General features: G+C 40.6%; 1 protein-coding gene across 4 annotated transcripts; it reads right to left on the bottom strand.

Moving 5' to 3' along the window:
* Positions 1-55264: 55264 nt before the first annotated feature.
* Positions 55265-143760, bottom strand: il6st (interleukin 6 cytokine family signal transduce). Of its 4 annotated transcripts, XM_072571332.1 has the most exons (17): positions 142645-142769; positions 110830-110939; positions 109772-109848; positions 108245-108553; positions 100958-101075; positions 99724-99896; positions 98366-98520; positions 97384-97543; positions 91033-91112; positions 84572-84782; positions 83397-83585; positions 82751-82852; positions 80551-80697; positions 74993-75139; positions 74019-74115; positions 69466-69553; positions 55265-58859 (listed from the first exon to the last, which is right to left on the bottom strand). In XM_072571332.1, exons 3-17 carry the CDS (start codon positions 109833-109835, stop codon positions 58137-58139), a joined length of 2763 nt encoding a protein of 920 aa, XP_072427433.1. In that variant the 5' UTR covers positions 109836-109848; positions 110830-110939; positions 142645-142769; the 3' UTR covers positions 55265-58136. The 4 variants fall into 4 exon arrangements, with proteins under 4 accessions (XP_072427433.1, XP_072427441.1, XP_072427424.1 ...); XM_072571340.1 differs by lacking the exons at positions 110830-110939; positions 142645-142769 and adding an exon at positions 143652-143760; XM_072571323.1 differs by lacking the exon at positions 110830-110939 and having other exon boundaries at positions 142645-142770.
* Positions 143761-144179: the final 419 nt, after the last annotated feature.

Below are 144179 nucleotides of genomic sequence, written 5' to 3'. Positions count from 1 at the left end.
GTTTAGTTGTATGATCTATCAGTCAAGGTTTAATTCTGGGATCTGAATTTTCCTGTAGTAACCTCAACTGGGATCGGTCCTGTCTCCCTGGTTAGATCAACATTTACTGCTTGGCCCAATTTCACCTTGAGAAAGTGATGGTGTTGAATATTTCTGAAGCTGTAACGTTATGTGATCATTCTTGCACTTCTCACTGCTCTTTTGGTCAGAGTCTTCGAGTTCTACAGCATGGAAACAGACCCTTCGGTCCAACTCATCCATGCCGACCAGATATCCTAAACTGATCTAGTTCCATTTGCCAACATTGGGTCCATATCCCTCTAAACTGTCACGAAGTCAATTTTGGATCTAATTTGCCAAGTTATCCCTGGATGCCATGTGCTTTTACCTTCTTGATCAACCTCCCATGTGGAAACGTGTCAAAGGCTTTGCTGAAATCCATATAAAGTACATCAGTTGTGCTATCCTCATCTACACATCTGGTCACCTCTTCAAAAAATCCAGTCAAATCTGTTAGACATGACTTTCTCTGACAAAGCTTGGCTGACTATCTTAGATCAAATCTTACTTCTCCAAACTGCTTCTCTCCTTCTGGTCTATAATTCTATGGTTTGTCTTTCCTACCTTTCTTGAAAATGGAACGACATTAGTTCTTCACCAGTCTTATGGCACCTGCCCTGTGGCCAGAGAGGAATTAAGAATTTCTATCTCAGCACCTACAATTTCTTCCCTCATCTCCCTGCGATACAGCTCATCTGAACCTGGGGATTTGTCCACTTTTAAGGCTGTCAAAATCTCCTCACAACCGGTGTCAAATTTCTATTTTCTTTCTTTTCATTGCTATACACCTGGGTAACAAACTGAATTGATACAAAAAATGCAGACTGTTATATCCAGTTTCAACCCCAGGATTTATAATATCATTCATTCAAATAGAGAGATCTGGGAAAAAAAAATCACATAGCATTGGGGACACAATGGGAAAAAGTGTGAGGAACATTGGATTAGAGAGTGTGAAATCTGACAGTTTCTTATACCTACCACTCTACTTCCCCAAAGTAAAACAGGCACAATCAAAGTTTAAAACACTGTGGAGATTTTTAAATCAACTTGTTCAGGGATGCGGTTACATCCCTCTGGAATAGGTGGGATTTGACCATGGGCCTCGTGGCTCAGAGGTAGGGAAATTATCAATGCACCACAAGAACACTTTTTGATTATTAAAAGTAAGAGTGCAATGCACTGGAGATTGAATAACACCTGGTTAATTCAATTAACTAATTTGTCAGCTCATTAGCAGCCTATTTTTAATGTTTGCTGTATGGCACATGATTCACACCAGGGTTGAACCATGATAGGGCAGGATAACACATATCAGAGAGCAAGTCAGAACAGTAGGTCAGGTACAAGATACACCATTAAAGCAGAAAGACTCAGTAACTGTCTCACCCACAGAATGCTGTAGGAGTATGCCAGCTCTACACTGAGCTGCTGCTCATGATGGTAGTTAAGCTACCATCCCCTGTAACAAAGTGCAGGCAGGCACAGCCAGTTTGGTCTCATGTGGTAGAAGAAAACCACTTCCTGGTCTTACTAGGAAAATGTCTTTTAGCTAAAAGGTATGGTTTATTACATTTTAACATCTAGTTAAAGGTTAGTTTGAGAGATAGACACTGCTAGAGAGGTTGAGAAGAACCAAATGTCTGGTCTAATTTATCTTAGATTAAATACAGTTCTATTGACAAGTCTATAATGACATTATCGTAATGGATGGTGCTTACGGCATTCCTCGGCATTAACTGTTTCAGAACTGTTGCGATCAATTACAATTTGATTTTCTTATTGTTAAATATTGTGCATTTGTGTAAATAATTACATTTCCAACACCTGTGTCCCTCCAAATTTCTGACTTTGTACATTCTAATGATTTGTAGTTTCACTATTCTATTGGAATTTGCTCTCTCCAGACTTGGAGACTAGTAGTTTACTGGGTGAAAATCCATTAACTTTAATTCTCTTCCTGACAGTCTGAGTCTGTAGGTCCCTGTAAATTTGCGATCTTTAATTTCTTGGATTTTCCTTTATAGGGAATATCCTTTATGCTGTAACAAACATTTCTTTTCTTTGCAGGGTCACAAATCTCTCAACCACATAATTTCTTCCTTGCAGAACTTTGATCAATAGGTATTTATCATCCTTTCTTAGTGGTGGCTTCTGCACAGTTCAATGCACCTTGAGAAGGGCAAATTGGGAGGGGTAATAAATGCTGACTAGCCAGTGATGCCCATGTCCCACAAGAGAATTTTTAAAAACAGAATTGGAATGATCTCTCACAGTTACTGAGGATTCTTCCAGGAAGATAAGAGGTCAAATATTCTTTTTAAAATTGCAATTTCTGAGTTGCTTCAGTAACTAGCATCAGAATTGAATCTGTCATAGACAAGTTATGTTGCTTTCTGAGATTTGTTCATTGGATTTTTCGTTGTTTGCTTTTCTTGCAAATTTGATGGCTCTGAAGTCTGAGTGCTGTTCAGTGTTGACAGCAGTGGAAAAGATTTGTTCCAATTCAGCATAATCACAGATTTACATCTCATTAATAGCACAAGACAAATTTGGCTTTGTCAATTTAACTAAATTCGGTAGACTCTGTCTGGTTTCCATTGCGCCATGAGTCTAAGGGGAAACCTATAAAATCTCCCACTGCCTTCCTTTGACTGACTGTTCACTTTTCTTTCACAAGCCATTCCTTAACCTTTAACTCTTTCTGCCATTTGAAGAGGTTTGAGGTCAAAAATGGTTTCCTACTCAAGAGAGGGAATTCTCAATTATGAAGTTCTTTTAGATTATTTTTGCTATTTAATGTCTCTTCTCTTAGAGATTTACTTGTAGCATATGTTTCATTCTAACTGTAATACCTCCTGGACAAGGTTTGTGCTCTTTCACTTTAAAGTTTCCTGAAGCATGGTTCACAATCTGATAATATATTGACACTTTCCCTGGTGTCAAACTTTAAATTTGTGGCATAATGATTAGCATAAATATTAGCTTGTCAAAATGCAAGGCATTTCTTCTAGGGACACTTTGGGTCTTCCTGTATTATACTTCTTTTTGCTGAAACTGTGACCCTCTCCTACACATTTTCTGGAAGCATGTATTGTGTAAAAGTGTTAATTTTCAATAGTTAGACAGTCTGTACCTATGAGGTTTCTTTGTTCTGTAACGCTGACAAGGACTTTGAGTGCGTAGTGCCTCCCTAATTGCTTTGCAAGTGATTCATATATGTTGCCTGTGGTTTTGTATCTTCAGAATTAAATGGATTCTAATGATCTCATGTGTGAAGGTTGAATATCTTTTAGGAGTAATTTGTGTTGTGTCCACACTTCTGTTGTCCTCATCACCAGAACGACTTTATCCAGTCAGGTCTTCTTTGCACTGTAATATATCTGACAAAGATTTATCATCAATGCCTGTAATGATTCCACCTCTTAAGAATTCTGATGTGAAGTCATCATAGTCACGTTTCTCCACTAATTTGCTGAGATTGTTGATTGAGACTGAGATGGGGAGAAAGTGGGAACATGGCACTGAGTTGTATGATCAGCCAAGAAAAACCGAATGGAATACTCCTGCTCCTATTTTCAGTGTTCTTATGTTTTGCAACTTCCAAGGTTGTTCTATTCCTCCCTTTGTCCTGCCTCCTTTCTGCATTTGCCACAGTTAGTTGGGTGAACTCCCACCTGTGGGCTAGTTACCCACTTTTTTGATTAGAATTGAAAGGGTTATGTATTTCTGGCGTGCTGCGTAGTCAGGACCTGAAATGGAAATCACAACCAATAATTTTAGATTTGTGCTTGTATTTTGGAAGTTGCATTTTATCAATTAAACTTTTAAGAATGAGCATGAGAAATTTGGGAGACTGAAGGGTTTTTAGTGATCTCAAATTTAAATGTTGTTCAAGATATAGGTCATTTGTTTGCACTCCAAGTTGAGTATTAAAATCAAAAAATAATCTAAAAATTCACGTAAAGACATTTAGCAGTCGTAACATGAATTTCAGAGGCTTTGGTTGCTTCATAAAAAGCAAAGCTGAAGTAACATTGCAAATTGCTAAAGAGTGTCATTTGTGATTCATATGCTGCAAGATTAACCTCAACAGATTACAAAATGGAAAGAAAACTTAAAAACTGTGAAGAAACTTGAACTCTGCAGAGTGGCTGTGGTACAGAACAACCTGAACCATGAAATCAAATAAACAAGAGTATGGAAACATTGAAGAGAAATTGAGAAAAAAGACATAACAGGAAAGACGAACACGCAAATGAGATTATTAATAAAATTAAGGATGTAAGCAATGAAAGATGCTAAGAAAACATTGTTTATGATCTTATATAATGAATTGAATAAATTATATAGGACCTGACTGAAACCATCCTTGATTAATTGGATTTGTTTGGTTAAATTAATTATTTTTTATTTCTTATTTTGATTGAAACATCACATCGCCACAATAACAGGCTTCAAAGAATTCACAATAATTTTAAAATGAATAGAATGCCTGTGGAGGTTTTCAAAACTTGTTTTGATATTTTACTTAAAATCTATTAGAAATTAAAATGAAATATAAATGATCACTGATGACAAATTACAAGAACGATAATTTTATATCACTGGAAAGACTAAACAACCTTATGACATTTTGCTATTCAGCAGATTTGACACAAGAAGGTGGGCTGAGGAGTGAATTGGAAGGATTATACAAGCGATGGACCACTGGCTCCACGTAGATTATGTAAAATTATGCAGCCATTTTATTGTCAATCAAAGCCTATGTTTGAACAAATCCATCTGAGTAGCAAGCAAAATCCATTAACAAAAGCATGTACATACTCCTCTCTCCTCTATCCATTTCAGAACAAAAGAGTTGAATGTTGTGAATGAATATTGGCATGCCTGCCAGTCTGAAATCAAAAACTGATTGAGATTAAACCTTCTATGGTCTCAAATCAGCAAACCTAAACTGATCTGTTTAGCTTTTGCCAACAGCTAAGTGCCCCTAGGACAGACTCCAATCATCCTCATTGATTGATTCAGTTCCTGTTACGACTCTCTTTAATTCCAGGGATATGGACATTACTGCCTGGGCCCGCCTTTGTTGCCCACCATTAACTTCTTTCAGAAGGTGGTGGTGAGCTGTTTTCTTCAATTATTGTAGTCCACTGCAAATAAATACACCAACAATGCAGTTAAGAATAGAGTTCCAGGATTTTGGAGGAATGAATGAATAGTGATATAGGCCCAAGTCAGGATGGTTTTGTGCCTTAAAATCACAATCATATAGCATCAAAGAGGCCATTTGGCCCATTAGGTCTGCACTGACAAAAACTACTCTAAGGACTCAGATTGCACAATGTTCAGCACCATTCATGACTCCAGACACTGAAGCAATCCATGTTCCAATGCAACAAGATCTGGACAACATTCAGGCTTGTGCTGACAAGTGTCAAACATTTGTGCCACACAAATACCAGGCAATGACCATCTCCAATAAGAGACAAACTAACCACAGCTGCTTGACATTCAATGGTGGTACTATCACTGAATCACCATTAACATCCCGGGAGGGGGTGGGGGGGGGGGGGGGGGGGGGGGGTGGGGGGTGGGGGTTGGGGGGCCGGTTACCATTGAGCAGAAACTCAACTGGACTCAACACGTAAATACAGTGGTTATAAGAGTAGATTACAGCTTAGGAATACTGCAGTGAGTAACTCACCTCCTGACTCTCCAAAGCCTGTCCACGATTTACAAGGTACAAGTCAGGAGTACTTCCCACTTACTTTGATAGGTACAGATCCAATGTTTTAAGGAGCTTGACACCATCAGGTTAAAGCAGCTTGTTTGATTGGCAACACATCCACTATTCCCTCCACCACTGATGCTCAGTGTGTACTACCTACAAGATGCACTGCAGAAATTCACCAAAGATCCTCAGAAAGCACCTTCCAAACCCACCACCACTTCCATCTAGAAGGACAAGGGCAGCATATACCCCCATTACCTCAAGTTTTCCATCAAGCCACTCACCATCCTGACTTGGAAAAATGTTGCCATTACTTCACCATCTCTGGGTCAAGATCCTGGAACTCCCTCCCTAGGGGTTTTGGGAGTCAACCTATAGCATATGGACTGCAGCAGTTCAAGAAGGCAGCTCACTTCTACCTTCTGAAAGGCAACCAGGGATGGGTAATTAAATGCTGACCAGTTCATGATGTCCACAAGTGACTAAAAAAAAAATCTACACACATCCCACTATCTCACTATACTTGTCCCATAACTTCAATGTTCTGGCACTTCTAGTACTTGTCCAAGCACTTTTTAAAAGGTTGTGAGGATCCCTACCTCAACTCTCCTGCGAGGCCATACACTCGAGACTCTGACCACTCTCTGTGTAAAACCTTTCTTCCTCAAATCCCCTCGAAACCTCATGCCTTTCACCTTAACATTGTGCCCCCTTGATATTGTCACTTCAGTTAAGGGGTACAGCTGCTTCCTATCAACTCAGTTGATGCCCCTCAATCTTATGCAATTCAATCAGTTTCCGTCCTCATAGCTAAACAGCTCCATCCCAGGCAATATCCTGATGAATCTCTTTTCCACTCCATCCTGTGCAATCAGATCCTTCATGTCATGTGATGACTAGAACTGTACATAGTGCTACAGTGTGGCCTAAACAAAGTCCTGTGCAGTTCCAACATAACCTCCCTGCTCTTATAATCTATTCTATAACTGACAAAGGCAAGTGTCCTATATGCCTTTTAACCTAGTCTGTTAACTACTCCTGTGCTTTCAGGAATCTGTGCTCGAACATCCCAAGATCCCGCTGTTCCTCTGAGCTTCCTAGTGCCCTCTTATTCATTGAATATTTCTTTGTTTTATTATTTCTTCCAAAGCACATCACCTCACATTTATCAGGGTTAAATTCCATTTGCCATTTATCTGCCCACTTGGCCAATCCATTTATATTCTCCTGTAACCTAAGACTGTCAACCAACAGACCAATCTTTGTCTCATCCATAAACGTACTTATTTTCTTCAATAGCATTCATATATATCACAAACAATAAGGGACCCAGCCCTGTTCCCCGTGGTTTGCTACTGGACTCTGGTCTCTGTCACACAATCAGCCTTCTACAACCATCCACTGTCTCCTATCATTCAACCAATTTTGGACTCAATACGCCAAATTACCTTGTAATGCTTGTACTTTTATCTACTTTATCAGTCTCCCATGGGGGACCTTGTCAAAGGCTGTGATGAAATCTATATAATTGACATATTCATAGAACTGCACTACCCTCATGTACACAGCTGGTCACTGCCTTGCAAAGAAAGTTGACTAGAATTGTTAGCCATGACATGCTGACCAACTCTGATTTAACCTTGTCTCTCCAAGATTTCTATGTGTCAACATCCCACACCTGCCATTGCTTGAATACCAGTGGAGGCAATGATGACTCCTTTCTGCTGGCAATAATTACTCACTTTAGAGTCTCGTCTGGCAGGAACAAGCCTTCCCACTTGGATGTAATCAGGGTGAGACAGAAGCCCAGTGGGATCCCCTCCCTGAAACTTCCATATTTAAATTCACCTCACGATGAATTGAATACACACATGATTGATCCTGGTTAATATGAGTCAATGTTCCCATTAATTCTTTCTAGGTCACAGGAGAAAGCTATGTAGTGTTAATGTCACTGCACCAGTATTCCAGGGGCACAGCCTAATGTTTTGTGACATGGCTTCAAATCCCAATGTATCTGTTCACTTAATTCCAATTCAGTTAATAAATAAATCTGGAATTGAAAGTTAGTTTCGGTATAATGGCACCATGAAGCTATTACCAAATGCTATTCAAACCCATCTGGTTTGGGAAGGAAAATCTGACCTACTTGAGACTCTAAACCTATAGCAAAGCAGTTGGTCCTTTACTACCTTCTGAAGGAGCCCAGTAAGCCACTTAGCTCATGGACAATTGGAGATGGGTGACAAATTCTGGTGACTCCTCGATCACACAAAATAATCATGCTTTCAATTTTGTAATTTTTGGTAGGAAGTATAGTGGGACTTGTTGTGATAGTTCACCCAATGTCTGAAACTGGTAAGATCCCCCATAAAATCCAGCTGTGTTATTAATGATGTAAAAACAACAAGTGAATTGTAATAATTTAATTTATATTCAGCATCCTTTGCTGAACACCCTCCAAAAGGAATATTACCTATCTTTAATATGGCTTGGTGCTAAAAAACCCACAGTATTGTCAGAGTAGTTCATGTTTTGAAACCTCAGCTTGTCCTGATATTTACTTTCAGACTGAAGTAATAGAAGCCTGCTGATTCATATTGTCTGCCACTGCCGTTGTTTATGAGTCAGTCTCTGTGCTATTGAGCCTTAGCTAACTCAACAAAATTTAATCCACCGAGTTTACTTGTATTCTCTGATATGTTTTGCTGGGATTCCTGTCTCCTAAATGTTTACATGAGTTATCGCACATTTCACTTTGGCTTCAATCTTGTCACCATGAACCTGTCCACGTTGCGACAGTTGTGTATTTATGTTTAACTTAACTCCAGTCCATTACAGGGACAAAGGGAGGTCTGCAGATGCTGGAGAGTCAGAGTTGAAAAGTGTGGCGCTGGAAAAGCACAGCAGGTCAGGAACCATTCGAGGAGCAGGAGAGTCGACGTTTCGGGCATAAGCCCTACATCAGTCTGTTACAATCTATCCCAATTCATTGCTGGTTATTACAATGATTGAAGCTTATTCTATTCTTCTGTTCAGTGATATTAAAACATTGCACCATCAAAGCTTTAGATTAGATTAGATTACTTGAGCCCTTCAGCCCAACAAGTCCACACCGACCCTCCAAAGAGCAACCCACCCAGACCCATTCCCCTACACCTAACACTACGGGCAATTTTAGCATGGCCAATTCACCTAACCTGCACATCTTTGGACTGTGAGAGGAAACCGGAGCACCCGGAGGAAACCCAAGCAGACACAAGGAGAATGTGCAAACTCCACACAGACAGTTGCCTGAGGTGGGAATTGAACCCAGGTTGCTGGTGCTGTGAGGCAGCAGTGCTAACCACTGTGCCACCGTGCCGCTTAACTTTCCTTTTCTAGCAACCAAAATGTAATTTATATAATTATGTAAGTACTTATGTAATTTATGAAACAAGGTAATGTCGATGAACAATGAATATTTTTGTTGTTACGACATAGAACTCTCATTATGTCTCATATCATATCAGATGATGATTAGGATGCAAACTCTATTTGCCAACCCCTCCCAACACTTGGATTGGGATAGTTCCCACCAATATCCTTAGTGCTAATAGTGACAGAGTTTGTGAACTTAATTACTAACTGAATTGGAATTACATGAGCATATATGGTGGCCTTTGAAGCCAGTAATTGCCTATCCCATTGCAAGTGCAATGTTACGAATTGTTGGAACTTTTTTAAAGAAAAAAAATCACCTGTCATATTTGACAATAAGCAATTTGTGTTGAACATTGAAAATAAACACAACACAGTTTTATCTGTGAATGGAACTTTGTTATTGTTTAAAGAAAATGAGCAGCATGTTTAAAATTAGCCATCCCCAAGCTCAAATGTTGTATTAAGCTCACCCAGGGATAGACATGTTCTCAAACAGAGGGCAGCAATCTCAGACACACTTGGGACCAGTGCGGGGGGCAGGTGCTGCACTGTCTGTCTCATTGGGCCATTTTCTAAATGAACAAACATATTTCAAAAACAGCTTGAAATCCCAGGTGTGATTACAATATTCTTGTGAATTTTTATCTTAAGATATTGGTGAGAGATTATTCCTTGCAAAGTTGGTTGCAAGTCCTCACTTTGATTCACAAAGCTGTGTCACGGGAGACTCCACCATTTGGCTCAGTGATGCTAACAAACTTGCAATGCATGCTCAGTTCAAAATGATAAGAGGCTTGGATCTGATGTACCAGCAGCTGATCAAGTGCACTGCTTTATGCTGGCTATCAGTGAGCTTCTTGAGTATTGTAACAGCTGTGTGCATTCAGGCATACCTCCTGTCTGTCACAATCTGCCTGCTCCCAGCTTTCACTTGCTAATGTTTCTAGTTTAACATCACTCATTTGGAAAATTTTAGAAGCTAATATTAAAGACATCATAACAGACCACTTAGATAAATTCAGGGTAGTTAGATAGAGTGTGATTATTTTATTAATGGTTTTATTAATAATGTAATAGAGCTTTTGTTTGAAAAGTAACAAGGGGAACCAATGGATTCGCTGTACCTAGATTCTGAGGAGGCATTTGATTAGGTGTCCTGTCAAAAAAAATGCAGAAAGTAAAAGATCAGAGATAGCATATTGGCATTGGTAGCACTTGGGCTAGCTATCGGGAAGCAGATTTGGCATATTTGGGTCATTTTCTGTTTGCCAAGATGTAATGACTAATGTGTCAAAAGGGACCAGAGCAATGGTTTCAACTTATTGCCATTTATAGCACATGATTTGGTTGAAGGGGCCAAAGAAACGGTTGCTGCATTTGCTGATAACACAAAGATATGTAGAAAAGCAAGGTGTGAAGATGACACAAGGAGGCTAAAAAGGACATAAATAGGACTCTCAAAGGAGTATAATTTGGAAAAATGTGAAAGTGTCCATTTTGGTTGTAAGATTAAGAAAGAAACATATTATCTAAATGGTGAAAGACTGCAGAGCTCTGATGTGTAGACGGATCTGGGTGACCTACTGCATGAATCATATGAGATTATTTTGTAGGAACAGAAAGTGGTTAAGAAAACTAATAGAATGTTATCATTTAGCATAAGGAGACGTGAATACAAAAATTAACAAGTTTATGTTTCACTTATATAGGATATGGATGAGATCATATCTTTGTGCTCAGTACTGTATATAGTTTTGGTCTTCTTATTTAAGGAAGGAATAGATTCATTAAAGGTAGTTCAGACAAATGCTAGATTGGACAACTGTTTTATGAGTTACGGCTGGATAGGCTTGGCTTGTATCTGCTTGTGTTTCGGAAAGTCATAGGCAACTTGACTGAAAAATACAAAAGGCTGAGGGGACTTGACAGGGTAAATCTACAAAGGATGTTTTCTCTGGTGGGAGAACCTAAAACCAGGGGTCACTGTTTAAAAATAAAGGGTCACTCATTTAAGACAGTGATAAGGAGAAACTTTTTCTCAGCGGGTTCTGAGTTTGGAACTCTCTTCCTGAAAGGTGGCCAAAGTAGAATCTTTGAATATTTTAACATAGAGGGAAATAAGTTCTTGATAAGCAAGGGGGTAAAGGGTTATTAAGGTAGACAAGAATATTGAGTTCAAGTTAAAACCCAAGTCAGCCATGATCCTGTTGAAAGGTGGAGCATGCTCAAAGTTACAAGCAGCTTTCTCCTGCTCTTAATTTAAGTATTTGTATGTCTAATCCTTGCCCCAAAGCTTACATGTTGCTGAAATCCTGATTCTTGCCTTTGGTGCTTCTAAGCTCAATTATTCCAAAGCAATATTTCACCCTCCATAAACTTCAATTCATCAAAACTTCTGCTCCTACTCCAACACCAAGTCCAGCTTTCCCATTTCTTCAGTCTCACTGACCTACATTAGAAGAACTTAGGGAATAGATGCCAGAGTAGACAACATTTTCTAAGTCAAATATTAGATCTTTATTGGTTAAATTCATCGTTACTCTTAATTTTCTAGACAGGTCTCCAGTCCTACAACTACCACTACTAGCAACATGCTAACCATTACCTGAGCTATTATGCTTTGGTCCATCTTTAGTATCTATCTCAGCCTCTTAGTTTCCACACACAAGAACCACACTCCACAAATCCTCTGCCTTTCTTTTCCTCTCCTTTTTAAAAAAATCCTTCAAATACACCAACATTAAAATTATTATGATCAGTTGTTAAAGCTCTATGTGTTACATCACCTTGCAATGGTGTCACAGAGCTGCACACATCTCAGCATAAATAGCAGAGTGTGAACACAATTACAACATACTACATTGTGCTACTCTGCACTTGACTAGAACTCTGCAAGACTCACATGAGCCCATGAACATAGACACATGAAGAGAGCTTCGTCCTGGCCTAATTTAACTGCAAAATCAGAGTCCACTGTATCTATGACTACTATATTTAGCAGCATTTAATAATAATGTATAATGCACAGAGTTAGTTTGAAGTCTAAACCTAAAGACAGTTCTTGACTTTTCCTTGTCCTTCATCAGATGATGTCTTGAACACAGGCTAGTAGTGTGACATCAAACCATATGATAAAAGGTGATGGTAGCTGCAGAATTCCCTGCCTAGAAAACTGGTGACAGTGAAGATCAAGAAACAGACCAGAAACCATATGGGAAGAGAGGAATTCAAAAATGTAATAACTTTTTAGAACTAAATTATTGATATAGCTTTAAGATCTGTCAGCAGCCAGAATAGCCACAGGGCTAAATAGCAGCTGTGAGGGACATATATATCTGAACAGAAAATCATTCAGTGACATAGGCAGGAGATTATTAGTCTCAATAAGCTTTATGTAATCAATAATAGGAGAAGCAAAAGTTACTGTAGTATCAGCAGACCATGAGGCTGCCCACATTAGAGAGCGATAACTGGTGGTAACTAAACCTGAGGGTCACCACAACTCAGCACTCAGAAAAGGGGAGAGGTAGAAAAGGAAAGTCCTTCATTGTAACCTCAGCTAGTATGGGAATTGAATCCATGCTGTAGGCATCACTAACTGTCCAGCCAACTGAATAACAGGGGCCCAGGCTTTTAAGGAAGCAGCAAAATCCTTCTAGCGGCAAATTTGAATTGAATACTCATGAAAAGAGGTCAATTATTGAATACGCAAAACAGATTTGATTCCTAATGTTATGGACCAAGCCAGACTCCCTCAAAATATTTGAAGAAGGTAGCGCAGATCCTAACTTTTACTGATTTTAAAGGCAGGTGTAAAGTGGATATTCCAGGAATGATGTAGCTGGTCAAACCACTCGGCTTGAGATGAAACAGAATTTATTTACACAATATAGTTGAAATATGAACAAAAGAAAACAGAATTCAGAATAACAACTGTTTGAATGCCTAACCGACTCAACAACAGAGCTGTTCCAATTCCTGTAACATCCCATAAACACACCCATTGGCAAAAGTTAAATCCAAACACAGGTTCTTACAGACAGGAAAGAACAATTTATAGAGTCATAGAGATGTACAGCATGGAAACAGATCCTTCGGTCCAACCCGCCCATGCCGACCAGATATCCAAACCCAATCAAGTCCCACCTGCCAGCACCCGGCCCATATCCCTCCAAACCCTTCCTATTCATATACCCATCCAAATGCCTCTTAAATGTTACAATTGTACCAGCCTCCACCACTTCCTCTGGCAGCTCATTCCATACACGTACCACCCTCTGTGTGAAAAAGTTGCCCCTTAGATCCTTTTTATATCTTTCCCCTCTCACCCTAAACCTCTACTCTCTAGTTCTGGACTCTCCGACCCCAGGGAAAAGACTTTGTCTATTTATCCTATCCATACCCCTCATAATTTTGTAAACCTCTGAAAGGTTACACCTTAGCTTCTGACACTCCAGGGAAAACAGCCCCAGCCTGTTCAGCCTCTCCCTGTAGCTCAAATCCTCCAACCCTGACAACATCCTTGTAAATCATTTTTGAACCCTTTCAAGTTTCACAACATCTTTCTGATAGGAAGGAGACCAGAATTGGATGCAATATTCCAACAGTGGCCTAACCAATGTCCTGTACAGCCGCAACATGACCTCCCAACTCTTGTACTCAATACTCTGACCAATAAAAGAAAGCATACCAAATACCTTCTTCACTATCCTATCTACCTGCAACTCCACTTTCAAGGAGCTATGAACCTGCACTCCAAGGTCTCTTTGTTCAGCCACACTCCCTAGGAACTTACCATTAAGTCTATACGTCCTGCTAAAATTTGCTTTCCCAAAATGTGGAAGTGCTGCATATCTTGAAACGGTTAAAGGTGGCTAAATCACCAGGATCTGATCAGGTGGACTCTAGAACTCTGTGGGAAGCTAGGGAAGTGATTACTGGGCCTCTTGCTGAGATATTTGGATCGTCGATAGTCACAGGTGAGGTGCCAGAAGACTGAAGGTTGGCTAACGTGGTGCCACTCTTTAAGAAGGGTAGTAAGGACAAGCCAGGGAATTATAGACCAGTGAGCCTGACAGTGGTGGTGGGCAAGTTGTTGGAGTGAATCCTGAGGGACAGGATGTACATATATTTGGAAAGGCAAGGACTGATTAGGGTTAGTCAACCTGGCTTTGTGCATGGGAAATCATGTCTCACAAACTTGATTGAGTTTTTTGAAGAAGTAACAAAGAGGATTGATGACGGCAGAGTGTAGATGTGATCTATATGGACTTCAGTAAGGCGTTCAACAAGTTTCCCCATGGGAGACTGGTTAGCAAGGTTAGGTCTCACGAAATAAAGGGAGAACTAGCCTTTTGGATACAGAACTGGCTCAAAGGTAGAAGACAGAGAGTGGTGGTGGAGGGTTGTTTTTCAGACTGGAGGCCTGTGACTAGTGCAATACCACAAGGATCGGTGCTGGGTCCTCTACCTTTTGTCATTTACATAAATGATTTGGATGCAAGCATAAGAGGTACAGTTAATAAGTTTGCAGATGACACCAAACTTGGAGGTGTAGTGGACAGCGAAGAAGGTTACCTCAGATTACAACAGGATCTTGATCAGATGGGCCAATGGGCCGAGAAGTGGCAGATGGAGTTAATGTGAGGTGAGATTTCAGAGAGAAAACAGTCAGGAACTATCTGCTGAAGTTTGGACCCTTTCTCGACTGCAGCAGCTCCTGACTGTTACAGCTAAACCAAACTAGAAAAAACCTGAACTGGGAGAGCTGGCCACTCTCCTACCATTGTTAAAGAAGGCTTGTACCCAGATGTTTTGGCACCTCTGCCTTTACAACCCCTCTTGAAAACAAACGAGGACAAAGTACACTTGTTAAAGGACTAGCATCGTCACACTAATGAGATGGGAAAAAAAAACATTATTTAGAAAAACTAGGCTGAGGAATACAGTTAACACTTCTAATTATGAGTCAACATACAGTATTTATGTTTTATTTATTCAATGACAGTTGAATTCACAACAGTAAGTTAAAATAATTTGTCAGGTATAGGCTTAAAGAAAATTGATCGAGGAATGCTAAATAATCAGGAATAAACATTGTTATTGCAGTCTGAAGAATTAATGCCCTAACAGCAAAGTTAATGAAATCTTTATTATTTTGATGGTTTAAAAAATAAGTTCAAGGTTTTATTCAGCAACTAAGAAGATTTTATTCATTTAAATTAAATTTAAAAATAAATAACTAAAGAAAGATAATGCAGATCTGAACACAATGCCTTGGATGTGGAAACATATGATGTCATGGAATCCATATGTGATATTGATGACTACTTCAAGTAGACCAGATGAGGTAGACCACTCCTATGAAGAACATATCATACGTGACAACTTGAAAATCCCAACTAATCTAATACCACAGATTCTTGTCATAGGTGTGGTTCCAAAACCTCATATCAGCAAAGATATAATTGTATCGTATTGAGTTTTGAGAAAATTTAAAGCCACAGATTGTTTGGAAATCTTTCAGCCATTTTGGAAAAATAATATCTTCCGTATTGGTAAGTGAATACCAATCTTTGCATCAAAAACAGCAGAAACTTCAACATTTTTCAGTTTTAGTAAATCAAAACAATCTTTTGAATAAAAATTCAACAGCAACTTCAATCAATTACTACTAGAAAGCAACAAAATGAGTGCTGTACAATGAGAAAAAAGTTCAAACAATATTCTTCCAAATCAAAAAATGTAATCAACAACATTGCGTCTCCATCAACTATCACACAATATAGCAAAATTTGCTGATACCAAACTTTAAAAAAAACAAAGCTTTCAGATTCATTTGATAGAGCGACATGCTAGCAGATGTGGAAAGGACAAATCCTAAGATTTCAAACAGTTTTTGCATTCGTCACCAAATCAAATGCAAAATAGGTTGGCAATCCTTTCTACTACATGGGAAGAACATCAGATGATCTGTTTTCATAACATATGAATGAAAAGCAAATTACATTTGACAAACATTTAACAACTTTCGATCAATATTTCACATCAATAACAAATAGGACATTGGTGAGATCAGTTTTAATAGCTGATAACAACTTCCAGGAGTGTCCATAGATAATTTAATTAATGATCTGTATATGCTGTCTGGACCATATAACTCTGAAAATTTACATCAAGAGCTCATTTGCTATGAAGTTGTTGTTGGTCTCTTCGATACATAATTACCTAATTTCTAAATCAAAAATATCTAACTCTGGCCTTAAGGAATGGATAAAAGTAAAGGTCACAGCATTTGCTACAGAATCTAGAAAACTGCTAAGAAACATCACACAGTCAGATTCCATTTAATGCAGGTCATTCTACAGAGGTGATGACTACTTCAAGTAGACCAGATGAGGTAGACCACTCATATGAAGAATATATCATACATGACAGCTTGAAAATCCCAACTAATCTAATACCACAGATTCTTGTCATGGGTGTGGTTCCTAAACCTCACATCAGCAAAGATATAACTGTCCAGCCTTCTGCCAAAAGTGTAACTCATTGCTGCAAAATGTGTCACCTCTCAAGGTTGTGTTGTCATGTGCAGAATATACCAAGCAGCGACTCAAATCATTCCCAATTTAACATGTACATTCATACCTTGGAGCAGAAGTTTGAAGAACAGTCAATATGGGAACAAGCTTCTTCACATGAAGAATTTACAGGTGGGATGCTTCCTTTCTTCCCAGGGGATTGAACAATAGCAACCAGTGTTAATAATGGAGCAGAAGAAGTTTAAACACTTTGCGATTCTCATCCTGTAATCCTATCATTTCAAGTTCCTGAAGCCAAATCAACTGAACCTCTCAACTAATGGAAGCCAATGGAGAAAGTACAAGATTGCCAACTTTATCTGAAGTTTTTCTAGATTTGGTCATAGACTTTCCTAACCTACCTACCAAGCAGATGAATCAAGTCAAAAACTTATGGGTGCGCAAGAACAGAATTTAAAAATATGCAGTAAATACAGCAAAAAAAGGAATCTAGGTATCATTTACAAATGCAAATAACTTGCGATATAAGATGTGTGATGTATCTGAATTTTAATATCTTTCATTTCAGAACCTGTGTTTGAACTGGGCCATGTAAGTTTTGGACTGTGTGCCTGAGGGGATTTCATGATTAACTTGTAAGTATTTCTGTAGCCATAGTGATTACTTAAAAACTAAATTCTGAGAGAGAGAGACTGCTCTTAGAAACTAATGGGAATTTGCTTATTCTGGAAGAGTTTTAACAAGTGGACAAATTAAATAGTTGTGCATTTGACTCTCAGCTAAGAAGGTCAGAGTGTTTTTTGAATTTCCTTATTTGGAAAAATGCTTTTGGGTTTCAGTTTGGGAGTTTTGCAGAAGGCTTAGCTGAAGCTGGATTGTAAAACATTTGCTCCAAAAGAAAAGGCGATAGTTCAGCACAGTCCGGAAATAAGTTACCTCAGTGTAAGTAGTTCAGTTTTAAAGTTTCAGAGAAGAAGCATTTGATTAAAACTCTGAAGGGGTAAGTTAAAGTGAGAAAGTCAACATTCAACTGTATGAAGGCTCAAGGAAGAGGTTATCAGATTCTCTAAACCAGGAATTAAATCCACAACTAAGCCAAACTAAGTGTGATAGAGAAGGGAATTTTCTTTGGTGTTTGAATATTGTAAAGGAGTCTGTTGGCATTCGTGAGATTATAGTTTACTGTGTATTTGAAATCTTTAAACTTTTGTTATATATAAATAGTTTGCATTATTTTATCTTCATTCCTTCAATATAATAAACTGCTTTATTGTTAAAAGCAAATCTTCAGCATTTTATGCTTGTTTTTCAAAGAAAGACCACCTCGTTAAAACAAGGAATAAAGATTTATCAAATCAGATTTCAGTCTGGGATCTGACTGGGATCTTTCCAGTGTTAACATCATGACAACACAATTATCAGGAGTCAGGTTAAGTTAAACCTTAAAGAACTGAGATTTGTAGGCTATAACATGGTTTTACTATGAGTTGTGACATCATCAAAATTATCTTGTTTATTTAAACAGCTTATTTTATGATTTCTGCTTTTGTGCAATAAGCAGTCTCTTCTCTGTAATGATTTCTTGCCCATATAGCTCAACATAGCTATTATGCACGATTAAATCTATATATTACTGCTCCCATGAAGCCGATTTACTTAATTATCATCAAGACATGAATGGGTAGAACTTCTTCTCACTTAAGTTTATTAAAATTGAAGGTATCACTTTCAGGCTTCCTGAAATCTGGATCTGACTGTCCAATTATAACATTAGCTGGGATCAGAACAAACTTGTAATCGATGTTTACGATGATGAAAAAATGGATTGGGAGGGGTGCTATTGTCAGGGCTTCAGGACCCTGCAGTATCGTTGCAATGAAATCACAGAGCTGCACATCACTGAATATAAATAAAAGGCAAAGTCAGCATAGTCTTACCAGACCATATGGCCCTGCTGTCTTGTTAGAGAGAGAGAGAGAGAGAGACAACCATTGGTGGTTTAACCTGAGAGTCACCATGCCTCAGATGAGAGGAGAGATTGAGAACGAAAGCCCTATATAGTAAACTCAGCCGATGCAGGAGTTGAACACATACTTTTGGCATCACTCTTCATTACAGCCAGCTGAGCTAACCAACTCCCTGAGGATAAACAGTACAGTGTGGACAGAGATAAAGCAAGCTATATTAGAATACACTACACCAGACAAGGACTTAATGAGCATATAGATGTGAATACCTTAAAAAGATAGATTTGTCCTTACCATATGTAACTACAAGATTGGAGTTTGGCAAATCTATGGTTACCAGGTTTAGAGAATTTAGTATTAATGTACGATAATGTGTATCACTTTGAGGTCTACTCCCAAAGACAGCTATTGAAATTGCCTTCTCTTTGGCCAGTCTGTTTGGAACCTAAATTCAGAGTGAAGTATCAAATCACATGATAAAGGAGTTTTACTATCTTCGGAGAACCTCACTCAGATTGCTCCTACCACAACCAAAGAAAATGGTATCAAAAACAGAAATTGCTGGAAAAGCTCAGCAGGTCTGGCAACATTTGTGGACAGAAATCAGAGTTAACTTTTCGGATCCAGTGACCCTTCCTCAGAAATGATAGTAGCAAGGAAAATGTTGGTTTATGCAGAGTCATTGAGTCATAGAGCTGCACAGCACAGAAACAGACTCTTTGGTCCAACTTGTTCAAGCCAATCAGAGGTCCTACATAAATCTAGTTCCATTTGACAGCATTTGGCCCATATCCTTCAGAACTCTTCCTATTCATAAAACTATCCAGATGCCTTTTAAATGTTGTAATTGTACCAGCCTTTATCACTTCCTCTGCATGAAAATGGTGACCCTTAGGTCCCTTTTAAAACTTTCCCCTTTCACCTTAAACCTATGCCGTCTAGTTTTGGACTCCATCACCCTGGGGATAATACCTTGTGTATTCAATCCAGTCTGATATGCTCAAACACGTTGATGTTAAGAAGGAAGATGCGCTGGAAATTTTGAAAAACGTGGATAAATAAGTCACCTGGGTACACCCAAGGTTACTACAGAAAGCGATGGAAGGGATTGTTGCGCCTTTGGCAATGATGTTTGCATTCTCACTGTCCACCGGAGTAGTTCCAGATGATTAGAGGCTGGCAAATGTTATTCCCATGTTCAAAAAGGATATAGGAATAACCCTGGGAATTACAGATCAGTCAGTCTTACGTCAGTGGTGGGCAAATTATTGGAGAGGATTCTAAGAGACAGGATTTATGATTATTTGTAAAAGCGTAGCTTGATTAGAGATAGTCAGCATGGCTTTGTGAGGGGCAGGTCATGCCTCAAAAGACTAATTGAAATCTTTGAGGATGTGACAAAACACATTGAGGAAGATAGAGCTGTGGGTGTGGTGTATATGGATTTTAGCAAGGCATTTGATAAGGTTCTCCCATGATACTTTCTGAGGCATGGGATACAGGGAAATGTGGCTGTCTGGATATAGAATTGGCTGGCCCATAGAAGACAGAGGGTGGTAGTAGATGGAATGTATTCAGCCTTGGAGCTCGGTGACCAGTGGTGTTCCGCAGGGATTGGTCTGGGACTCTGCTTTTTGTTATTTTTTAAAATGACTTGGATGAGGCAATGGAAGTATGGTTTAGTAAGTTTGCCGATGACATGAAGGTTAGTGGAGTTGTGGATAGTGTGGAGGACTGTTGTAGGTTGCAATGGGGCATTGATAGGATGCAGAGCTGGGCTGGTAAATGGCAAACGGAGTTCAATCTGGAAACGTGTGAAGTGATTCACTTTGGTAGGTCGAATTTGAATGCAGTGTAAAGGGTTAAAGGCAGGATTCTTGGCAGTGTGGAGGAACAGCGGGATCTTGGGGTCCATGTCCATAGATCCCTCAAAACTTGCCAAAATAAGCCCAAGTTGATAGGCTTGTTAAAAAGGCATATGGTGCATTGGCTTTAATTAGCAGAGGGATTGAGGTTAAGAGCCACAAGGTTATGCTGCAGCTCTATAAAGACCTGGTTAGATCACACTTGGAATATTGTGTTCAGTTCTAGTCGCCTCATTATAGGAAGGATCTGGAAGCTTTAGAGAGGGTGCAGAGGAGATTTACCAGAGGAGTTGCTGCTGGGACTGCAGGGGATGTCTTATGAGGAAAGGTTGAGGGAGGTGGGGCTTTTCTCATTGGAACGAAGAAGGATGGGAGGTAACATAATCAAGGTGTACAAGATGATGAGAGACTTAGATAGAGTGGATAGCCAGAGACTTTTTCCCAGGGAGGAAATGGCTATCACGAGGGGGCATCATTTTAAGGTTACTGGAGGAAGGTTTAGGGGAAATGTCAGAGGTAGGTTCTTTATACAGAGAGTGCTGGGTATGTGGAATGCACTGCCAGCAGTGGTAGTAGAGTCAGATACATGAGGGACATTTAAGCAACTCCTGGATAGGCACATGAATAATAGTAAAATGAAAGGTATGTAGGTTAGTTTGATCTTAGAGTAGGATATGAATTTGGCACAACATTGAGGGCTGAAGGGCCTGTACTGTATTGTACTGTACTGTTCTATGTACCCCTCAACCTCTGATGCTCCAGTCAAAATAGCCCCAGCTTATTCAGCCACCCCTTATCAGTCAAACCCTCCAGCTCTAGAAACATCCTTGTAAATCTTTTCTGAACAGTTTCAAATTTCACAACATCCCTTTTCTAGCAGGGAGACCAGAATTGCATGTAGTACTCTAAACGTTGGCTAACCAAAGCCTCACATGACTTCCCAACTTCTACATTCCATGCACTGACCAATAAAGGCAAGCAAACCCAATGTCTTCTTCACTATCCTGCTTACCTGGGACTCCACTTTCAAAGAACTATGAACCTGCACTCCAAGATCTACTTGTTCAGCAACATTCCCCAGGACATTACCATTAGCTATATAAGTTTTACCCTGATTTGCTTTTCCAAAATGCAGCAACTCACCTAAATTAAACTACATCTGCCAATGCTCAGCCCATTGGCCCATCTGATCAAGATCCCGTTGTACTCTGAGACAACCTTCTCCGCTGTCCACTACATCTCCAATTTTAGTTTCATCTGCAAACTTACTGACCATACCTCCTATGTTTACATCCAAATCACTTACATAAATGTCCTGAAAAACAGTGGACCCAGCATTGATCCACATAGCACACCGGTGGTCGCAGACCTCCAGTCTGGAAAGCAATCCTCCAACACCAGTCTCTGTCTACTACCTTCAAGCCAGTTCTGCATCCAAATGGCTAGTTCTCTCTGCATTCCATGTGAACTTGCTAACCATGCTAACCAGTCTACCATGAGGAAGTTTGTTGAATGTCCTTACTGAAGTCCATATAGATCACATCCACTGCTCTTCCCTCATGAATCCTCTTCATTACTTCTTCAAAATACTCAATCAAGTTAGTTAGACACAACTTCCCATACACAAAGCCATACTGACTATCCCTAATCAGTCCTTGCCTGTCCAAATACGTGTAAATCCTGTCTCTCAGGATTCCCTCCAAAAACTTACCAACCATTGATGTCAGGCTCACTGGTCTGTAGTTCCCTGGCTTTTCCTTGTCACCTTCCTTAAATAGTAGCCGACTTCCAGTCTTCCAGCAGCTTAGCTGTGGCTATCGACGATACAAATATCCAAGCAAGGAGCCCAGAAATCCCTTCCCTAGCTTCCTCCAAAGTTCTAGCCTATATCTGAACTGATCCTCAGATTTATCCACCTTTATGCATTTTAGGACAACTAGCACCTCCTTTGTTAAATGGACATTTTTTAAGATGTCACTGTTTATTTCCCCATGTTCTCTGTCTTCCATATCCTCCTTCACAGTAAACACTGATGCAAAATACTCATTTAATATCTCCCCCTACCTTCTGCGTTTCCAAAGATAGGTGGCCATGCTGATCTTTAAGGAGCCCTATTCTTTCCCTATTTACCCTTTTGTCCTTAATATATTGATAAAATAACTTTGGAATCTCTTAACCCTATTTGCCAAAGCTAGATCATTTCCCCTTTTTGCCCTCCTGATGTCCCTCTTAAGTGCACTTCTACTGCCTTTCTAAGGATTGACTTGATCCCTGCTGTCTATACCTGACATAAATGTCCTTCTTTCTCTTGACCATAATCTCAATTTCTCTAGTCGTCCAGCATTCCCTACACCTACCAGCCTTCACCCTAACAGGAGCATACTGTCTCTGGACTCTCGATATCACACTTTTGAAAGCTTCCCATTTTCCATCTGTCCCTTTACCTGTGAACATCTACCTGCAATCAACTTTTGAAAATTCTTGCCTAATATGCAGGAGTTAGGGTGGGGGCTAGGGGTAAGGAGTAAGCAATAGATTAGATTAGATTAGATTACTTACAGTGTGGAAACAGGCCCTTCGGCCCAACAAGTCCACACCGCCCCGCCGAAGCGCAACCCACCCATACCACTACATCTACCCCTTACCTAACGCTACGGACAATTTAACATGCCCAATTCACCTGCCCTGCACATCTTTGGACTGTGGGAGGAAACCGGAGCACCCGGAGGAAACCCACGCAGACATGGGGAGAATGTGCAAACTCCACACAGTCAGTCGCCTGAGGCGGGAACTGAACCCGGGTCTCTGGCGCTGTGAGGCAGCAGTGCTAACCACTGTGCCACCGTGCCGCCCACTAATAGGTCTGGACAGAACTCAAAGAGAGAGAAGAACAGTTAGACAAAGGAGTTCTGATGATGCCAACTTCGACAAGAATGCCTCCGAAATATCCGCTTTCTTCTTCAACTGAAGATACCCCAGCTTGCATTGTTGAAAGGGCCCTCTGTCAGGTCCGACCCATCTCCTGCATTTCAGCCCTCATCCCCCCTCTACCCTCCCACAACAGCGATAAGGTCCTCCTTGTCTTTACCTACCATCCCACCAGCATCCACATCCAGATCATCAGCCACCATTTCCACAGCAAGATGGCACCACCAGACACATATTCCCTCCCCTCCCTTGTCAGCCTTCTGCAAGGACCATACCCATCCGGGACACCCTGGTCCACTCTTCCTTCAATCTCAACACCCTCCCAGAGCCTCATGGCATCTTCCACAGTAACCGCAGAAGCTGTAACACCTGTCTGTTCACCTCCTCCCTCCTCAGTATCTGAGTACCCAACACACTTTCCAGGTGAAGTAGCACTTTACCTGCACGTCACAGAATTCAGTCAACTGCATTCGCTGCTCACAATGTGCTCCCTTCTTCATTTGGGAAACGAACCACTGACTGGGTGACTGCTTCACAGAATAACTAGGTTGTGTCCACAAAAAAGACTCCAAAAGGTAGCAGCTCACCAAAAACTCAATTTACTGTAATTTTACTTTTACTGTAAACTCCACTTCAAAGAGCATATTAATAATTCAGGTTTATGGTTTACAACTGTAATGTACTGTACAGGCAGAATATTTTTATGCTAACTGGAAACAATTCAAAGTACCCAGGAAGTAAGTGATTAACATTTCTGATAAATAGCTTTAGAACAAAATGAACAGAATTTTCAATTGAAAATTGTTGAATAAAGTTCACTTAGAAATTCCCATCCACTTATACATCACATCATTCAAGATTTTCATGAACTTCAGTTTACTTTGAATTACTTTTTTCTCTCGCCATTTGGATACAGATCTGGCTCAAAGGTAGAAGACAGAGGGTGATGGTGGAGGGTTGTTTTTCAGACTGGAGGCCTGTGACCAGTGGAATGCCACAAGGATCGGTGCTGGGTCCTCTACTTTTTGTCATTTACATAAATGATTTGGATGCGAGCATAAGAGGTACAATTAGTAGGTTTGCAGATGACATCAAAATTGGAGATGTAGTGGACAGCAAAGTGGGTTACCTCAGATGACAACAGGATCTGGACCAGATGGGCCAATGGGCTGAGAAGTGGCAGATGGAGTTTAATTCAGATAAATGCAAGGTGCTACATTTTGGGAAAGCAAATCTTAGCAGGACTTATACACTTAATGGCAAGGTCCTAGGGAGTGTTGCTGAACAAAGAGACTTTGGAGTGCAGGTTCATAGCTCCTTGAATGTGGACTCGCAGGTAGATAGGATAGTGAAGAAGGCTTTTGGTATGCTTTCCTTTATTGGTCAGAGTATTGAATACAGGAGTTGGGAGGTCATGTTGCAGCTGTACAGGACATTGGTTAGGCCACTGTTGGAATATTGCGTGCAATTATGGTCTCCTTCCTATCAGAAAGATGTGGTGAAACTTGAAAGAGTTCAGAAAAGTTTTACAAGAATGTTGCCAGGATTGGAGGATTTGAGCTACAGGGAGAGGCTGAACAGGCTGGGGCTGTTTTCCCTGGAGCGTCGGAGGCTGAGGGGTGACATTATAGAGGTTTACAAAATTATAAGGGGCATGGATAGGATAAATAGACAAAGTCTTTTCCCTGGGGTTGGGGAGTCCAGAACTAGAGGGTAGAGGTTTAGGGTGAGAGGGGAAAGAGATAAAAGAGACCGACAGGGCAACTTTTTCATGCAGAGGGTGGTACGTGTATAGAATGAGCTGCCAGAGGATGTGGTGGAGGCTGGTACAATTGCAACATTTAAGAGGATTTTGGATGGGTATATGAATAGGAGGGTTTGGAGGGATATTGGCCAGGTGCTGGCAGGTGGGACTTGATTGGGTTTGGATATCTGGTCGGCATGGATGGGTTGGACCGAAGGGCCTGTTTCTATGCTGTACATCTCTATGACTCTATGAATCTATTTGGTTGTGAGCTTGTCTGTTTCCTCTGCTGAAGCCTTGCAGTTTAGCAGCCTTCCATCTCCCAAGTGTTAGCTTGTGCTACACAGTGGTCAACTCTGTTGAGCATTGCCTGACGTGACACAGGAATCTTACTCTGGCATTGCTGCATTTACTACAGTTGGCTGAGAAGGTGCTGAGCATTGGGTTTTTGCTTGTCTGTTCCAATATTCCTCCAGTCCATCATGGCCATCAGTGGCTGGGTTGCAGTTATTAATGTCAATGCCAGCCTTCTTCTTGTCTTGCTTTCAGATGCTCTTGCAGTGAAGTATGGATACTCAGGAAGTCGTGGCCCAAGCACTCCATGGAATATCTTCAGCTTTATGACTGTTATTCATTGAATGATTGTGACCAAGGGCATAGATGCTGTTGGCTTAGCAATGAGTGCTTCCTGAGAGAATTAGCATGCTTCAGGGCCTCTGATTTGGTAACCTTATCCTTAGCCGTGCAGTGTAAATTAGAAGTTAATGAGCATTGCTATGGTGAATTGCCAATTGCTGCATTTCCAGTCAGTTTGAAGTCGGATCTGGAATTTCTTTTATGCTGCTGTTACCCACCTGAGAAAGTTGTTGCACTCACTGGTGTGAGTTATATGCAGCTTCCTGGGAAGCTCGTTTACATATGCATGGGGCAAATCTTGAGTTTAAAAAAGGGTAAAGTGACTATGATCCCACTCTGTCATCAGAGACAAGTGGTTGTGAGTTTAACGTTCAGGTCACTGCAACTCAGGTGAGGGCCGAGGTTGAGAAAGTGGGATCTTCCTGGTGACCTGAGCCTATAGCAGGAACTGGGTACACACCCTTGCCTTCACTCGGCACCAACAAAACCAACCATCCAGCCAACTGAACTAACCAACCTTGGTTTAATGTCCATGAAGACAATTAATGATGCACAAAGCATTGGTGTAGAATTTAAGAATATCGTTCTACATGATCTACAGCAGACAGGGTAAGTACAGCAATTGTATCTCTCATTTCTTACTAAAATTATTTCACTGCATGTTTACAAGATGCTTGGACAGCATTAAGAACAATTCTACTTATGTACAGAGGATTGAAGAATAATGCAGAGCTGCATCCAAAAGAAGGATCAGTGTTTCAACAAACCTCCAAATCCTATTTGGTAGTTCAATAGCCTGCTCAGGACTGGCAAAGTAATGCACTCCATATTTGGTGTAAGTTCACATTAAACATCAGTGCATTCTTCCTTTTCTTAGAAATTCCCTTCCATAATTAACACTTGATCTCTTGTTCAGGATCACTAACTCTACTCCCTTAGGTGTCTATCAGAACCAGGAACTTTTTTTTATCACATTAACACCGTCATCCTATGTCTCTTTGTCTATCTCATCCATGTCACTTGACACACATTCCTGAACAATAGCCTCACACTGATTTATTCATCTGCTTTCGGGAGTATTCTGATGAAGGGCTTTTGCCCGAAACGTCGATTTCGAAGCTCCTTGGATGCTGCCTGAACTGCTGTGCTCTTCCAGCATCACTAATCCAGAATCTCATATTGGCAGGCCCAATCTAAAGAGCACTCATCCTTTTCGATGATGAGACCACGTGGCCATTACTGTCATAGTCGATAAGGTGTGGTGCTGGAAAAAGTACAGCAGGTCAGGCAGCATCTTAGGAGCAAGGGAGTCACTATCGCCTAGTAGCTAATACTGTCAGAGAAGGCAATTTTGGTCTCAATTTGCTTATGCAAGCTTCAGAATTTAGAAATTAAGCTGCTACTGTAGAAGCCGAATTAGGCTGTACAAACATAATGTTCAGAACCTTTTTTTTACATTGGCTTAATCATAAAGGGGCAATGGTTTTCCTTTTCTATTCCTTTCTTTCCTAAATACTACCTACAGAAAGCGGAGACATAGCTGAGGATGATGGCTCTATCCTCTCCCACACAATCCCATCACACTTGACATTGGTTCCCAGTTTACTTTCACCTCAAATTTAAAATTCTCTCTTTGTATGTAAATCCCTAAATGGCCTCAACCCTCCCTGTCCATGGAATCTTGTCCCCTACTATAATTTCCCTCCTTAGATAAGTTTGTTCCTTCGTCCTCCTCTCTTATTTAATATACTTTTGTCACACCTCTCCTTTCCTCACTGTTTAAGCTAGCATCCATTGTTGCCTTACAACTCAATGAAGATACTTGGAATTATTTAAAAAGGCTGGCACAATATTGAGGGCTGAAGGGCCTGTAATGTGCTGTACTGTTCTATGTTCTATTTCCTATGTAAGATGTTAAAAAAAGTTTTTGATGGTTTTAAGTGCTTGTAAAACCCAAATATAAAACTGGGTTAAAAATTCATTTTACTAGATTAAGTGGAAACTGTATGAAATACAACACAGTTTGCAAGAAAATTAGAGCAGTGAACTGCAGAAACCATTTTTTATGCATTTTGCTAAATGTTTCTGGGAAGGAAATGATAATACCACAAGAAAGCATATTCAGAATCTTATGAATGAAATGAACAGCAGTATTTGCATGCAAGTAAATATGTAGTAGGCATTTTCACATCTGGTGGCATTAAATAATTAATGTAACGTTTGAAAAAATGTTGTGCTGGACATCATAAGGAACCTCCCAAACAACTCTCCTTTTCCTGTGGAGGTATACAGCAATCTGTTGGTGGAAAATGTATAGGCATAATTATGTATAGTTTAACTGAAATGTAGAGGGTTCCTAAATAATCCTTGTTAGTCAATGCAATGAGGTGATTAATTTTGTGAGGTGATTAATTTTGACAAGAAGAACATGAACTGATCAATACTAAAAAAGAGGATGCAGGTGCAAAAGGACCTGGGCTTATATATGTATAGATGATTTATGGTGGCAGGATAGGTAGAGAGAGCAATTAATAAAGGATTAGATTACTTACAATATAGAAACAGGCCCTTTGGCCCAACAAGCCCACACCGACCCATCGAAGCGCAACCCACCCATACCCCTTACCTAACACTAGGGGCAATTTAGCATGGCCAATTCACCTGACCTGCACATCTTTGGACTGTGGGAGGAAACCGGAGCACCCAGAGGAAACCCACGCAGACACGGGGAGAACGTGCACACTCCACACAGTCAGTCGCCTGAGGTGGGAATTGAACCCCGGTCTCTGGCGCTGTGAGGCAGCAGTGCTAACCACTGTGCCACCGCGCCGTCCACTATAAAGCATACATCACCCTGATCTTAGTTTTCTGTTTTTGTGTTTACTTGTGGGACATGGATGTTGCTGGCTTGGTCAGCATTTTATTGCCTGTGCAGAAGTGGGTACTGCAAATGCTGGAGATTAGAGTCAAGATTAGGGTGATGCCAGTAAAACACAGCAGGTCAGTCAGTATCCAAGGAGCAGGAAAATTGACGTTTCGGCAAAAGCCCTGATCAAGGGCTTTTGCCCGAAACATCCATTTTCCTGCTCCTCGGATGTTTCCTGACCTGTTGTGCTTTTCCAGCACCACTCTAATCTTGATTTTATTGCCTGTCTCTAGTTGTCCTTGAGAAGGTGGTGATGAGCTGTCTTCTTGAACCACTGTAGTCCATGTGCTGTAGGTAATGGGGACATGGAACACAATAGAAAGGCGGTGCACTTGAAATTATAGAAGACACTTGTTAGACTTCAGCTGGAGTATTACTTTGGGCACCAGACTACAGGAAGGATGTGAACATGTTGGAGAGAGTGCAGAAGACATTTACACAATGGCTCCCAGGATGAGAAAATACAATTCTGAGGATAGATTGAAAATGTTGGGGCTGTTCTCCGTGGAAAAAAGAAATACAAGAGGAGGTTTGTTAGAAGTTTTCAAACTCATCTGGGTCTGAGTAGTGTAGATAGGGAGAAACTGTTCCCACTTGTAAATAGATGGAGAATGAGTAGGACCAGATTTAAAGTGATCTGCAAAAGTAGCAAGTGCACTGTGAAAAATAACTTTGTCAAGTGAATCATTTGGTTCTGGAATGTACTGCCTGGAAATGTCATGAAGGTAGATTCAATTAAAGCATTTGAGAGAGCTTTGAACTAATATTGAAACAATATGTCAGGGTATAGAGAAAAGGCAAGAAAATGGCATTAACTTATGATGTTGATTTGGAGAGCTTTTTAGATTACTTACAGTGTGGAAACAGGCCCTCCGGCCCAACAAGTCCACACCGCCCAGCCGAAGCGTAACCCACCCATACCCCTACATCTACATCTACATCTACCCCTTACCTAACACTACAGGCAATTTAGCATGGCCAATTCACCTGACCTGCATATCTTTGGACTGTGGGAGGAAACCGGAGCACCTGGAGGAAAACCACGCAGACACGGGGAGAATGTGCAAACTCCACACAGTCAGTCGCCTGAGGCTTTTGTTGGTCATCATCAGCAGCAGAATAGTACTCCATCACAAACTGCAGCTTCAGGCCTGGCATATGCCCCATTCTACCACTAACTTCAAAAAGCTGCCTTCTGCTTGTAACACTGCTGTGATTTTGTGCTTTTGTAATGTGAAGTATCAACAGTTATTGTTAAGATGCTCCATCCTCTTGCCAACACATTGAAAATTCTTGTAGTGAAAGGGAATCAAAACACTCCTGGCACTTCTGTTCATTTGATTTGAAATCTTTAGTCCAGGAGATGCAACAGCTAAAGTGAATGTCAGTGTGCTCTACAGTCACTTAATTCGAAAAGTGCTGTGGGCATCTATCCCAATATTGCTGCCTCTTGACTGATAAACAATCTCTCTCCCTAGATAAAAACCAAAAGAACTGTTGGAAATCAGAAACAAAAACAGAGGTTTCTGGAAAAGCTCAGTAGGTCTGGCTGCATCTGCAGAGAGAATTCAGAGTTAACATTTTGGGTCAAGTGACCCTTCCTCAGAACCTCTGACTTCTGAGGAAGGGTCGCTTGACCAGAAACATTAACTCTGATTTTTCTCCAAAGATGCTACCAGACCTGCTGAGCTTTTCCAGAAACTTCTGTTTTTCCTCCCTCCCTAGATGTTACCTGATTTTCAGAATATTTCCAGCTTTGTCTTTCTTTTAGAAGAAGAAAGACTTGCATTTGTGTCATGCTTTTCAATGGAAAACTCAAATCACTTCACAACCTTTTTATGCACCTTTGAAATGTCATCATAATATAGGAAACACGGCAGCCACTGGACATACAATTTCCCGCAAATACTAATGTGAAAAGACCAGATAATATTTTTTCAAGATGGATTGAGAGACAGGAAATGGTCAAGACACTACCAAAAACTCCTCTGTTCTTCATTGAAATAATACCATTGGATCTTGAAGGAAACATTCTGAAGGTCAAGCAGCATCCGTGGAGAAACAATTGATTGTGGATACCAAAGAGACACCATATTGTCTGACTGAATCTCAGTTTCAAGCCTTATCTGCAAGACAGCACCTGTGAAATTGCAACGCTGGAATGTCAGTCTTGACTTTTGAGATCAAGTCCTGGAGTAGGCTAAGAATGTTGCTAACTGAACCATAATTGACACAAATTTCAGAATTTCTATGTATCCATCTTGCAAGTGTATAATCTATATTTGTTTAGTTCATTCATTCACCTTCATACTTATCGCATCAACAATGTCATTCTTAAAAGAGGTGAGAAGTCATTAATCTCATGGGTTAATTCTTCTACTCTCTCCAAAATCGCTTTCTGAACTGCTAAGTGCTTCTGCATTTTCTGTTTTCATTTCAGATTTCCAGTATCCTCAGCATTTTCATTCAATATGCAAATAAGACTGCCTGACTCACCTAGTGGTTTGGCTTTGATAAACCACATAGACTGATTGATAACCACATTTTTATTTTAGTGTGCACAATGCTTTTAATATCAAAAATATTGATTTCATATTCAGCATACATCAGAAGAGAATTGGAGCAGGTAGCCATGAAAATTAATTCTCAGAGTCTGGATGTAAGGACCTGGCATCAGCGCCAAAAAAAAGACTAAATACCTCACAGGGGTGGTCAAGGTCAATGAGTCTATCTTCACACAAAAGATCCTAGCTACTGCACTATCAATTGTTCATGCTGCTCATGTACCACATGGACCAGGATGTCAATAGTGGGGGACTCAGTATTGGGAATGCAAGTGAATATCAAAGGACAATGGTTAGATTCTCTCTTATGGAAGATGTCATTGCCTGACACTTGATGGTACAAATGTTACTTGCCACTTATCAGTCTAAACCTGAATATCATCCAGGACTTGGGACATTTGGTCATGGACTGCAGAGATTTTCTGGAGCTGAGATGCCTGTCCAAATACCACAACCATATGCTAAGTATAGCTCGAGCCAGCAGTATGCTTACACCCTTACTCCCATTGACTGTAGTTCTGCATTTGGTGAAATGCAGCCTTGACATCAAGGGCTGTGGCTCCCATCTCACTTCTGGAACTCAGCTCTTTTTTCCATGTTTGAACCAAGGTTGTAATGAGGTCAGGAGCTGAGTGACCCTGGATAATTTATAGATGTCCTCCTTCAGTGAATTGTTTAATTCTCTTCCACCATTCATAACTGGATATAGCAGGACTGCTGGGCTTAGATCTGATCCGTTGGTTGTGTACTTGTTTAGCTCTATCACTTGCTGCTTAAGTTATTTGGCATGCAAGTAATCATATGTTGACACCTAATTTTTAGGTATACCTGTTGCTATGCCTGACATTCCCCCATACAAATCATATTATTAGGATTGAGGGGTTCTTGTGATGTTGTGGTAATGACTGTTCTTTTGACCAGAAGACTCAGGTTCAATTCCTACCTGCTACAGAGGTGGTGCCTGGGACGTTGTGTGTAAGGTACGATCCGTGAATATGATTATATCAGGCTATTGCTTGATTAGCCTGTGAGACAGCTCTCCCGGTTTTGATACTAGGCCCCAGATGTTGGGAAGTAGGTTGATGACTATATTTGCTATTACTGCTACTGAGTAGTTTTTAAAAGGAGCTCCCTTGCTGCCTTGGATGCTTCCTCTTATGCACTCTCTTTGCTCCTTGAGACAAGTCAGACCATGGGGATGATGTGGGCGACAGCTGTAATTGGTCCCTTGCAATGTCTATTTTAATCCTGGCAGTGCCACCTTTGTGGTAGGCAACTTCTGTGCCATTCAGCCAGTGGGTAGTTTTGTCACACTGTAACACTGTCCTCCTGTGCATGCATCTCTTAGTGGTGGCATTCACAATAAACAAGGACTTTTTCTGTTCCTCAACACCCCCTCCCCTTACTTGCTGAAGACCCAGTTTTGATGAAAGGTCCTTAACACAGTGTTAATATGTGGTCTCCTTCTCATTTGTAGACTTGATCACTTTGCCTTCAGTCCCTGATTCAGTTTATTTAATGAAATTGGAAATAACTGGGGCGTTGTCCCTGAGGCAAAACAGTCAGGACTTCCTTGTGCTTTGACAGAATATTTCGAGTGATCACTTGTTTTTTACCTTGTTACAGTCACCCTCACCCATTAGAGTTTACCTCACAATTTGCATATTTCAATAATAGTTATTCTTATGTAATATTTTTAAATTCTTTTGGTATATCTATCTTGTTTGTTGGTTCACTTAGCTTTAGCAACTGGGGAAAGTCAAGCAAGCAGGCAGACTGCTGTTAACTAGATCAATTCTCAAATTTATTGCTTATAATTTATTCCATTATTTTACATAAAGTGGAGGGAGGATTTATTTGCCTGCGGTTGTTTTTGATCAGTTTAATCATCTCTTTGAAATTGTGTGCCACATTGGCCTAATTCCAATTTACCCAGTTTTTTCACTAATTCCCGTCACATCATTTTTAAATACCTTGTGATTTAGATATTGCACTTGCATTGAACAAGACCATATGATCTAAAAGACGTGAATCTAAAGCAGTCATTATCGAAAGGGTGGTTAATAAATCACAGAAGTCATTAATCTGGGTAAATAGAATTGGGAGAGAGCACAGAAACCCCCCAGGTTAATGGCAAAAACGTCCAAGAGAGAATCATCATACACAGCAAAGATACCATGATTTGAATGTTGATAGTCATAATTACCAAAGACCTAACAATGATTCAATATTTAAAAGCATGATACCATTCTTATCAATTTAAAGATGGAAATGACAATGAATCATCAGTGAAAGTTAGAGGTGCACAACAATTAATATAAGATCATAAGTGCTGGAATGATTAGGATATAAAACATACTAGGCACTCCCAAGAAATCAAATAATGCAATTTCAAAAATTTTTTTTGCAATTCAATAGAGTCATAGAGTCATAGAGATATACAGCATGGAAACAGACCCTTCGGTCCAACTCAAACATGCTGACCAGATATTTGGGCGGCACGGTGGCACAGTGGTTAGCACTGCTGCCTCACAGCGCCAGAGACCCGGGTTCAATTCCCGCCTCAGGCGACTCTCTGTGTGGAGTTTGCACATTCTCCCCGTGTCTGCGTGGGTTTCCTCCAGGTGCTCCGGTTTCCTCCCACACTCTAAAGACGTGCAGGTCAGGTGAATTGGCCATACTAAATTGCCCATAGTGTTAGGTAAGGGATAGATGTAGGGGTATGGGTGGGTTGCGCTTCGGCGGGGCGGTGTGGACTTGTTGGGCCGAAGGGCCTGTTTCCACACTGTAAGTAATCTAATCTAATCTAGTCCCACCTGCCAGCATCTGGCCCAGACTGAATTTTGCTAAAGGATGTAATTCACATTTTGACATATTCTCTGTCACAAATTATTCTGTTCTTGTTTGTGGTTTTTGGACTAACAGTATGCAACAAATACAGGAAAAAAATAGCATGAATAGAATTGCTCTAAATGTATTTTTCATGGCAGAACTTCTATCCATTAGCTTAAATGGACAAAAAAGGCATGTCAGACCCCATTATCAAATCACTGAGGGATTGATTCACCTTTTCATGGAATTGAAGCCTCGCAACTCAAAATAGTTAGCTCCGTTTACAGGTTGTAATATTTCTTGACTAAATTAGTTGTACTTGTAATCAAAATTTGTGGTTTAGATTTGCAGAAGCTATTCAACCCAAGGGTACATTGATAGTTTAAATTAAATCCAGAATTGTGATGGTTATGACAGCTGCAGGATGGTTTCGACCATCACCGATTACCAAGACAGCGGGCGAGAACAGCTAAATGCTACAAACGAGTAAACATGTTTATATTTCACTTTGATGCCAAACACAGGCTCTAAATATATAAAAGTCCTCGAGACATCATATCTGAGAACAAGTTAAGGAATGGTTATTTTATATAAATGCTAATTTTCTTTGGCTTAGCAGACAAAGATGTGTTATGGCTAGTTGAGAATGAGCTGATTGCCTTCTGCGGGAAGGCTAACAGGCTAATTCTTTGCAGTAAGGTACTGAGGGGACTTGACTAGGTGGTTGTCGAAAGATGCTTCCTCTTGAGGAAGAATCTAGAACTAGGAGTCATCGTTTAAAAATATGTGGTTGCTTGTAAGGAAAATGTTTTTCCCTGTCAGACAGTTGTGAGCCTTTGGAATTCCCTTCCTTAAAGAGTGGATGCAGAATCTTTAAATATTTTTTAGGCAGCGGTAAATAGATTCTCGATAGCCAAGGGGGTGAAAGATTATCATATCAGGACGGTGATGGCTTAATGGTCTTATAACTGGATTGTTAATCTAGAGACCTAAGTAACATCATGGGGACCCAGGTTCAAATTCTGCCACAGCAGATGGTGGAATTTGAATTCAATTAACATCTTGAATTAAGAGTGTAATGATCCATTGTTCATTGCTGGGGAAAACCCATCTGGTTCACTAATATTGTTTAGGGAAGGAAACTGCCATCCTTACCGGGTCTGGCTCCAGAATCACAGCAATGTGGTTGACTCCTAACTGCCCTCTGGGCAATTAGGGTTGGGCAATAAATGCTGGCCCGGCCAGCGATGGTGTCATCCCATGAATGAATAAAAAATGTTTCAGTCGGTACACGGAGCTGAGGTTAAAACCAGGTCAGCCTTGATGTTTACTAATGGTGAAGGGTAGAGTGAGCCAATCAAACTCCTTATTCATTTGTTTGTATGTTGAGAACTGATCGAACAGCTCCCCCGTTTCTGCCTCTCTGTTAGTGGCACTGATGTTTTTAAAATAATGCTGATAATTTAGTGAGGGTTTAAGTGTTTAAGTATTGTGAGTTTGTAAGTTTCAAAAGGGAAGGAAATCATGTTATTGTTTTTACGACCTGACAATGAAAAGGAAAGCTTCAACTCTCAACTCAAACAATCATTGAAGAGTGTCTCTTACACACACACATACACACATACATAGTAGAAGAAGATTAAAAGGACAGAGGATAGTGTCACTTTGCACTTTGAACTTTGCACTGATAATCATGCCCCATTGTTCCACAAACCGTCACAAAATGTAGTGAAGTCCCAATGAAACCGCCAAAATCAATTCTGCCTGACTGATTGCTACCTTTCCTGATTAAGGGCTTTTGCCTGAAACATCGACTCTCCTGCCTCTCGGATGCTGCCTGAGCTTCTGTGCTTTTCCAGCACCACACTATCGAATCCCTCCTGACTGCTACAAAGGACCAACCACAATCTGTTTCTTTAGTTGTAAAAATACCTCTATTTATTGTAACACACCTATCGTAAACAAAAACAGTGAAAAGAAATGATTTTTAATTTGTACAACTTAAACTATACCCCATCGTAATCCCCAAACACGTACACTCAATCATTTAATTAAGGCAGCCAAAAGACAACGGTTTAAAATATAGTGCATACGTAAAACAATGTAGACAGGGTAAGCAACATTCTAAATGGCCAAAAGTTTAGGTCACAAGGAAAGTCATTTTTCTCTCTTTTTGATTTTTGTAATGAAGAGATTTTGTTGTTTGTCTGGCAATGATCATCCTTTGACAATTGAGCGGGTGAATCGAGTTTCTTTTTGTGTATGACTTTTTTTCTTTTAAGCTTTCTAGGGTTTTCTGTCCTTTCTCCCATATGGAAAGAGAGGGAAAGAAAGAAAGAGAATATAATCTCGGGAGTCTCTGGATGTTTTTCACTCTGCTGCATTTGGCACTTGTACCTTTTTAACACTTTGCAGTTCAGCAAATTGGACAGCTGCTGCCAGGCAGAATTTCCCTTAACTCGAAAGGTACTCAACATTTTTTTCCTTCATTTTGCTTTCAAAAGGAAACAGTGTATTGCACACCTCAATGATATGCAACACTTGATTTTCAAATAGCAGACAACTTTCCTAATTTTCAAATTCAGTTTCAATTCATAGCTTTGAAAAGTGAAAAATGGTATCTCACATACCTCTACACTTAAAGAAATGAAACACCACCTTTAAATGCATTTGATTACTAGAAAAACATAACATATAAAAATGCAACACAACAAAATGTTGAAGCTAATAATAGTCTTAATTTTCCATTTTCTATGGTAGAGTACTTCTTTTGATTTTGGCTTTTTAAAAAGAAAAATACCACAGTTCCCTATTCCCAACTCATAATCTTGGAAAACACTGCACCTAAGCCAAGTCACAATCATCAATTACCATTTAAAAAGATTTTGTAAAGTCAGGGGTGGTCAAAACTGGTTCATTTTTTTGAACTGCTTTCAGCTTCTTAAATGCTGACAATATCACTTTTGTTTTCATAGCAATGTGTTAAATGTACAGCTATCGTGCTGAGGTGAGGTATAGATTTCCAATAAAACCCACAATTCCCAAAAACCTTCAATTCTCTAACCAAGGAATTGGCTATGAAACTGTTTTCATGACTGCATTTACCCTTCCATAACCTGAGCAGAATCTAGTCAACCCATCCAGTCTAGGAACCGAAACCAATGGAATCATTGTGGTTGGGGCAGCACGGTGGCTCAGTGGTTAGCACCGCTGCCTCACAGCTCCAGGGAGTTGGGTTTGATTCCAGACTTGGGCGACTGTCTGTGTGGAGTTTGTACATTCTGCATGGGTTTCCTCCAGGGTGCTTCGGTTTCCTCCCACAGTCCAAAAATGTACAGGTCAGGTGAATTGGCTATGCTAAATTGCCTGTAGTGTTAGGTTCATTAGTTAGAGGGAAATGGGTTACTTTTCAGAGGTGGACCTGTTGGGCCCAACTGTAGGGAGTCTAATACTTTTCTTAAAAAATACCAGTATCAGAAGAAAAACTCTACCATAGAAAATAAAACTTTCTGAATACTGCATTCAATTCTGGTCTCCCTGCTAAAGGAAAGACGTTGTGAAACTTGAAAGGGTTCAGAAAAGATTTCAAGGATGTGCCAGGGTTGGAGGGTTTGAGCTATAGAAAGAGGCTGAATAGACTGTGGCTTTTTTCCTTGGAGCATTGGAGGCTGAGGGGTTCCTTTCAGAGGTTTATAAAATCATGAGGGGCATGGATAGAGTGAACAGCCAAGGTTATTTTTTCTGATAAAGATGTGGCTATCTATTGATTCCCCTAAATGCACATCACAGCACCAGGATACCAGGTTTGATTCCAGCCTTGGGCGACTGTCTGTGTGGAATTTGCACATTCTCCCAGTGTCTGTGTGGGTTTCCTCCCACAGTCCAAAGATGTGCCCTTGGGCTCATGTCCGAAACGTCGATTCTCCTGCTCCTTGGATGCTGCCTCTCCTGCTGCGCTTTTCCAGCAACACATTTTCAGCTCTGATCCCCAGCATCTGCAGTCCTCACTTTCTCCTAGAATTAGTTTACTGCCTCATAGACTCTATCCATAAGCTCAATAGTTCATAACAAGTCGGAAACCCTCATTCAAAGTCCATTGTTTACGTGCTAATTGCAGACCGTATTTTAGAAGCAGTGACCAGATTAAATGGTTGGAGATTGCTTCTCTCAGCCCATTTTGCATATGCAATGAGTTGAACTGATCGGTCCTCACCCATCTGAAGTAAAAGCTTAATTCTGGATTTTCGTGACTCATTCAAGGGCTGTATCAATCACACTCATTTAAGTTAACAGTTCTGCATGTCCAACTCCCAGACAACATAATTCCTTTCTGATAACTGTGTGATTTGCAAGGTGAATTTCTTTTAAATGTTTGGCTATTTTAAGAACTGTAGCTTGAGTCAGTTAAAAATAAAGCGGCCAGTCGTACCCATCAACGAACACAAAATAACCTACTTGACATTTGTACCTCAATTCTGTTACTGATAGCACAGTGTGAACTTTTCAAGGAAACGTCTGACGATGGAAAGATATATTTATGACTAGCTGCAATGGGTGTCTTGCAATATTCAAATGCTGGTAAGACTGGCGTTTAATATGCTTTTTGAGTTTTGCCTCAAACTTTCTTGCAATTCTCACGTACAAACTGTAGAGTAACCTGTCAGGTGTTGAAAGTTGCGTTTTGAATTCAAAAAATCGCATTTTTCAATATCTTAAAGGAATAAACACATTGCAAAATCTCTTAAAAAAAGCTCACGCCAAAATATAGTATAGTTAAATAAACAAGATTTCCAGTTGTGTATATAGTAATGATTTCATTATTCTTACTCCTGTAGTTTGGGCAGCGAAGGTCAAGTGTCTGATTTACGAAAGATACTTTGTTGTACTTTAGAAACAAGGACTACGCAAATGATTTTAGCCATTTTGAAGAAAATCGGTAAGCAAGCAATTTTAGCTTCCGGAAAATTAAAATATCCAACAGGAACCAGTGCTAAGCATTTTTTTAAAAAGAGAAATTTTAGAACCGTATTATGAACATCTGAAGAAAAGCAAGTAAAGTAAATTTCACTTCCTCTCTCTTTAAAATATCTAACAGGAAATAACAGCAAAGTATTTAAGTTTCAGATTTTTGAGTCAGAATGTTGTGGGGGGTTTGAGTCCCACTGCAGAATTTTGAGCACATTTAGGCTACAGGACAATACCAAGAGTACTACACTATTGAATATGATAGACACCAGGAGGGGATGATAAACCAAGCGCCTACATGACTCCTAAGTTACATGGGAACACCCCACTTCCAACATGGTCAAGCTATTGAGCATCTTGACTTGGAACTAGATTGTCACTCCTTAACTGTCAAAATTCTGGAACTTTCTCCCTGTGGCATTGTTGGTGTATCTATAACAAATGGATTGCAGTGATTAACAAAGGAAGCTCACCATCACTTTCACAATAGTAATTATGGTCAGACAATAAATGTAGGCCCAGCAAACAGCCTATATTCCCTGAATGAATCTTTAAAAAATAAAGTGTGAGAAATAACTATAAATCATGAAAGGGAAGGGATAAGATAATTCAATAAAATTACAAGTAATAAGATCAGAAGACGTAAGAGCAGAAGTATTGAGTCTGCTTTACCATCAACATGATCATGGCTTATCTGATAATCCTCAACTCCACTTTCTGGCTTTTCCCCTTAACTTGTGACTCAGTTACCGATCAAAAATTTGTTCATCTCTAAGCTGTATATAACTAATAACCCAGCTCAGGTTTGTTAGCTGAATTGGTGGGCCAGCTGCCTTGCAATAAAAAGTGCCGTGAACAGTGTGGGTTCAATTCCTGCACCAGCTGATATTATCATGATGGACTCTCCTCCTCAACTACTCCCTCACCTGCCCACCATATAATGTGGAAACAGATCCTTGAGTCCAACTTTTCTGGGCAGACCAGATGTCCGAATCTGACCAAATCCCATTTGCCAGCATTTGGCCCATATCTCTCTAAACCTTTCCTATTCATGTACCCATCCAGAAGCGTTTTAAATGTCATAATTGTACCTGCCTCCACCAGAGCTTATACCAGACATGTACCACTCTCTGTGTGAAAAGATTATGCCTCAGTTAGGTCTTTCCCTCTCACCTTAAAACCTATGTCCTCTAGTTTAGGAAAAAGGCATTGAGTATTCACCCTATCAATGCCCATCATGATTTTATAAACCTCTAGAATGTCATCCCTCAGTCTCTGATACTCCAGGCAAAATAGCCCCAGCCTATTCAACCTCTCCCTATAACTCAAACCCTTCTGTGCAGACAACATCCTTGTAAATCCTTTCTGTAACCTAACAACATCCTTCATATAGAAGGGTGACCAGAATTGTACACAGTATTCCAGAAGTGACCTCAATATGATATCTCAATGCCTATACTCAATGTTATGACCAATGAAGTCAAGTGTGCCAAATGCCTTCTTCAGTAACCTGTCTACCTGTGACTCCACTTTCAAGGAACTATGGACCTGTACCCCTAGGTCTCTCCGTTTGACTACACTCCCCAGGGCCCTACCATTAACTGTATAAGTCCTGTTCTGATTTGCCTTACCAAAATGCAATATCTCACACTTTATTTAAATTAAATTCTGTCTGTTACTACTCGGCCTATTGGCCCATTTAATCAAGGTCCAGTTATCTCTCTACGATGAGAGAGCAGCACTATGGTTTGTTCAGATTCTGGTTACTTTACCTTTACTGATTTGATTTATTATTGTCACGTGTGCAACGATATAGTGAAAAGTATTATTTTGTGTGCTAATCAGACAAATCATACATTACGTAAGTACATTAGGTAATAGAACAGAATGCAGAATGTAGTGTTTCAGCTACAGAGAAGGTGTAGAGAAAGATCAATTCTAATGTATGTGAGGTTCGTTCATATGTTTTCAGTGAGGGACAGGATGTTCTTAAATCTGTTGGTATCTGTTTTCAAACTCTTGTATCTTCTGCCTGTTGGAAAAGTATATTATTGGATAGGAGGGGCCTTTGATTATGTTGGCTGCTTTTCTGAGGCAGTGGGAAGTATAGATGGAGTCAGTGGAAGGGAGGATGGTTTTTATGATGGACTGGGCTGTATTCACAACTCTCTATGATTTCTTGTTTAACCATTTAACTATGATGATGCCAAATCTTCCGCATAAGGCATCAGGTTGTTGTCCTTCACCACATGGTATGTGCAGTTTGAATAAGACCAGCAAGAGGGATTGGTGGGGATGTATCTACCAAAGATATTTCAGATAGCTCAATCAGAAAAGAACTTTTAAAAATATTGTCATAGCAGAGAATGCCTGAAGATTACATTTAGCTGTACTTTATAATAGTTATGATTAAAATTGTTGGACTGCTAATTCTACAATTGAAAAATGAGGTAGCATTCTTTGAACCTGTGGCGATGTTCACTGGAACGATTTAGAAAGCCAAGGACAGACTCATCAGAGTGGATTAGAAAACTAAGTTGAATTTATGATGAAATTATTAAAAAATATACAAATATTGCAGCTAGTTTCCCCTCACCACAGTTTAACTTCAGCTTCAATTTCCTTCTATTAATTATAACACATGCTTGCCTTCAGATTGTTCATCAATTTCTCACCATTCATTCAAGCTTCACCCTCACCCTCTGAGACATCTTAGGTGTGTTTGCATGAGTTGCATGATCCTTTGAACTTTTCCTTATAAATTCGGTGTCTAAGGTCTTCCTGTCTCACTGGCACCTGATGAAGGAGCAGCACGACAAAAGCTAATGCTTTCAAATCAACCCATTGGACTATAACATGCTGTTGTGTGATCTTTGGCCTTGTCCAACCCAGTCCAACACTGGCCCCTCCACATCATAGACCATACTGACAACCCTTCTCCCTTCCTATTCCAGTTCACACTGATGCTCCAATTCTATCCTCCTCCTGCCCTTCTCTATCTTCCCTCCAATCAGTTTTTAGATCTTTTTTTTCTGGGATTGGTGTTTGATACTGCCTTACAGAAGATCATTACTGTACTGAGGCCTGGTAGTTGAAGGTAACATTTATGCATGAATGCAGTCAAGGAATCTAAAATGTCGACACACTGTGTGAATAGTTTTATTTTAATATTATCACAAATGCAGATCTAAAAACCACTTAAATTTTACCAGGGACTCTGCCTCAACCATCCTTATGGGCACTGAGTTCCAGATTGCCACCTTCTTCTGGGTGAAGAAGATTTTCCTCACATCTCCTCTAAACCTTCTGCTCCTTACCATAAGTCTACGACCCTGTTCATTGATTTCTCCATCAACACTCCATCTATGCCCCTCACAACTTTATACATCTCAATCATGCCCTTGTTAGTTTCCTTTGTTGTAAGGGAAACAATCCCAGTCTGACCACTCTCTCATTAGCTGAAATTCTCAAGCTCAGACAACATCCTGGTAAATCTTCTCTGCACCCTCTCCGTGCTGTCACATTCCTCCTATCATGTGGATTCCAGAACTGAATACAATACTCTAGCTTTGGCCTAACTAATATTTTATACAATTCCAGTATCACCTTCCTGCTTTTAAACTCAATGCCTCAGCTAGTAAGGCAAGTATACCTTATGCCATCTTAACCATTTTATGCACCTGTTCTGATACTTTAAGGGACAAGTGCACCAAAGTTCCTCAATGTTACCTCAGGTCCTACCATTCACCATATATTCACTTGCTGTTATTGACTTGATCAAATGCATAACTTCACATAGGGATTGAATTCAGTTTTCAGATCAGCTTGTCTATATCTCCCTGGAATCTAAGGTTATCTTTTTCACTATTTACCACCCGAGCATATCATCTGTGAACTTACTGGTTAACCCTCCTGCATTCAATTTAAATGATTTATATAAACCATGAACAGCAAGATCCCCAATACTGACCACTATCTGACCTCTCTGGATACAGACTTTCTGTTCGAAACCACGCCTGAATCATCACCCTCTGCTTCCTGCCACTCAGCCAATTGTCAATCCAGTTTGTCAATAATCCTTGTTTTCCATGGGCTCTTAGCTTTGCTTTCAGTCTCCCATGTGGGACTTTATAAAAGACCTTGCTGAAGCCCAAGTAGAAATCATTGCACTCACCTATATACCTGGTCACCTCTTCAAAAAATTCAATATACTTGGTCAGATGTAACCATGCTGACTGTTCTTGATTAACATTACATATTCAACACAGAAATTCACTAAAGATCTTTAGACAGCATGTTCCGTTTAAAAGGACAAGAACAGCAGACACATGGGAAGCGACCAAAAAGTGTAAATGGGAAAGCACGACAGGTCAAGCAGCAACAGAGGAGCAGGAAAGTCGGCATTTTGTGCAGAAGTCCTTCATCAGGAATGTTGAGGATGGGGGAGTGCCCAAAGAGGCTGAGAGATAAATAGTAGAGGGGTGTGGTTGGGGGGTGGGAAGGGAACTTGGAATGCGATAGGTGGATGCAGGTGAGGGGTAGTGGTGATATGTCAGAGTGGAGGGTGGAGCGGATAGGCAGGAAGGAAGATGGAGAGTTAGGACAGTTCAAGAGGGTGGTGCCGAGTGGAGGGTTGGATCTGGGATAAGGTGGAGGGAGGGGAAGTGAGGAAACTGGTGAAGTTGACATTGGGCTCGTGTGGTTGGAGGGTCCCAAGGCAGAAGATGGGCCGCTCTTCCTCCAGGCATCGGGTAGCTAGAAGTTGGCAGTGGAGGAGGCTTAGGACTTGCATGTCCTTGGCAGAATAGAGGGGGAGTTGAAGTGGTCGGTCACAGGGTGGTGGGGTTGTTTGGTACGTGTATTCCTGAGATGTTCTCTGAAACATTCTGCAAGGTAGCATCCTGTCTCCCCAGTGTAGGGGAGGCCACAATGAGAGCAACAGACACAGTAGATGAGGTAAAGTGCAGCACTGGAAAAGCACAGCGGGTCAGGCAGCATCCGAGGAGCAGGAGAGTCAACATTTCCAGCCTAAGCCATTCATCAGGATTCCCCACCAAGCCACTCACCGACCTGATTTAGAAATATATCTCTGTTCCTTCCCTGTCACTGAATCAGGATCCTGGCAGTGCCTCTGTAATGACATTGTGGGCCATGCACAGAATGTCGACTGCGGCGGTTCGGGGGGGGGGGGGGGGGGGGGGGAGGAGGTGGGAGGGGGTGTGGGTGTGGATCACCATCACCTTCTTAAGGACAGACAATAATAACGCTGGCCAGTCAGTGACACACACATACGTGAATGAATTTAAAACAAAAATGGTCCTCAATGAAGCATTGTATCCATGCATGCAGCAAAAGCTACTTGCATTTATTTAGCATCTTTGTCATAACAAAACCTCTGAAGTCACTTTACAGATGTGTTACATTATAGAGTAAGACACCAGGTCACATTAGGAGATATTGAATCAGATAACCAAAGCTTGGTTAAGATGGCAGGTTTTAAGGAGTGTCTTAAAAGAGGAAAGTGACATAGAGAAGCAGAAGGAAAGTATTCTAGGGCTTGGGGCCAAGACAACTAGAGGTAGAATATGGGATAAACATATGGATGATAATGGAATAGTGTAGGTTAGATGGGTTTCAAATTGGTTTCACAGGTTGGCGCAACATCAAGGGCTGAAGGGCCTGTACTGCGCTGTAAAGTTCTATGTTCTGTTATCTCTAAGGAAGTATGATGGAAGTAACTAAGTCAACATTTGTTGACAATCCAAATTACCATTGAGAAGGTGCCTTTTTGAATCACTGTTACTCATGTTGTTGCCCACATGTCTCTTAGGGAGGGAAATCCAGGATTTCGACCCACCAAATGAATGGACAGTGGTACAGTTCAAAGGTGGGATGGTTTGTGACATTGAAGGGAACTTGCAGGTGGTGTTCCTAGGCACCTGCTGTTGCATCCTTTCTAGGTGTAGAGGAATGGATTTAAAAGGTGCTGCCAAAGGAGCCTTGATGAGTGAATGAATTGTACACATATATCTCATTTGCCATAGAATTCCTAGTCTCTGACCTATTATTGTAGCTACAGTTTTTATATTTCTGGTCCAGTTCAGTTTCTAGGGTATTGATAGTGGGGAATTCTGTGATGTCATTAAACACTATGGTGAGATTGTTAGATTCTCTCTTATTGGAGATGGTCATTTCCACGGAATTATATGGAACAGATGTTACATGCTGCTTGTCAACCCGAAAGACTGAATGATGCTAAGGTATCGCTGCGCACAGAAATGGACTGCTTCCATATGTGAAAAGACATAGTAACATTAAACACTGTGCAGTTATTAGCAAAATCCTCATTTCTAACCTAAAGATGGATGTAAGGTAATTGGTGAAGCAGTTAAAGATGGCTATATTAAGGGCACAATCCAGAGGAACTTCTGAGCAAACTCTTGAGACTAAGATGAAAGCCTGCAAAATCCACAACCAGATTCAACAGCAGAGAGTTTTCCACTCTCAATTCAGTTTTGCTAGGGCTCTTTGATGCCACATTCAGTCAAATTCTGCCTCGATATTAAGGACAGATATTCTCACGTTGCCGTTGCAGTTCAGCTCATTCATACATGTTTGAACCTGGGCTGCAAAGAGGGTAGGAGGCCATGGTAGAACTTAAGGGGAGTGTCAGTGAGTGCGTTATTACTTTAGCAGTATTGCTTGATAGCATTAAGGTCGAAGAGTGTGGTGCTGGAAAAGCGCAATCAGTCAGGCAGCATCCGAGCAGCAGGAAGTGTTTCCTGATGAAGGGCGTATGCTCGAAATGTCGACCCTCCTTCTCTTCAGATGCTGGCTGTGATTTTCCAGCACCACAACTCTGTCATTAAACACTATGGTGAGATTGTTAGATTCTCTCTTATTGGAGATGGTCATTTCCACGAAATTATATGGAACAGATGTTACATGCTGCTTGTTAACCCGAAAGACTGAATGATGCTAAGGTATCGCTGCGCACAGAAATGGACTGCTTCCATATGTGAAAAGACATAGTAACATTAAACACTGTGCAGTTATTAGCAAAATCCTCATTTGGCTGGGTTGGATTTAGCCTGTTTTATATTGTAGGACATACTTTAACAAATTCCTACATTGCCACAAAGATGCCAGTGTTGTAGCTGTACTGGATCAATATGGCTATGGACAAAGTGAATTTAGGATCACAAGTCATTAATACTATTAGGAGAAAGTGAGGACTGCAGATGCTGGAGATCAGAACTGAAAATGTGTTGCTGGAAAAGCGCAGCAGGTCAGGCAGTATCCAAAGAGCAGGAGAATCGACGTTTTGGGCATGAGCCGAGGAAGGGCTCATTCTTTCAGGAAGGGCTCATGCCTGAAACATTGATTCTCCTGCTCTTTGGATGCTGCCTGACCTGCTGCGCTTTTCCAGCAACACATTTTCAGCTCGTTAATACTATTGTCAGACTGTTGTCTGGGCTCAATATCATGGAGTTTACATTGCCTTCAGGAGTTTTTTGATATCACATGAAGTCAATCGAAATGGTTGAAGACTGGCATCCACGACCCTGGGTCCTCAGCAGGAGCCATGAATGACTGTAAGTCCTTCTGCATGTCTTTTGGTTTGATCTTTTAAAAAATGTATTCATTTGTGGAATGTGGGCATCACTGGGAATTCCAGGACTTTGATCCAGCAACAGTCAGGAACAACAATATGTTTCCAAATCAGGATGGTGAGTGGAACTTGAAGGTGGTGGTGTTCCCATATATCTGCTATTGTTGTCCTTCTAGATGGAAGTGGTCATGGGTTTGGAAGGTACTGGCTGAGGATCTTTGGTGAATTTCTGCAGTGCATCTTGTAGATAGAACACACTGCTGCTACTGAGTATTGGTAATGGAGGGAGTGGATGCTTGTTGATAAAGCAGCTGAAGACGGTTGGGCCAAAGGCACTACCCTGAGCTGGATGACTGCCATCCAACAACCATGACCATCTTCCTATGTGTCAGGTATGACTCTCCAAACCCCACCAGAGATTTTGCCTCCTGATCCCCTTTGATTTCAATTTTGCTTGGGCTCTTTGATGTCACTCTCAGTTGAATGCAGCCTTGACGTCCAGGGTTCTTACTCTCAGCTAACCTCTGGAACTTAGCTCTTTTGTCCATGTTTGAACCAAGGCTGTAATGAGGTAAGGAGCTGAGTGGCCCTGCTGAAATAAAAACTGGGCATCACTGAGCAGGTGCTGCTTGATAGCACTGTTGATGACACCTTCCATCACTTTAGTGATGATCGAGAGTGGACTTTCAGTAATTGGTCAGGTTGGATTTGTCCTGCTGTGTATGTGCAGAACATAGTTAGGCAATTTCCCACATTGATAGATGCCAGTTTTGTAACCTTACAGGAACAGCTTGGCTAGGGGAGTGGTAAGCTCTGGAGCATAAGTCCTCAGTACAATTGCTGGAATATTACCAGGACCCTTAGAATTTGCAGTGTCCAGTGTCTCCAACCACTTCTTGATATCATGCACTCTCCATTGAACCATGGTTGATACCCTGGCTTGATGGTGATGGTTGAGTTGGGGGGGTTATGCTGGATCATAAGTTAAAGATTGTTCTGGAATACAATTCTGCTGCTGTTGATGGCCCACAGCACCTCATGGATTACCAGCCTTGAATTGCTAGATCTGTTCGAACTTTTCAATTTATCACTGTCCTATTTAGCACAGTGATAGTGCCACACAGCACGATGGAGACTGTTTTCAATGTGAAGTCAGGACTTCATCTCCACAAGGACTGTGCAGTGGTCCTCCTTACTGATACTGATACTGGACAGATGCATCTGCAGCTGGCAGATTTGTAAGGGTGAGGTCAAGTATATTTTTCTCTCTTGTTGGTTCCCACGGAACCCAGGCCAGCAGCTATGTCTTTTAGGGTCCGACCAGCTTGTTCAGTGGTACCGCTGCTGAACCACTCTTGGCGGTGGACTTGGCATCCCCCACCCAGAGTTCAATTTATGCCCTTGCTATCCACAGTGCTTGCTGTAAGTATTTTTAAATGCGGAGGAGTACTGATTCATCAGCTGAGGGAGGATGGTACTTGGAAATCAGCACGATTGCTCAGCTCTGTTCATTGCACCCTGCTTCAACTGTTGCATACTCTGGTTCTTGCAACAGCTTCAAGTCGACACCTCAATCTTAGGTATGCTAGCTGTTGCTTTTGGCATGCCCATCAGCACTCTTCATTAAACTAGGCTTAAAGGTAATGACATATATTTTAGTTGAATACAAGTCTGTGCTGCTGATTGCTCAGAGCACCTTATCATTGCCTGGTTCTGCATTGCAAGATTGTTTGCAATTATTCCCATTTCGCATTGTGGCAGTGTCACAAAACATGGTGAAAGCTAACCCCAGTGTGAAAATGGGGCTTCATTCCCACAGGTAATGTGCAGCAGTCAGTCCTATCAGTACAATAATGGATGGATGTATCTACAGCAGATACATTGATGAAGATGAGGTCAAGTAGGGCTTATCCTGTTCTTGCTTCCCTCTTCACAAGCTGCAGGTCAAGTCTAACAGCTCCATCAGCAGCACTCGCAATCTATCTTGATGAGATAGACATTAAAGCTTTACTCTCAAGTACATTCTGCGCCTGTATCACCCTCCTAAATCAAGGAGTATTGATTTATTAAGTGTATGATTTAACAGGAGGGTGTAGGGGGGTGTAGAAGAGAAGATTGAGGTGATGGTCATTATTAGCAGTAAGTTTTGTTGTCCATGTTGTTATGAGATGGGGGTGCAGAGTCCATATTGAAGACAGACAAGACCACATGCTACAGTCTCCCAGCACCTTTGGTCAATCAGTCCTGCCAATAGGACATAGGCAGGAATGGTGACATCTGGGATTGTCACTGTAATGCATGATTACACAAGTATGACTATATCAGGCTGTTGCAGGACTAGATTCTGGGATATTTCTTCTAGTTTTGGCATAAGCACCCAGTTGTCTGCACTGAGGAACATGCAGGCCAGAAAGAGTTGACAATTATCAGAGGCTATTTAATTAAGTCAAGCACCTTTTATTTAAAAATAAACATTCATGGAACAAGGGGTCGATGGCTAGGCCAGCATTTACTGGCTAATTGCCATCCCTAATTGTCCAGAGGGCAATTGAGAGTCAACCACCCTGATCTGCTTTTGGAGTCACATGTGGGCCAGACCAGGTAAGGATCACAATTTCTTCCCTAAAGGGCATTAGTGAACTAGATGGTTTTTTCTGACAATCGATTTGTGGTCATCATTAGATACTTAATTCCAGATTTTTCTTGAATTCAAATTCCGCCATTTATCATGGCAGGTTCTAACCTGGCCCCTGAGAACATACCTAGGTCTCTGGATTAACAGTCCGGCAATAACACCACCAGGCAAACATCTCCCCTTCGTACACGTGGATTGACATATACACCAGGTACAAATGTGGATTTTCTTTCTCTGAAGGTCAGTGAACCAAATAACTTTCTATGATTTATGGTGTCATAGAAATTATTACTAGAAACTAATTCCAATTTAATTGCCATGATAGAATTTGAATACATCCTCAAAACATTCGCCCGGACCTAATAATACTCTCAGTATTCGCTCCACGATTGTAGATATTCTGTACTGATACTGGCAGTAAATTAAGTCAGCTCTGATGAAGTCATCTAGATTTGAAACATTAGCTTGCTCTCTTTCTCCAAGGATGCTGCTTGACCTATTGTGATCTTCAACATGCTTTCAATGAAGAACAGAATTTGCTGTATTCTTACTGAAATGATTATACATTGATTTAAGTGATACAAGGTATGAAAATTAAAATTTGTTCATTTCCCTACTTCAAAACTAGATATTAGTTAAAATCAAGCTTGTGTTCATAAAGAATCAAATATCTAAGGAGGAAGTCATGGCTCTCAGCAAAACTATATCCCAGTGAGGAGGGAAGATTTTATAAATTGAAACAAAAAAAAATACAAGGAAGCAAAAGTCATGTTAGCTCCAAAGATTGGGATAAATTCAGAATCCAGCAAAGGAGTACTGAAAAAAGATATAAAAACTGACAAGAGGAGCTTCTTTGAATTTATAAAAGAGGAAGAGAGCAGTCAAAGTGAACATAGGCTCATTAGAAAATGAATCTGAGGAGAGGTAGCTAGAGGTAATGGATACATTGGTTGTAATTTTCCAAAAGTGTTTGAATGTTTGACAAGTAGCGGAGAATTGGAAAATTGCCAATAGGACTCCTCTATTCAAAACTGGCTGGAGGCAAAAAGGTAACAATTGGTTGAGTGGCCTAACATTGATTGTTGGAAAAGTATTAGAATCAATCATTAAAGGAAGTAATAGCAGAACATATGGAATGCCATAACTTAATCAAACAGTCATCAAGGCTTCATAAAAGCAAAATCATGTCTGACAAATTTATTAGAGTTCTTTTTGAAGAAGTCTCAACCATAATGGATAGAAGGGAAAAAGTAGAGGTGTTGTATTTGGACTTTGTGCTGTTCAACAAGGTATCTCACAAAAGGTTACATCATAAGAACCCATGGTGTTGTAGGTAGTATACTCTTAGATAGACAATTGGCTCATGGACAGGAAACAGAGAGTAGGGTTAAGGGGTTCTTTGTGAGGTTGGCAACCTGTGAACAGTGGGATTCAGCAATGATCTGAGAGTGTGTGCGTGTATACGCATGTATCTACAAAATATGATTTAGAGGAAGGAAGCAAACGTTCTGCAACCAGATTTGCAAATGACAAATATACATGGAACGGCAGCTTGCGCGAGGGACATAAACACTTTACAGGAAAATGTCATTAAGAGGGCAAAGAGATGGCAAATGGAGTATAATACGGGAAAATTTTAAGTGGTTAATTTTGGAAAGAACAAAAAGGACTACATTATTTAAATGGAGAAAACTGCAGAAATTTGCAACACAAAAGAATTTGGGAATTTGTACTTGTGACAAGAATAATAGAATGTTGGCCCTTATTTCAAGGGTGTTGTAGAATAAGAGTAGGAAATCTTATTGTGAATGTACAAATTGCTAGTGAGAAAATATGTGGTCTACTGTGATCAGTTTTGGTCTCCTTATTTAAAAAAAAATCCATTGCAGGCAGGTCAGAGAAGATTCACTAGGATTATCCCTGATATGGACAATAGACAATAGGTGCAGGAGTAGGCCATTCTGCCTTTCGAGCCTGCATGGAGGGATTGTCTTATGAGCAAAGGCTAACCAGGTTGGAATTCCAATCATTGCAATTATCTCTCATTCATCTAAAAATATCAATGAAACATGCAATATTCTTTCGGGCTTGACAAGGTAAATGCAGAGAGGATATTTCCACTCAAGGAAAAGTCTAGGACCAGACAGCATAATAGTCTCAGAATAAAGGGCCACCAATTTAAGACTGAGATGAAGAGGAATATCTTCTCGGAGGGTTGACATTCTTTGGAACTTCTTGTCACAGAGAGCTGTGGGGCAGAGCCCTTGTGTATTTTCAAGGCAGAAATAAATACTTGATCAGTAGACGAGTCCAAGGTAATAGGGAAAGGGCAGGAAAATGGACCGGAGGAGTGTCAGCTATTGAATGGGGGAAACAGGCTCGAGGAGATGAATGGCCTATTCCTGTTCATATTTCTCATGGTCTTTATTACTCATGTTCAACTTGGTGATCTAGCTTTGCATGGCCTTATAAAAGTGAAATATTTTCTATTACCAGCATAAGTGAAAGGTTTGTGCTGGATGGATGAAAATGAGATGAGAGGGAAGGTCAAAATCAAGGACAACAGGTTTCTTACATTAGTGAGAAAGGACATTGGTTAACCAGTTGACTGTTCACAACAATAATGCTCACTTTGAATAGTTCCAGAAGTAAGTAGAAATCTTCAAATTGCTATGAGTTACACTACCACACTCTGAACGGTTGAATTTAGACCTTTGCATTACAAGTTTATTGACATGGCCATTGCACTCCATATATACTAACAGTTTTGATACTTGATTAATAAATTGGGCTATTTTATTATTACTCAATAACAATGTTACACATGATTGATTGATTACAAGAGTTTGCAAACAAACTCAATTTTCTCAATTTCAATTATGAGTATGTTTTAACCTTTCTCCACTGTAAACTGTATTAAGTTGCTTTGAAATACAGTTGAATTTAACACCTTTTAGACAGTTATTAAAAATACCAATAACTTAAAGCCAACTGTGATTTCAGTGCTTAAATGGTAATGTTTAGAATCTTAAGAATTTAAAACTTTTAGAATCCCGACAAAATTCCTACAGTGTGGAAACAGGACCTTCAGCCCAACAAGTCCACACCGACCCTCTGAACATTCTCCCACCCAAACCCATTACTCAATATTTATCCCTGACTAAAGCACTTAACCTACACATCCCTGAACACTATGGACAATTTAGTATGGCCAATTCACCTGACGTGCACATCTTTGGATTGTGGGAGGAAACCCACACAGACAAGGGGAGAACGTGCAAACTCCACACAGTCGCCAGAGGCTGGAATTGAACCTGGGTCCCTGGCACTGAAAGGCAGCAGTGCTAACCACCGAGCTACCATGCTGCCCATAATGTTTTTATGGTTGTAATTTTTATTTAAAACAATATAGAAATAAATATCTAGGTTATATTGTGGTTCAATAATTATGTTTAACTTAAAATAAAATTTAAAATTTATGCTTGTGATGTGACTTAATTGAATACTCCAATGTTTTATATCATTTATAGTAATTTCTTCATTAAAATATACTTTAAGTTGAAACAATAGCTTAGATTAAAAGTATCACCCTTTTTAATTATTGTTCAAAATTTGAAGTCATTTATTAATCTTAAGCAAAAATATATCCACGGAATTCTCTAGAGCTAAGAGCATAGTTTAACATAACTACAAAGACTCCTGTAATCAAATATGATATTGAAAATGCATGTACATAAGCTTGTTATACAGTACATACTGCCTGGTACACAAAAATAACAAAATACAAATATTTGATCTGACACCAGCAAAAAATACAGACGAGCAAATAATGCAGAGTATGGGAAGAACGTGCGCTCCTCAAAATCCAGATTAATGCAGACATTTAAAGGAAAAACAGCTAAATTTTTTTGATTTTTCAAAGCTTTGACGTTTGACTTTGACTGTGGCTAGCATTTTATGCAGAAGATGCAAATCCAGGATGGTGTGTGGTCTCCTTGATGTCGGGTTCAAGGATGTCATTGAACAGCTGTAGAGAAGGACTGAGTTGGGTGAACAGCCAGCTGTGTCAATGACATAGGCAAAGTGACAAAGTCCTCTTGGATGGTTAATGACAATAATATAGTTGGTGAGATGTACATGAAATTCTGAAAGGCAATTGATAAAATGCCAACAGAGATTTTCTGAAAAATTAAAACCCATGAGGGGGACAAAAAAAAGAACATCGTGGCAACACTGATTCAAACTTGTTTAAATAACAGAAACAGAACAATTGTAAATGGCTGTTTTTCAGACATAAATGAGATTTTTAGATAGCAACAGACTATAAAGATGATTCAGGCTGCCTAACAGAACACACACAAGTGGCAGATGAAATTCAATGCAGTCAAGCAAGTGTGTGGTGATACATTTTGGTCGGTAGGCAAGGAGAAATGATATGAAATTATGGACATCATTTTTAAAAGAATGCACAAATACAAGTGACCTGTGTATATGCATGTATAAGATCACGGAATGTGACATAAAAGGTTGAGAAAGCAGCAAAAGCAGTTTTTGGGATCCTTGACTTTATAAATAGAGGCAGTGTGTAAAAGCAAGGAAGTGATTCTACACCTCTACAAATCAATGGTCAGAACACATTTGGAGCACTGTGTTCAGTTCTGGGCATTTTATTTAAGGAAGGATGTTAAAGCCTGGAGACAGTTCAGAGGAGATTTACGAGAATGATACTAGGAATGAGGAGTGTTGTTTACAAGGAAAGATTAGAGAGATTAGATTTAATTGTCCTTTCAGTAGAGAAGATTAAGAAGTGACTTTATTGAGCTGTTCAAAATTATGAACAATTTTGACAGAGTAAAGAAGGATATTCTGTTTCCATTAGTTGGTATGTTAGTAACTAGGCATCACAATTTCAAGAGAAATCAGAGTTAACGTTTCTAGTCCGGTGACCCTTGCTCAGAACCAAAATGTTAACTGATTTCTCACAGATGCTACCAGACCTGCTCAGTTTTTCCAGCAATTTGTTTTTGTTTCTGACACATAGCATCTGCACTTCTATATGTTTGTAAATCACAATTTGAAGATTGTCTAGAGTGAGAAGAAATTCCTTTCCTCAGAATTGTTAAAACTTGGAATGTACTGCATGGGAGAGCGGTGAAGGCAGACTTCATCAGACATTTCCAAAAGAGAGCTGGATATATATTTGGAAGTGATGAAGTTAGAAAGTTACGGAAATAGAGCTGGAGATGGGACTAGCTGGGTAGCTCTTTTGGGAGCTGGTACAGATAAGATGGGTCAAATGGCCTTTTACTGTACTGTACTGTAAAATTCGACAATACTGTTTCAGCTTCAAATGGAGTAGTGTATCCTATTTTGGTCCCACTTTAGGAAGGATGTGAAGGCTTTATAGAGAATGAAAAATGGATTTATTGGATTGTTTCTAGGGTTGGAGGACTTCAGCCAAATGTGTGGTGTTAAAAATAAGACAGTGGAGTGGGATTAGCAGAGATGGTCCTGCAGAGAGCTACCACAACTTCAATGGACCAAATGCCTTAGTTAGTGTTGCAGCTGTTTTAACAGTTCTACAGAAAAGAAAGAGTTTCCACAAACATCCAAACCCAAGCTTACGATATTTAACTGGCCAAACATACTTTTCCATCTTTGGTTATTAAGTAGAACATTTTATCCAAGCCCAAACACTATCTGGAGAGGCATTCACTGAAAAAAAACCTTGAACTTACAGAGAATGTTTTATTTAAAAATAATGAATAGAAGTTGATTATAAAGATGATTAAATTTCATTACTCAAAGCTGAAAAATCAATTTGATAGCTGCAAAAGTTTGAATGATTTATTGCCTCATGTATTTAAAACAAATGCAACATTTAGCTACCTGCATTTTTATACACGATATAGTCCTACTTACTGCTACAAAATTCTTGAAAAGCAAATCAACAAAATAGTACATTTACATTATCCCCAAAGTAGCACATTATCATATTAAGCATGCATTATGTTAAAGTACAAGCCTTTTAGGAACTGATTGCATATTATATTCAGCCTCAAAAGAATGAAAGAGAACCACTCTGCCCATTTAATAAAAAAGTTGGGCTTCAAAGAAATGAAAGAAATTTATTTATATTATTCCAGTGCGTGTTGAGCTTAAACATAAATGTTTAATGAAATGTTTGACCATTTCTAGGCAGCAAATTGTATGGAATAGGTAATCCCTTACGACGTAGTATGTAACAATTTCATCCAAAAATCTCAATTCTCAGGCTACAGGTCTTTCAAGTTAATGGACTAATAATCAGAACAATGTAACACTTTCAGCTTTAGACTTTTGAAGGCAAGAAATATACAGGGAACAAAACAAAAATTATTGAGCAGAGGAATCGCAAGAAAACTTGAGAAAAGAGCTTCATTTTGGATTCAAACTTACAAGGAAAGTTTAAATCTTCCATTGCTAACCACAGCTTTGGCTGTCCAGCAATAATTTCAAAAATATTTTACTGTACAATATACAAGTGCAATGGCAACCCAAAGAACTTGCATCAATTGCTGCACAGAATTAGCCCCATAATTTGTGGTCTTAATTACCAGAAAGATTAAAATCTGACTAAATGCCACTATTATGATAAAGGCAATTCCAAAAAATAAACTCCACACCATACATATCACAACTGCAACTAGACTTGATGAAATTGGATTACAATGCTGCCTTGGATACAAAATGTCATTAGCATATTAACTTTCAGATCAGAGACCATCAGCTCAAAGTTGATCTTATGCTATTAGAAAACAGACAAGGAAAAAAGAAATCCTTTAGAAGTAGAAAGAACTTTAATCATGAGGACAGTAAAGCAGATGTTTTATAGTGTTAGTGCAGCAGGTAATGTGATTAAATATAGTTTACACTGAGAAAAGAGAAATAGCTCAATTGATTAGAACATCGTAATGTGCTGTAACACTAATTACACTCTATATTTAAGTGGCATACATCCTTTAAAATTGTGCATGATAAATCTACATTCAAACTTCCGTATTAAATCTTCAACATCCCATATTGTTATCTTTATAACAATATCCTAATATATATAGGTGTATGTATATGTATATATTATATATGTACAGGTAATGGTTTTGCCATTACAAATTCTGCAAATATAGTAGCAAGAGATTTAAAAATGCTGCCACATCCTGATTTAGAAGAACTTAGAATACTGCATTCCACTGAACAAAAAAGCTCACTGCTCCAGTGTTATGCTTCACATTTTACATGTGTGGTTTATGCAGGACCTACACTATTTTTGCAACCATCCCAAATAAGTGAGATGGATACATTTAACACTATACAAATTAGAAAAATAGGTTTTAAGGTATATAGCTGTAGTAGTGTAAATTTTATATTTTCCCCTTACTCATTACCTGGTCAAAAAAAGTTGTAGTGTTTTTTCCCCCTCTAAAATTCACAGGTGCTAACATCTAGATTGATAGTTATTTTTACTGAGTTTTATTTTTCAAATAAAAATAATCATATTAAGATTGTAACAATGCTGCCAAGTATGGTTAAGGAAATTGGATATCAAGATGGGTACATCATATTCATCATTATTAAAGCCTATTATGACAACTGCAATCAAATTCATTTTGTGCCTTCTTAGTCAAGTTGTTCCTTCTTTAAAAAAAGTTTCAAAACTATTTAGAAGAATTATTTGGAATCAGATATAACAGAATTAGGAATTATGAACTCATTAAACACTGCAGCACTCTCATTTAAAGCAACTCCATATAATGACTTCATAATAGTTATAATTATAAAATTAAAAATGTCAAAGTCAAATACATTGCATTACAATACTGAGAGAATGTGCTGGCAAATTATTAACAGTCAGGGGAATTCAGGGAGGCATGGTGGCACAGTGATTAGCACTGCTGCCTCACAGCGCCAGAGACCTGGGTTCAATTCCCGACTCAGGCGACTGACTGTGTGGAGTTTGCACATTCTCCCAGTGTCTGCGTGGGCTTCCTCCGGGTTCCCCCCACAGTCCAAAGATGTGCAGGTTAGGTGAATTGGTCATGCTAAATTGCCCATAGTGTTAGGTAAAGGGGTAAATGTTGGGGAATGGGTGGGTTGCGCTTTGGCGGGTCGGTGTGGACTTGTTGGGCCGAAGGGCCTGTTTCCACACTGTAAGTAATCTAATCTAATTTAATTTTTAAAAAAATCCAAAACTCATCTAACCTAATCCTGAAATAATGTAATCAAAATCCAACATGGTATGCAGTATTTTTTTTTAAAACGTCTACATTAGATTAATTTTATGCACCTCCCTCCCCGGCCTATAAAGGCATAACCCCAGTCAGCTGTCTGTTACCCTTTGCTATATGGGTGTCTTATAAGTACAAGAATGACTGCTTTATTTCTGTGCACAAGTTTAACATCTGAGTGGATATAGAAGTAGATAATAATGCAAATTATTCTCAAAAACTGCTATCAACAACTTTGCAAACAAAATATTTACAACAGTATTTTGATACAATTTTCTGAGGAAGCCATGATATTACCACGGATGTCACAGTACACGTGCTTCTTTAGGTCTACTTAGGATGGTTGCAAACACTAAACAGCAGTTCATAATTTTGACAAGTAGCTTGTGAAATAAAAGCTGTTTTATCATAAACACCAGGAAAAAAAGAGTAGATTTCTATTTTGACTGAGGCATATAACTGTTATGTTTCACAGCCTGAGGCATATAACTTTGCTGATCAGTCTCCAGACCTGCTCTAAATCCTAAAAACTCCAGTTTGACCACAGTTTGATTATTACTGCTTTGGAACGAGTCCACTGCTGGACAGAATCCCTCCAAGTCTGAAGTCTGATCTGAAACTTCCATTTGATTTAGTCTGAGTGAATTATCTTCATTTGTATCACCCAAGATTTCTGCTCCATTTGGATGTGGCTCATTCAAATTTGTCTCCTCAATCCTGGCATGCTGTTTAAAATACAGTCTTTTTACTTCTGAACTGCAGCTTCCAAAATTTCCATATGTATGTTCATCAGCCTTTTCTTCATTTTCTAATAAAGGCTGTGTTGATTCTGATCTTGTAAAAGCCTGTGCTGATGGTTGCTGACACCTGTAACCAGGGCTGCTCACTAATACAGTTGAATACTGGACTGTGCTTGTAGTATTCTGTGCAGACTCACTATCACTATCCGAAACACTTTGTCGAGGGGATGACATGCATGAAGAGCCTCCAATGCCACTGCTGTGCTCTTCTGATGTACTCTTCTCCTTCTTTAATGACGTCAATTGCTTGATTTCATCTTCATTAGATAGATATTTCTCCTCATCAACATCAGCTTCAACAATTGTAACATCAGATATAAAGCCATCTGAATTCATAGATTCCTTTGGTCCTAGGTTGTTCTGTTGAGAAAATATATTTTGTGTGATGGGCATGTATAATCTAAATGCAATAAAGTTAAGCAACAAAAATTAAGGTTCTTAGAATCATTGAATAATAACTCTTACAATATATGATTTGGGGAGATGCCGGTGTTGGACTGGGGTGTACAAAGTTAAAAATCACATAATACCAGGTTATAGTCCAACAGGTTTAATTGGAAGCACACTAGCTTTCGGAGCGACGCTCCTTCATCAGGTGATAGAGACCTATCACCTGATGAAGGAGCGTCGCTCCGAAAGCTAGTGTCCTTACAATATAGACGGAAGGCATTTGACTTATTATGTCTGTCCCAGCACCCAAAAGAGCAACCCAGCTACTCCCACTCTCCAGCCCTCTCTCTGTAGCCCTCTAATTTTTTTCACTTTCAATATATAGCCAGCTTTTTTCAAACCTTCTATGGAACCCACATCTACCACTCCCTCAGGCAGCACATTCCAAATCCTAACAACTGAGCCAAGAAGTTTTTCCTCAGCTCATTCTTACTGACAACCTTGAAATTGTGATGCCTATTTATTGACATACCAATGAGTGGAAACCAAATATCTTCCTTAAGCCTATCAAAACTGCTCATAATTGTGAGCACCAAATTAAGGTCATCTTTTAATCTTCTCTGCTCCAAGGAGAATAACCCTAATGTCTCTAATCTTTCCAAGTATCTGAAATTCTTCATTCCTGATATAATTCTAATAAATCTCTTTCGAACTGTCTCCACAGCATCCTTGCTTGAATAAGGGGTCCAGAATTGAACACAGTACTCCAAATGTGGTCTGACCAATGATTTGTAGAGGTGTAGCATCACTCCATCGCTTGTATACTCTATGCCTCTACACATAAATGCAAGGATCCTCCTATAAGCCTACTTAATTCTTGGCAGTGTGGAGGAACAGAGGGATCTGGGTGTGCAAGCTCATAGATCCCTCAAAGTTGCCACCCAAGTGAACAGAGTTGCTCAGAAAGCATATGGTGTTTTGGCTTTCATTAACAGGGGGATTAAGTTTAAGAGCCGCGAGGTTTTGCTGCAGCTCTACAAGTCCCTGGTGAGACCACACTTGGAATATTGTGTCCAGTTCTGGTCACCCTACTATAGGAAAGATACAGAGGCTTTGGAGTGGGTGCAAAGAAGGTTTACCAGGACGCTGCCTGGATTGGAGGGCTTGCTTTATGAAGAAAGGTTGAATAAGCTCGGACTTTTCTCTCTGGAGAGAAGGAAGGAGGGAGGAGACTTTTCCCCCAGGGCAGGATTGACTTGTACGAGAAGTCATAGTTTGAAGATATTAGGAGGAAGGTATAAAGGAGACGTCAGAGGTAGGTTCTTTACGCAGAGAGTTGTGAATGCATGGAATGTGTTGCCAGCTGTGGTGGTGGAAGCAGAGTCATTAGGGACATTTAAGCGACTGCTGGATATGCACATGGATAGCAGTGAGTAGAGGGGTGCGGAGGTTAAGTTACTATATTTTACATTAGGATTAAATCTCGGCACAACATTATGGGCCAAAGGGCCTGTTCTGTGCTGTACTTTTCTATGTTAATAAGTGTATCAACTTGCCAATGCACTTTCAAAGAAACATGCGCATGAACCCAGAGGTCCCTCTCCTCCTGTACTCCCCTCAATGTTGTGTCATTGAGCCTGTCTTGTCTCTCCGTGTTTCTTCTACCAAAATGCATTACCTCACTTTTCTCTGATTGAAATTCATCTGCTAGCTGTCTGCCCACTTGACCAACTTTTCAATGTCTCTCTGAATTCTTATCAAATGACCAGCGAGACTGCATTTCATTAACACTCCAAAACCAAAGACATAAACTACATCTTTAAGGTGATTCAGAGCTTTTCACAGCCAAATAATTATAGTCATAGAGATCTATTGCACAGGAAAAGGTCCTTCGGCTCATCACATCTATGCTGGTCAAAAGGAGCCACCATACTTTTATAATTACATTTTCCAGCACTTGGTCCTCAGCCTTTTATGCCTTGGCATCACAGATGCACAACTAAATACATTTTATAAGAGTTTCTACCTCTACCATTCTTACAGGCAGCGTTCCAGATTCTCACCACCCTCAGAATCAAAAGATTTTCCTCACATCCCCTACACCCCTGACTGGTCCCTCCACCTTCCTGTCTATCCTGTGCATGCCCCTCAATCATGACCCACTTCAGCCTCCTTTGTTCAAGGAAAACAACCTGAGTCTACTGAATCTGTTTTCATAATTAAAACTCCCCAATCTAGGCACTACTCTGGTAAATCTCACGCTCTTTCCACTGATCATTTGACTAGCCTATCTATAACCTTCTATAGTTTAAGGCTATCCCCATGACAATCACCACCCCACATGTCACCCACAAACCTGATCAACCCTTCTACATTCACAATGAGCAAAGAACAAAGTCTGAATCATTTATATACACCACAAATAGCAAGGGGCCTCAACACTGATCCCTGTGGGATCCCACTTGACACAATCACAAAAACACTTCTCGACCATCACACACTGCCTCCTGGATTCAATTAACAAATTTCCTTGGATCCCATGGGTCTTGCCTTCACTATCAGTGTCCCATGTGGGACCTTATCCAATGCCTTGCTGAGTTTAACTCAGTCAAATATATTGCGCTCACCTCCACATCTTGTCACCTGTTCGAAAAACTCAGTCAGTCATGACCTCCCCTTAACAAAACCATGCTGACTATTCTTGATTAATCCCTGCCTCTTCAAGCACAGATTAATGCCATCCTCAAAACGGTTTTCAAAACTTTGCCCACCATGGAGGTTAGACTGGCTGGGCTGTATTTTCCAGACTTATTTCTTCCTCCCTTCTTGAATAGCCACACCACATTGATCACCCTCCAGTCCTCTGGCACTTCTATGGCCAGAGAGAATCATAGAATCCCTAGAGTGTGGTCAAATGGCCTGCTTCCAATCAGTTCCATATCGACCCTCTAAAGAGTACCGCATCCAGACCCACCCCTACTCATGTAACCCTGCCGATTCACCCTAACCTGCACATCTTTGGTCTGTGGGAGGAAACTGGAGCACCCAGTGGAAATCCAAGCAAACATGGGGAGAACGTATAAGCTCCAGAGAGACAACCATCTCAGGGTGGAATTGAACCCAGATCCCGAGCGCTGTGAGGCAGCAGTGCTAACCACTGAGCCACTGTGTCACTCCAAAGAAAGGAACTGAAAATTATTGCCAGTGCTTCTGCTATTTCCTTCCTGGTCTCACTCAACAGCCTGGGATACATCTCAGAGGCCTGGAGATTTATCTACTTTTAAGACCATTCAGAACCTTCTCTCTGACTATGTTAATTTCTTTAAATTATCTCACAGTCCTTCCCCCTGATTTCTATATCCACCATCATCCCTCTTCCACTCGTGAACACTTAGAACAATACTGCACAGAACAGGCCCTTCGGCCCATGATGTTGTGCCGAACATTTATCCCAGCTTAAGCACCCATCCATGTACCTATCCAATTGCCGCTTAAAGGTCACCAATGATTCTGACTCTGCCACTCCCACAGGCAGCGCATTCCATGCCCCCACCACTCTCTGGGTAAAGAACCTACCCCTGACATTCCCCCTATACCTTCCACCCTTCACCTTAAATTTATGTCCCCTTGTAACACTCTGTTGTACCCGGGGGAAAAAGTTTCTGACTGTCTACTCTATCTATTCCTCTGATCATCTTATAAACCTCTATCAAGTCACCCCTCATCCTTCGCCGCTCCAATGAGAAAAGGCCTAGCACTCTCAACCTATCCTCGTATGACCTACTCTCCATTCCAGGCAACATCCTGGTAAATCTTCTCTGCACCCTCTCCAAAGCTTCCAAATCTTTCCTAAAGTGAGGCGACCAGAACTGCACACAGCACTCCAAATGTGGCCTAACCAAGGTCCTGTACAGCTGCAACATCACTTCACGACTCTTGAATTCAATCCCTCTGCTAATGAACGCTAATACACCATAGGCCTCCTTACAAGCTCTATCCACCTGAGTGGCAACTTTCAAAGATCTATGAACATAGACCCCAAGATCCCTCTGTTCCTCCACCTGACCAAGAACCCTACCATTAACCCTGTATTCCGCATTCTATTTGTCCTTCCAAAATGGACAACCACACACTTGACAGGGTTGAACTCCATCTGCCACTCCTCAGCCCAGCTCTGCATCATATCTAAGTCCCTTTGCAGCCGACAACAGCCCTCCTCACTATCCACAACTCCACCAATCTTCGTATCATCTGCAAATTTACTGACCCACCCTTCGACTCCCTCTTCCAAGTCATTAATAAAAATTACAAACAGCAGAGGACCCAGAACTGATCCCTGCGGAACTCCACTTGTAACTGGGCTCCAGGCTGAATATTTACTATCTACCACCACTCTCTGACTTCGACCGGTTAGCCAGTTTTCTATCCAACTGGCCAAATTTCCCTCTATCCCATGCCTCCTGACTTTCTGCATGAGCCTACTTTGGGGAACCTTATCAAATGCCTTATTAAAATCCATGTACACTTCATCCACGTGCTTGGTCACCTCCTCAAAGAATTCAATAAGACTTGTAAGGCAAGACCTACCCCTCACAAATCTGTGCTGGCTGTCCCTAATCAAGCAGTGTCTTTCCAGATACTCACAAATCCTATCCCTCAGTACCCTTTCCATTACTTTGCCTACAACCGAAGTAAGACTTATTCAAAGTATTCACTTAGAACCCTATTTATATCCACTGGCTCCACATACAAATTACCACTGTGGTGTTGTGGTTCTGTTTCCCAGAGCTGGGAATTTGTGTTGCAAACGTTTCGTCCCCTGTCTAGGTGACATCCTCAGTGCCTGGGAGCCTCCTGTGAAGCGCTTCTGTGATGTTTCCTCTGGCATTTATAGTGGCCTGTCGCTGCCACTTCCGGTTGTCAGTTCGAGCTGTCCGCTGCAGTGGCTGGTATATTGGGTCCTGGTCGATGTGTTTGTTGATAGAATTTGTGGATGAGTGCCATGCCTCTAGGAATTCCCTGGCTGTTCTCTGTTTGGCCTGCCCTTGCAAGGACTGCACAACACACGACATAGGACAAACAGGAAGACAGCTAACGACCCGCATCCATGAACACCAACTAGCCACATAACGACACGACCAGCTATCCTTAGTAGCCACACACGCAGACGACAAGCAACATGAATTTGACTGGGACAACACTACTATTATAGGGCAAGCCTAACAGAGAACAGCCAGGGAATTCCTAGAGGCATAGCACTCATTCACAGATTCTATCAACAAACACATTGACCTGGACCCAATATACCGGCCACTGCAGCGGACAGCTGGAACTGACAACCGGAAGCGGCAGAAACAAGCCACTACAAATGCTGGAGGAAAGATCACAGAAGCGCTTCACAGGAGGCTCCCAAGCACTGAGGATGTCACCTAGACAGGGGACGAAACGTTTGCAACACAAATTCCCAGCTCGGCGAACAGAACCACAACAATGAGCACCCGAGCTACGAATCTTCTCCTAAACTTTGTACCACTGTGGTCCTTAATGGGCCCTACTCTTTTTCCCTACTTATCCTTTACCTCAATATCCTTGTAATTTCCTTTATTTTATCTTCCATTATTCTTTCACATCCCCTTCTTGCTTTTCTAATTTCCATTTTAAATTCACCTTTGCACATTCTGCACTCCTCTAGGGCTTTTGGACCTTCTGTATTTGCCATAAGCCTTCCCTTTTCTCTTAGTTTAATCTTGTATATTCCTTGATATCCAGGGTTTGCTGCATTTATTGGTTATACCCCTTATCTTTATTGGAACATGTTGGCTCTGCACACTCCCTAATTCCTTCTTGAATGCATTCCACTTCTTAGACAAAATGTACCAAAAGTATCTGTTCCCAATCCATTCTGGCCAAATCATATCTGATCTTATTAAAACTGACCTTTACCCCATTTAGAACTTTGACTTCAGCCTCATCCTTGTCCTTTTCCATCACAAATCTTAAATCTAATGGAGTTATGATTGCTGTCTGCAAACTGCTCCCCCCCACTGATATTTCTGCCATGTGCCCAGCTTAATTACCTAAAATTAAGTCCTTCTCTTATGGGGCCTTCTACATACTAGTTTAAAAAAGCTCAGAAGCGCTTTTCAAACCTTTCACAATATGAGTACCCCAGCTAATATTGGGTAAATTAAAATCCCTTAATGTCACTAATATTTAATACATTTCCCTCCCCATCCATCTCAAAATCAAACTAGCCCAGAACCTCTGGGCTTTAAACTCTCACTCTTGCACCCTCTCTCTAATCACACAATCTGGATTAATATTCTACTTCTATACTTGCTAGCATTTGCCATCAGAAGTAATCTAGAGGTTATATCGTTTGGGTTTGTTTTTTAATCTACTTCCTAGCAACCTAAATTCTGCTTTCAGGACTTTGTCCATTTTTCCACCTGCTGTTGGTATTAGTATGTACCACTATTGCTGTCTAGTTGCCCATCTCCTGTCAGAATGACTTGCAGCCAGTGATATCCTTGATTATGGCAGGATGACCAGGGAGGCAACATGCTATCCTGGGGTCACTTCTGCACCAGCAGAAATGCCTCTATTTACCTTATAATCAAAGCTCTTACCACTGCTATTGTTCTTCCTCTTGAGTTGTAGACCTACCCACAGTGACATGAGTTGATTCCCATTGCTTTCCTCTGTACAGCCCTCCCCATAGTATCCAAATGGTATATCTGTTAGAAACGGGGATGGTCACAAGGAATCCTGCACTTCCTGCCTTCCTCTACTCTTGTGGTCACCCATGCCCTTTCTGCCATGTTCAAGTGTGTATCTGACATGGGACTCTCTCACTGAACAAGTTATCACTGTATTTCATAGAAGTAATATGTTAACTAGGTAAGTGTGGAATTCTGCACAGAGAAAGTGGTTCAGCAAATAGAGAAGATAAGTGATGAGTTAATCTGTACCCACATAATCAAGTCACATCATTTTGACAATGACCGATATGGAGTATCGCAGTTAGTCTGAATTTAGCAACAACTTGATTTGGCTGCTCCACTGTGGTGACAAAATTTTGTTATTTAAGCCTTTAAGTGGTCTTAAAAACAAGTATTGGACTAGTTTTCAAAGAAAACAGGAACTTACTTTCTATATTCAAAGTACAACTGAACTCAGAGCACTTGCAAGGGGAGAGGAAACAGGCAAAAATCTTATTGAATTGGTGGAGTAGTGATAATGTCATTGAACTAGTAATCGAGATGTCTAGCTAATGCACTGAGAACACTGGTTCAAGTCTCACAATTAAAATTGATGGATTTTAAACTCATTTTAATCAAATCTGGATTATGTAGCCATTATCAGTAATGATGGCCATAAATCTATCATTAATTGCTATAAAAACCCATTTAGTTCACAAATATCCTACATGTAACTTCAGATCCATACTGGTGTGGTTGACTCCTAGGTTGTTTTCATCTTGTGGGAGAGTCTAGGACCAGGAGGGAATAAGACAGAAACTAGGAGGAATTCTTCTCCAAGGGCTGTGAATTTGTTATTTTATTTATTACAAAGGGATGTGGAGGCTGCGTTGTTAAGTTCATTCATGGTTGACACTGTATGGGACTGGGATATCATAGCTATGGCAAAAACATGGCTGAGGGAGGGACAGGACTGGCAGATCAATGAGATTAATGTTCTGTGGTACACATACCAGAGGAAGGATAGAACCGGCGGGGGGGGGGGAGTGGTGTTTTCCATTAGGGAAAACACACTGCATGTAGAGAGGATATTCGCGGAGGATCGTCCACATGGATGGAACTGAGAAATAACAAGGGGGTGATTGCTTTGATGCAAGTGTAGTCTAGCTACCCCCTCCCAACAGTCAGCAGGAAGTAGAGGAGCATAAAAGTAGAAATTGCAGATATATGCAAGAACAATACATTTGCAAAAGTAGGGAATTTTAGCTTTCCAAAATTAGACTGGAGCTGCCATAGTGTAAAAGGCTTGGATGGGAAGGAATTTATTAAGTCTTCATGAAAATATTCTTATTCAATGGCTCTACTGGAGAAGGGGCAAAACTCAATCTCCTCTTGGGAAATAAGGCAGGGCAAGTACTGAGTTGTTAGTGGGGAAGCATTTTGGTAGCTATGACTATAATTCTATTAGTTTTAAGATTGTTATGGAAAAGGATAGGTCTGGTCCACAAGTTAAAATTCTAAATTGTGGGGAGACCACTTTTGATAGTATTAGACAGGAACTTTCAAAAGTTGAGTTGGAGAAGCTATTTGCAGGTAAAGGAAAATCTGGCAAATGGAAGGCTTTCCAAAGTGAGACAATGCAAGTTCAGGGACACCATGTTCCTGTTTAGAATGGAGTCAAGAGCAAGGCTGTCAGGAATAGGGAACACTGGATGGCTAGAGATATTGAGGCTCTGGTCAAGAAAAAGAAGGCATGTGTCAGGAATAGACGGCTAGGATCAAATGAATCCCTTAAGTTTAGAAAGTGTAGGAATACACTGAAGATGGAAATCAGGAGGCTTAAAAGGGGACACGAGATAGCTTTGGTAGATAAGGTTCAGGAGAATCCAGAAGAAATTCTGCAAGTATATCAAGGGCAAAAGAGTACCTAGAGAGAGAAAAGTAGGGCACCAGTAAGGATCAACGAGGCCATCTTTGTGTGGAACTATAGGAGATGGGAGAGATTCTAAACACCCATCTAACTGCATAAAATTACTTATTGTGGAGAAAGACATGGAAGCTAGGGCTAAGAGAAATCAATAGTGATGTCTTGAAGAGTACACATTATAGAAGATATGGTGCTGGACATCTTAAAAGGCATAAAAAAGTAGATAAATCCTCAGGACCTGTTCTAGTACATCCTCGGACATTGTTGGATACTAGGCAAGAGATTGTGGGGCCCCTAGCAGAGATATTTGTAACATCATAGCCACGGGTGAGACGCCAAAAGATTGGAAGCTAACACTGTGCCATTATTTAAGAGAGGCTTCCAGTAAAAGCCAAGGAACTACAGACCACTGAGCCTGACATCAGGGGTGGGTAAGGTGTCAGAAGAGATTCTGAGAGACTCACATGCATTTGGAAAGGTGAGGACTAATTAGGGATAGTCAGCATGATTTTGTGCAGACAAAATTGTGTCTCACAAATGTGAGTGTTTTTTGAAGAGGTGACCAAGAACACAGATAAAGGCAGAACGGTAGACGTTGTTTACATGGACTTTAGCAAGGCCTTCAACATAGTTCCACATGGTAGATTGGTTAATAAGGTTAGATCACATGGGATCCAGGAAGCGCTTTAGCTAGCCAACAGAATACAAAATTGGCTTGACGGTAGAGTTAGAGGATTGTGGTAGATGTTGTAATTGTACTCACCTCTACCACTTGTCTGGAAGCTCATTCCGCATACAGACCACCTTCTGCATGAAAAGGTTGCCCCTCAGGTCCCTTTTAAATCTCTGACCTCTCACTTTAAATCTACGTCCTCTAGTTTTGGACTCCCTGACCATGGCTATTTATCTTTTACATGCATGCATGCTTGTGATTTTATAAACTACTATAACATTGTTGTTGTTCAGACCGGAGGCTTGTGACTAGTGCTGTGCCACAAGATTCGGTACTGGGTCCACTGGTTCATCATATTGATTAGATTAGATTCGATTCGATTCCCTACAGTGTGGAAACAGGCCCCTTGGTCCAACCAGTCCACATCGACCCTTCAAAGGGTGCAAAAATATTTACAAGGGTGTTACAGAGACTGGAAAATTTGAATTATAAGGAGAGGTTGGATAGGCTGGGACTATTTTCCCTGGAGCGTAGGAGCATGAAGGGTGATCTTATTGTGGTTTACAAAATCACGAGTATGCATGTATAAGGTAAATAGCCAAGATCAGGGAGTCCAAAACTAGAGGACATAGATTTAAGGTGAGAGGAGAAAGATTTAAAAGGGATCTGAGGGGCAACCTTTTCATGCAGAAGGTGGCGTGTATGTGGAATGAGCTTCCAGAGAAGTGGTAGAGGTGAGTACAATTACAACACTTGAAAAGACAGGTACGTAAATGGGAAAGGTTTAAAGGGATATGGGCCAAATGTAGGAAAATGGGACAAGGTCAGTTTAAAAAACCTGATTGATATGGATGAAAGGGTCTGTTTCTGTGCTGCATGACTCTAATATTTAAGAGAATCAAGGGTTATGGGGAAAGGCAGGAAGGGAGTCGATGATTATCATATTAATCATGATCTCGTTGAATGAGAGAGCATACTTGATAGGCTGAATGACCTACATTTATAGGTTACCTGTTCTCTGCAATGACCTTGTAAACCACTTAGTTCAACAGCTATTAGGAATAGGCAAGAAATACTGGCCTTGCCAATAATGTCTGGATCCACAGAAAGAAATTAACAACAAATTAATTTTGGAAATAAATCTAAAGTATTATTTTTCTATAACGTCTATGATTGCCTGTTGCCTACAGTAAACAGACACAATATTGCTTTGTATTCTCGCTTAAATTGCGTCCTAAAGCCATTAGTTCTGCATCCATAGATGAAAAATCATACCTGAATGAGATTTCCAGTGCTAGGTGACCATTCGACAACCCTACTATTTGCAGGATCTGGAACATTAGGCCAAATATATTTTTTAATCCTGTAAAAGAAAAACATTTTTGATATTAGATCAGTTTTTTCCTATAGTATTGTTCACCAGGTTTGAGATTGTCAACTCTTTTCCTTCACAAGTTTTTTAAAATCAACATCTTTTAATGTGTTATTTGTTATTTAATAATAGGAGCACCATGCGTATTTGGCGTCGGGCAAGGGAGAAAATTCTCTATTTTCTAACAGGTCTTCTTGTCTTTAGCCACTCATCAATCCACTCTCTTTTTCACTACTTTTCTTTTAGAGTATATAGCGTTTTTAATGACATGGGACTATTTCACTTTTTCTTTAACGCTCATCGACTCCAATTGGAGTTTACAAATGCTCTTTCATTAAGAAATCAATTACAGGTTCTGGATTTCACACCAGAATTGGCTACAGAAGATGATGATGACAGCAACTGAAGGGTACGCCAGGTTCCAAACAATCGATTGTGATAGGGACTCTCTAGTCAGAGGTACAGATAGACGTTTCTGTGGCTGACAGTGTGAAATCAGAATGGTGTATTTTCTCCCTGGTGCCAGCATCAAGGATGTCATGGACAGAGTGCAGAATATTCTCGAAACAGGAGTGGGACCAGCAGGAGATTGTTGTACAAATTGGAACTAATGACATAGGATGGGAAAAGGATGGTATTCTTAAGGGAGAATATAGAAAATTAGGCAGGGATTTAAAAAAGGAGGTCCTCAAAGGTTATACTATCCGGATTACGCCGGGTGCCACGAGCTAGTCAGGGTACGAGTAGGAGGATGGCGTGCTGAGAAGCTGGTGCAGGGGAGAAGGGTTCACATTTTTGGACCATTGGAGTGTCTTCAGGGGTAGAAATGCCTATACAAGGAGGACAGATGGTATCTGAATTGGAGGAGGACTAAGAGACCGGCAGGGGGATTTGGTACAGCTTCTGGGGAAGGTTGCAACTAGTGAGGTGTGTGTGCACATGTGACAGAGAGACGCAGACACAGACCTAGGGAGATAGTGAGGAAAGAGATGAGTCTGAGACTGGTTGAGTTGGGAAAAGAAGCAAATCAAATAGTCAGAGCAAGAAAAACAGAGAACGAAGTAGGACTGATAAACTACATTTATTTCAATGCAAGAGGCCTAATAGAGAAGGAAGATGGACTCAGGGCAGGGTTAGTAACGTGGAACTGGGATATCATAGCAATTACAGAGACGTGGCTCAGGGATGGACAGGACTGGCAGCTTAATGTTCCTGGATACAAATGCTACAGGAAGGATGGTGGAGGGGGTGCGGTGGCAAGAGAGGGGGGTTAGAGTTTTTAATAGGAGATAACATTATGGCTGTACTTAAGAAGGATACTCCTGGGAGTACATCTAGGAAAGTTATTTGGGTGGAACACAGAAATAAGAAAGGGATGACCACCTTATTGGATTGTACTATAGACCCCCAATAGGCAGCAGGAAATGGAGAAACAAATTTATAAGGAAATCTGTTATCTATAAGAATCACAGGGCAAGGGATTTTAACTTTCCAAACATAGACTGGGACTGCCATAGTATTAAGGGTTTAGATGGAGGAGAATTTAAGTCTGTACAAGAACATTTTCTGATTCAGTATGTGGGATGTACCTACTATAGAAGAAAACTTGACCTCCTCTTGGGAAATAAGGCACGGCAAGAGTCAGTGGGAAGCCAGTGACCATAATACTATTGGTTTTAAAATAGTGACGGAAAAGGATAGACCAGATCTAAAAATTAATGCTCTCAATTGGAGGAAGGCCAATTTTGACAGTATTAGGCAAGAACTTCCAAAAGATGTTTGCAGGTAAAGGGACAGCTGGAAAATGGGAAATGAGATAATGAGAGTCCAGAGACAGTATATTGCTGTTAGGATGAAAGGCAAGGCTGGCAGGTGTAGGGAATACTGGATTACTGGAGAAATTGAGGTTTTAGTTAAGAAAAAGAAGGAAGCATATATCAGGCAGAGATCAAGTGAATCCTTGGAAGAGTATAAAGGTAGGAGGAATATACTGAAGAGGGAAATCAGGAGAGTAAAAAGGGGACATGAAATAGCTTTGGCAAATAGGGTGACGCAAAATCCAAAAAGGACCAAAGGACAACTAGGGAGAGAATAGGAGCCCTCAAAGATCAGCAAGACAGTCTATGTGTGGAACCGCAGGATGGTGAGGGAAGATGCATCAGTGTTTACTCAGGAGAAGGACATGGAACATACAGAATGTGGGAACCAGATGGTGACATCTTGAAAAACATTCATAATTACAGAGGTGGTGGTGCTGGATGTCTTAAGACACCTAAAAAAGGTGGATAAATGCCCAGGACCTGATCAGGTGTTGCCTAGAACGCGGTGGGAAGCTAGGGAAGGGATTGCTGGGCCCGTTGCTGAGATATCTGTGTCATTGATAGACACAGGTGAGGTGCTGAAAGACTGGAAGTTGGCTACTATTTAAGAAAGGTACTAAGGAAAAGTGGGGAACTATAGACCGGTGAACCTGACATCGGTGGTGGGCAAGTTGTTGGACGGAATCTTGAGGAACAGGATTTATATGCATTTTGATAGGCAAGGACTGATTAGGGATAGTCAACATGGCTTTGTGCATTGGAAATCATTTTTCATTAACTTGAATGAGTTTTTAAAAGAAGTAATGAAGAGCATTGATGAGGGCAGAGCAGTGAATGTGATATATCTGGACTTCAGTGACATATTCAACAAGGTTCTTCATGGTAGACTGGTCAGAAAGGTTAGACCTCATGGAATACAGGGAGAACTAGCCATTTGGATGCAAAATTGGCTCAAACTGTAGAAGACAGAGGGTGGTGGTGGAGGGTTGCTTTTCAAACTGGAGGTCTGTGACCAGTGGTGTGCGACAAGAATCAGTGCTGGGTCCTCTGCTTTTCGTCATTTATATAAATGATTTGGATGTGAACATAGGAGGTATAGTTTGTAAGTTTGCAGCTGACACCAAAATTGGAGGTTTGGTGGACAGCAAAGAAGGTTACCTCAGAGTATAGCAGGATCTTGATCAGATGGGCCAATGGGCCAAGGAGTGGCAGATAAGAGTTCAATTTAGAAAAATTAAGGTGCTGCATTTTGGAAAGGCAAATCAGAGCAGGACTTGTACACTTAATGGTAAGGTCCTGGGGGAGTGCTGCTGAACAAAGAGACCTTGGCATGTAACTTCATCTTTCCTTGAAAGTAGGGTTGCAGGTAGATAGGATAGTGAAGATGGGATTTGGTATGTGTTTCTTTATTGGTCAGAGTATTGAGTATAGGAGTTGGGAAGTCACATTGCGGCTGCACAGGACATTGGTTAAGCCCTTTTGGAATATTGTGCACAATTCTGGTCTCCCTCTTATTAGAAAGATGCTGTGAAACTTTAAAGGATTTAGAGAAGATTCACAAGCATTGGAGGGTTTGAGTTATAGGGTGAGACTATTTTTCCTGGAGTGTCTGGGGCTGATGGGTGATCTTACAGAGGTTTATAAAATCATGGGGGGCATGAACAGGGTAAATATACAAGGTCTTTTCCCTTATGTGGGGGAATCCAGAACTAGAGGGCACAGTTTTATGGTGAGACGGGAAAGGTTTAAAAGGGACATAAGGAGCAACCTTTTCATCGAAGGGGAGTGAGTGTATGGAATGAGTTGCCAGAAGAAGTGGTGGAGGCTGGTACAGTTTAAAAGGTATCTGCACGGGTATATGAACAGGAAGGGTTTAGAGGGATTTGGGCCATGTGCTGGCAACTGGAGCTAGATTGATTTAGGATATCTGTCGGCACGGATGAGTTGGACTAAATTGTCTGTTTCCACGTTGGACATCTTTAAGACTCTAAGTGTATTGGGGTAGAAAGGTGGATAAAGCAGACAGGAGAAATGCATGGGAGAAAAAATTGCTGTCTACTTCTGGTTCCTGATATGTAGCTGAGAAAGATAATGGGTCATTGGGGTCAAATGGCCGGCCTCTGTCCCAATTGAATCTCAAGACAAAGCTGTAGTCTTGAGATTGATGTAATGGGAGAGAATGAGTTAGAATTAGGAGGGGATGGGAAATCTGCTGCTCGGATCTGGGAAGGGCTAGAGCAGGCAGTGCTTATGAAAACTCTATTCAGACAAAAAGCTACAGAACAAAACAATATTAATAATGGGGCCTTTTAAAATGGTCTCATTCTAGTATTAAATTCTTCCACAGTCTTGCCCCTCCCTCTCATGCTTTCACTGTCTGGGTCCTAAGCTCCGAAATCTGCTGCTTTCCCCTTTTCACCTGTGCATCTCACTTATTTTTTTCCTTTAAGACGCAACTTAAATCCCAAGATTTCTTTTGTTGGTCAGTATTATAAACTTGTTTTATATTGTTTCTTTGAAGAGGTTTAGGATATTTAGTTGTGTCAAAGATCCCTTACAGATACAAGCTTTTGTTACCATAGAGCTTTATTCTATTGAAAAGTTAAAGTGCTAACCCTAAAACAAATTATACTTACAGATGTCTCTTGTTGAAGCAGAAAAGTATAGTCACCACAGTGATCAAAAGAAAACTCAGGCAAATAGGCACTACAATTGCTTCAATTTCTCCTTTTGCTGCAAAAACCAAAACAAAACAAAAGGAATGTTTCACAATAAATCAAAAATAATTTGCAATACAAACATACAAACATCAATCATATAAAATTAGTTCAGAAGCAGAGCATTTGGCTCCTGGATTATGCTCCACTATTCAATAAGATCATAGCTGATCGGTTTTTATATCCACATTCCGACTTATGCACCATAAGCCTTCATTCTCCTGCCTAATAAGAATTGATCCACCTCAATGACCTTATTCAATGACCCTGGTTCCATTGCCTTCTGAGGCAGAGTTTTTCAAAGTTGCACCAACCTAAGAAAAAATCCTCACCTCTGTCCTGGAAGGTTGAGTGCCGATTTCAAAAAGTGTACCCCAGTTCTGGACTGACCCACAAGAAAAATCTGATGTCCTTGATTCAGGATCTTACATATTCAATCAAGTCATTGCTCAATCTTCTAAACTCCAATGGAATCAAATCCAACCTATCCAGCTGATCCTCATATGACAACCCATTCATTCCAGCTATCAACCTAGCAAAACTTCTTTAAACTGCCTCCAATGTATTTACATGCTTCTTTAAATTAGGAGACCAGAATTGTATAGTATAAGCGATGTGAGGTTACCAATGCCCTATATATCTGAAGTTTTGGTGTCAACACTAGGGGCCTCACAATTCATGAGTGAACGGGTAACAGAAGTTCAGAGGCTCTAGATTCTCAGCATGTCGTCAGTTGTATATCCTGGGTTTACATTATAAAGCTCCAAAAACATCATTTACATTGTTCTGGGAGAGAAGGGGAGCTGCAAGTAGAACAGCCATCCTGGGAACAAATAAAAAAATCTAAATTGAGGATAATGATTTTTTTTTAAAAAACCTAGTTTTAAACTCACCATAACTTAAAGTGGTGAAATTAACTTCAGAACTATTTGTGCCTCCTTTCACTGTTGACGCCATGACACGTACACCATACAAAGTATTGCCTTTTAATGAAGTCAGCTCATGCTCTCGACACATTGCATCAACAACAATACTTGGACCTAGAAATTAGAAACAACTTGTGAAACTTCTATCAAACCAAAAAATCAAAACAATTGAAGATTTGCACACAGATAATAAAGACAGTGGTCAGAAATGGTTATCAATTATCTTTAAAAAAATCCACAAATTTTACAAAAAACGTGATGTGAAGACAGAGTTGGGACAAGTGCATAAGAGTGAGTATTCTTTTTATTTCTTATTTTCTTGCAATGCCATCAACCTTCCTGGCTCAGGAAGGGAACTGTGGAATTTGCACCTGAAAGTAGTAAACTGTTGTCAGCGATGTAAAATGTTTCTATCTTTTTTTTTCTTATTTGGAATCTAAGTTTATCTTTCTGTCTGTACCTTGCCTTTTAAACCAGTTCAGCCTGTTTCCTTTTCCATCATCTGTTGCTTCTCAAACTGCTTTAGTTATAAGAGAAAGACTGTTGGTCCTATTATTCCCCATCCCTGATATACCTTACTAACAACTTGCATTTTTCGCAATTTGCACTGCACTCCTTTTGGAGCAAAATGATAAGGGAAATATCGGACTAACAGAGTCTGTAACAGAGATTCTTTCTCTGCATCTCTTTGTAGCTGTGACACTATATTCTGCAGTCTGTTCTCTTAACCTGAGGTACTTACGTAAGGTATGGTTTACCTGGAAAGCACACAAAAACAATACTTTTCACAGTATTTTGGCACATGTGACAATAATAAAGTCAAATCATTATGGTACCATATGAGACCATTCAACCCTCATGTCCCTTCTGGTTGAATATCTAACAAGTTTCATCTGTGCAATTACTGCAGGATAAGACAGTGCTTTACAGCATGCAATGACTGTCAAAACGCTTCACGTTCAATGGTTCCCATGAACTGACTATATAATTGGTAAAATTATAAACAAATAATTCTTCTATCATATTTTCAGACACCCACTCTTTCCTTTTTCATTTAAGCATTTCTTATGCAGGCAGACAGGTTTTCCAACCAATGATAATCAGTTTAAAGTATTTGCTAAACTGATTTTCAAAAAAGTGATCGATTTAAAAACTGCCTCAAACACTATAGTCAATCTATCATTTTTACTTAATTTTTAAAAAAACTTAACATGTCTTCAATCCCAACTTTCTACAGTTTTCTAGAGTGAACATATGCTAACTGATTAGTAAGGGTTAGATCTCATGGAATACAGGGAGAACTAGCCATTTGGGTACAGAACTGGCTCAAAGGTAGAAGACAGAGGGTGGTGGTGGTGGTGGTGGAGGGTTGTTTTTCAGACTGGAGGCCTGTGACCAGTGGAGTGCCACAAGGATCGGTCCTGGGCCCTCTACTTTTTGTAATTTACATAAATGATTTCGATGCGAGCAGAAGAGGTACAGTTTGTAAGTTTGCAGATGACACCAAAATTGAAGGTGTAGTGGACAGCGAAGAGGGTTACCTCAGATTACAACAGGATCTGGACCAGATGGGCCAATGGGCTGAGAAGTGGCAGATGGAGTTTAATTCAGATAAATGCGAGGTGCTGCATTTTGGCAAAGCAAATCTTAGCAGGACTTGTACACTCAATGGTAAGGTCCTAGGGTGTGTTGCTGAACAAAGAGACCTTGGAGTGCAGGTTCATAGCTTCTTCCATAGCAAAAGTGGAGTCGCAGGTAGATAGGATAGTGAAGAAGGCGTTTGGTATGCTTTCCTTTTATTGGTCAGAGTATTGAGTACAGGGTTGGGAGGTCATGTTGTGGCTGTACAGGACATTGGTTAGGCCACTGTTGGAATATTGGGTGCAATTCTGGTCTCCTTCCTATCAGAAAGATGTTGTGAAACTTGAAAGGGTTCAGAAAAGATTTACAAGGATGTTGCCAGGGTTGGAGGATCTGAGCTACAGGGAGAGGCTGAACAGGCTGGGGCTGTTTTCCCTGGAGCGTCGGAGGCTGAGGTTTACAAAGTTATGAGGGGCATTCGGGGAGTCCAGAACGAGAGGGCATAGGTTTAGGGTAAAAGGGGAAAGATATAAAAGAGACCTAAGGGGCAACTTTTTCACGCAGAGGGTGGTACGTGCATGGAATGAGCTGCCAGAGGATGTGGTGGAGGCTGGTACAATTGCAACATTTAAGAGGCATTTGGATGGGTATATGAATTGGAAGGGTTTGGAGGGATATGGGCCGGGTGCTGGCAGGTGGGACTAGATTGGGTTGGGATATCTGGTCGGAATGGACGGGTTGGACCGAAGGGTCTGTTTCCATGCTGTACATCTCTATGACTCTATCTCAGTGCACATGTCAAAACAGAATTATTTAAATGAGTCAGCAAAAGTAATACCACAACAGGAACTTACTGGAAAGGAAAACTGACATCTCCACACAGATAAGTATTTTATTGTTAGAAACAAATCTCAAATAGTTTCACACAGCTGGGAGAGTTGCAGTTCTGTAAAATTCCAGTTTTAAATGGCAAAGTAGAACTTTCAAAAGTTGATGGGGGGCAGGTATTTCCAGGTAAAAACAGCTGGAAAATCAAAAGCCTCCAAAAAAAAAGATAGTGAGAGTTCAGAGAGAGTACATTCCTATTAGGGTGAAAGGGAATGCTGGATGACTGGAGAAATTGAGGTTTTGGTTAAGAAAAAGGAAGCATATGTCAGGTGTAGACAGTAGAGATAGAGTGAATCCTTAGCAGAGTATAAAGGCAGTAAGAGTATACATGAAATAGCTTTGGATTTTCCCTTTTCCTATTTGCCAAAGGGATTTTATAAATGTATTAAAAGGACAAAAAGTAACTAGGGAGAGAATAGGGCCCCTCAAAAGGTTAGCAACGCATTCTGTGAAACCTCAGGAGATGGGGGTAGATACTAGTTGAGCATTTTATATCAGTGTTTACTGTGGAGAAGGACCTGGAAGATATAGAATGTGGGGAAATAGATGGTGACATCTTGAAAAATGTCCACATTACAGAGAAGGTACTGGATGTCTTAAAACGCATAAAAATGGACAATTGCCAGAACCTGATTAGGTGTACCATAGACCTCTGTGGGAAGCTAGGGAAGTGCTTGCTGGGTCCCTTGCTGAGGTATTTGTATTATCGGTAGGCACAGATGAGGTGCTGAAAGACTGGAGGTTGGGTAACATGGTGCCACTATTTAAGAGGGGTGGTAAGGACAAGCCCAGGAACTATAGACAGTGAGTCTGACATCAGTGGTGGACAAGTTGTTGCAGGGAATCCTGAGGGACAGGATTTATATGCATTTGGAAAGGCAGGACTGATTAGAGATAGTCACCATGGCTTTGTGTGTGCAAAATCATGTCTCAGGAACTCAATTGAATTATTTGAAAAAATAACGAAGAGGATTGATGAGGGCAGAGTGGTGAACATGATCTATATGGACTTCAGTAAGGTCCTCAACAAGGTTCCTCATGGTAGACTGGTTAGCAAAGTTAGATCTATGGAGTACAGAGAGAGCTAGCATTAACTTGAAGGTAGAAGACAGAGCATAGTGGAGGGTTGCTTTTCAGACTGGAGGCTTGTGTGAACAAGGATTGGTGCTGGGTCCACTGTTTTTCATCATTTATATAAATGATTTGGATGTGAACATGGGAGGCATAGTTAGTAAGTTTGAAGATTACACCAAAATTGGAGGTGTAGTGGGCAGCAAAGAAGGTTACCTCAAATTACAACAGGATCTTGATCAGATGGGCCAATGGGCTGAGAAGTGACCGATGGAGTTAAATTTAGATAATTGTGAGGTGCTGCATTTTGGAAAGACAAATCAGAGCAGGACTTATACACTTAATAGTAAGGTCCTAGGGAGTGTTGCTGAACAAAGAGACCTTGGAGTGCAGGTTCATAGGTCCTTGAAAGTGCAGTCACAGGTAAATAGGATAGTGAAGGTGGTGTTCGGTATGATTTCCTTTATTGGACAGAGCATTGAGTATAGAAGTTGGGAGGTCATGTTGCTGCTGTACAGGACTGTATACGCCACTTTTGGAATATTGTGTGCAAATCTGGTCTCCCTCCTATTGGAAGAATGTTGTGAAACTTTAAAGGGTTCAGAAAAAACTTAGAAGGATGTTGCTGGGGTTGGAGAGTTTGAACTATAGGGAGAGGCTGAATAGGCTGGGGCTGTTTTCCCTGGAGCATTGAAGGCTGAGGGGTGACCGTATTGAGGTTTATAAAATCATGAGATGGGTTATGGAAAGGGTAATTACTCAAGGTCTTTTCTCTGGGATTGGGGAGTTCAGAACTAGAGGACATAGGTTTACAGTGAGAGGGGCAAGATATAAAAGGTACCTACGGGGCAACGTTTTCACAGTGGGTGGTGCGTGTATGGGATGAGCGGTCAGAGGAGGTGATGGAGGCTAATACAATTACAACACTTAAAAGCCATCTGGATGGGTATAAGAATAGGAAGGATTTAGAAAGATATGGACCAAGTGCTGGCAAATGGGACTAAATTAGGTTAGGATATCTGGTCAGCATGGACGGGACCAAAGGGTCTGTTTCCATGCTATACATCTCTATGACTCCAAAACCTTCTCATATATGCCAATAGTTTTACTAGATTAATTTTTAAAGCAACATCTCACTTTTTAACATTATCAATATACATCATGATTAACTACAAGCTCACAGGAATGGGCTAGGAATTGATTTTTACAATAGACCGATCGCTGATTAATGAGCAAGTTCTAGTTCCAGGTCATTATATTGTAGTCCAATCCATTCCACCTCATTTGATTACTGTTTTGCAGCTGAAAATGTTAAAGAAATTCCATCAAGCAGTTTGTGAAAGAGCTTAAACATTCTCATATTTGCGGTGATATTATTTCACTTTGCATGATTCTCTTATGTCAGTCTTGGCTCTGGAGGTTGAATTATTATCTCATTCAAAGGCTTAAAGACCAACACCTGAATTTTAGCACAAGACTGACAAACCTGTGCTGAAATGAGGTAGGGCTGTACAGGTCAAAGAAAGATGCTAATTTGAGTTCTGGTTTTCCAGATGGATATAAAAATGTCCATTGGCACTATTTAAATAGGGCACAAGGGTGATTCCCTTTATTCTAACTAAAATTTAATGATATATATCAAAGCAACTGAAACGCCCACTTACCTCCATGCTTTTTGTGGGATCTTCCCATATGCACAGCCTAAATAAACTACAATGTGCATTTATAATTGAAGATTAAGCATATGAATTTAAACTTAATTTTATCAATATGTAATAAAAATTGCACAGGAGTGGCTTTTAACATTTACAACTGAATTCTGCAGAAAATACCAAAATACTTAATACGAGTAAAAAAGATAATGCTGTTAATTTCAGTATTTTTGACATAACAATCTAGACCATTTGAGTTGAAGAATCTTCCAGCACCATTGTATTGTACACATTTCACTTAAAGAAATATGTAAATGTTATCTTTTTACTTACTTGTTTCATTTGCAATGCAATTCCTGTAAAATATGGTGTAATGTGTGATAAAACCACGCTGTTCATTTACAGGAATTTCACTCCACATCAATGTGACATCTTTTTTCCCCACATTTTTCAGACGAACTAAAGGACCACTTGCTGGACCTGAGAAACAGAAGGATATAGCTTTTACCTCAGCTTGCACAGTTTAAAATATTCAGGTTGTAAAAGAGATTCCACATTTTCAGGCATTTTCTTATCTAACCTTTCCTACTCCAATTATTCCGCTAAATATGTTATCAATAATCAGGTGTGTTTCATTTTGCGTTCATAAGGGAAAGATCAATCCTAGTATTCGTGTACTTTGCCACTTTAAGGGGATCTAAAGACACGGTGGTAGTATATCCTACCTCTGGGCCAGGAAGTCTGGGTTCAAGTCCCACCTTTGTCAGGGGTGTGTCGTTACACATCTGAATAGGGTGATTAAATTAACTACTTTGCCACTTTAGGCATCGGATTTTCAAAGCTGAGTACAGCATGAAAAAACAAATGAAGAATTTTTATATACACTATCCTCTAATCAATACCTTGACTTCAAATCTCAGAAAAGTACCAAACTTACGTATACATTTTTCACCTCTCATTTTGATTAATTGTGACTGGCAAGTTGACAATTTTGCAGACTAGGAATTGCGTTTAGATTTACTTGAAATCAGAATATTCTTGATTTGTTATATTTTTGAAAATCAAACTGTCTAGATGTGTTTTGACAGATGCCTGGAGGAGGTGGAACATGAACCAAGGTCTCTGACTCAGTGGTAGGGACTTTACCACTGGGTCAAAAAAAAACTCCACATTAGGATGCTTTTTATTTCCCAATCAGAACTTTCTTGAGAGAGAAATTAACCAGTCTAACAATGAGAAGTTCATAATGAAAGAGTTGAACTGTTAGCTCCCAATGATGCTAGTCAGAATCATATAGCATGGGAATAGCCCTTCTGTCAAAGCCGTCCAGGCCAATCATGTTCCCCAAACTAAAGTAGTCCTATTTCTTGTATTTGGCCTATATTCTTCCAAATCTTTCTTATTCATGTAATTTTCAAAATGTCATTTAAATATTGTAGCTGTACTCACATCTACCACTTCCTCTGGAAATTCATTCCACACACAAACCACCCTGTGTAAAAAGATTTGCTCCTCATGTCTTTAAGTCTCTTGTCTCTCAACTTAAAAATGTGCCCCCTAGTCTTGAAATCCCCTATTCTAGGGAAAAGACAACTACCATCAACTATCTATACACCTCATTATTTTATAAACTTGCATAAGGTCACCTCCCAACCTCCTATGCTCCAGTGGAAAAAGTACCAACCTATCCAGCCTTTCTTTGTAATTCAAACCTTGCATAACCAGCAACATCATGGTAAATTTTTTCTGAGCCTCTCCAGCTTAATAGTATCCTTCCTATAACTGGGCGACAAGAACTGGACAGTTTCTCAGAAGAAGCCTCACCAATGTTCTGAACAACCTCAATATGACTTCCCAACTCCTATATTCAAATGAGCCACTCTGTGTAAAACAAAAGTTGCCCCGCATGTTCTTTTCAAATCTTTCTCCTCTTACCTTAAACATATGCCGCCTAGCTTTGAACATGCCCACAGCAGGGAAAAGATCCTTGCTATTCACCTTATCTATGCCCCTTAGGATTTATAAACCTCTAAGGTCACCCCTCAACCTCCTATGCTGCAGCAAAAAGTCTCAGCCCACACAGCCTATTTTTAGGACTCAAACCCTCCATTCTCAACAACGTCTTGGTAAACCTTTTCTGAACCCTCTCCAATTTAATAAATCCTTTGTGTAGCAGGGTGACTAGATCTGCACATGGTACTCCAAATGTCCTGTACAACCTCAACAGGACATCTCGACTACTATACTCAAAAAGGTTTGAGCATTTAGCATGTTTGCCTTATTGTCGTCTTAACAACCTTGTCTACCTGTGATATAAACTTCAAAGAATTATGTACCTGAACCCCTAGGAATATCTGTTCTAGAACATTACCTGGTGAGCTCCCTTCTATTATGTCTTCCATTGTATATTAAGAAATTTTGATAGCTTGTACTGAACGTGTAGATGAATTATGTATAGACATTATATAATATGTATTTATTCCATACAAATATATTCTGCATTTTATCATTAACATAATTAGTGTGTACATACGATCCTGCTGCAGATATGCCAGTTTTGAAAGCGGAGCTCCTGGTCGACCACGATACATCGGGTATATAGTTATCCTGTAGCGTTTGAATGGCATTATATTATCTGTAGAAGCAATAAATGAATTACCTTATAGTTATTTTTCATTTAGCAATTTGAGTTTGATTCAAAAAGAGCAACTTGTTAAGCCTTTCCTGTGAAAAAGCAAGTAACCTTACATTTCTGACCTGTAGTTTTTACTTTACAAATGGCTGCTTTGGTCACCAACTATGACTGAAAGTACATTCTATGTTTATGTCTAGTACTGTTACTTGCACCACATATTTATTATTGGATTTCATAGATTCCAAAAATAAGTGCCTCTTCAACTGTTTTTTTTAAGAAAAGGGATAAACTTAGTAGTAAATTCATGGCGTACAATTTTCTAACCATTTAAAAACTCTAGCTTGACAATTTTAAAACATTTGTACTTAAATTTTCAATAAGCTCCTGTCAACCAGCAAGATTCCAAACCAGAAACACAAATGTTGAAAATCATTCCCACATTCTAGCACAAAATTATAGAACAAAATAAATCAAAATAACTGACAGGCAATCAAATTGCACCCTTTGCTCTTCAAATATTGATAGACATGACAGAAATATGCACCTTTTATAAAAACCTTCCTTGCAGTTTTTTGCGCAGTTTGCCAGAATAGAGGTCCAGGGCATAAATTCTTGATGGACTCTTCACACCATTCTATCACATAGCCACTCACTGCAGAACTAGAAGGCTTCCACTCCACCATCAACTGACCATCTTGAGGGTAGGCACTAACATTTTGTACAGGCAGGAATGCTGAAAGAGAATAAACACATCTTGCATTAAGAGGAACAATTGTTACTTTGAATTGAAAACCAATTTTAAAGCTCTGTTGTGGATTCTCCTGATATAAAACATACATATTTCTGTTAACCTTGACTCACCCACAACATCTCGAAGCCAGAACCCAAGTTTTGGGTTCAAACTCCACTTCAGAGAATTGAATAAATATTCAAGGCTGACACCTGGGTTCATGGGTTAACTGGGACTTGTGCCTTAGTAACATATCAATTTTGCTTGGTTGCATTCAGTCGCTAGGGTGCATGTCTAGGAGCAATTTTCCAATTTTCCTGAATTGATCCAATATTTCTTCCTTTCTCCATTATTTGAAATTTGTAATTACTGCATTCTTGAAACTACAGCCAGATCAAATAATGGAAGAGTTTTCAAAATTCTTTTATGTGTATCACTGCAGGATCTAGCATTTCTTGCTTTAATAACACTGTCATTTGGTTTCTCTTTGAAAAGGTAACGTCACCATCGTGCTACCACACTGTGGGCTATTCTCTCATGGTTTTTGGCAGGGATTTGGGCTCGGGGGGTGAAAGAGGCACAACTGGTTTAACCCAATAATTACCAGGAAGGAGGTTGAGAAAAAGAGGATCCTTCATGGTAACCCACGCTATTGGCATCACTCTGAATCGCAAACTAGCTATTTAACCAACTGAGCTAACTGACTCCCTATTCTTCTTGCACATTTCACAAAAGCAAAAACGTCATTTGAATAGATTTAGTTGCAAGAAGGAAAAGGTAACTTGGAATTTGACTTGAGTGCCCTCAGTATTAGGGAACAAGATAGATGACTTGAATGTCTTGGAAGATTTTGTCAGTTCTGGTTAGTATTCCTCAGGAGGCCTAGCGGGTGATCAATTTCTCAGCAGTTCAAATACGTAGACGGAATGGGTTGGAAAGACTGAATTGTCTATTTTCACGTGCTACTTTACATTATGAAGAAAACTCACCTGATTCTGTTGCTGCAGGCAGTATTAAAATTTCAGTAGGAGAGTCACCAGCTGAATTGCTGGCACTAAGTGTGACTTCATATTCCCCATCTGAAACTGTAATATTCCATCCCAGTTTTGTTGTTTCAATGGTTTTGATGTTCATAGAACTCTTCTTAATTGTCATCTTGTACTTCAGGATAACCCCATTAGCATCTGACTTTTCTAATTCCTGCAATTTGAAAAATAGTTTAAAAAGAATTTTAAACGTCAAGTAGAAACTGATGTCAGGCCGAACTGAATTTTATTACATACAAAAGGATAGACTAAGATATAAACATCAACTTTGGCACAATTTAACCGATATCAAATCATTTAAGAATAAATGCAGTCTTTCTATCCTTCTGTTTACATTTTAAGACTTCAAATGTCTACCTTTTCAGAATCGTGTATTTTAAAGAAAGACTCATTGTCAGCTGATTTAATTGATAGGAAGATAGTGGGAAAATATAATCCACTCAAAACATTCTAAAGTGGAACATTACTTTCTGAGCAAGAATTCCTTCATGTCTTTCCTCAGCATGCTGAAAGCAATCATTTCAAATATCTCCTACCCATGCAAGTACATTCCATGTTCCACAAGAAAAACAGAATCTGTTGAGTCTGCTAGATCAGGTAAAATAACATGGTCCAATCAAATGACATACACCTTAGGCTGAAGAGAGTCAGAGTTATTAAATCAAAATAGATTATCTCCTGATTTTAGATGCTAATCCTGGTACACCATTGAAACTTAACACTGCCCTGTAATTTGATTTCATCCCACCAAAGAATTTTAGTATTCCTGTAGAAAACAGTACAGAAGCCTTCCTCATTTTGAGCCTTTGCTGGCTCTCTGTAAAACAGACCAATCCTGTTCCTCTGTTCTATTTACGCAGTCCTGCAAGTTTACTTCCATCAAGTGAAATAATTCATTGTCTCAGTTTCTATCATTCTTGTTGAAATTCAAATTCCAGGCCATTATCACTCACTGTATATCCTTCCATACACACTTTCCTGAATCACTTGCCCAAACGATTTAATCTACAGACCTTAAGCCATCATGTACTATCAGCTATTTGCAACAGGTTTTCTAACCTGACCTTATAGCTAAAACTCCTGATTTCTGGAATTTTACGTGCTCTCAACAATCCAGATCCTTTCTAAACTGTGACAATTACAATTGGATGCAATACCCCAGTCGTGGTCCAACCAGATTCACCATAACTTCCACTTTCATATTTTGTATCTCAATTTATGAAGCACAATAGATTAGCTAACTGCTCTCAATATTTCCTGCCTCCAGGTTTCTTTGTCTCTGACCACTCTTGAACAGGTTACTAAGCTTTTATTGCCCCTCTCTATCCCTCTCCAAAATATATTACCTCGTACAGTCCTTACTAAACTCCATTTTCCACATGTCCAATTATTCTGCTAGCACATCCATTGGACTACATTCCACTGCAGTTAATTGCCATCATCCTTAATGTCAGCTACACCATCAGATTTGGTATCATTACCAAAATGTAGCAAATATTACTTTCTATTCTAATATTCAAATCATCTCTATATTTCAAAAAGCAATGATCCAAGAACTGCATCGTGGGGACCATCACTCTCTTCCAGTCTGAAATACTTGAGGAAATGCACTTTATTAAACAATTGACTGAGTAAGGGGAGGTAGATATTTGTAACCCAATAGAAAATTCTCAAATTCCAGCTGTCAAATTCCATTCTGTTTTACAAAGTTATACAGAAATTTATCCTTTCAAATCCCAAAACTTTAGCAACATTTACTTTTATGGTCTGAATCTTGGACAGCAGATGGACCCTGCGTAAGACAGATAAATTGTAAAAAGAATGTACGACAGCTAATTCAATATTAACTTAATTTTTGCATCATTGACATACACAATTATGAATAAATTACCAGAATACAACATATAAAAAGTAACATTTGATGTATTGTATAACCATTGGCTAGTATCTTTCAAAAAAATGACGCTGGAAAAACACAGCAGGCTAGGCAGCATCCGAGGAGCAGGAGAATCGACGTTTCGGGCATAAGCCCTTCTTCAGGAATGAGGCTGGTGTGCCAGGCAGGCTGAGATAAAAAGGTAGGGGGCGGGGGGGGGGGAGAGGGGCGCTGGGAATACGATAGGTGGAAGGAGGTGGGGGTGAGGGTGATAGGCCGGAGAGGGGATGGGGGCGGAGAGGTCGGGAAGAAGATTGCAGGTCAAGAGGACGGTGCTGAATCCGGGGGTTGGGATGAGAAAAGGTGGGGGTGGGGAGGGGAAATGAGGAAGCTGGAGAAATCTACATTCATCCTGTGTGGCTGGAGGGTTCCTAGGCGGAAGATGAGGCGCTCTTCCTGCAGGTGTCGTGTGATCAGGGTCTGGCGATGGAGGAGGCCAAGGACCTGCAAGGCCCACTCTTTCCGGTCCGACTTTAACTCCCCCTCCTACTCCGCCAAGGACATGCAGGGTGCTGGGGACCCTGAGTGCAGGGTCTGGGGACAAGGGTACCAGAGAGTCAGAAGCAAGGGCAGGGTTAGCCCTCAGTGGCCATGTCCCTGCATTAGTTCCATTCTCTTAACTGTGCACACAATAGCATGGAATTTCAGACCATTCCATGCCCTGCTCAACCAGAGGCCCGCATTATTAAACCAGTTGGACAGGCCCACTCTTTCCAGTCCCACTTGCAGCTGAAATAATTGTAGCCCTGGAAGGTTATGGTCATTAAAATAATTATTGATTATTAGTTAAGGGTCTTTATTGGTTGCATGACAGGAAGGCAGAGTTTGGGCTTGCCCAGACCTTAATTTGGACAACCATGGAAAGGTGTCAAGTTGCTTGTCTGTTACCATTCCACAAAATTAATAGAACATAGAACATAGAACATAGAACATAGAACAATACAGCACAGAACAGGCCCTTCGGCCCACGATGTTGTGCCGAACTTCTATCCTAGATTAAGCACCCATCCATGTACCTATCCAAATGCCGCTTAAAGGTCGCCAATGAATCTGACTCTACCACTCCCTCGGGCAGCGCATTCCATGCCCCCACCACTCTCTGGGTAAAGAACCCACCCCTGACATCTCCCCTATACCTTCCACCCTTCACCTTAAATTTATGTCCCCTTGTAACACTCTGTTGTACCCGGGGAAAAAGTTTCTGACTGTCTACTCTATCTATTCCGCTGATCATCTTATAAACCTCTATCAAGTCACCCCTCATCCTTCGCCGTTCCAACGAGAAAAGGCCGAGAACTCTCAACCTATCCTCGTACGACCTACTCTCCATTCCAGGCAACATCCTGGTAAATCTTCTCTGCACCCTCTCCAAAGCTTCCACATCTTTCCTAAAGTGAGGCGACCAGAACTGCACACAGTACTCCAAATGTGGCCTAACCAAAGTCCTGTACAGCTGCAACATCACCTCACGACTCTTGAATTCAATCCCTCTGCTAATGAACGATAATACTCCATAGGCCTTCTTACAAACTCTATCCACCTGAGTGGCAACCTTCAAAGATCTATGTACATAGACCCCAAGATCCCTCTGTTCCTCCACCTGACCAAGAACCCTACCATTAACCCTGTATTCCGCATTCTTATTTGTTCTTCCAAAATGGACAACCTCACACTTGGCAGGGTTGAACTCCATCTGCCACTCCTCAGCCCAGCTCTGCATCCTATCTAAGTCCCTCTGCAGCCGACAACAGCCCTCCTCACTGTCCACAACTCCACCTATCTTTGTATCATCTGCAAATTTACTGACCCACCCTTCGACTCCCTCCTCTAAGTCATTAATAAAAATTACAAACAGCAGAGGACCCAGAACTGATCCCTGCGGAACTCCACTTGTAACTGGACTCCATGCTGAATATTTACCATCTACCACCACTCTCTGACTTCGACCGGTTAGCCAGTTTTCTATCCAATTGGCCAAATTTCCCTCTATCCCATGCCTCCTGACTTTCCGCATAAGCCTACCATGGGGAACCTTATCAAATGCCTTACTAAAATCCATGTACACTACATCCACTGCTCTACCCTCATCCACATGCTTGGTCACCTCCTCGAAGAATTCAATAAGACTTGTAAGGCAAGACCTACCCTTCACAAATCCGTGCTGGCTGTCCCTAATCAAGCAGTGTCTTTCCAGATACTCGTAAATCCTATCCCTCAGTACCCTTTCCATTACTTTGCCTGCCACAGAAGTAAGACTAACTGGCCTGTAATTCCCGGGGTTATCCCTATTCCCTTTTTTGAACAGGGGCACAACATTCGCTACTCTCCAGTCCCCTGGTACCACCCCAGTTGCCAGTGAAGACGAGAAGATCATTGCCAACGGTACTGCAATTTCCTCTCTTGCTTCCCACATAATCCTAGGATATATCCCGTCAGGCCCGGGGGACTTGTCTATCCTCAAGTTGTTCAAAATGTCCAACACATCTTCCTTCCTAACAGGTATCTCTTCTAGCTTATTAGTCCGTTTCACACTCTCCTCTTCAACAATACGGTCCCTCTCGTTCGTAAATACTGAAGAGAAGTACTTGTTCAAGACCTCTCCTATCTCTTCCGACTCAATACACAGTCTCCCACCACTGTCCTTGATCGGACCTACCCTCGTTCTCGTCATTCTCAGGTTTCTCACATATGCATAGAATGCCTTGGGGTTATCCTTGATCCTATCCGCCAGGGATTTTTCATGCCCTCTCTTAGCTCTCCTAATCCCTTTCTTCAGGTCCCTTCTGGCTATCCTGTATCCCTCCACTGCTCTGTCTGAACCTTGTTTCCTCAACCTTATGTAAGCCTCCTTCTTCCTCTTTACTAGACATTCAACCTCCCTCGTCAACCAAGGCTCCCTCACACGACCATTTCTTTCCTGCCTGATCGGTACATACATATCAAGGACACGTCGTATCTGCTCCTTGAAAAAGTCCCACATTTCCACCACATCCTTCCCTAACAGCCTATGCTCCCAACGTATGCTCCTCAAATCCTGTCTTACAGCATCGTAATTTCCCTTCCCCCAATTGTAAAATCTACCTTGTTGTGCGCACCTATCTCTCTCCATAACCAAGGTGAAAGTCACAGAATTGTGGTCGCCATCACCAAAATGTTCACCCACCAACAAGCCCACCACTTGTCCCGGTTCGTTACCGAGTACCAAATCCAATATGGCCTCCCCTCTGGTTGGACAATCTACATACTGCGTTAGAAAAGCTTCCTGGACACACTGCACAAACACCGCCCCATCCAATCTACTTGATCGAAAGAGCTTCCAATCAATATTTGGGAAGTTGAAGTCGCCCATGACTACGACCCTGTGGCTTCTGCACCTTTCCAAAATCTGTTTCCCAATCTGTTTCTCCACATCTCTGCTGCTATTGGGGGGCCTATAATAAACACCCAACAAGGTGACTGCACCTTTCCTATTTCTGACTTCAGCCCATACTACCTCCAGAGGCAGATCCCCCTCAAACTTCCTTTCTGCAGCCGTTATACCATTTCTAATTAGCAATGCCACCCCCCCTCCTTTTTTACCACCCTCCCTAATCTTACTGAAACATCTGTAACCAGGAACCTTAAGTTTCCTTCTGCCTCTGGCCCTCAAATATTCACTTTTAGTATAGCTGCATTTCTGCCTGAATTCATACTTAACTGATCATAACTTGAATTCCAAGACTGGTTGTCACCAAATTCCAATTTTTTTCCAAACATAAAAGCCAAATATCATGGATGCTATGAATCCAAAATCAGAATTAACTCTGAGATAGATAGATTCCTAATAAGTAGGGGAATCAAGGGTTATGGGAAAAGGGCAGATGTGAGGGGTGTCATGATCCTACTGAATGTTGGAACAAGTTTAAGAGACTCAATGGCCTATTCCTGTCCCTATTTTGTATGGTGTTACAAAAAGGAAAGAAGCTGGTAAAATGCTGCAGATCAGGCACCATTTTCAGAGAAACATACATAATCTTTAAAAAGGTGATCTTTCACAATAACTGAAGAGGAAATAGAGATTCAAGAGTTTCTTTAAAACAGTGGAAAGGGGAGGGGCAGGAATACCAAAGAAGCAGCTTTGTAATAGGGTGACAGTGAAGGGGGATCAAATAGCTGAACGTTTATGATACAACAGCTAACATTTGCGTCCAAATTGAGACATGTATTGCAATATAACTTTGTTCTTATTCTGCCTGTACTGTGTTGAAGTATTAAATAAATCAGAATAGTCCAATTTGCGGCACGACTTAATCCTAATTGGAGGTTGAATAGAACACTGAACAAGTTAGAAATGAGGGACAGTCACATTCACAAATAAAACTTATCACAATTTGGTTTAAAAGGACTATTTCCTCTATGTCTGTTACTAGGTACTTGTAAACCTAAGGCATATGTCTACATATAGAAAACAAACAGAAGACAAAGTTACCTTCCACATGATATGGATCTTTCTCTTTGAAAAATCCAGATTTTCAACTGTTCTCCAAATTGGTGGACCTCGTAATGGTTCTAGCAATAAAAATGTTAATAGATAAAGCTTTGATGCAATTAAAATAAACAGTGATTAATTCGACCCAGTATTTAAAATTACAATTGTACAAATGTAATTTTTGAGCATCATGGCTTCGTGTAAACAGTTTAACTAATTATTGGCGTTCTTTGTCAAAGGAACCAGCGTATGTAGTGTACATAGGTTTCCAGAAGGCATTTGATAAAGTGCCACATCAGAGGTTACTGCAGAAAATAAAAACTCTTGGTTTAGGGGGTAGCATACTAAAGAGGCAGAAGTTTGACTTGTGAACAGTAAGCAGAGAGTAGACATAAATGGGTGTTTTTTTGCTTTAGCAAGATGCAAAAAGTGTTGTCACAGAGATTGGCACTGGAATCTATTCACCATTTTCCTTAAATAATTTGGATGAAGGGATGGAGGAAATGGTCACCAAAATTTCTTGATGATACAAAGCTAGACAGTAAAGCAAATTGTGGACTGGACAAAAAGGAGAATAAAAAGAGATATAGATAGTTAAAGTGAGTGGGGAACAATCAAGCAAGTGAAACTATAACGTTTGCAGCTGTGAAATTGTATGGACGTACAGTATGTGAAACGGTTGTCCATACTAGTAACAAGAACTTGGGCAGGAAGGAAGAGTTGGTCTGGCAGATGAATACATGGCTGGAAAGAAATATGGTGCAGGAGGGATGGCTTTAGATTCCCAAGGCACTGGCTCCAGAAATTGGCAAGCTAAATGTATTGCACATGATCAGAGCTGGGACCAAGTACCTTGGAAAACATTTTGCTAGTGCTTATAAAAAGACTTCAAAATAATTTGGCAGGACACTGGGAACAAAGGGAGGATATGAGAATGGAATACCAGGATACAAAATACTTGGAGACAGATAACACCAGCATAGAGAATAGGAAGTTAAAAGGCAAAGTTTCAGTAAAAAGCAGAAAGTAACAGAAGTTTAAATCAGGGTTATTGTGCAAGTATGTGAATGCATAATAAATAAGTTTGGGATGTTGCCCATGCAAATTTACACATGAAAATATGATGTCGTGAATGACAACAAAGACCTGTTCAAGTCCTCAAGAGGGTTGGTTGTTCAATATTCCTGGGTACAAGATGTTCAGAAAGGCAGGATGTGTAGTTAGGAGAGATGTTAGATCAAAAATACAAAATTGAGAGCTAGGAAGAATACAGAAGATTCAGAGAGGCGACACGAAAACACATTAGAGAAGCAAAGAGGGACGATGAGAAAATAACTGGTTTCCAACATAAACGGGAATCCCAAAGTTTCCTATAGGTAGGTCAATAGTGAAAAAGTGGCAAAAGGATTAGAGTCAAATAAGGATCACAATGTGGATTTACATATGGAAGCAAAAGGCATGGCTGAGGTGTTAAATTAATACTTTGCATCTGTTTTTAAATCAAGAGGTTAGATACTACTGAGGCCATGGTGACAGGAAAGTTCTGCCATTAGAAAGGTTCAACATTGATAAGGAGAAAGTAATATATGGGCTATCAATACCTAAAATTGACAAGGCACTAGGATCAGATAAAACATATCCAAGGATATTAAAGGAATAGAATGTGTGAAAAATTAGAGTGAGAAATCCAGGGCACCAGCCATAATTTAAGCGTCTTCCCTTGCGAGTTTTGAAAGGTTTTGTAGCTCAGGTTGAGGTTTGCTTGCTGAGCTGGAAGGTTTGTTTTCAGATATTTCATCACCATATCAGGAATCTTCTTTGAACCTCCGGTGAAGCACTGGTCATATAGCTCGCTTTTTATTTATGTGTTTAGGTTCCTTTGGGTTGGTGACATCATTTCCGGTGTTGATGTTATTTCCTGTTCTTTTTCTCAGGGAGTGGTAAATGGGATCCAAGTTAATGTGTTTGTTGGTAGAGTTCAGGTTGGAATGACATGCTTCTAGGAATTCTCGTGTGTGACTCTGTTTGGCTTGTCCTAGGACGGATGTGTTGTCCCAGTCGAAGTGGTGTCCTTCCTCATCTGTATGTGAAGATACTAATGAGTGGGGGGGTCATATCTTTTTTGTGGCTAGTTGATGTTAATGTATCCTGCCTGTTTGTCCAATGTAGTGTTTGTTACAGTTCTTGCAAGGTATTTTGTAAATGACATTAGTTTTGCTTGTCGTCTGTATAGTGTCTTTCAAGTTCATTAGCTGTTGTTTTAATGTGTTGGTGGATTTGTGGGCTACCATGATGCCAAGAGGTCTGAGTAGTCTGGCAGTAATGCAGAGACTTGCACAAATAGCTCTGCCAACCATCCAACCCAAATGTTGGGTCCGCTACATGGTTGACACCTTTGTCATCACTAAACAAAACAAATTAGAGGAAACCTTCAAGACCATCAATAATACCCTTACTGGCATAAAATTCACTAAAGAGGAGGAAAACAATAACAAACTGTTATTCTTTGATGTCGTAGTAGAACGAATAGCCAATGGGGATCTTCAAACCAATGTTTACAGGAAAAAAACACATACAGACCAAAGACTGAACTACAGAAGCAATCATCCCAACATCCACAAACGAAGCTGTATTAGAACATTATTTCAACGAGCCACCACACACTGCAGCACAGAGGAACTATGAAGAACAAATGAAAATCACCTATGCTGTGTATTCAAAAAGAACAGGTACCCAATGAACATAGTCCACTGAATTCACAGCAACAAACCCAAACAAGCAGACAAAACACGTCCAGAAACCCTAGCCACTCTCCCCTACATCAAAGACATCTAGAAAATGACTGCTAGAGTACTCAGACTTCTTGGCATCATGGTAGACCACAAACCCACCAACATACTAAAACAGCAGCTAATGAACTTGAAAAACCCTATACAGGCAACAAAGCAAAACTAATGTGATTTACAAAATATCTTGCAAGAATTGTAACAAACATGACATTGGACAAACAGGCAGAAAACTAGCCACCAGAATACATGAACATCAACTAGCCACAAAAAGGCATGACCCACTCTCACTAGTATCTTTACATACAGATGAGGAAGGACACCACTTCGACTGGGACAACACATCCATACTAGGACAAGCCAAACAGAGTCACACACGAGAATTCCTAGAAGCATGTCATTCCAACCAGAACTCTATCAACAAACATACTGACTTGGATCCCATTTACCACACGCTGAGAAAAAGAAGAGGAAATGTTCTATGTAATCCAAGGAAATCTAAACACAAATAAAAAAACAGACCATACCACCAGTGCTTCACTGTTGGCTCACTGATGATGTTACCTGGTATAGTGATGAAATGTCTGAAAACAAACCTTCCAGCTCAGCGAGCAAACTTACATTCAGTCTTCCCGAGACTTGAGGAGGTGCCAGCAAACTGGAGGATTGCAAACATTCCCCTGTTCAAACAAGTTGTAAGGATAAACCCAGTAATTACAGACCAAGTCAGTTTAACTTCAGTAGTGGGGAAGTCTATAGAAAGAATTCAGATAAGAATTAGTGGCCCCATGGGAAAAAAAAACTGGAATTGCCAATGTGCATTTTTAAAGGGGACATTGCTCTTGACTGTTTTCTTTCTGAAGAGATATGAACATATGAGCAGGGAGCAAGAACGGGCTACTTAGCCTTTCAAAGCCAATTTAAGATCATGGCTGACATGACTTTAATCTTAACTCTACATTCCTGCATAGCCAGCCCCTGATAATCTTTCCATAAGGCATAGGATCAGATATTAGGCCATTCAGCCCATTGAGTCTGCTCTGCCATTCAATCATGGCTGTTAGTTTCTCAACACTATTCTCCTGCTTTCACCTCATAATCCTTGATCCCCTTTATAATCAGGAACCCCTATCTATCTCAGTCTTAAATATATATAATAGAGTCCCTACAGTGTGGAAACAGGCCTATTGGCACAACAGGTCCACACCAAGCCTGCAAAGAGTATCCCACCCAGACCTATTCCCCTATCCTATGACTTTACATTTACCCCTTAACACACCCCTGAATACTATGAGCAATTTAGTATGGCCAATTCACCTAACCCTCACATCTTTGGATTGTGGGAGGAAACCCATGTAGACATGGGGTAGAATGTGCAAACTCCGCACAGACAGTCACCCGAGGCAAGAATTGAACTCGGGTCCCTGGTGCTTTGAGGCAGCAATGCTAACCACTGAGCCACCGCGCTGTCTGCTCAACAATCTGGCTTCCACAGCCTTCTGTGGCAATGGATTCTATAGATTCACCACTCTCTGGCTGAAGAAGTTTCTCCTTAACTCTGTTCTAAAAAATCTTCCCTTTACTCTAAGGCTGTGCCCTCAGTTCCTTGTCTCTCCTAACAATGGAAACATCTTCCCAACATCTACTCTGTCTAGGCCATTCAGTATTCTGAATGTTTCAATTAGATCCCCCTCATCCTTCTAAATTCCATCAAGTATAGACCCAGAGTCCTCAAACATTCGTGTATTAAGCTTTTCATTCTTGGGACCATTCTCGTGAACCTCCTCTGAACACAGTCAAAGCCACTATATCCTTACTGAGATATGGGGCCCAAACTGCACACAATACTCCCAATGTGGTCTGACCAGAGCTTTTTAGAGTCTCAGAAGTACATCCCCATTTTTTTATATTCAAGTCCTTTCAAAATAAATGCCATCATTGCATTTGACCTCCCACTTTCCCCTGACATTCTCCATCTACCACAATGCCTGCTCTCCTAACCCGTCCAAATCCTTCTGCAGGTTCTCCGCCTCCTCAATGCTACTTGTCCCTCTGATCTATCTTTGTATCATCTGCAAACTTAGCCAAAATGACCTTGGTTCCTTCATCTAGATCGTTAATGTATAAAGGAAAAAGTTGTGGTCCCAATTTGAGTCTTGCACAACGCTTCAATGCTGAGAAGCGCCGTTTTATCCCCACTCTCTTCTTTCTGCCAGGCAGCCAAGCTTCTATGCATGTTAGCACCTTGCCTCGAACACCATGGGCCCTTATTTTCCTCAGTAACCTCTTGTGCAACACTTTGTTAAAGGCCTTCTTGAAGCTCAGGTCGATAACATCTATTAGCGCTCCTTGGTATAACCTACTGGTTACTTCCTAAAAGAAAATAGTCCATCTTTCATCCCCTTGATAATCAAGAATTTAAATATTTCTAAGGCAGAAGTAGATAAAGTTTCTGCATCCACTGCCTTTTAAAAGGCAATGAATTCCACAGATTACACAAACCATGGGTGTAGTTCCTAAAGTTTACAAGATTAAGAAATAATTTGATTGAAGTTTAGTACGATATTAAAGGGAACTGACACCAGATAGAAACCATCTCCAGGGGTTGGGACATAACCAATTGTTTTCAGCCAGATCTTTCAGATGTGAAATTAGCCAAAATTTGGCTATAAGGAGGGTGGGAGACTTTTGAAACTCTGTTCCACAAACTCCAACGTGATGGCAGATCAACCTGCAAACCGAGTGAGATCAGTTGCACGTTGTTCTCAAGATGCAGTACCAAACGATTTTCTTTCAAAATAAAAATAGTTCAAGGGATATGGACATTTCTGACAAGACCATAAAGTATTGCTTGTCCTAACTGCTTAATAAGGTTGTGGAGAGCTTCCATTTTGAACCACATCAGTTTTTGCAACTTGGTACAGCAGGACACCATGAGGGAGGGCGTTCAAGGAGTTTGATCTAGTGACAGTTAAGAAGCGGCAACATATTTCCAACTCAGGATGTGTTTGGCTTTTTCTTTGGGTGAATTCGGGGCAGAGAGAGAAGGGAGAACTGGCAAGTGGTTTTCCCACGAATCTACTACCCTTGTCCTTCTACAATGGTAGAGTTTAGGGATTAAAAAGACATCGTTGAAGGAGGGTTGCTGTTGTATATTTTCCATTAGGAACACTGGTCGCGGTTAGCACTGCTACCTTCACAGTGCTCAATTCTACCTTTAGATGACTGACTGTGTGGAGCTTGCACATTCTCCATGTCTTTGTGGGTTTCCTCCCGCAGTCCAAAAACATGCAGGTTAGGTGGATTAGCCATGGGAAATGCAGGGTTGTTGGTCTGGGTGGAAATCTACTTGTTGGGTCAGTCGAGACTCAAATGGACCAAATAGCCTGCTTCCACACTGTAGGGATCATATGTTTCTAATGATTCTACACCACTGTGTGCTGGTAATTGAGGAAATGAATGGTTATAGCGTCATCACTCAAATATCTTCAGTGAATTCCTTTGGCAGATTTCAATTTTAACATGGACATATAAAATGGCATTCCCTTTACTTTATTCTACATACTGGCTTCAGGTGTTTTTCCAATTTTCTCTAAACTCCAGTCACTCCAGTATCCTGTCTCATCATTTCTCTTGCAGCGAATTGTGAAGATGTAGTCAGTGAAAGGTTTCAGTTCCTGAATCAAGAAAGATTCCTTTTGGGTGTCTGTATCCTCAGGGGGAACCTGTCAAGAAAATAACTGCAGAAGTTAATGACAATAGCAAACAATGAATTTATGATTCAGCAATAAATTAATCATGAGCATAATCTCAGTCATTTACCAGTGCATTTCAGAAATAGCCAATGACTTCTCAGTGTCAGAGATATGACTGAAGAAAGCAGAGTCCAAATGATAGTGCTTACACATCATTGGACAAAACATCAAAAATGCAATCACATTGATCTCAATAACCTACTTAAAAAATGTAATAGTTAATGGGCAAAGAATAGGTATCAGTTGTGATTAAACTGATTCATGCAAATGGATGCTTTATTAAAGCATATGATTGGAACTGAAGTGAATGAGCATACTTAATTAAGTATATCACTATTACTGCATTATTTAAAATTTTGAAAATTAAAACAATTTCTTGTGCTTGCTAGTTGTTCTCAGAGCAGCAAAATGGAGATCAGAGTTTAAATAACAGCGAATTCTGTTCTTGAATAGTTTCACTTGTTCTTAACTGTGAATTTTATGATCTGTTTTTACAAGGGACCTAAGGGGCAACTTTTTCACGCAGATGGTGGTAAGTGTATGGAATGAGCTGCCAGAGGAAGTGATGGAGGCTGGTACAATTACAACATTTGAAAGGCATCTGGATGGGTATATGAATAGGAAAGGTTTGGAGGAATATGGGCCGGGTGCTGGCAGGTGGGACTAGATTAGGTTAGGATATCTGGTCGGCGTGGACATGTTGGACCAAAGGGTCTGGTTCTGTGCTGTACATCTCTATGACTCTATGTGTAATAAACATGTTCAGGTTACAATATCATGGTAATAATATACCTGCATCCATTCCTGAGAACCAACAATTTTATATCGCAGGATATACTTGAGGTTATACGTAGCTGGTACAGATGGCTTTTCCCACTTCACAGACAAGACTGTGCTCATGTTTTTAATTTGTTGTATTGAAGTTATCACTGGAGGATCAGGTTTTACTGAAACACAAGATAAATTAATTTAATATGGTCAGATAACTGTAAAGTCAGATTTGGCAACACAAACAAAATAGTGGACAGAGAGAAAAATAGTTAGTGTTATACAATCCTTATTCCAGCTTCTCTTGATTGTACAATCCTGTGGAACGTGAGTTAGTTACTCATACTATTGGCTGGAGATAGGTTAGCCCTTAAAAATAGAGAGCTCAAATCCTTCTTTATGACTTAGTTTTATAAGACTTGGCTTAGCAGTCAAGATGTAAACCAAAATCAATCTTAGTTATATCAGCCAATGATATGCAATCTGCACTTCGTAGTGAACTGCAATTTTTCTATTAATTGATGTTCAACTAATGTTAGTTCTGGATGTTAGCGTATAGGTGGTTATCTAAATTTTCAATGTCACTGTTTGGCTTTCGTTATATACAAACCTGTGGAATCTGTGGCTCCACTTTTTTAGTTAGAAGTCTGGATTCCACATTTTTTAAAATAAAGACAAGTTACTGGAGTATGCTGAGATCATAACATTGGCTAAGAACTTTATGGGTTTTTGAGAACTAAACATTGGCAAGCCCAGCTCAATTATCAAAAGGGAGTTGAGAGATTTCTATCAATTTTAGGAAAGAAAAATGAACTACAGATTTACTAAACAGATATTCATTGATTTGCCAGCTACACATCAAATAATTGTTGGTGTTCTAATTAAACACTACAAAAGGAATCACAAATGGTCAAAGTGTTGCCTCCGTCACTCCAAGTTCATAAACATCATTCTACAGATATTATACTAGATGTTGCCAAGATATACATTTTAAAATACCTAAAATAAACTAAATATACTTGTGAAACAGTGTCAAAAACATTTCCATCTTATTACACATTTCTACTCTACGGTCTTAAAACTACAGATGAATGTTAATGTAGGAACAAAACCTGTTGAAAATGTGAAATAAAACTAAAATAATGCAGAATATTTTCAGCATACTAGGCAATATTTGTGGGGGAACAAATGAATTAATGTTTGGAATAAGGATCTCTCAAAACCATTATTGAAAAATGGATAAGAAAATGCATTTTGATAAAGTCAGTTCTTGAACATCATTTAATTTCAACACTGGAAACACTGTATGGATTGAGTTTTGTGCAAGGATTCATTTATTTTGCTCGTTAAGTTTTTTTAAGAGTATAGAGATGCATACTCACTAACATCAACCGGATCCAGTTGTAGTGAATCAGATGTTGCATCACCCAAGTCATTCTTCACCTCGACCCAGATTGTATTGAAAACAAAATAATGGATGCTTGGAAACAAAACTGCATAAGAGTTGTTCACACCTTCTGGCAGTGGATATGACTTTAAATTGTTAGGTGCAATTCTGAAAAATACAAACATTAGGATGTTTCAACACTTAATTGTATGGAAAAATATTAAACTCAATAAGGCTTACTGCAAATAGCCATGACTTGTAGGAATGTCTCTCACTGTATACTTAAGGTACCAGAGGTGTAATTCATATTTCAATCTGGTGTAAATGCTTCCCTTTATGAAGCAACACTTTGAATATAAGCAGTATTTTTTATATAGTAGAATTTTCCAAAGCACAACTTAGAAAACAAAATTCAACATCAAGATTAGGACAGATGACAAAAAGCTATGTTTTACAGAGGGTCTTAGAAATGAAGAGGATGCAGGTTAGAGGAGGCATGCTAGAGTCAGACCATGAGCACCTACAAGTGTACCTGTTACCCTTGCATCAAGCTAGAATTAGAGGAGCGTAGAAATCTTGAGAGTCTGTAAGACTGGATAAGGTTACAGAAGTAGGGAGGGGTATGGTCCTGGAATGATTTGGTAAAAAAGGATGAATGTTTTAAAACTGAGCCATTGCTGGTCCAGGAGTCACTAAATCATGAAACACAAGGCTGACTGATGATCAATACCTGGTGAGAGACCAGATGTGGGAAAAATATGTCCATGGTATTGGAGAAGCTCAACTTTCTGTCGACTCCAAGATGGGAGGGAAACTAAGAATGGTCAAGAGACAACAAAAATACAGACGAAGGCTCCAGCAACAGATGAGCCAAGACCTCGGCAGAGTGTGGTAATGTCACGGAGATGGACAAATCAAATATACGATTGAAAGTTCAACTCGGGTCAAATAGCAAATTAAAACTAGATATCCATGCAGTTAAAACATTAAAGTTAATGGATTCCGACTGGATGTCAAGTGTAATATTTCAGTGGATATGAAACAAAAACTAAGTTTTAAAAGAATGAAAATTGAGATATAACATCCAAAAATTTAAAAAGAAAATGTAACTGTGAACTTGCTTCATGCTTAAAAACTGAAGATAAATTAATAATTTTAAAAAATCTGCTTTAACTTGCATAAAGGTACTAAATATCATATCATAATTGACCAAGCAACTGTATACTTACAATACTTTAAACTGGTAGCTGGTGGGTAAATATGTATTGTTTCCTGGATTCCAGGAGCAGGTCATATTTTTCCTATCATATGTAATACATGACAAGTTTTTTGGCTTTTCTGGTGGCACTAAAAGAAAAAAAATCATAAAAATGCATTCCATCATGATTAGTAACAGATCAGTTTAGTATTTTATGATTTAACATTTATTCTGTACCAAGAGCATCTGGGTCTGCTTGATACACATCTGAGTAGATAGGAACAAGAGTAGGCCATTCAGTCCATTGCACCTGCCTGCTATTCTCAATTATAGTGCAGCAAAACAGCATTGAAAAGATGATCAACTATCTCCATTTTCCTTAATGTCATTAGTTTCCTGACTAAGCTCCCACATCCCTCTGGGGTTGAGAACTCAAAAGATTGACCTTTCTCTGAACAAATTCCTCTTCATCTAAATGTTAAATAGCTTCTCCTTAATGTTATATTATGTCCTTTGGCTCTAGAGTCACTATCCAAGGGCAATATCCCATTTATATTCATCCAGACTGTACAAATTTTATAAAAGTTTCAATGAGATTACCCTCTAAACTCGAAAGAATACATGGCATAGTGGAAGCTGGATCTGTATTCAATTAAGATTCACTAGAATCATGAGGGACATGGACATGGCGAATAGACAAGGCATTTTCCTGAGGTTGGGGGAGTCCAGAATTAGAGGAAATAGGTTTAGGGAAAGATTTAAAAGGGCCCTAAGTGACAACTTTTTCACACAAAGGCTGGTGAGTGTATGGGATGAGCTGCCAGAGGAAGTGTACAGGTTGGTACAATACAAATTTAACAAGCATCTGGATGAGTGTATGAATAGGAAGGGTTTAGAGGGGTATAGGCCAAGTGCTGGCAAATGGGATTAGATTAATTTAGGATATCTGGTCGACGTGGACGAGTAAGACGGTCTGTTTCTGTGCTGTACATCTCTATGATTTTATTACCTCCATCTTTTGCAAGTACATTCTTCCTTAGTTAAGGAGACTGAAACTATACAAACTGCAGGTGAGGTATCATCAAGGCTCCGTATAATGCAGCAAGTCATCTTTAAATCTGTACTTAAAACCCCTTGAAATGAATGCCAACATACCATTTGGCTTCCTAACTGTTTGCTTTATGCACAGTAGATGCTACCTTTTAGTGTAAATCGGACAAGGATATGTAGATCCGTCTGCACTTCCCAAACTTTTACCATCTAAGAAATATTCTGCCTTTTCTGATTTTCCTAACAAAATCAATAACTTGACATTCATTCAGAGCTTGATGAGGACTCAGATGAATTTCCAAATGCATTCATTTCACATTGTTAATAGAAGTGAAATTTGTACGTTTGATTTAATTATTGAGATAACCATATCAACACAATTTTGTATGTGTGCAAAATGGATATCATGTTTGGCCATATAATTAATAGTACTTCAATGCAATTCATTGCATGGAAAATATTTGGGATCCTGTAAAAGACGCAACAAATATCTACAAAAACATAGTTCTTTTCATCTTAAACCTCAAGTTCTCAAAATTCAACGATACACAAGTGGAAAATTGAAACAAAATGACAGTTCGTCTGGTAGAAATGCTGACCTTCAGAGGGTAAATCAAAATACGCTTTGCATTCATGATATGGCGAAAAGATTTTAATACATCTATAATTGGGAGAATCACATTTAAAACGGAAAGAGTTTACAGCCGACTTACTAGAATGGTACAAGAATTGAAGGATTTTAGCCATAAAGGAAAGATTGAGAGGGACTGAGCTAAATCTTTTCTTCTCTAAGGAGAATAAAAGTTGACCTTACTGAGGTGTTCAAAATTGGGAACATTTTTGACAGGGTAAAAAAGGATATTCTGTTTCCACTGATTGATATGTCAGTAATTAAGCAAAACAATTTCAAGATTTTTAGGAGTGAGATGAGGAGAAATTTCTTTAGAGAATTGAGAGGATTTGGAATTCATTGACTGGGACAATGACGGAGGTGGATTCTATAGGAGGTTTCAAAAGAGAGCTGGATATATATTTGAATGTGATGAAGTTAGGACCTCGAAGATAGGGCTGGAGAGCGGGACTAGTTGGATAGCTTTTACTGGAGCTGGGACAGACATGATGGATTGAATGGCCTTCTTCTATACTGCAAAATTCCATGACTCTATAATGCCTTTATCAGCTTTTTAAAATTGTTTTAATAAGTCTCTACTTAATCTATGAGTTTTAGGAAGGGAAGGAAAGAAAAAGAATTTTATTCTAAATATTGTCAATCTCTTGCTTCAATCCACCAAACACAGTCATGCTTTGAAAACAGTAATGCATTTTATGCCAAGCCATCGACTAGTTAAAACAGCCAACTAATGATGATATGTATTCATTCAGGACAGAAACATTTATTTTTGGAATTAGTCTACTTAACTGGCAGTGTTGTACTGATTTAAAGAAATCAATTTGCTGAATCATTTTTCTAACAAGGGAACAGATTTCCTAAAAAGCTGTTGGAGATGGCAACCATGGATAGTTTGTGAATATGAAGCAAAGGCAGAAATGGATAAAATGAAGTGTAGTCATTGAATTGCTTTTGGATGCAAGAAACATTTTGCGCATTTGAAGACTTAGGAAGAGCTAAGAAATTCAAAAGAGAGAGTGGAAATAAAATAGTTTTCTTTCGTTGATGAGATAATACAGTTGGTCCAGATGGTCACAATCAATGAATGGGATATTAGTGATTAATTCAGCAAACTTCCTTGAAATGCAAGACATCAACTCCAGCTTCCCAGATTGCCTTAATCCACTACAATTTGCCTACCATTGCAATAGATCCATGGCAGATGCCATCTCCCTGGCCCTACACTAATCCCTAGAACATCTAGATAACAAAGACATTCATGTCTTTTAAAAGATGGCAGCAGCAGCTCCCACTCACTTGGCCAGCCACAGTCTTTGTTTTTTTTTTGTTGTGTTTCTTCATTTCTCTTTTAGATCAATGTTTGCCATTTTTCTGCAGCTGGGGAGGAGGCAGTTCAAAACATCTGCTGCAGCAGTGTGATGGATCCGGATTCCTGTTCTCTTGGCCACAGTGGCAGCATCTGCATTGAAGGTTTCATTGTGAGTGGGTCTGGTCTGTTCCTCCTGATGGCAGTTTCTACTGTGGCTACAACAGAGGTATTAAGGTTCCAGTTCATTCCACATGGCTGTGGTGGCATTGTGGCAACTTTCGGCAGTGATTGAAGTAGCGACAGCTTCTGTGTTAGTGACTTGGTCAGTGACCAGTCGATCACTTCTTGCTTGCAGCAATGCAGTGGCTTCAGTGTCAGCTTCGGAAATGGCATTGTGGTAGGTCCAGTCCAGAAATCCTTGCTTTGGCAGCTTCAGGAGCAGTGGTGTCCCATAGCCACTCCACAAATCCAGATCGCTGTGCTGGGAACAAAAGACTAACTTTGTCCTTACTTTGTTTTATAATTTCTGTAATTAAAATACCACTGAATTGTGGCAACTTATGCAAATCTCACTTGTATTTTCATAAATACAAACGACAATAAATTTCTTTTTTTTCCACATTAGACTCCTATTTATTGACTTTAGCTCTTGTCTTCAACACCATAATTCCAACCAAACTCATCTCCAAACTGAGAACTAGGACTCTGGTCCACCACTTTGCAACTGGATCCTTGACTTCCTGACCCCCACACCACAATCAGTAAGGATAGATGACAACACCTCCTTCACAATTCTTAACATCAATGTCCTTCAAGGCTGTGTCCTCAGCACTTCCTATATTCCTTATACTCCAGTATGGCCAAATTCAGTTCTAACTCCATTTACAAATTTGCTGCTTCATTGTAGTGTGTCAGATCTTAAATAAAGACAAAACGGGGTACAGGAAAGAGGTTGTAAAGATGACAATCTCTCCTTCGATGTCATAGATTTCAGGAAGTGGACAGAGGCACATGCCTCTGTGTATCAATGGCGTTGAGGTGGAGATGATCGAGAGCTCTAGGTTCCTAAGGGTAAATATTACCAATCTGTCCTGGTCCATTCACATTGATGCTACAGTCAAGGAAAGCATACCAATGCCACTACTTCCACAGAAGGCTGAAGAAATTCAGCATGTCCATATGACTTCTACCAATTTTTAATGGCTGCACCACAGAGAACATCTTATCCGGATGCATCACAGCTTGGTACGGCAACTACTCTACCCAAGATTGCAAGAAATTACAAAGAGTTGTGAACACAGGCCAGTCCATCATGAAAACAAGTTTGCTTTCCATTGACTCAGTCTATACTTCCCACTACTGTTGGAAAGCAGCCAACATCACTGGAGATCTCTCTCATCCCAGTTACACTCTTCCATTGGGTAGAAGATACAAATGTTTGAAAAATACATGCCTACAGATTCAAGAACAGCTTCTTCCCTGCTGTTGTCAGACTTATGAATAGACGTCATATATTAGAGTAGATCCTTCTTTGCAACTGCTCTGTAGCTATAACACTATGTTCAGCATTGTTTTATTATCCTGATGTACTTATGTACAATTTGTCTGGTTAGCACACAAAACAATACTTTTCACTGTATCTCAGTACATGGCCCCAAAATGTCAGAACAATTGAAAAATTCCACTCACAGTGGCAACCAAAGGGATAAGCAGAATCAGTGAGATGGTGCATCTTCAAACATAGCCTGCTGTCCATGTATTTGTTTCTTATTGAACCACTAAGTCAATCAGCAGCAAAAGCAGGAAAAAATAAAGGCAAATGACAGTAGTAAGCAATCTGCTGGGCAGCAAGGCTGTGTGCCTGGGTGGGAGATGATAAGGCTGCAAAAGTTGGCAGGGGGAGGGGGCGATTGGGGGAAAAGTGGTGGGGAGGTCTACGAAAAAGCAGCTGCAAAGAGAATGGAGAGAAGAGCAGGAAGACTGCAGATGCAAGGGATGAGGGAGAGCATTAATAGTAAGTTGGGGAAGGAGAAGAGTGCAGGCTTCAAGGGCAGCGTTAAAATAGATCAGATGAAGCAAGCTGTGCACTACTCTGTGCATGGGTGTGCATTCCTTGCATGGTAGAAGTGGTAGAATGTGGGCTGCAAAGTCTGTCTGCGGAGGCAATGATTAGCTGCAAAAGTGAGAGTGCAGAATAACATTCTTGTTCATTTTTCTTCTGCTCAGACCTCTGAGGGTCACGTGCAACAGTCAATGAAGCGGAAGTCAATGCTGCAAAGAGCATCAGCAACTGCTGTATGCCGACTCAGATCAACCGCGAAGCCCTACAGGGGACACTGGTGGAGGACATGATCCTGCAAAAACCGGGAGTCCTGGAAAAGGAGGTCAGAAGAAATGCAAAAAAAACACAGCTAAGAGGAAGAATTATACATACTTCTGGATTCTTATTTCTCTTAAGTTCAAACCTTAAGAAACAAATAGGATTCTTAAAGAGTTTGAAAGGGTAAGAGCTGGGATAGTCAAGGATCAGCCGTCATAGTCTCAAAACTGAAGGGCATCAAATTAAGACAGAGATAAGATGGAGTTTCTTTTCTTCAGAGCTCCAGTTCATGTAGCTGACAAAGAGAGAGGCATAGCTGGGGCCCATGCAGCACCGGCACCACTCCCAGTCTTTTCATCCGCAACATTGATGACTGCATCGGCGCCACCTCATGCTCTCATGAGGTGGTTGAACAGTTCATCAACTTCACCAATGCATTCCATCCCGACCTTAAATTCATCTGGACCATCTCGGACACCTCCCCCCATTCCTGGACCTCTCCATCTCCATCAACAGTGACCAACTCAACACTGATATTTTCTATCAACCCACCGACTCCTACAGCTACCTGGATTACACCTCCACCTACCCTGCCTCCAGCAAGAATGCTATCCCTTATTCTTAATTCCTCTGCCTCCGGCGTATCTGCTCCCAAGAGGACCAGTTCCACCACAGAACACACCAGATGGCCTCCTTCTTTAAAGGCCACAATTTCCCCTCCCATGTGAATGACGATTCCCTCCAGCACATCTCATCCACATCCAGTTTCCGTGTCCTCAAATCTCACCCCTCCATAAGCAACAAGGAGAGAACCCCCTGGTTCTCACCTTCCACCCCACCAATCTCTGGATAAGTCACATCATTCTCTTCCACCCAACCAATCTCTGTATACGCCGCATCATCCCAAGCCATTTCCACAACCTACAAACGGTCCCCTCCACCAGAGTGTATTTCCATCCTCATACCGACTCTTCCCTGTGACTACCTTGTCAGGTCCATGCCTTGGCACCTTTCCCTTTCACTGCTGGAATTGCAAAACCTGCTCCCACACCTACCCCCATCACCTCTGTCCAAGGCCCCAAAGGAGCCTTCCACAAAGAGGTTTCACCTGCACTTCCACACGTCATTTACAGAATCCATTACTCCCGATGCGGTCTCCTCTACATTGGGGAGACAGGATGCCCACTTGCAGAGCACTTCAGACAACATCTCTAGGACACCTGCACCAATCAACCCCACCACCCCATAGCCGAACACTTCAACTCCCCCTCACACTCTGCTGAGGACACGCAGGCCCTGGGCCTCCTCCAATGCCAATCCCATACCATCCGACGTCTGGAGGAAGAACGCCTCATCTTCTGCCTTGGGACCCCATGACATCAATGTGGATTTCACCAGTTTCCTCATTTCCCCTCCCCCCACCTTACCCCAGTTCCAACCTTCCAGCTCAACACTGTCGTCATGACCTGTCCATCTTCCTTCCCACCTATCCACTCCACCCTCTCCTCCGACCTATCACCTTTACCCCCACCTCCATCCACTCATTGCGCTCTCAGCTACCTTCCCCCCAGTCCCACTTCCCCTCCCATTTATCTCGCCACCCCCGAGGCTCCCAGCCTCATTCCTGATGAAGGGCTTTTGCCCAAATTAGCAATTTTCCTGTTCCTCGGATGCTGCTTGACCTGCTGTGCTTTTCTAGCACCATACTCTTGATTCTTTTCTTGTCCTTGTAACTTATTGCCCTACAAAACTGTGGCAGAGACCTAGTGCTTATTTAAGGCCGAGGTAGATTCTTATCATTAGGGGGATCAAGAGTTACGGGGAATGAGCAGGAAAGTGGATGTGAGGAGTGTCAAATCAACTATGATCCCACTGAATTGCGGAGCAGGCTCAAGGGGCTGAACAACCTACTCATGTCCCTATTTCTTATGATATTATAGAAGGTCATTTGGATTTATTAAATTGCAAATTTCCTTTTTACACCCCTTGACCCCAGAAAAATACTTACATCCTGTTGTAATCTGTATACCAAAGACAGTTAATACTTGATCCTCATTGAGTTGCACGTTGCAAGTGAGAAGTGAATTTCCAACACTGTAAAGTCTCAGCGTTACGTTTGATACAGTACTATTGACTGTGTGATAGTTGTCCTCTGATATTCTCATTCCCTTCAAATTCCAGAATATCTGATTTGCATCAACTTTATTTTCTTTTATGAAGGAATCATTAAGAATGCAGGATGCTGTTAGTTGTGAACCGAGCGCTATTACTGGTGACTCAGGGATAATGTAGGCAGCTTTCCCAATCAGACAATCCACTAGAGAAAAGAAATAAAAATCATTTCAGCAATTAAACGTAGGTGTTTCAAAATAAATCTGTTAACAGCATTATCAGTGAATTATCTACACTTGGCACAAACAGATTTTATTTTAAAAACAAAGTAAAACGAAATGTGAGGGAGAATAATTTGCAAAATGACACATCAGAGTAAGACTAATTTACTGATTTTCAGTCTTTTATTTCATTCTTCTGATAATTTATTGGGTTGTACCTCAAAATAAAAGTAAATGCTACATAAAAGGCAGAATGAGCACACTTTATTGTTTATGGTAGAAAATCAAAGTCACATCTTCTGAATAGCAAATAATCAGAACTAACCATTTCCAACGTGGCATCTTTCACCGGCCTTGTGCTTCCACAGAGTGCTATTTGATATTTGAATAGCCTTCCCTCTTTTCTAAGAGAATTAAAAAATAACTACTACCAAACTCAGGGAAGGTGGCACTACATGGAAAGTGTGGATATGCATGGAGAAAAATTACTAAAACTGCCCAAAAAAATTGTAATTATGACAGGCTCCAATCCTCCAAAGGCAGCAGCAGTAAGGAGATGATTAAGGCACATCAGAGTAAACAGATTGGCTATACTCTTTCCAGTAACTAAACTAGCAGACTCAGGTTTGGTGTCACATCCAGACAATTGCAACCCATTGTACAGACAAACACATTGTAAACCTGAAGTCAGTGCAGTTTCTTTAGCCATTCTGAGGAAGGCTCACTCAACCCAAAACATTAACTCCGATTTCTATCCACAGATGCTGCTAGACCTGCTGAGCTTTTCCAGCAATTTTTGTTTTTGTTACAACTTTTTAGCATTATGGTGAGCTTTAAAAAGGCCTTTCATTTGGCTAGAATTCATTGTTGCACAAATGAATCTCATTGCAACATTAAATAGTAATGCAGCTGTGATATTGACGTAGACAGGGCTATTCTGTGATCAATGATGAGTCTCAGTTTTAACCATGGTTTTGACATTACAATGCTTCAGATGACTTGCAAATGAAACTCATGCAATTCCTCAATACTTCTGAAATTATCTTTATGTTCAAGTTTCCAATGTGATTCAATATCAAGGCTATTGAAAGTTAATGTTTTTAATTTTCCCAGATTAGTGCAAACAAGTAACAATTTATTGCCCAAGTTGAATATCAAAGGTGAAGATGATAAGCTATGAGATATAATAGGTCTTTACTTACCAGTCCTTAAACATACACTGATTTGTACGTAGAGATACACTGTTATCGCCAAGTAGCCCTGCATGGTTTTGATAGCACTGAAAAATAAGTAAAATAAAAGCAGGTTGTTTACTTTCAAAATTGTCAATTTGCCTCAATATTAATTTTTGATTCTGTACAAAATGTAATTGTCTTCATACATAACAAAAATTAAATAGCAGCACAGGATTGCATTAGGTGGTGTGCCATCATGCTGCTCACAACCGCAATCCCCTTTCCAACTATAGCAGTACCTTTTATTGCTTCACTCCAGGACAGCTTCAAAAACTTTGGCAATGCCATACTAAATTTGCAAGCTGAAGCCCCAGCCAAAGGTGAAGCACCTACAATTGGGGCAGCTCAAGATGGGCCACATATTTCAGGAAGGGTCATAGGGCCCGAGAACAGATAAAACATTCAAAGTGGCAAGGGCATAGAAGGATTTAAAAACAAAAATGAGAATTTTAAAATAGACACACTGCAGTTCAGTCTGCAAGAATATGCACTGCCTGGTCATTTTATTTCTCTACCTTGCTCCAACTTTGATTTTTCTGTTCTTGAACTGCTACAAATGATTCTCAAGACAAGGGTGAGATATTTAAATAAAAGCAAAATATTGTAGAAGCTGAAAATAAAACCAGAAAATTCTGGAGAACCTCAGCCAGCATTTCTTCCAAATGCTGCCAGATCGGCTGTGTTTCATCGGTATTTTTGGTTTCTATTTTGTACACGTTTGAGGTACTTTACAGTCTTCTGTATATAACATTCTACAATTTTAAGATTTCTATGCTGGCTTGGTTTTCTTCTCTTGTTTCTGTCTTATTTCCTAATTCTTATTTCTTTGTTTTGCATTTGGACAGCAGTTAATCTAGTGGGGCAGTATTAATTGATTTGAATCCTGTCACGGCAGGCAATGGAATTTGCATTTAAAAAAACTCTGGAATGAAGAGTCTAATGATGACTGTGAATCCATTTTTGAATGTCATGAAAACCCATCTGCTTCCCTAATGTCCTATTGGGAGGGAAGTAGTAATCCTTACCTGGTCTGGCCTACATGTGACTCTATATTCTCAGTAATGTAGTTGACTCTTAAATGCCCTCTGGATAATTTGGAATGGGCAATAAATGCTGGCCTAGTGATGCCTTCATTCTGTGAATGAATTAACATAGAAAAATAATCTACCATTTCCATCTTTACACACACCTTTTGTTTCTTTACTTATCTTGTTACGACTATTTTGGCCTTGGTTACAATTAGGAGAAATAGTTTGGGGAGGCAGTAGCCCAATGTCACTGGACTATTAATCCAGGAGCCCAGGCTAATGCACTCAGGGAAATCATCAGTAAGATACTGGAGCAGAATTAGGTCAGTCAATCGAGTCTGCTATGCCACTCGATCATGACTAATATGTTTCTCAAGACCATTCTCCTACTTTCTCCCTCAACCATTGATCTTCTTACCAATCAAGAACCAGGTTTGTCTTTGTTTTCAATACTGTACACTCAATCACTTGGTCTCCACAACACACTGCGGTAATGAGTTCCACAGATTAACTACCCTCTGGCTGGAGAAAAACCTCTTCATCTCAGACATTGAGTCTGTGGCCTCGGGTTCTAGTCTCTCCTACTAATGTAAACATTTTCCCCACATATACTCTATCTAGGTCTCTCCTTATTTTAAATTTCAATCAGATTGCCCCCTCATTCTTTTAAACTCCACTGAGTACAGACCAGAGTCCTCACCTGCTCTTCATCCCCAGGATCATTCTTGTACACCTTCCTTGGGACTCTTTCAATCTTCTCTTAGCTATAATCGGTTCTGAAGAAGGGTCACTGGGCCCGAAATGTTAACTCTGATTTCTATCCACAGATGCTGCCAGATCTGCTGAGATTTTTCATCAATTTCTGTTTTTGTTTGATATCCGATACCTGCAGTCCTTTTTTTTAGAAAATTAAATTTCCTATCTTCTACGTTCCTTCTTTGTAAACAGTGGTGTTTCATTAGCCATTTATTGCCCATTTCCTAGTCATCTGGGATCCTCCCTGATTCCAGCGAGTACTGAAAGATCATCATCAATGCCTCCACAATCTTCTGAGCTATCTCCTTCAGAATTCTGGGGTGGAGCCCATCTGGTCTGGGTGACTGATCCACTTTCATATCTTTCAGCTTCCCCAGCATCTTCTCTTTGGTGAAGGCCTCTATGCTCACTCCTACCCCTTGACTCTAAGTTCTGGTATGCTGCTTCCACTTTGAGAACTGATGCAATGTATTAATTCAATTCCTCCACCATTTCTTTGCTCTCCACTACCAGTTCTCCAACCTCATTTCCAATGTCCACTTTATATATCTGAAGAAAACCTCTTGCAACCTTTTCTCGTATTACTAACTAGCTTATTCTCCTATTTCATCTCCTCTCCCTCACTGCTCTTTATTTAGTTATCTTCTGCTGGGTTTTAAAGGCTTCCCATTAATCTTCACCATATTGTATGCTTTTTGTTTTCTGCTGTCCTTGACTTGCCTCGTCAACCATGGTTGCCTTCTCCTCCTCTCGTTATGTTTCTTCTTCCTTGGTATAAGTTTCTGCTGGGCCTCCTGAATTACCGCCAGAAACTCCTGCCATTGCTCCTCCACAGTCTTTTCTGATGGCTCCCCTTCCAATCAACTCTGGCCAGCTCCTCCCTCCTGCCTTTGTAATTACCTTTACTCAATTAAAATACTGTGACATCTGAAATGACTGTTACACAGGTACAATGCCCACCACGGCAGCTCATATCAATTTTATTTAAAATAATAGATCTAGAACACTTGGGAACCCAGTTTGGGTTCCACCAGGGCCACTCAGCTCCTCACCTCATTATAGCCTTGGTTAAAACATGGACAAAAAAAAACTTGAATTCCGGAGGTGAGGTGAGAGTAACAGCTCTTAACATCAAGGCTGTAGTTGAAAGAGTGGGAGTCCTGGCAAAACTGGAATCTATGGGTATCAGGTGGAGAGCTCTCCAGTGGTTAGTGCCATACGTGACACATAGGAAGATGGTTGTGGTTGCTGGAAGTCAGTCATTTCAGCTCCAAGGCATTTGTGCAGGAGTTCCTCAGGGTAGTCTCCTAGATCCAACTATCTTCAGCTGCTTCGTCAAGGACCTTCCTTCCACCGAAGTCAGAAATGGGGATGTTCACTGATGATCGCTCAACATTCAGCTGACAAGTGGCAAGCAACATTCGGGCCATACTAATGCCAGGCTATAACCATCACCAATGAGACAACCTTAACCATCACCCTTGACATTCAATGGTCTTACCATTACTGAATCCCCACTATCAACATCTTGGGAGTAATCACTGATCAGAAACTCAACCAGACTCACCACATATACACAATGGCTACAAGAGCAGGTCAGAAGCTAGGAATACTGCAGTAAGTAACTCACCTCCCGATTCCCCAAAGCCTGTCCAGTATCTACAAGGCACAAGTCAGAATTGCAATGGAATACTCCCCATGTACAAAGCATCCACAAGCACCCACTTCACCAACCAATGACACTCAGGAGCAGCAGTGTGTACTATCTACAGGATGCACTGCAGAAATTCATGAAAGGTCCTCAGGACAGCACCTTCCAGAACCCAGGACCACTTCCATCTAGAAGGACAAGGGCAGCAGATATACGGGAACACCACTGCCTTCAAATTCCCTTCCAAGCCGCTCACTATCCTGACATGGAAATATATCACCATTCCTTCACTTTCACTGGGTCAAAATCCTGGAATTCCCTCCCTAATATATCATGGGTCAACCCACAGCAGGTTGACTAGAGCGGTTCAAGGAGGCAGTTCACCTCCACCTTCTCAAGGACAACAAGGGATGGGCAATAAATGCTGGCTGGCTAGTGAGACCCACATTCCACAAAATGAATAAATAAAAAGAAAACAAATTAGTCTGCACACAGGTCATAGAAATGTAGTTGAATCTTAAATCTCTGCAAAAGCTGACCATTTCACTTAATTCAATGGCAATGAGGAATAAAGAAGAAACAAATTTGGACTTTTATACGATCATAATATTTTGGAATGATAGCTTTAAATAAAGATAAATTACTGATGTCCCATTCTTCATCCTGCTTGACAGCCGCCCTGGTTGATTTGATTGTTAGAAGTCAAAGGAAGGCTTAGATTGTCTTATTGAGAACAACTGTTTTATACTTGGAGACAATGATAGTGCTATGAATTCAAAAGGAGTCTCTCGTAGGTCCTTGAAAGGTGTAAAAGGCCTACTTACTTCTAAAGATGACAGAAAATTAAGATCACATACAGGTTATTAGCATTGCTAATGAGACAAGGATCAATATTCCTTTGATTCCTTAGTCCTAAATGCAATTTTCAATTCCTTCTTAAAATCACACTACGTTTTAGCACCAATTGTTTTCTGTGGTAATGAATTTCAGAGGTTCATCTCTCTCTCAGTGAAGAAATTTTTCCTTATGTCCATTCTAAATCAATCCTGAGACTGTAACCCCTGCTTCAGAATTCCCTTGTCATCTGGAACATCCTTCCTGCATCAATCCTGTTTCGTCCTGTTATAATCTTCTCAGTTTCTGAGATTCCCTCCACCTCATTTTCTGAACTCCAGTGAATTTAGTCCTAGCCGATCTAGTCTCTCTTCATACATTAGTCTTGCTAACCCAAGAACCAGTCTGGTAAATCTTCAATGTACTGTCTCTATAGCAAGAACATCCTTCTTCAGATAAAGGAAACCCAAACTGCATACAATATTCTAGTATGGTCTCACCAATGCCCTAGTCTCACCAAGATATCCCTGCACCTGTGCTTGACTCCTCTTGCTATGAAGGCCAACATATGATTTACCATCTTTACAGCTTACTGCACCTGCATGCCTATCTTCAGAAAATAGAGTACAAGGACACCTAGCTGTTATTGCACATTACTCTCTCAATCTATCATTTTTTTGCTACCAAAGTAGATAACCTTACATTTATCTTCATTAATCTGCATCTGCCACTCACTTAGTCGAAAATACACTAAAACATCTCTACATCCTCCGCAACTCAAATTCTCACTCAGCTTTTGATCTCTCATGTCAATGACTCTGACTCTCCTTTTACCTCTGAAGATACTATAGGATTTAGCGTATTTCCAGCAGTTTCTGTTTTTATTACTGATTAAGAATGGGCCTTGGATTATATAAAGGTTCCTCACAGTAGACTAGCTAGCAAGGTTAGATCACATGGAGAACTAGCCATTTGGATACAGAACTAACTCAAAGATAGAAGATAAAGGGTGGTGGTGGAGGGTTGCCTTTCAGATTGGAGGCCTGTGACCAGTGGCATGCCACAAGGATTGGTGCGGAGTCCAATGCTTTTGGTCATTTACATAAATGGTTCGGTTGTGAACATAGGAGGTAGAGTTAGTAAGTTTGCAAATGACACCAAAATTGGAGGTGTAGTGGACAGCGGAGGTCACCTCAGAGTACAACAGGATCTTGATCAGATAGGCCAAGGAATGGGAGATGGATTTTAATTTAAATAAATGTGAAGTGCTGCATTTTGGAAAGGCAAATCAGAGCAAGACTGGTACACTTAATGTTAAGGTCCTGGGGGAGTGTTGCTGAACAAATAGACCTTGGACTGCAGGTTCATAGTTCCTTAAAAGTGGAGTTGCAGGTAGATAGGAAGTGAAGAAGGCATTTAGAATGCTTTCGTTTATTGGTCAGAGCATTGAGTGTAGGAGTTGAGAAGTCATGCTGTGGCTGTACAGGACATTAGTTACGCCACTTTAGGAATATTGTGAGCAATTCTGGTCTCCCTCCTATCGGAAGAATGTTATGAAACATGAAAGGGTTCAGAAAAGATTTACAAGGATGCTGCTAGGGTTAGAGGGCATGAACTAAAGGGAAAAGCTGAATAGGCTGGGGCTGTTTTCCCAGGAGCGTCAGAGGCTAAGGGGTGACCTTGTAGAGGTTTATAAAATCACGAGGGGCATAGATAGGGTAAATAGACAAGTCACTGGGGTGGGGGGAGCCCAGAACAAGAGGCATAGGTTTACGGTGAGAGGGGAATATTTAAAAGGGACCCAAGGGGCAATGTTTTCACGCTGAAGGAAATGGAATGGACTGTCAGAGGAAGTGGTGAAAGCTGGTACAATTACAACATTTAAAAGGGATCTGGATCAGTGTATGAATAAGAAGGGTTTAGAGGGATATAGGCAAAGTGCTGGCAAGTGGGACTAGATTAATTTAGGATATCTGGTCAGCATGGATAAGTTGGACCGAAGGGTCTGTTTCCATGCTGTACATTGCTATGACTCTAATACATTTAAACTGATCAAACACCCCATAAGAACAAGATGGTTCTTTTTAAAGTAGCCAAACCGAAGTGTTACAAGGCACATTTTGATACTAGGTAAAAACAATGACTGCAGATGCTGGAAACCAGATTCTGGATTAGCGGTGCTGGAAGAGCGCAGCAGTTCAGGCAGCATCCAAAGAGCAGCGAAATCGACGTTTCGGGCAAAGGTCTGGAACATTTTGATACTAGACTAGTATTCCATGTCTGGCCCAATGATTCAGGAACTGGAGTTCAAAACTGTCCAGAACAGCTCGTAAATTTAAAATTAGTTAAATAAATCTGGAATACAAAGTTATGGTGATTATGTTGTGGCTCGGTGGCTGTAAAAACGCATCTGGTTCACTGATTTTTGTCAGAGACAAAAACCTGGTGTGCTTCCTGAGCCTGATTTGCAAACAACACTGACCCACAGTAATGTGACTCTTATTAGCTTTTTGAATGTTTGAAAAGCATTCTGCAGTTATGGATAGGCAAGAATTTCTGACATCAAGGAGTCACAAAAAAACTGGCATCAATGGGAATCAGGGATTAAACTCTTTGTTCGTTGGAGGCATACTGGTCTTATAGGCCGTGATTGTTGGAGGTCAGTCATCTCAATTCCAGCACATTTCTACATGAGTTCTTCAGGGTAATGACCTAGGCCCAACCACCTTCAGCAGCTTCATCCATGATGTTCCCTCGATCATAAAGGTAAAAAGTAGGGATGTTCATTACTATTCAAGATTCCTCAGACACTGAAGCAGTTAATGTTCAAATTCAACAAGACCTGGACAATATCCAGGCTTGGGCTGAGAAATAGCACACAAATGCCAGGCAATAATCATCTTCAATAAGAGATGATCTAACTCTTGACATCTCTTGACATTCAATTGTGTAACCGTCACTGAATCCTCCACTACAACATCTTGGGATTCACCAATGGCCAGAATGTCAACTGGACATTCCATATCAATATAATGGCTACAATGAACAGGTCGGAGACTATGAATACTGCAATAAGTAACTCACCCCCGGACTTCCAAATCCTGCACACCACCTACCAGGCACAATTTGGGAATGTGATGGAATACTCCCCACTTGTCACGATGGATGCTTTCATTTAACTGTTCCTATGTTTTTGAATGGTACTGTTGATGAACTTCACAGTAAATGCAGGAGAATATTCCCCTGTTGAATACAATAACTCACTGCCGCACAAAAGCACTTCCTTATAAATAGAGGAAGAGATCACATTTTGCTGGAGATTGATTTCTCAACTACATTTTAAAAAATTTTATTTTTGACCAGCAGAATGCTTTCTAGTTTAGAAATCCATCACTATTTATAGAGTCTCTAGCACAAAGTAATGAGAAATCAATGCCTATCTCTGGTGACTTATTTTTGCTCAAATGCATACACATTATGTATGATTATATCCCAAATGACCTACTCCACAGAGCTTCACTGCTCAGCAGAGACTCAAATCCACATGTTGAATTACTCAGATTAAATTAAACTAATTAAAGCTATGCAGTGTTATAATGGTTCCAGCCCACTTTCGATTGAGCAATTTTTTTTCAAAGATTATCTGTCGTTATCGGTGAACAATCATAGCTCCCATTATTGTTTTTAAAAAAAAACTCAAAAATAAAATGTCATTGAGCAAGGTAAGACACAGCCAACGGTGGAATAATGCACAAAACTGGAGAAATGGATAGGCCTATTGGAAGTTAGAAACAGAAATTGAAATGGTCTTGAAGAGACTTAAAACAAGCTTGAGAATTTTAAAGGAGACACTGGGATACCACACACCATTCTAGGTCAGTAGAAATTGAAGTGTTTGTGGGTCTTTTTGGTAGGATAGCATATAAGCAGAAGTTAGTAAACAGAGCATGAAGTTGAAAGACTATCCAAAAGTGAACTAGGAAATAAAACCAGGTCTGGAAGCAAAAGGCAATGAATTTCAACTTCAAAACTTACTGAGACTGACAGAAAATAGCATGGAGACAAAAAAGTGAGTAAGATCAGTTAATGCATTGGAAGTTATGGTAGGAAAAATATGGTACGAGTGAAACACAACCCAGTTTAATTTTGATAATAAAAAGGTTGTTGTCGGCACCAAGCTTGAACTGTCCAATAGTTTGAATTAGGTAACATATTTTGCAAAGATATCATTTCATGCAAGAACAGATAATATAAATTAAGCAACATTGCCTTGAACACACTGCAGTTGCAAAAGCATTCCCAACACCTAAAGATGCACAAAATATTGGAGCACTTCAACTAGCAACAACCACCTGCCTGACTGAATACTTTAATTTTATTGAAAATGAAAGATGTTGTGAAACTTGAAAGGGTTCAGAAAAAAAGTTTTATGAAATGTTGCCGGGGTGGAGGATTTGAGCTATGGGGAGAAGCTCAATAACAGGTTGGGGCTATTCTCCCTGTAGTTCAAAACTAGAGGGCACAGGTTTAAGGTGAGAGGGTAAAGATATAAAAGGGACCCAAGGGGCAATGTTTTCATGCAAAGGGTGGTTTGTGTATGGAATGAACTGCCAGAGGAAGTGGAGGAGGTTGGTACAATTACAACATTTAAAAGGTATCTGGATGGGTATATGAATAGGGAAGGTTTAGAGGGATAAGGGCTAAATGCTGGCAAATAGGACTAGGTTAATTTAGGATATCTGGTCGGCACAGATGGTTTGGACCAAAGGCTCTGTTTCCGTCCTGTAGGTTTAGATAACTATTAACTTAGCGGTTGGCAAGTCAAGATGATATGACATGATGTGAATAATAGGTTTTTGTTATATTTCTTTTGTTCACATTTAACACTATACACCTCGCCAGTTTGTATGTCAGTCATTAACCACAGTTCACAAATGCCACAAAAAATATTGAGCACTCTGGTGTAAAAATTTCTAAGCATGATTACTATGTTTCCTCGTAAAATCTCAATATTATAATCGTACAAACTGTAGCTCAAAAGTATGCCATTCTGTGAAGCTACAGACCTATACCAAATTTTCAGTACATTAAAACGGATTGCTGCTCCCTTTCTCGCACTTCCATTTATGGTTTTTCCTGAAATGCCTTATGTTGCCATACTTTTCTTTCCTTAAGCAAAAGGATTGTGATACTTCTTAACCAACATTTTTCACAGCCATGTCTGATGCTACTCTAGTAACTCTATAATCACTGTTAGTTAAATAATTAAGATTTAAATATTTTGTTAGAATAAGCAAACACTGGTTTTAACATAATTGTTCGAAATTTTCCGCGAGCTACTTCTTTGTTAGCTAACTGTTCTATTTTTTACATGTCTTTTTCTCCAAATACGCTAAACCTCCCAATGTGTACACTTAAAGTCATAGTTAAGGAGAGGTACAGCATGGAAACAGATCCTTCGGTCCAACCTGTCCTTGCTGATCAAATATCCCAACCTAATATAGTCTCATTTGTCAGCACTTGGCCCATATCCCTCTAAATCCTTCCTATTCATACACCTGTCCAGATGCCTTGCAATTGTACGAGCCTCCACCACTTCCTCTGGTAGCTCATTCTATACATGTATCACCCTTTGCATGATAAAGTTGCCCCCTTAGGTCCCTTTAATATCTTTTCCCTCTCACCCTAAACCTATGCCCACTAGTTCTGGACTCCTCCACCCCAGGGAAAAGACTTTGTCTATTTATCCTATCCGCGCCCCTCATGATTTTATAAACTTCTACAAGGTCACCCTCTGATGCTCCAGGAAAAACAGCCCCAGCCTATTCAGCCTCTTCCTATAGATCAAATCCTCCAATCCTGGCAAAAACAACCAGTATGAAACAAAACTGCCAACTGCATGAATTTGAAACTGCTTCATACACAAGATTAATCAAAATATGACTCCGTAATCAAACCAGCCCTCAAAATGACATAAAACAATTACTTGAACAGAAAAACAAAACAATTAACTATTTTGACAAATGATGTGATTATATCACAGTAAACCTGCATTTAAACATAACACTGCCATAGGTTCATGTCAGTTCATTTTAAAATTACATCGCAAATATCAGATCTGCCGATCGTGGTAGCTGCATTCCTAAGTTCCAAAACATGCACATTTGACTACTATACAAACACTAAAACAAAATAATTTCTGGTTGAGAATAACTATTGGAATACTCACATTCACTACAGATATATTACACAGAGCACAGAAGAAAAATACAAACAAACATTCAGTCTCGTCCTTGCCAGCATTTACTCTTTGCAGGCAAAATCCTTTCTTCGATAAATGGAGGGGGGGCGGTTCTCAGCTACCTTCTTCCCAGCCCCCCCCCCACCCCGCCATTTATCTCCCCACTGCCCGAGCCTCCCAGCCTCATGCTGATGAAGAGCTTTTGCCCGAAATGTCGATTTTCCTGCTGCCTGACCTGCTGTACTTTTCCAGCACCACCTTTACATAGAACATAGAATCACTGCAGTGTGGAAACAGGCCATTCAGCCCAATGAGTCCACTCCGGTCCTCCAAACAGCATCCCACCCAGACCCACCCCTCTAGCCTCTCTCTGTAATCCTGCATTTCTTATTGCTAACACACTTAACATACATATCCCTGAACAGTATGGGTAATTTAGCATTGCCAATCCACCTAACATGCACATCGCCAGAGGAAACCGTAGCATCTGGCAGAAACCCACACAGACATGGGGGAAACATGTAAACTTCGCACAGAGGGTGGATTCAAACTCAGGTTTCTGGCACTGTCAGAAAACAGTGCTAATATCCACTGAGCCACTGTGCCGACCCTGAAGTGAGAGGTTATCCACTGTAGTCAGAATCTCAGAATACGATAGATGTTAGGGCAGTTAAGTAATTTTTAAAAGGAGGAGACAGACAGATTTTCAATGAGTAACAGGCTGAAGGGTTATGGGAAGCAGTAGGAAAGTGGAGTTGAGACCAAAATGAAAATCAGCCAGGACTGTATTAAATGGTGAAGCAGGCTTGAGGGGCTGAATTGCTTACTTTTCCTCTCAGTTCTTGAATGCTTTTAACTTGTAACTTTGCAAATAAATATAAGTCATGCAAAGTTATAGTTCTACTCTCACCAACTTCCTGGAAGAGAACATAACTAACAGGAGAGTAGACTCCACTAAAGTCCCCACAAGTCCATGATATGGAACCCAGCATGTCAGTGCACACGAGGCTTAAGTATTTGATGGTATCTTTTAACAGAATGCTGACTGAATGATCTATCCTGGTCTCCTGAGCTCCCCAACATCACCATGCGATTTCAAGAAATGGTGGACTGCACAGGAGACAGCAAAAGGTTGTGGGACTTGATAAATATTCAGCAGTCCAGCAGAAGTGTTATGTTACAGAAATAGCCATGCCCACAATCTCTTTCCACAAAATTCTGGGACACACCTGATCAGATCCTGAGGATTTATCCATCTTTATGCATTTGAAGACCTCCTCTTCTATAATATTGACACTTCAGGATATTGATCTCTAGCTTCCATTTGCTTCCCCACAGTAAAGACTGACATGAAATGCTCGTTTAGTATTTCACCTACATTCTGTGACTCCACACACAGACAGCCACACTGATCTTTAAAGGGGTCCTATTCTCTCCTTAGTTATACTTTTGCCCTTAAATGCATTTGTCGGATCTCTTTGGATTCTCCTTAACCCTATTTGTAAAGGATCTCTCATGGTTGGGACAGCTCAGTGGTTAGCACTGCAGTCTCACAGCACCAGGGACCCAGGTTCGATTCCAGCCTCGGGTGACTGCATGGAGTTTGCACATTATCCCCGTGTCTGCATGGGTTTTTTTGGGGTACTCTGGTTTCCTCCCACAATCCAAAGATGTGCAGGTTTGGTGAATTGGCTATGCTAAATTGCCCATAGTATTAGGTACATTAGTCAGAGGGAAATGGGTCTGTGTGGATTACTCTTCAGAGGGTCGGTGTGCACTTGTTGGGCCAAATGGCCTGTTTCCACACTGTAGGGAATCTACTCTAAGTCTCCTTTTTGCCATCCTGATTGCCCCCCCCAAGTATACTTCTACTGCTTTTATACTTTCTAGGGATTCACTCAATCCTAATTTTCTCTACCTGACATATTGCCTCCTTACTTTTCTTGATTAGAGCCTCAATTTCTCTAGTCATCCAGCATTCCCTACACCCATCTCCCTTGCCCTTCGCACTAGTACAAACATACTGTCTCTGAACTCTTGTTATCTCATTTTTGACGGTATCCCACTTTCAACCATCATTTTACTGGCAAATAGCCTCTCCCAAACAACTTTTGAAAGTTCCTATCCAATATGTCAAAATTGGCCTTTCTCCAATTTAGAACTTTAACATCAGGTCTATCCTCTTCCACAACTATTTTAAAACTTCACTGAATCATCCTGGGCATTACCTTGACCAGAAACTTAGCTGGACTGATCACTGAAATATTGACAAGCTAAAGGCAAGGAATACAACTCATATCCTTGTCAAGATCTACAAGGCACAAGTTGGCAGCATGATGGAATGAAGACCCAAAATATAAACAGCTTAATCCAGGACAAAACACACTACCTAATAAGCAACACTCCTGCCCTATCCCCATCTACAGTCTCATTCATTTACTCCTTTAAAATCAGCACAATGTGGACCATATACAAGATGCAGTGCAGAAACTAATCAAGCTCTTTCGACAGAACACACGTTTGAAAGATTCTATCACCTGAAGGACAGTAGACACCCGACCTACAGTTCTACGATTCTGACAAACTTATTACTGCAAGAGAGTTTGCAATTTGGCCCATCATGTGTGCACCATTTCTCTCAATGGCACTAAGTGAATTGCTCATTCTCTCTCTATTCTTTTGCAATCCTATTGTTTTTCTTTTCAGATAAGAGTCAAATTCCCTCGAATGCTTTGAACTTGCCTCCACACCACTCAGGCAGTGCAATCTGGACCTTAACCATTCATTCAATGAAGATTTTTCTCATTTCACTTGCTCCATTTGCCCATCACGTTAAATCCATGTCCTCTCATTCTTCAGAGCTGAAAATGTGTTGCTGGAAAAGTGCAGCAGGTCACGCAGCATCCAAGGAGCAGGAGAATTGACGGAATCTAATCTAATCTAATGTTAATGTTGAGGACTCCAGAACAACTTCCCCTTGATCAACTACCCCTGTACCATTACCTCTGTGCGTCTGCCCTGTTGGTGTGATAGTACATAGGCAGAGATGGTGAACGGGGAGGCTGAGTACTTTCTTGAAACAATGAAGTTCATTTGATGTAAATAGAGTCTTAATGCTATTTGGCAGGGAGTTTGAGGATTTTGACCAAACATGGAAGCAACAGCGATATACCTTCAAGTCAGAATGATGAGTGACTTGGAGGAGAACTTGTAGGTGGTAATGTTTATATGCATCTGTTGCCCATATCCTGTTACATAAAAGTAGTTGTGGGTTTATAGGTTTTTTAAAAAGGTCTGACAAAGTGAATGCAAACGGTTTTCTTTGACAGAAAGAAAACAAAATTTAGAAAAAAAAATGAGTAAATGGACAATGAGTGCAGAATTCATTAACTAATAAAAGACAAAGTTGGAATAGGAAGCATTTTCAGGCTGGCAATCTGTAACTAGTGGTGTACCGTGTTCTACTGTGCTAGTTACAAAAGACTAGTGTATAAATCAATAAAGGCAAATGGGATGCCATCATTTTTGAGGGGAATTGAACATAAGCAAGAATGCTATGCCTCATTTATACAGGGTATTAGTGAGATTAACCCTGAAACGTGAGGAAGGAGACATTTGACAATGAAGTATTCAATGAAAGGCATAACACTCTGATGTTCTGTGGAACAAAGAGACCTTGGCATTTTTGTCCATTGATCACTGAAGGTGGAAAGGCATGTTAGTAGAATGGTGAAAAAAAAACGCACGTGGGACATTTTGCATTTATCAAATTGAGGCACAGATCAAAACTCCCTGCTTTTGTATCGAATTTTGGTGAGACCACAGCTAGAGTACTTTATGCAGTTCTGGTCACCACGTTACAGGAAGGATATGCTTGCAATGGGAAGGGGTACAAACGAGATTCACCAGGATGTTGCTGGAATGGAAAATTTAAAGTTATGAGGAAAGCTTGGATAAACTTGGCTTGTTTTTGTTGGAGTACAGAAAACAGAAGGGCGATCTGATTGAGATGTACAAAATGATGAGGGGTATGGACAGAGTGGATAAGAAGCAACTGTTCCCATTGATTGAAGGGTCAGTCACTAACAGAAGATAGTTCAAGATTTCAAGCAGGAAGTTGGAAGAGGGAGATGAGGAAAAATGTTTTACCCAGAGGGTGGCGAGTCTGAATGCACTGCTTGGAGGGTGGCAGAGGCAAATTGCCTCACAACCTTTATAAAAGGTATCTGGATGAGCACTTGGCATGTTATAACATTGACAACTAAGGGCTAAGTGCTGGTAAATGGGGTTAGGTTGAAGGTCAAGTGTTTGTCACATGTCAGTGCAGACTTAATCGACAAAAGGCCTCTTCTGCACTATACGATTCTATCAACGTTATTCTCCTGCCCTCTTGTAGGGTTGTGAGAATATGGAACTTCACCTCACAAAGTGGAAGTGGCCTGTTCACAGAATATTTTTCAGTTGAAGATGAAATGATTCCCTTACCGTACAAAGTTATTAGCTTATCAAGGGTAGATGGGATTACAGAATTTGGAACATAAACTCAGTCACAATCTTATTCCAGAATGGTCTTGAATGGCTGAATGGTCTACTTCTGCTCTGACTTGTGAGTACATCCTTCTAGAATATTATACCTTCTATTTGCATAAACCATTACAATAAAACCCACAGAAAGCAACAACAGACAACACGCTTAGGCAAGAGTGAAAGCACAGCATCCATGGAGCAGGAAAATCAACTTTTCGGGCAGGAGCCCTTCATCAGTGAGCCTCTGTCACTGCAACCCCCGGTTATCTCCTCCGCCCTGGAGCCCTTCAACCATCTCCTGAAACAGACTTGATCCCCACCTCCATCCACCTATTGCACTCTTTGCTACCTTCTCCCCAGCCCCACTCCTGATGAAGGGCTCCTGTCCGAGACAACATGCTTACCCTTGTCAGTTTTGGAAAAGGAAAACACAAACTTATTCTGGCTAAACTGTAACAATTTCATAAAAAAAAGACAAAACAGATTACTATAGATTCATTAGCTTAATGTTTATTATTGAGAACAGCTCAAAGCTAAAGGATGCAATAGTAGAACATGGAGTATAGGAGTTGGGAGGTCATGTTGTGGCTGTACAGGACATTGGTTATGCCACTTCTGGAATATTGCGTGCCTTTCTGGTCTCCCTTCTATCGGAAGGATGTTGTGAAACTTGAAAGGGTTCAGAAAAGATTTACAAGCATGTTGCCAGTGTTGGAGGGTTTGAGCTATAGGGAGAGGATGAATAAATGATAAATTTACTAGAATTATTTGAGGCAGTTACAAACAGCATAGATAAAGTAGAAGCTGTTGCTGTAATATTTAGGTTTTCAGAAGATACCACACATTAGTATACTTAATGAGACCCCATGCTTTTGGGGGTAGTACATTAGCATGGAAAGAGGACTAGCCAACAAATAAAAGACATTTAGGACAAGGTAAAAGCATCTTCAGCAAAGGCAAGCTGTAACTAGTAGTGTGCGAGAGAGATTAGTGCTGAGGCCACAATTATTTATTTGATTATATATGTTATACATTAACTATCTCAATTACTTGAATAAAGCAGCTTGTCATACTTTAGCCAAAATTGTGGATGAGATAAAAATAGGTAGGAAGGTAAGTGGTCCAGATGAAACAATTTGCAGAAGGATATGGGCAAGTTAAGCAGAGCAAATATTTGGTAGATGGAGTATGTGGAAAAATGTGAGCTTATGCATTTTGACAAAAGTAGTATTCAGTTCTTCTATTGTTCAAGTAGAAAAAGACTGCAGAAAGCTATGGAATACATAGATTCAGGAACTCTTGCCCATGAAGCACAAAATGTTAGCACCCAACTACAGTGGGTAATTGGTAAGAGTAATGGAATGGTGGCCTTTATTTAACAAAGGAATTGAATAGAAAAGTAGAAGGTTTTGTGAAAATATACTATGTGCTAATCAGACTACAGTTGGAATATGGTGAACGGGTTTCAGTCCCTTATCTAGGAAAAATATACTGGAATTGGAGGCAATCCAAAGAAAGTTCATTATGACTGCCTTATATAGACAGTTGAGTATATTAGATCTGTATTCATTGTAATATTGAAGAATGAAAGGTAACCTTATTGAAAGGAACAAGATCCTTAGGGGACTTGACAGGATGGATGAGGAAAGGTTGCTTCTTGTGGAGAGTCTAGGACCAGAGGGCATAATCTCAGAATAAGGGGTCAGACATTTAAAGACAGAAAAGGAGGAATTTCTTCTCTCAGAGTATGGTGAATCTATGAAATTCTTCATTGCAGAGGGGTTGAGAGATTAGATTAGATTACTTACAGTGTGGAAACAGGCCCTTTGGCCCAATAAGTCCACACTGACCCTCCGAAGAGCAACTCACCCACACCCATTCCCCTACATTTAACCCTTCACCTAACACTACGGGCAATTTAACATGGCCAATTTACCTAATCTGCATACCTTTGGACTGTGGGAGGAAACCCATGCAGACACGGGGAAAATGTGCCAACTCCACACAGATAGTTTCCCAAGGCAGGAATTGAACCCGGCTCTCTGACATTGTGAGGCAGCAGTGCTAACCATATAATCAAGGTTGAGATAGACAGATTTTAAAATGAGTATTAGGATCAAGGGTAATGAGGAAAAAGTAGTAATGGGGAATAAGCAGTAAAGCACAGTTGAGGATTTTCAGATCAGCATGATCTCACTGAATGGCAGCACAGACTCCAGTGGGGTGAATGGTCTATTTCTGTTCCTGCTTCTTACGGTCTTATAAGCATGGCCTCAGTTATCTCCTACATGATTTTTGATTAGAAGCATCAGAACCACCTCCTTTGTTGAGCTGAGACAGCCAAGACCCCAATCACATGACTGCACTTTCTGGTATGTACATTTCTTCAAGTATGCAACCTTCAAGATTTGATTTTTGGGAATAACTCTAACATTTTATTTCATGAATTTTTTTAAGCATATAGACTAGGTTTTTTACTAAACCTTACATGAAATGGATGCAAAAGATTTATTATAAGCAAATAAATCTCAATACTGTAGACTTTTTTTCTGAACTATGAAATGATACTTAGGGTAAATAAATGGATAGGAAAATCTTGAAGTGACAAATCAAGTTCACACAGGAAGCGGACTTCACAGCTACAACATATGCTCACTGTTTCTTTCCCCCCCCCCCCACCCCATGCAATATGCTACATAAACCTAGTTATCAAATGTATGCAAAGATGCTAAAGTTTATTCCACATTTCAACTTCCATACAGTTGAAAGTTACTACTTTATTTTATGAAAATAAACAGAACAGTTACAGAGGCCATTCAATTTGAAGCTACACTTATTTATCTAATTTTCTCTCAGGCTCTTACCCCATCCCTTTTTGAAAGCTATGATTAAAATCTGGCTCTACCACAATTTCAGATGGTTGATTCAATATCCAAATTAATTGCTCACTAGAAAATCCTTGTGCGTCTCCTTTAGCCTCTTGCCAATCATCTTCAATTGGTGTCCTCTGGTTTACAAATCTTCAGACAACATGAATAGTTCCTGTCTATTCAATGTTTGAACACTTGGTTTACTTTCCAAGGGAAAGGATGGGGATGTGTCCAACAGAAGTCCCCCAAGTCCGAATTCCAGCAAATCTTTTGTGCACCGTCTAAAAGTCTTCACATTCAGAAACCTTAAAATTGAAACCCTTCATGCATTTATAAACAAATTGTCATATAAAGACAAGTTTCACATAATATATCCCATTTAAATGGTGAGGATAATCTTTTCTGTTTAGATTCTTTGAAATAATTGCATATATGTATAAACAGTATTTATATTGCTTAGCTAATAGGCAGGATGAGGCAGGACCACATTAGTACTTGAAGTGATAAACGTATATATGTAAAAACTGAACAAATATGGAAGAGCTGTCAGTTTCCCTTAAAGTTTTCATTAACACAACTGTATTTACATGCATTAGCCTTCACCTGCCACGGTTGTATTTAATTATGCAATTAACATCTGCTTAAAGACAGCCAAGATTCCACATCTACAAAATGTATTGAAAATGTTACATAGGAACATTACTGACAGTTTTAATAACATTTAATGGAATCATCCAAATAATTTAAAACAGAAATTCAGAGTTAAATGCATCCTAGTTTGCTAATCAACAAATCAATTCCATATGCAAATTACCTTTAGAAAATTACATTTTAAGTACTGTAATTTTAATGACTCAGTTGGAAACAACGACACTTTGTCTTTATCTTTGCTTATTCAGAATACTGATCATAAGAAAAAAGGTTTATTCAATTTTAGATATTTAGTTTAAAAGAAATTGCATTTACCAATGGCATTGCTCTCAACTTGGTTATTTTTAATAATGCCTACAGTGTGGAAACAGGCCCTTCGGCCCAACAAGTCCACTCCGCCCCTCTGAAGAGTAACCCACCCAGACCTATCCCCCTACCATATATTTACCCCTAACCTACACATCCCTGAACACAATCTTTGAATTATGGGAGAAAACCGGAGCATCTGGAGGACATGAGGAGAACGTGCAAACTCCACACAGACAGTCACCAGTCAAGGCTGGAATCGAACCTGGTTCCCTGGCGCTATGCGACAGCAGTGCTAACCACTGAACCACCGTGCTGTATTCAATTAAATAACAAGTGACAAAGTTAAGTTGTAATCATTGCTGTGATTCTTGTGTTCTTACGAAAATAGCAAAATGCATTGTCAAGAAAATACCAAAAAAAATTACAAATTTTTCTGGAAATTAAATTTCCTTCATTTACGTTAATTAAATGAAGAGAATATGGGAAATTTAAAATTTCCTTAAAACAAATGTAACTGATGAAAACTGAAAATTAAATGAAATACATACTTTGCGCCCAAGGACATGCTTTTCAAAAAAAAAATTAATTACTGCTTTAGAACAAGCCTAAAGTGAAATAGTTATAGAAAATAAAGAACAGCAGAAGAATTCAAATATTCCTCTGTCCTGATAAATGAACTTCAAAATATTTACTCATCTTACTTTTTAAGAGATACTAGTGCTAAAGTACAAATTTTTGATTTTGACTTTCATCTTTGGCCAGAATAAATCACTCAAGCATGACAATGCAATGTGTACGTATTTGTAATCTGTAAATATATTTTGAAATCACCAATTACTACAAGTCTGATTATTCCAAAGCCATTTCAGGTGATATCACTGGGAACATGTCCTTTGATTGTAGTTTGTGCAGTAATTTCATAGCAATTTGTCAACTGGGAAAAATCTGAGTGAAAGTTTATATCCAATTTATTGCTTCACATTTTAACTTATTCACTCATGGGATTTGCAGGTCACTAAGGCCAGCAATTACTTTGTACTTGTTAAATGCCCTCAACATGGTGGTGAATATTCTTGAGTTCAACTGAGAGATTTGCTTGGCCATTTCAAACAGCAGTTAAGAGTAACTACATTCATAGAACCAGTCCCATTTGGCCAGATAAACTAAGTATAACAGATTTTGTTTTGAAAAGAATGAGTAAAAGGAGTTTTCTAGCTACTGCTTGTAATACTAACCTATAATTCCTGATTTATTTATTCAGTTGAATTTAATATTTCCCAGATGTATCAGTAGGATTTGCACTAATATATCTGGATCATCTGTTCAAACTTCTGGATTACAGAGGTAGCTATAAACAAGGTGGTTAAAGAAGAAATCTGTGGATCAGAATTTGGCACTTAAGAATAAAACTGTTAGGTGATTTATACTTTGCCTTAGTGGCAACTTTTATGTCCTGTCTTAGGCTGATACTTTATTCAAGATCATTAGTTGCCTAGAGAACTCACCTTCTTGACAGATATAACAGTGCCTTGCGAGGCTTGAAGGTAGTCAAGAATCAGAGACGTTACAGTGAGATGAGGACCAAGTGTCAGACCCGCACCTGAGACAATGTAGGGCAATATAATTGAAAGGCTTACTTCAAAATTCTTAATTGGAAAGAATATTTGACCACTTTGCAATGTCTGTACTTGCACTTCTGAATCTAATATTAAATAAGGTTATTAACACTTATTGTAAGTGAGTAAGGCTTTTGACAAAGGACCACAGATTTTTCATACATTGTGGTCAATGCTAACAACTGACAACTTTAGTACAAAAAAGGTTTAAGTGATGCCACACAAATTTGAATCAAAATTTCAATTTTACAAACATTCAAAAGAATAATTCATTCAGCTGTTTAAGCCTGCTCAGCCACTCAAATCAAATCATGGCTGATCAATTTGTTCTTCAAATTCTATATTCCCACCTATCCCATAACAGTTGATTCCCCAGTCTAACAAGAGTCTATCCAACGATCATAATGTTCACTGATCCACCTCCACTACCTGACAGTTCTAAAGTCTCACAATCCTGAGAGAAAACGATTTCTCCTCATCTCCCATCCTGAAAGGGTGACCTCAAATTTTAAAATCTATGCAACCTATTTAAAACTGATCCACTATAGGAAAACATCCACCTTATTAAGACCATTAAAGGACCTTATGCACTCTAATCAAGACACTTGCTCAGAAGACAATCCACTCATTCCAGATATCATTGAGCCACTTCCAAAGTGATAACACTTTTTTAAAAAGCAAGCAGACCAAAACTAAACAGCATTCAAGAGGTTGTCTTATCAATCCCGAACCAAGACAGAGGTTGCTGGAAAAGCTCAGCAGATCTGGCAGCAGCTGTGAAGAGAAATCAAAGTTAACGTTTCAGGTCCAGGGATCCTTCCTCAGAACTGATGGTAGCTAACAAAATATCAGTTTATATGCAAAGGGTGGGAAAAGGGGTAAGGAGTAAACAATAGATAGAGATAGAGCCTAAAAGAGAGAGAAGCACAGTTAGACAGACAAAGGAGTTGATAACAATCTGGCTTGAGAGGGTGAATAGCTATTAATGGAGACTGTTAGCAGCCAACAATAGGTAGTGTGTAACTGCGGACTGTGATGACAAGGCCTGGTGTAGGGGCTAAGACATGGGAGAAAACAGGCTCTAAAATGATTAAACTCTATATTGGATCTGAACGGCTGCAGGGTCCCCAAGCGGAAAGTGATATGTTTTTCTTCCAGCTCGAGCACTGCAGCAAACCTGAAACAGATATCAGAATGGTATGTTAAAATGGGAGGCAACTGGAAGTTGAGGATCTTTATTGCAGGTAGAATGTAAATGTTCTGCAAAGTGGTCACCTAGTCTACACTTTGTTTCTTCAATGTAGTGGAGACCACATTGTGAGTAGTGAATGCAGTAGAGTAGGTTATGAGAAGTGCAGGTAGAATGCTGCTTCTTCACCTGGAAGGTATGTTTGAGCCCTTGAGTACTGAGGAGGGAGGTGGTAAGTGGAAAGTGTTACACTATCAGCTGTTGCAGGGGAAGGTGCTGTGGGATGGTAGACAAGGTATTTCTGTTGTGGCAAGAAAGAGATAGGAGGAGAGGAGGGCAAAAGTGAGGGGATAGATTGGACCCTGGAGACAACATTGCTGGGAAATCCTCAGCTGAGGAAGAAGGTGGATATTTCAGAGGCTCCCTTCTTGAAGTGGCCTCATTGCAACATACATGATGGAGATAGAGGAACTGGGAGAATGGAATGGAGTCTTTACAGGGGAAGGGAGGAGTCAGACAGACCAGGTGAAATTGAGAACAGGGTGGAAATTGGAAACAATTTGATGAATTTATCCAATTCCAGACAAGAGGGAAGCAGCAATGATGCCATTGATATATTGGAGAACGTTGTGAGTGAGGGCCAGAATAGGACTGGAAGAAGGAATGTTCCATGGCCATCCCTCTGACCTGGAGAAAATGAGGGGACTTAAGAGAAGTTGTTGAGGCTGAGGACAAGCTCAGCCAACCGGAGTTATGTCCTTTACACAGTTAATGTACAGCATGGGAAGACCCTTCAATCCAACTCGTCCATGTCAATCAGATATCCTCAATTAAATCTAGTCCCATTTGCCAGCACTTGGCCTATATCCCTCTAAACCCTTTCTAGTCATATACCAAAGTGTTGTAATTGTACCAGCCTCCATTTCTTCTCTAGCAGCTCATTCCCTACCTCACACCATCCTCTGCTTGAAAACATTGCTCCTTAGGTCCCTCAAAATCTTTTTAGCTGCCATCCCACCAGATGAGGATCAGCTGCCATTTCCACCACCAGCAAGATGCTATTTCTCTCCACTCCCTTGACTGTGTTCTGCAGGGACTGTTCCCTCCAGGAACACCCTGATCCAAAAACTTTCTTTACTCTCAACACCGCCATGGCATGTTCCCGTGCAACCGCTGAAGTCGCAAGACCTGCCCATTTACCTCTTTTCCTGCCATTCCCCCCCCCAACAGTATCCAAGGGCCCAAACATATCTTCCAGGTGAAGCAGCACAACTTGCACTTCAATCTAGCCTGCTACATTTGCTGCTCACAATGTAATCTCCTCTACACTAGGGAAACAAAGCATAGACTGGGTGACTGCATGACTGCATCACAGAACATCTATGTTGTGCCTGCAGAAAAGATCCTTAGCTTCCAGTTGCCTGCCATTTTAACACCACCCTGATACCTTCAGCAAAGCTCAGCAGGAAGAACACCAACTCACTTTTCACTGCAGGGAACCCTGAAGCTCTCTGGACTCAATAGTAACTTTAGGGTGTTAACTCCCCCATGTCCTAGCCCCCTATCACACACACCAGGCCTTGACATCATAGTCCGCAATTACACACTAACTATTGTTAGCTACTAACAGTCTCCAAGAACAGCTATTTACCCTCCCAACCAAGATAGTTATTGATTCCTTTATCTGCCCAACTGTTCTTCTCTCTTTGGGCTTTAACCCTAACTGTTGTTTACACCTTACCCCCTCCCCTCACCCTATCCACTGCATATAAACTGTCATTTTCCTCAGAACTATTAGTAGCTAGGAAGGATCACTGGAGTTTTTTGATTTCCCTTCACAGATGACACCAGACCTGAGCTTTTCCAGCAAGTTCTGTTTTCGTTTGATTTACAGCACCTACAGTTCTGTTTTTAACCAATTCTGAAGGTAGTTTACCTCAACGATTCACAGTGATAATAACTCCCTTTGTTTATCATGGCTATTTGCTTGATGTGTGAAAAATGGAACAAACTGGTGAAAAATGGAACAAACTGCATGGGGGACTCACATTTACCGCCACCAGTAGCATCTTCATCGATTTTTCTATGTTTGTAAAACGATCAACAGTCATGGCAACTTTTAACAATATCATTTACATTAAGAAATTTCAAATATTCAAATTTATGGCGCACAATTGAATGCTCAAACTCAACAGCAGCAGCACAGGTTTCTTAAATTAGTCCAGTAATACAACCACTGTACTACAATACTATGGCTAGGAATCTTGTAGAGTGGCACCCAGGAAACTGAGACATTGAAAAAAGCAAGATTCACAATAAGAAAATTAAATATTTTTTTCCATTTAACTGCACTGCGATTGTGGTGAGCTAATACTTTGGAGGCTGAAGTGGAAAGTCTTGAAGACAGTCTTATCTCAGGATTCTTTCAATGCACACACCCTGGCAGTGTTTGCCAAAGCTATGGAGTTTCTGTCATTGCTCAAACAAGATCATGTGTCTTGATAAGTTCTGTTCAAATGGCAATTGAACAGCGATGGCCATGAAAACAAATGTCATGAAAGCGTTATGAAGTTGGCGTGTACTGTACCTTTTCGAGAGAGTGAATGCTATTCTGAACAGTGTTTACAAGGACCTATACATTGACTAGATGGCAGTCTCAGTGTATTGGAAAATTGAAAATGTGCAATATTAGGCTGTGAAATGGATACCTGAGTTTTCGTTGCTGTTTTGACAATAATTTGAATTTAACCAGTTTAAAATTATATCCCAATAAAGTTTGAATTTATTGCTTCGCCAACATCGAACCAATGGGACAATCGATGTTGGGGATGTACAAAATGCGGACATTTTGAAATTTGGAGAGGAGAACTGCCATCAAGGTAGATCCAAGAAAGTAGGAAACACTATCAAAGGGTATCTTTTCAGATGAAACATATTCACTCTAAAAAGACAATGACCCAGAGAATTCAACAACAGGAACAGTGAAGTCACAGAAGACAACAGCGGTTGTTTGGTTTTGAAATTACACCCTTAATTTCAATGTGTCTTATTGGACTAGCACATTGTTATAGAGTTGGAGGCAGGTAATAAGCAATTTAGAGAAAGGGGGCTTAGAGTTGTGAATAGTTGTTGTTTAATGTTCACTTTTAGAGTTTAAAAAAAAATTGATATTATTTTCTTTGAATAGTGAAACTGGAGTTCTGTCATTCATATTTTAAACATTACAAACTGAGATGAGCTTTTCTGGGTGTTTGGTTTAATTAACAGAAGGGTTCACCGCCATGTCGTAACACTAGATAAAGCTGAAGATTCTCTATTGTAGGCAGAAAATTCATGAAGTTGAAAAATGATTTGTCAACATCTTACATATTAAAAATGCTGAATAGGGAAATGGGTAAATCTGAAAAAAAAGACGTGGCGGAGCTGGTGTTGGACTGGGGTGGGAGCACTGGTCCTTCAGCTAACTGATGAACAGGGCTCTAAAAACTTCAGCTAACAGGGCTCTAAAAACTAGTGCTTCAAATAAACCTGTTGGACTATAACCTGGTATTGCGATTTTTAACCCTGAAAAAAAACACGTAGTCTTTGTTTCTCCTCAAGCTTGAAGCAGATAGCATTCTTGATGAAGAAAATTGGTTGAAAAGGAAAACACTTTCAAATCTGTGTGATGGGAGATAACATTTACCTCAAGTTAAAAAGTTAGGGGTTATTTGATTGAAGTTCAAGGTACTAAGGGGACTGGTTATGGTAGATATAGTGGAATTGTTTTATCTTTTGCACGGCGGTGAACCCTTCTGTTTATTAAACCAAATACTGAGAAAAGCTCATCTCGGCTTGTAATCGGTTTAAAATATAAATAACAGAACTCAAATTTCACTATTTAAAGAAAATAATATCAATTATTTAACTCTAAAAGTGAACATTAAACACCACATATTCACAACTCTAAGCCCCCTTTCTCTTAACTGCTTATTACCTGCCTCCAACTCTATAACAATATGCTATTCCAATAAGACACATTGAAATTAAGCTGGTGTAATTTCAGAACCAGTGACAGTCTAAACATTAGACCTAACTGCTAAATGTAAAAATATGCAAGTTGTCTACAAAATGAGATTAGTTTGGAACCCTTCCCTATGTTACCTAAACTATTAACTCTAAGTTAGAGAGTCATAAATATTTGTCTTCCAAAGGCAGGTGTGCAGAGGTTGCTGTCAGATTAACGATAATCATACTGTCGTTGTGTTATACAGCACAGAAACAGACCATTTGATTCAACTTCTGGATTAGTTGTGCTGGAAGAGCACAGCAGTTCAGGCAGTATCTGAGCAGTAAAATCGACGTTTTGAGCAAAAGCCCTTCATCAGGAATACAGGCAGAGAGCCTGAAGCGTGGAGAGATAAGTGAGAGGAGGGTGGGGGTGGGGAGAAAGCAGCATAGAGTACAATAGGTGAGTGGGGGAGGGGATGAAGGTGATAGGTCAGGGGCGGGAGGAGGATGGAGTGGATAGGTGGAAAAGATGATAAGCAGGTAGGACAAGTCATGGGGACAGTGCTGAGCTGGAAGTTTGGAACTAGGGTGAGGTGGGGGAAGGGGAAAATGAGGAAACTGTTGAAGTCCACATTGATGACCTGGGGTTGAAGTGTTCCGAGGCGGAAGCTGAGGCGTTCTTCCTCCAGGCGTCTGGTGGTGAGGGAGCGGCGGTGAAGGAGGCCCAGGACCTCCATGTCCTTGGCAGAGTGGGAGAGAGTTGAAATGTTGGGCCACAGGGTGGTGTGGTTGATTAGGGAACATCTCTGGGACACCCGCACCAAAGCGCTCTGCTAGGAAGCGTCCAGTCTCCCCAATGTAGAGGAGACAATAAATGATATTGGTGGATGTGCAGATAAAACTTTGATGGATGTGGAAGGCTCCTTTAGGGCCTCGGATGGAGGTAAGGGAGGTGCTGTGGGCACAGGTTTCGCAATTCCTACGGTGGCAGGGGGAAGATGCCAGGATGGGAGGGTAGGTTGAAGGAGGGGGGGTCGTGGACTGACCAGGTAGTCACGGAGGGAACGGTCTTTGCGGAAGGTGGAAAGGGGTGGGGAGGGAAATATATCTTTGGTAGCGGGCTCTGTTTGGAGGTGGCAGAAATGTCAGCAGATGATTTGGTTTATGCGAAGGTTGGTAGGGTGGAAGGTGAGCACCAGGGGCGTTCTGTCCTTGTTATGGTTGGAGGGGTGGGGTCTAAGGACGGAGGTGCGGGATGTGGACGAGATGCGTTGGAGGGCATCTTTAACCACGTGGGAAGAGAAATAGTGGTCTCTAAAGAAGGAGGCCATCTGGTGTGTTCTGTGGTGGAACTGGTCCTCCTGGGAGCAGATATGGCGGAGACGGAGGAATTGGGAATACGGGATGGCATTTTTGCAGGCCCCAGCTATACCTGTCTCTTTGTTGGCTACATAGAACAGTCGATCTTCCGCAATTACATCGGCACCACTCCTCACCTCTTCCTCCGCTACATTGATGACTGCATTGGCACCAGCTTGTGCCCTCGCGAGGAGGTTGAGCAATTCATCAACTTCCACCCTGACCATCTCTGACACCTCCCTCCCCTTCCTAGACCTCTCCATTTCCATTAATGACGACTGACTTGATATCGACATTTTTTTACAAACTCACCGACTCCCACAGTGCCTGGATTACACCTCTTCCCACCCCACCACCTGCAAAAATGCCATCCCGTATTCCCAATTCCTCCGCCTCTGCTGTATCTGCTCCCAGGAGGACCAGTTCCACCACAGAACACACCAGATGGCCTCCTTCTTTAGAGACCGCAATTTCCTTCCCACATGGTTAAAGATGCCCTCCAACAGATCTCGTCCACATCCCACATCTCCGCCCTCAGACCCCACCCCTCCAACCGTAACAAGGAAAGAACGCCCCTGGTGCTCACCTTCCACCCTTCGCATAAACCAAATCATCCGCCGACATTTCCGCCACCTCCAAACAGACCCCACCACCAGGGATATATTTCCCTCCCCACCCCTTTCCGCCTTCCACAAAGGCCATTCCCTCCGTGACTACCTGGTCAGGTCCACACCCCCCTTCAACCAAACCCTCCCATCCTGGCACCTTCCCCTGCCACCGCAGGAATTGCAAAAACTGCCCACACCTCCCCCCTCACCTCCATCCAAGGCCATAAAGGAGCCTTCCACATTCATCAAAGTTTTACCTGCGCATCCACGAATATCATTCATTGTATCCGTTGCTTCCGATGCGCTCTCCTCTACATTGGGGAGACTGGACGCCTCCTAGCAGAGTGCTTTATGGAAAATCTCTGGGACACCCACACCAATCAACCACACACCCTGTGGCCCAACATTTCAACTCTCCCTCCCACTCTGCTGAGGACATGGAGGTCCTGAGCCTCCTTCACCGCCACTTCCTCACCACCAGCCGCCTGGAGGAAGAACGCCTCAGCTTCCGCCTCGGAACATTTCAATCCCAGGGCAATGAGGACTTCAACAGTTTCCTCATTTCTATTCTCCCACCTCACCGCAGTTCCAAACTTCCAGCTCAGCACTGTCCCCATGACTTGTCCCACCTGTCTATCTTCTTTTCCACCTATCCACTCCACCCTCCTCCTGCCTCCAATCTATCACCTTCATCCCCTCCCCACTCACCTATTGTACTCTATGCTACTTTCTCCCCACCCTCTAGCTTATCTCTCCACACTTCAGGCTCTCAGCCTTTATTCCTGAAGGGCTTTTGCCCGAAACGTTGATTTTACTGCTCCTCAGATGCTGCCTGAACTGCTGTGCTCTTCCAGCACCACTAATCCAGAATCTGGTTTCCAGCATCTGCAGTCATTGTGTTTACCCATTTGATCCAACTTGTCCATACCAACTAGATATGCTAAATTAATCTAATTCTATTTGCCAGCATTTGGCCCATACCCCTCTAAATCCTGCTTATGTATGTATCTATCCAGATGTCTTTAAATTTGTAATTGTGTCAGCGTCCACTTCCTCTGGCCGCTCATTCGACATATGCTTCATCTCCTGCAAGAAAAAGCTCGAGCTCTATCTTTTCCCTCTCACCTTAAACCTACACACTCTAGTTTTGGACTCCCCTACCTGGGAATAAAACCTTGATTATTCACCCTATCCAGCCTCATGATTTTAACCTTCTATAAAAATGGTCATCCTCATCCTCTGATGCTTCAGGGAAATTAGCCCCAGCCTATTCAATCGCTTCCTATAACTCAAACCACCCAACACTAGCAACATCCTTGTAAATCTTTTCTTTGCAACATCTTTCTATAGCAGGGAGACCAGAATTAAACCTAAACAATATCATATGCAGCTGCAACATAACATTCCAATTCCTATACTCAATGCACTGACCAACAAAGGCAAGTGTCCAAAATACCTTCTTTACGAATGTCTATTTGTGACTTCACCTTCAAGCAACTATGAGCGTGCACCACAAAGTCTTTGTTTGGCAACATTCCTCAAGACCCTATCATTAACTGTACAATTCCTACCCTGATTTCGTTACCGCACATTTATACACCATTTGCCACTCCTTGTCCCAGCTGATCAGAGTCCCACTGTACTGAGATAATCTTCTTCATTGTTCACTACACCAATTTTGATGTCATCTGCAAACTTAGTAACCATTCCTCCTATGTTCACTTCCAAATCATTTATAAAAAATGACAAAATGAATGGCAGAATAGGCTTGAGGGGCTAAATGGCCTACTTCTAGTAATGAAAGTGGTAGATGATCATAATTGGACCCTCATTCAAAAGTTGGTACAGGAATGATATGTGAATGTCTCCTTCTGTGCTATAAAATTCAAAACATATGATTCTATTACAATGAAACATCACATTTGGAATTACATAGTATGCAGTATACAAAAGCACTCATTGAAATGTACAACTTTTAAAAAGATTATACACCAACTCCACACTCTTAATCCACCTACTGCTATTTATTTTTCTCTCAAGTATTGTGCAATTTCATTTTGCATGCACTATTATTTGTTTTGACTGTTCACTATTTGTTACAAATACTTCCTGGTGGTAAGAAGTTGCATATTTTAAAAACTGGTGGAGCTGCGTTGGACTGGGGTGGACAAAGTTAAAAATTACAACACTAGGTTATAATCTAACAGCTTCCAAATAAACCTGTTTGACTGTAACCTGGTTTGTTATTTTTAACTTTAAAAACTGACATAATATAAGGACATAATATAACTCTGAGCAGGAGTAGGCAATGCAGCCACGAGTCTACTCTATTTTAAATACAATCTTATCTTGGTCGCAACTCCACTTTACTGCCCACTCTCCAAAACCCTTCAAACCATTATTCATCAAAAATCTGTACCTCCTTCTTAAATTTACTCAACGTCCCAGCATCTACTGCACTTCAGGATAGCAAATTCCTCAGATTCACAGATCTTGAGAGAAGTAATCTCATCTGTTTTAATGTTACCCGTTTCCTTAAACTATGATCTCTCATTCTAGTTTGCCATGCATGAGGAAACATCATTTCCAAATCTAATTTGTCACCTCCTTTAAGTTTTTCATGTAATGCATTAATAATCTAGACAAAGAAACAAATTGCATTCCTGTCAAGTTTGCCAATGACAAGATAGGTGGATGGACAGGTAGTGTTGAGGCTGAAGTAAACAGGCTGGGTCAATGGGAAAAGAATGGCAGATGGAATAAAACATGGGAAAGAGAGATTGTCCACTTTGATAGGAAAAGGAGGTGCAGACTATTTTCCAAATGGGAAGAGCTTAGGAAATCTGAAGCACATAGGGGTTTTAGAATTCTAGTTCAGGATTTTCTTTAGGTTAAGATGGAGGTTCAATTGGCAATTAGGAACGCAAATGCAATATTAGCATTCATTTCAAGAGAACTAGAACACAACTGTAGGGCGTACTGCTGAGGCTGTAAAATGTTCTAGTCAGACTGCAGTTGGAATGCTGTGAATAGTGTTTCCCCCCATGTCTAAACAAGAATGTGTTGCCATTGGAGGGGGTCCAAAGGAAGGTTACAAGAAAGATCTCAGAGATGAAAGCATGTCATATGAGTAATTGAGGATTCAGGTCTGTACTCGAGTTTAGAAGGATGAGGGGGGGAAATCGGATTGAAACAGATTGAATATTCAGACACCTGGATAGAGTGGAGATTTTTTTTAAGATTCCCTACAGTGTGGAAACAGGCCCTTCGGCCCAACAAGTACACACTAACCTTCCGAAGAGTAACCCACCCAGACCCATTTCCCTCTGACTAATGCACCTAACACTATGGGCAATTTAGCTTGGTCAATTCATCTAACCTGCACATCTTTGGACTGTGGGTGGAAACTGGAGCACCCGGAGGAAACCCACGCAGATACGGGAAGAACGTGCAAACTCCACACAGACAGTTGCCCGAGGCTGGAATCGAACCCTGGTCCCTGGTGCTGTGAGGCTGCAGTGCTAACCACTGGGCCACCGTGCTTTCCATTATTAGGGCAGACTAAGACCCAAAGGCACAGCCTCAGAGTGAAAGGACAACTTTTCAGAACTGAAATAAGAAGAAATTTCTTCAGCCAGATTGTGGTGAATCTATGATACTCATTGCTGCAGAGGGCTGTGGAGGCAAAGTCATTGAGTGTATTTAAGACAGGATAGAGTCTTGACTAGTTAGGAGATCAAGAGTTATTGGGTAAAGGCAGGAGAATGAGGTTGAGAAACAGGTCAATGATCAAATGGTGGAGCAGACTTAATGGGCCAAATATCCTAATTCTGCCTATGTGGTCATTAGCATTTTACATACAGTTAGACCTGCTCATAGTTCTGGAGAGTCTAAGCTTAAAGTGCTCATTCTTATTTCAAAAGACAAATTCTTCATCTCCAAAGACTGGTGAAGACAATGAGCTGCAATTGAAAAAACCTTTTAAAAATTTCCTTTGTTCTTGCTCCCATCCTTACGGTACTGAATTAATAGGAAACTGCTAACTGGGGTCAGCTAACTTTGGCATTCTTCATCAAGCACTCATTTCTTATCTGTGACCCAAGACCTAGCAACTATAGGGTACTTATCTGCAAACTGACAGAGTCTAGTATTTCCCTTAAACGATACCCATACAGAAGTATATGCAAAGGCAAAGACTGAGTCAGCTAGCTGATTTTTCTCCTCCCATTTCCAGCCTGGATACACTGGACTCAAATATTTTGTTACTTAAGAGATCAGCAAATTTATGGAACATCTCAAATGGCATATTCTATATTCATGATCGTAATTAAAATTTGAATCTTTAAAAAAGTTAAAAACAAATCTAGATTCCTTTTATAGAGCTTGATGCCAGCATTTATTCTCCATATACTAACCAAGAAACAAATTAGTATTCCAAATCTTAACAGCTAAACCCTCAGGAGACACCTTCTCAGACGAGGGCAAACGGAGATGCAGTATAGAGCACTAGGGGATGATAAGAGATGCGTTAAACGTACAATAAACATTAATTTTAAGCAGTAACGGGGGTCTGAATTGCGAAACCATCGACAACAACAGTTAGCGATGGGAAACTAAAACGACATTTATATAATGTCGTCCTTGTACAAGTCACAAACAGGGCAGAACGAACACAACTACTCTTAGAGGGGTTATGCAAGAATCCGGTTTTAAAAAAAGTGTCAGAACCGTACAGACCTGTCTAGGAATCAACACGCCTTTTTACTATCGTTTTACACTGACTACACTTCCAGAAAGTACATTATTGGCTATAAAAACATCAAGAGTCCTGAATCCTGAAAGACTGTATGTCAATATGTAACGTTTAGGTTCCTTCAGTTTCCTTCCTGTTGGCCGACGAGCCTGAGGAGCACATTACAGCTGATTGACTCATAATGGCCTCGAGAAAATATAGCTATGAAAACTTATTTCCCATCGAATCAAAAAAGCCTTCTGAAAGTTGGGAGTTGATACTGATTAAAACGCAGAAACTGCTGATTGTGAAATCGGACAAGGTTAACACAGAACCTAGTTGTACGAGAGGCAAAGTAGTCGTCGCCAAGTCCCCCCAGAAACCTGTGCCCGCCTCAGCAAAGTTACAAAAGACAACGGAACTGCATTAAAAAAATCGAACTGCCGAGAGACGCAATTTTACAGCGGAATCAGACATACCCCAGGTACCCGGTTCGCTCCAACAAATACCAGGCCGCTACCAGGATCTCCGCCGTTTTAAACAAAAAGAAATAACCTCCACAACGGTCCGAGCCCACTGACTGACATCGACATGGTGCCCGCGCAGGCGCAATGCCCGGGCCTGCCTGCGTCACCACGGCAACTCCATCCAGAGCAACGCCCAGAGGCGGACACCGTATGTAAAACCCAATTACTCTTTACTGTGTACTGTCTATATCTATCATTGAGCTGGGTGATAGACTCTGTGTTTACCGTATTATTTCGTCGTTTGATAGTCAAGACCTTTCCTACGCCATGGAGTTGGAGTTAGTAACTCTTCCACTAATATCATTTATTGTATCCGTTGCTCCCGATGTGGTCTCCTCTACATTGGGGAGACTGGGCACCTCCTAGCAGAGCGCTTTAGGGAACATCTCCGGGACACCCGCACCAATCAACCAAACCGCTCTGTGGCCCAACATTTCAACTCCCCCTCCCACTCTGCCGAGGACATGGAGGTCCTGGGCCTCCTTCACCACCGCTCCCTCACCACCAGACGCCTGGAGGAAGAACGCCTCATCTTCTACCTCGGAACACTTCAACCCCAGGGCATCAATGTGGACTTCAACAGTTTCCTCATTTCCCCTTCCCCCCCCACCTCACCCTAGTTCCAAACTTCCAGCTCAGTACCTGTCCCCATGACTTGTCCGGACTTGTCCTACCTGCCTATCTCCTTTTCCACCTATCCATTCCCCCCTTCCCCGACCTATCACCTTCACCCTCTCCCCCACTCACTCATTGTACTCTATGCTACTTTCTCCCCACCCCCACCCTCCTCTAGCTTATCTCTCCACCCTTCAGGCTCACTGCCTTTATTCCTGATGAAGGGCTTTTGCCCGAAACGTCGATTTTACTGCTCCTTGGATGCTGCCTGAACTGCTGTGCTCTTCCAGCACCACTAATCCAGAATCTGGTTTCCAGCACATGCAGTCATTGTTTTTACCTACCTGATTGATAGAGCAGCTGATTACTGAGTCACTAAAGCCACAGACCGCGCTTTAGGCCCCAGCTGTCAGTATCGGACACCACTGCCCGAAACGTCAGGAGGATAACCCGCCCACCCATCTCCACTGACGGCCCCAATGCCCCGCCCACCTATCTCCGCTGGGGCCCCAATGCCCCGCCCACCCATCTCCACTGACGGTCCCCAATGCCCCGCCCACCCATCTCCGCTGGGGCCCCAATGCCCCGCCCACCCATCTCCACTGACGGCCCCCAATGCCCCGCCCACCCATCTCCGCCGACGGCCCCCAATGCCCCGCCCACCTATCTCCGCTGACGGCCCCCATTGCCCCGCCCTCCCAACTCCGCCGACGGCCCCCAATGCCCCGCCCACCTATCTCCGCTGACGGCCCCCATTGCCCCGCCCACCCATCTCCGCCGACGGGCACAATGCCCCGCCCACTCCAGGTACTCTTCAGTCATGTCGCCTTTTATATCGTTCGGGCGTGCTGCCAGTAGGCCAATTGGTTCTC

This window comes from Chiloscyllium punctatum, chromosome 1 (genome assembly GCF_047496795.1).
Source record: "Chiloscyllium punctatum isolate Juve2018m chromosome 1, sChiPun1.3, whole genome shotgun sequence".
In the NCBI taxonomy this organism is placed as follows: domain Eukaryota; kingdom Metazoa; phylum Chordata; class Chondrichthyes; order Orectolobiformes; family Hemiscylliidae; genus Chiloscyllium; species Chiloscyllium punctatum.
The sequence above is the reverse complement of the archived record's forward strand: the minus strand, read 5'-3'. Positions and strand labels throughout refer to the sequence as shown.

Coding starts and splice junctions, on each gene's coding strand:
- il6st (XM_072571340.1), bottom strand. CDS start 109,835: ATGCAGGGCTACTTGGCGATAACAGTGTATCTCTACGTACAAATCAGT. Junction 97,544..98,365: donor GTTCTCAGGAATGGATGCAG/GTATATTATTAC, acceptor TTTTCTTGACAG/GTTCCCCCTGAGGATACAGA. Junction 69,554..74,018: donor TGCTTCAACAAGAGACATCT/GTAAGTATAATT, acceptor TTTCTTTTACAG/GATTAAAAAATATATTTGGC.